A 136283-nucleotide genomic window follows, 5' to 3' on the forward strand; every position below is an offset into this window, starting at 1 on the left:
GAATGGTAAAAAAAAAAAAAAAATGCACTTTTTAACTCATTTTCTAATACTAACTTTTTATATTTTCCAGTTGTCGGTGGGGATAATTGGATGGACATAATAAGCGGACACGGTACTCGCATCTGCATACTGGTGGCCTCTTTTCCTTTACAATCACCTGAAAAGAAGTCACCCACCAGAAAGAATGTCACGTTTCTGGAAGTTCGAGTCAATTATATAACCCAACATATCATTCTCACGGAAAGATGCTTTTCGCACATGTGATATACCAGTAACAAGGCAAATTCTACGGTAGGGTATATGGCACTGTGATAAACCACAGCTTAAAAACAAAAAGCTTATCACATGATAGTAATAGATGAGACCGATCAAACATTTAATTTGTCCTGGTTTACCCGGATGCCACATTTTTTCTGTCCCACCAGAAAATTTTCTAACTAGTGTGAGTACCCACCACCACCCCCCCCCCCCCCCCCCAAAAAAAAAAAAAAACCCCTCGCACGCTTCTCTCTCAAGAGTCGCCATGACTATCGCGAATCAATTATTCAATTCAATTCATCGTGGGCTAATTCAAATTTTTATTTTCCTCTCTCTTTCCGTGGCTGTCCTTCTTCAAGTTCTGGTGCATTCGATACCATTTAGATTTCATGTGTCAAAGCACTGGCTTCACTAACTGTAATAACCAACATCTTCTGGGTCGCTAATGCCACGCAACTGTGGCAGGTCAGATTTGACCAATCAAAAGTTAGTTTGTCTTTGGCTATGGCCGAAAAGCTGCTAAAAGAGGTTCGGAATTATAAACCCATTTCCATCTTTAGGAACCCGCCTTTACCACTTCCCCTCTGCATTTGACCCAGAAAACGGCGTACATCAAGCCACCAATCCTCCCATTCCAAGCGATACAAACCGAATACTAATCCACTTCGAAACATACATACCTGCCTGAATGATCGAGACAAAGGAAGTTCAGAATTTAATCACCATCCAATGCATCAAATTGTTCCTCTTGGTATAGCAATTATAAGATCAGAACAAATTTCACATCTTGGAGGAGGAGGCTGGGAGAGAAATGGGGAGACTCTTACTCCAGATTGGAAGGGAGATGGGAGCGGGGAGAGGGCTGGAGCACCAAAGCCATGGCGGTAAATAATAGTAGGTCATTGGCTGTGTAAAGGTATTTTAGGTTTATAGAGTGAAATTGTTGCTCTGAGTCGCTATTGCCATCCATTGAGTCAATATCATAATACATATATAGTAGTATATTCTATATCAATGATTGCAATTCTAAAAATTACAAGAATATACATAGAAAAATCAGCGTTTTATCTTTCCCTTCGGGCTCCTCTTTCTATTTCTTATCTACAGTACACTTGAACAATGACGAATCTCAGTGCTCCAGTTAACCATCCGCTATTCTACTAAAAGGCAAAAATTTGTTTTGCAGGCTGCTGTTGATGTTCCTAGTGACTTCAACCTTCAGTGGAGCAGGCCTCGATAAAATGCTCCTTGGGTATAAGCCACTCTTTTAATCTGTGTTTCCGCTGATGCCGTATTCCATTTTCTCTCTCCTTTTTTTTTTTTTTTTTTTTTGGAATTCATTCTTTAAGACTTAGCTCAAACCATCTCCAACAACTTGATATTTCCCGTGGAGTTAGCAGCAACTAAGGTGGAGGATGACTGACCACGCCAACACACAGAGGAGATAAACTGTGCACTGTCGTCCACTTCATCACCCGAAAGCGGATCTGTGATGTTAAATTTATATGACAACGCAGGCATGGGAAGAGCTTTGTGGTATACAAAAACCTGTAACCAGAAAACCAAAGACAAAACTACATTTACCAATCACTGAACAGGTGATCATTCACTGCTGTACCATATAACATACCAGTAAATTGGCTTAAAAGATTTTGTGAGGGACTGGAGGAATATGACAGAACAAACATGGGATGTAACAAACGAGGGTGACTCCACCGCAGTAATTCGACCTTTCGTAATCATCACATAGAGCTGTGAAGGGGGAAGTGCTGGCAACAGATGTGAACTCAAACTGACTTTTCAGGAACAAAGTAAATGTGAACCCACCCTTCCAAGACCAGAAAAAGGTAATTATGACTAGACATTCTTGAGGCATTTAGTAGCATACAAAGCAGAGAAACTTTCAGTGCAATGCAGAGTTTAAGGAAGAAAAACCAAGGACAATCATACATAACTACAGCAGAAATCAAAATTAGATCGTGTAAACTGCTGTGCAAAGCATGGGATACCTCATTTGTCTCTGATCCCGTTGCAATGTAACCATCAGATACAGATAGGCCAACAAAGTTCTGCAACAAAGATGTATCCACATTAAGGATGAAAACCATAGATGTTTCTATAAGCAGAATTTGGGTTTTACCTCAACTTAATGATCAAGATGCATATGCAACAAAATGAATCAATGAATATTAAAACTAGAGGGAGAACAGAAGGAGGGGGGGGGTGTGTGTGTTAGGAGGCTAGGAGCAATGCATATGCACATTCTTCCTCTCTTTTCTAACAACCTTATTTTCTTTGCTTATTTTTAATAATTTCATTCCAAATAACATCAATTGCTGATAAAGACCACTCCCAAAACCTCATCCAGACTTTATTTTCTCAATATAGTTGGAAAAAAAGATACTGAATACAAAAGCTATATGTATTTTGCCTCTCACAATGAACTAATCATCTCAACGGGCCTTGGAAAGTATAATGAAAAAGAACTTGTATGCATTATAGTAATTCCACTGCTTAGATGAGCTGAAAATTGAAAGAACTGAAAAGAATGTCCTGTTTGTAACCCTACTGCCTAGTTTGGGAGATGAGATCTGAGCGGAAAAGAAACGAAGGGAAGAAAAAAGTAGGTATTTCCCACGTTTGAGAGTTTTAGTGGAACAGAAAGGAAAAGAATCCAGCTGATTTGGAAGGAAGAAGATCTGCTACAGTTAAAAAAAATTTTCCATCCCAAATCGGCCAGAAAGCGAAGGAAAGCTACGGAAAGGCTACAAAAAAATTTTTAAATTGCCCATTCTATCCTTGAGAAGCTATTGAATGGAATATTTATTGACCAATGCGTCCAAAATCATCTCCTTTCTTTACACAAACTCCCAAACAACATTAAAATCTCCTCTCTTCTTTTCTTATCATTTCTTTTCTCTCATAACTTAACCTTTCTCTTCTTTTCTTTTCTATCCTGAACTCCCAAACTAGCTTTAAATAAAGATCAATTATCAATGATAGCAAAACTAAATTTGTTAACACATTTGCCTGACCTTATCATACTTGATACCATACAATTTTAGTTATATATCAATTTCAATGAGAATACCAAATGAATTGAAATGATATAGCAGACACTAAGTCATGATATTTCTGTAGGGCCACTTTACTAAACAAAATGGAAAAACTCAATACAAAGACAGCATAGTGGTATTCAATCGTCAGAATTAACCTTTAACTGTCCCCAACTTACTCAACATCCTGACTAAAAGACCAAGCTACAATTTCTAAAATGATACACAATATCAAGCAATAAAACAAAAAGCTCTACCTTCACATTCAAGTGCCCGGTGAATGACTGAAGGGGACAATCAAGAACCCGAGCTGTGCACATTGACAAGTCCCAGAGCTTCAATGTGTTATCTGTAGATGCAGACACAAGTGTTGTCGAATCTACGAACTTAACATAGCTCACAGTCTTGTTGTGTCCAATCAACGTGCAGAGAGGCATCTTAGAATTGCGTAGATCATAATAGTATATCTTATGGTCTGCTGATCCAAATGCAAGGCGACGACTGGATTCAAATGGAAACTGAACACAACAGACATTTGCCTTTGTCTTAATGGTACCGATGCTTACTCCCTGCAGTAGCAACCCATGTAAGAAAAACAACTTATTACACATCAAGAACCCAGCCTATACAGCAATAACAATTAGATGACTGTAGTACGTTTAGTTTCAAAGCTGACATCCACCAAGTGCAAAAATAGAATTGCCTGATTGATATTCCAGAGCTTAACAGAACCATCATCACTCCCGCTAGCCAGCAATGTTGGATCAGCTACTGAGTAGTCAACGGACCAGACACGGCTCTCATGCTCGCTCATTTCCATAAAGATTTGACTTCTTGTAACGTCCCATACCTGAAAATATCTCAAGGAGACGAGCCAATTTTTAATTTTTTCTTATTCTTAAAAAAAAAAAAAAAGTGGACAAGAGTTCAAGTCTATTGATTTACCTGAACCACACCTTCAAAGTTACTGGAAGCAATCTGGCTCTTAATATATCCATTCCAACATATACTGCTTAGCTTTGATCTGCTAGCCATTTCAACAACAGGATAATGGATATCACGGTCTTTGTTTAGAATCGAATTATATTCAAAGACTTTGATCTTCTTATTCACACCAGCAGTTGCAAAAAACTCTCCATCACGATCAAAACTCAGGGAGCATACAAGGTTGGAAGAATTTAAAAGATCTCCCTGCTTCAAGTCTGCCTTCACCTTTAACTTGCTAAATGACAAATACTTGCACAGACCCTCAAGAAATGAATTTATCCATCCACTTTGTCTATCCTCATTATATTGTTCTTTTGATGACAACTTACTGAGAGAACTTCTTTCTGTCGCTACAACTGATCCTCTTGCATCACTACTAATTGGAGAACTTCTGGCATATACTTTTCCAGATGGTTTGAGAGCCCGCCGCCTAGTTAAAAAGTAAGCTGACTCCAATTTTCTAAAGTTTTTCATGAGTCGGGAACTCTTAGAAAGAATAGTTGCTTGGTTTTCTGGAACAGGATCATCAAGTTCCTCCGCATTATGGGTATAAAGCCCAGGCCTGCATCGTTTTCTCGACCCTGAGCTACCAGAATCACCCTCATCTACTGTATTGGATGAAGGGGGCCCTGAAGCTGAATCCTTCACCAGGTCTATGCTTGTGCCTCCTTTTATCCTAAGGGCAGTTTGCAATTTTGTGACTTCTTCGATATCAGAAGTCAAAAAGGACACCATTTCATGCAAGTGATCTGCTGCATCCTGTTTCCTTTGCTTTAATAGTAACAAAAATTCCAGCAACAGCTCTTGTTCATCTATTTTTTCTCGAAGTTCTATTGCTGCCTCACGTTCCTCAATGTTGTCTCTTGGTTCATTTAGAAATTCGCTTTGCAACAACTCCCTGCATCATGTGATTGAGTATGGAAACGAGACCAATAACCAATTATTGAAAGCATAAAATGTTGGGGAGAACCCATACAAAGGCACAAAGACAACCAAGGGATGTACTTTGCAATAAAAGCCAGGAGAGGTAGCATCTCAAGTCTTGATGGTAGCCTTAAAATCTTAGTTACTAGTGTAGAAATAGCCTGAGACTAAGTGGTAACAGTAGTGCTCATGCACTTCTGAATTACAAGCTTAAGCATCAGTCAGACCATAAATTTATGCTAGTGGCCTGTCCCTCTCCTTTCTCTAAATCTTTTGGCAATGTCTGAGGACTAATACACATCCAAAGCAGCAAAATGCAACAGAAGGAAAAAACAAACTACTGCAATACATCACAAAAATTTTAGTGAGAGATTAAAGGTACGTTTCAAGTCCAGAAGCCATAATTGGCTTCACACTCTTCCAGGAAACCCAATATGACATGTGCTAGGGTTTCTGAAAAAGCAGATTTTTGTATGACGAGTCCATTAGCACTATAGAACACAACATACTAAGAGTATCCATATATATCCTTTTTAGAAGTTGGCTATTATGGCGGATAACTTCAACCAGCAGAGAACAAAAACATCTTTGGAACAGGTGAAGTTGAAATGGTAAAAGTGCAGTAAATCCCACCCCATTTTTGGCCGACTACTTGGCTCAGGATGCAACAACCATAGGCAAAATGATGCTTCTTTAGGCCACTTCAAAAGCAACTGAGGAGGGAGAACACGATGTCTCAGACTAGACATAGTTGCACTTTTCTCTTCCACCGAGCTAAATGTGCAGAACAACTGTTCATCAGCAAAATATTTATCAGAGAGGAAAGAGGTAAAACACAAGCTTATTTATTATTCGATACAACACTGAACTGAGGAGACCATGATTTACAGTAAGTCGTCATTTCAGGATCTCGGTAACTGATACTAACCTCAAAGAGAAGAACCCCCAGTCGATAAATGTCTGAAGCACTGGAACTGGGGCCACCAGAAACTTCTTCTGGACAATTGTACCAATTGGTTTCCATCAACAATATATGTTTCATTGGGAAGGAATGCTTCCTTTCTTCCGTCTGGTCATCATTTGGTGCAACCTCAGCCTGTCTGGCGCTTGACCTAATGCAACTTGTTTCAGATACTATTCGAGATGCATTTAGGGGATTCATCTCAAGTTGCAAGGTTTCAGTAGCTAGCTGACTTCCTCGTTGGGGCAAGTCTGAAGGCAAAGGCGAAGACGCACCTTTAAACTCAGCCGTCTGGCTGTTTGTTCCTTCCTCAAACGAATCTGAACCCGAATCCGAGCAAGAAGCAGATTCAATGAAAGACACACGGTTAAGTGAGGACATGACAAAGCATGAGGGCCGCACATTATGGAGGATTATTCCCTGAGAATGAGCCAGGTTAACTATATCTACAATTTGAGTAAATATGTGTAAGCATTCAAGAGCATCAACAGTTCTTTCTGGGTTGTCCAACCACTGTCTCAGACTGATATCATTACATTCTATGGCACGAACAACTGGGTCCAGAGCTACTCCCTCCTCGAAGCCCCCTGTATAGGTTTTAAACTGGTTAGTTATATGAGGTAGCACAATTCTCTCCCTCACTTTTCTTCCTGGTCTAAACCCAAACTCAGACGACGTATCTCCTGAGGACCTGATAGTGTTGGCACGAACAAGTCGAAGATTCCCCTCCAAAACCGAAGAAGAATTTAAACCCCTAGAGCTATCTGACCTCTGCCAGCCAGATTCAGATGACCCTTCCATTATTCTCCACCTCTACTAGGGTGAAGCCCAAGAAACACAAACCCGAGCCAAAGAAAAGGAAGAAATCTTTGACCTTCAACACATTCTTTAACTTCCACCACAGCCATTTTCGAATCAAAAACACATCTTAACCACAGAAACCACCAAAACCTTTTATTTGCCCTAAACCTCAGTGATCACTTTACCACACCAAAACCTTCCTGCGAACGTTAAGAGATGTAGAAATGAGCATAAAGCACCAAACTTTGAACTTTCCACATTAAAGAAAGTGAAACTCCATCAACAAACAAAACCCGTAGAAGAAAATCCCATTAACGCTATTCAGAAGAAAAAAAGGCTAGAAAGAAAATTTCATACGGCCCAGAAGTAGTGACCATGCAGTATGATTATGCATTCAAAATCTTGTTTACCAACACAACAACATAAGTACATACATACACAGACGTACACACATAGAGAGAGAGAGAGAGAGAGATGGAGATAAAGCAAGCTACCAGTTTATCACCAAAAGGAAAGTCTGAAAGGTAGAAGCTGCGCGGAGCTTGTTGAGTTTGAGATGAAGCTATAGCAAACGAAAGAACTCGAACCACACACTAGAAACTTTTAACAAAAACAAAACAGGTGTGCTTTTTCCAAAGGAAGCACCACAGCCTCACAAAATACAGAGGTATTTTCCTCTCCAACACTACTGCAAGAGCAAACAAACAAAAACAAAAAGGAAAGAATAAAGAAAAAAGAAGGTGGGAAAAAAAAGGAAACCCACGTATGAAATATTTAACACCACCCTCCCGGGGAAAAAAAAAAAAGAGAGAGAGAGAGAAAATCCTCTCTCACACAAAATTCAGGCCCTGCGGGTTGAGGATGTACTTGACCTATTGACATTGCCATGAAATGTCCGTATTTTCATTAAAATTGTACAGTACTCCCAATATATATATATATATTTGGTTGTCCGTTGGTTTATTCTTTGTTTTGGAAATCCTAGGGGCCACTTGTTATCTGCAATGCCACTGACTCCTGATTCAGTTTCATCACGTATACGTGGCTGATTCGCATCCTCAAACTCCGAGAAATGGGAAAGGGGGGTAATAGTGTAAATTCACAGAACACTCCTTGTGGAATGCGGACCTAGCGTCGTCTGAAATGGATTCTTATTAATTAAAGTAGTAGTAAAAGATAGAGAATTACTCCTACTCAAGATGCGAGCAGAACAGTCCCTGAGGTATCTCCAATTTCCAATGACCGATTCTCATTAAGTCCTCCTGTACTAATAAGTTAAACCATTTGACTGATGAACCCATTTTTTTATTATAAACTAATAGCAGGAGTATACCATAATCATATCTTTTCTCGAACTGAATTAAGTAATTTAACAATCCCATTAAAGCTAATCCCCTCCTGTTCATCACCATTAAAGTTCAAACTGAGAACGAAATTAAGCTGAAACGTCACATCTATTCTAACAATATGTGATTATGCAAACACAGGTATAATACTACTAGTAATTAGAGAGCAAATGATTACATTGAATTGGAAAACGTACTATTAAAAGAAAAAGGAGCAGTGCAACGAACCTTTACGCCTGTAAACCCGTCGTCACGAAGGTTCCTTTTTTGCTTCTTTTACCTAAACAACCGAGTTAATTCTCGGTAACTCAAAAAAAGCGCACAATCGCCTTTTCGTAACTGTTCATAGAAATCGAAACTTTAAGTTTTTTTTTTTTTTAAAGGAAAAAAAAAAGCTAGGTTTTAGGTTGAAGAAAACTAACCGCAGGTGAAATTATGAGCTCAAAGCACGAACGCTACAGCATTGGAGCTCGTAACCGAGGCTGGAAGTTCAGAGTTCAGACCGTGTAATGCTTCGATTTTTTGTCGTTTAATATTGTATTTACTCTAATATCGTGGAGCTTGTGAAGTTTCTCCTTTGTTTGTTTGTAGCGTGGGATATGTGGTTCGGCGGCGGAGAGAGGCGGAGTAGAGGGCGGCGGAAATGAGCAGCTTTTTTAATATGATTAATATTTGAATGGGGGTTGATTATTATTTATTGTTGGTAGTTGAGAAACGTGATTACATGGAGATTAATACTACTAACTAAGACGTGGTCGCAGGAACTGCACGTAGTCTTCTGAGTAATTAATTAGTTTTTTTTTTGGGTTGGGGTTTTCAAAATGCTGCTTTCGAAGTTTACCAGATAAGGAAACGCAAGGAAAAAAACACGAAGCTCTTCTTGGACCTTTCCTTGCTTGTGAAACGCCCGGGGCTAAGAAAATGGTACTAATAAGTATAGATAAATGAGTTTAAAATAAAGTATTGGCAAGTAGGTTTGAACCTTGAATAATGAAAGCCATTCGGTTTTAGGATCCGAGTTTGTTAGCATTAGTACTTGTGTTCGGGTTAGCAAATTATATGGGAAAAAAAAAAACTCATTAGATTACGTTTTTCAATCTCTTTTTTTTTTTTTTTTTAAATATTTTTCAATCATATTTTCTATCTCCCGTATTCATAAAAAGTGCTTCAATATTGATTTAATAAACTGATCTACATAATATTATAGAAAATATCAACTTGCCAGGAAGTTTAACATGGAATAAGATTGTATACTTCATAGAATCTCAAATGTCATCTTGCTTGCCAGTCAAGATGACGATTGCAATTTTTCTTTTTTTTTTCGGAGACGACAACTATTGTATAACCTATTTATCCTAAATTACAGGAGAGGAGGAGGCTAAAGAGATTTTGTGTTAGGGACTGATAGATACACAGACCTTACTAGATGATTGCAACCTTCCAAGGACCAGAAAAATAAAAAATGGGAAACTTTGGTACTTTTATCAAAGATGTGGGGTGCGACTTGTAAACTATTGCCCAAAATAGGAAAGGGCATGCTAAAAACAGCTAAAGTTGGAATTTGGGTCCGATCTTGGCGGGATTCTATGTATAATTCTTGTGTTGCACTAAGTGGGAGCTTTGCCCTCTGATCAGGTGGTTGATTCTGAACTTGGGATTCACGCCTGGAACAGTCTAAGTTTGTGTTTGGATTGCATTTTTCGTCATTTTTCACGAAAAAATTACTGTAGCGATTTGATGTATGTGAGGGAAAAAGGTGATAGGGAAATGTGATCACGAAAAACAACGTAATTTTCTGACCGAAAGTTGCAATCCAAGCAAGGCCTAAATATGCAGTTTTATGGAATACCAGACTGAAATTATGGAAGCCATTGTAGATGAAGTGAACAACACTTGCAAATTTGGCAAGAAAAGGCTTTCCTTTCGTCTCAGGTAGCAGATTCAACTTGGCATCGTAGCAAGGACTACTACAACCCAAATTATCTATTTCAGTTTGTATTACCAGCAGAACTCAATTCAGATTTTGGACCAGCCAAACGAGCAAATTCACCTTTGTGGAAGCTGCATGTTTGCCCCCAATAAGTCTGCTGTATTAATGCATATGCTTCCTGCAATATTCACATCCGAGCATCTTGGAAAATTCTGGGCTACAAGCCAGAAAGTTCAATTTAAAACTGACAATCAAGCTCTATAAAAATGGCCGATACCATTCGCATGCAGACTTTGTTGAGCTACAATAAAATGCTTATGACAGCTTAAGCAGGAGTGAGGGAACTACAACATTTCCTATTTAATTCTTCTACATCTGGCCGGCCAAACAACGGCCCCCAGCCATATTCGTGGAACTACCCCTATACAGCTCCTCCCACTTAGCCAAAATATCTCAATTGTACAACAGATAGTGGCCTCTTCCCTTCCTTTTTGCAGTATAGTTTGCCTAATAACAACTCATCGGCCAGAAACAAATAGTGAATTAATTGATAACTGGTTTCCATCAGCCTGAGATTTTCGTAATTTTGCCTTGTCCAAGCGTGCTCGTCTTACAGCTTCTTGAACTTGCCGATCATGATCTTTCATCATCTGGTCCATTTTGCCTGATGGTACTATTATCGGTCCTGAATAGTGGATTTTATTGCCCTTTGACCCGTACCCAATCTAAATAGAGAAAGCAAGTAAGTCTTGAGCACATGAATACATCAACATCAAGAACTTTATATATGAACAGCGCTAACAAATTAGAGGTTCCGCATTTTATGACGATAAAGGATGCGATAGTGGCAATTAAAAACTATCATGTCAGCAGAGTTCTTACCAGAACAGGATCATTGTTGCTGGTTCTTCCATCCTCATTTTGATAAGATCCTGTGACCACTTGATTCTTTTGATCTTGCTTCATTGAGGAATTCGATGTCTCCTTGAAAGATCCGGGAAATCTTGCAATAAGTTTGGGAACTTCCTGCTGAGAAGGACCAGACTTCTCACTGCGTTCCTCAGAGAGCACACTCCTCCTTGCAGCAACTAAACCAGACATTGCAGACAAGTCAGCTCCATTTGAAATCTTTGGAGCATCTTCCATATTCTTTCCAGCTTTTGCCCAGGCAGCCCGGTGTACCAGTGGGCCAGAATGGGAACCCCTCTTATGGAGATTGCCCTGGGGATCATTGCTTGCTTCATCAACAGCCTGGGATGGTCTAGGTGGGTCAATTGGAAAACCAGAAGCAACTTCTTCCTGATGAGAGTTGAACATCTCACTTCTGCTCTTGGAATTGGACTGACCTTGTCTTTTCTGGGTTCAGAAATTCACCACATAAATTTTGGGCTTGCCCTTACAGAAAATGCAGGAGGTCCTCCTTTAAAAACATTACAACAGTTGTTACCTGCATTGAAAGGACTAATTCAGCATTGGCATCAGGTGCTGGAACAGCACGAGATTCTCTTGTCCCTTTCCGTTCTTGATCATACCTGTGACCCTTGCTTCCTGCTGCCGCATGTCTGTATACAACATAAAACAAAGTTAGCTACTGAGTCACCACTTTCACCATTTAGAAATTTGTTAAAGCATAAACAAGACAGCATGGCACTTTGTGCTAATAAAAACTCAAAATTCAGCATTGATATTAATAACATAAAAATACAATATTAATTGATCTTAATCGTTCAATTTACCTTCTAGCTTCTTCATCCCGAACTTTCGCATCAAACTCTTTACTGGGAGGATACTTTGGCAAGCTCGAAGGATCACAAGGAAGTGGTTTTGTTATGAAGAACTGCAAAACCAAATTAGACAGGTTAAGCAAAAATTTCAACAATTAAATATTTGGAAATTTCTTTGACAAGTCATTATAAGCTAATGAATTGGTGATGGAATTGTTGATGCAAGTCCATGAAATCTATCATAACTATTACTGATGGAATGGGTACACAGTATAATGAAGTAATATCATGGATTCCATTGGACGCATTCAGTGAATTACATATAAAAATGCATAACATGGTTCATAACAGTAAGTTATGATACTAAATTTCATCCAATTGATAGGATTGAGAAACGAGAAATAGAATTTATTGGGATAGTAGATAGCCAAGCCTTCAGTGGGCCTTTTTTTTGGAGAAAATACGTAGATGTGCTGTTTTTTTTTTAACCAAAACTTGCAAAAACATGAGCAGAGATGGAGATCATATGCAAATAATCAACACACTTTCAAACTTTAATATGCAAATAACACCATGTTGCAGGTCTTGCTGTTACTCAATGGTATTATTATTCTACATTGAGCGCTGGCGAGGAATTCTACAAAGCTCCATAACATTTACAGTTAATTCCTATAATCTCCTATTAACCTCCTTTAAGTTGTTAATTAGAAGTTTCTGGTTTTCCCGAGGTCCTTCATTGATCTTCCATGCTCTCTTCTCTTTCAGTCTTTGCTGGAAAGAGAGGGCAACCTTGCATCAATAGTTTGTAAAAAGCTTCATACCTCACTCTGGAGAGCAGAAGATGCGGATCCACGATCAGCAGGATCTATAGATAGTAGAACCTCCATTAAAGCTAATGCTGGTGCAGGAAAGTCTTTAAATGTATCTGCAACACAACGTTTATAAGGTTGCTGGGGCTTAAAAATAGTTGCATGAGGTAACTTCGACTTTCTCCAGTACTCCTCAGAGGGTGAACCGCAAAGCTTGAAGATTTTGTGTAACTGCTCAACCTACAAGGATTGAAGCAAATATCTGCTCAAATATGCCCAGGAGGGGCCAAGGCAAAAACCATAAGATGAAAACACAAGTTAAAAGGTTAAAAATACAAAATTTTATGACTAACTATTGTCAATTTCACTAACAGATTGGTTCAAGAGAGCAACTTGTCATTTAGTTTTCTCATAAAGCTTCTTTTATATGAGAATATAAACATTCCACCTTTCTTTTTTTCTTGTTTTGCAGTGAGGGAGAGAGAACCAATGCTCACAAAAGAGAACTCTATACCCTATTTCCAAAGGGGCTTGTTTCATATCTGGATATTGGTCCTATATATTAGGCATAAGCAGAATAACAAATTAACATACCTCTGTTCGTCCGGGCATGATAGGCTTGCCAGCATAAAGTTCAGCAAGAATACAACCAGTACTCCACAAATCCACAGCAGAGCCATAATAAGTAGCCCCAAGTAGAAGTTCAGGTGGCCGGTACCAGAGAGTCACAACACGGCTTGTCAAGGGCTGGCTCTGATGAGGATCAAAGAAACTTGCCAGACCAAAGTCAGCTATTTTCAGTATGCCATTATTGTCAATTAAAAGATTGGAACCCTTTATATCTCGATGCAGAACACCATGCCTGTGACAGTGATCGAGCCCACGTAGAAGCTGCTGCATGTAACACTTAACCTAAAAATATATAAACCAGACACTATATTATCCCAAGCATCCAAGTGGAGCAAACAGAATAATGTGCAGTTTTACTTGGGAATTATGATGACCCTTATGTCATTCCCTTGTCTAGTGCTCATATAGCACAGATATGTCTCATTCAGATGTAAAAAGATGCCGTTACTATATCGGAAGATCTGAATAAGAGTAACAATTATTTATCAAGATAGGGGAAAAATAAAATAGCAATGCTACAATATAAGAGAAGATTTTGAGTCACAATTTGAAGCTCAATGTCAATACCTGTGGTTCAGTGAATTTTAGCCCTGGGTGTGATGCAAGACCCGCTAGGTCATGCTCCATGTACTCAAAAACAAGGTACAAGCTGCAAGACATCCGGGATGTAACTAGACCTTCCAACTTGATTATATTAGGATGATCAAGCCTGCGAAGAATGTGAATTTCCCTAGCCATGAAACGAACACTCTCAGGCTCCAGATTGTCAAACCTTACCTTCTTCAAAGCCACAATCTTGCCTTGATCAAGATCTCGAGCACGATAAACATTGCTATAAGTTCCCTGGCCAATCTACATAAATAGAAAAACAATCAATATCCAGACTACCAATTAGTATCACTGACTAACACAAAAGAAGAGGGATAGATCCCAATTTTTAAGATATTCATTTTAGTATATAAAGGGACTGCAGCTTACTCAATTTAGCAAAATTCAGTATCAGTAGATATTTTTCCCTCTTCTATTTCTCTTGTTTCCTTTTGATGGGATAAGTGCAGCAACAGTAGAATCAATAAATGCTTGAACTTAAGGTAAAAATAAAGAGGTAATATCATCTTCACAGTGTAAAGATTATGAGATAATCTGCAGCTTATGTCAGCAAGCATATACACCTAGCAGATGGGCCATTATTTCACTTGTCTTGTACTAAAAGATTAACCAAACTTCCAAAACAAATGTTTCCAATAAATTGGCAGTCCTTAAGATTTGTCAGTTAAAACTGAAGAAAGACAACTTTTTAATCAAAGGTACAGTCAAAAGGTAAGAATCTTAAAGCTTGCCAATGGCAAATATAAAAAAGGAATGATCTACTACATTTCAGCCTTCTTTTTTACGTTTATCTTTCTGTCATTAGTCAGTCACTTCTTTCCTTCAGATTCTTAATTTTCTACAATGATCTAAATCATTGCCAAATCTACCAATTTGTTTTGATAGATTATGCTTATGCTGCTCTTTAAGTTCTTACAGCAATTTCACAAAAGACAACTTGATAGAGCACTAACTATAAAGTATGATTTCCATGTCTAAAGTCCAGTAACTATAAATGCCACACACAAGGACCAGGTGAAGTGTTGGAGACAGAACTATGCAAAAAGAAGATAACCTATTTTAATATCGATTGTTCATGCACCTAAGAATGTGTCTTGCCATGGGACACCAAAATAAAATTTAACTCAACAAAATCACAATTCCAGATTCGGTCAAATAAGATATATTAATTCCTAGGGTCAAAATTTGTTAACGAAAAGTAAAAGCTATGTGGCCTAAACTAGACCACAAATATAGTAAAGAACAGAATATAAGAAGAAAGTGAAGTACATATTTGAACAATATCACATGCTCATTGATGCAGAGAAAGCAATGAATGAATGGGGGTCTTATAGCAAGTAGCCGCCGGAAAAATTAAATGATTCGACGCCAGGGGAGAGCAGATAAATTGTCAGGAACATTATGCACATTCAGCCATTTCAAGAAAATACAAACTATTTGGTCAGCAAAAGCAATTCACAACTGCTATGAGTAGAATTAGCACTTTTTTAAATTGTGAACATACCAATTTCTCATAGCACCCATCAAAGTCAAATTTTTTATTGCCTGGTAAGTACAAACCCTGGTTTAGGCTAATCACTTCAAAATTTGGAGAATTTTTTGCAAGCTACACCTGTCTAGGAAGCATGAGCATTTTTAAGAGGGCAACGTAGTATAGACACACATCAGACTACTTTGTTCCTTAGTATAAAGGAACAAGGCATGGAAAATGATAAGCTTGTTACCAAGCAGGTCTATTACTCTGTTAGGGTTAAAGCTGGAGATGGGCCATCTGATTCTGAATTTTAAGCGGCTGGATCAATAACCATCTTATTATCTGTTCATATGACGGTGTAAATTACTCTGTTATCAAACTAATAAGCACTCAATCTGATATAGCCAAATTGGATTTTAACTTCTATCAACACTGACTTATAGCAAGCGAAATAACAAATAAAAGACATGCAAAGATTAAATGCAACTGATTTACTCATTTCTCAAACCATATTACTGGATAATCCCAAAACTTGGTGCAACAAAGAAGCGTACTTTATCCAACTTCTCAAAAGAATCAGCACGCCTAGGCACCCATCCTCTGATAGCTTCACCAGCCACAGCAGCTAACCAGGGTGGCCAACCAGCAGCAACCTGCTCCCCTTCTGTAGCTCTTGGCATTCTGCCCACTCCAGGATGGCCAGAGGCTGTAACAATATACTCAGTCTTCTCCCTTTTCCTCTCAATATTCTCACCATGCAACCTGGCTGAACCATTAATTTGCTTGTCAATCAAAACTACCCTCCCTTCATTATTCTCCAGCCGATCTTTCACTCTATACCCTTCTTCTCTTCTGGAAGAAACTGCCCTCGGGACTCTCAAATCTGAAGATGTCTTACTGGATAGCCTCTCCCTTGGACTCTCCCTACTATCCTCAATGGCAGAGGGCTTACAGCAGGCACACCCCATTTCACTCCCTAAAAATACACAAACCCACAAAAAGAACCTACCTCCCAAATCACATCTTTGCACCAAATACACCAATACCCACCCACATTAACTCCTCTTCTTCCATTGTCTCCTTCAAAATCCAGAATCACCCCAAGAAACCAACTTTATCGGAAATTTCAACTCAAACTAAGTCTGTCACACGCATCACCGATATTTCTCATAAAACCCAAGTCAGAAACTAACCAAAAAACATGCCATTCGGCTTATATAACATAACAACCATAAAAATCAGTCAATTTTGCAAGAAAACTGAAATGGGCTCAGCTCAAAGTACCTTCAAATTGATATCTGGCGAGTGTAGCAGAAATTAAGTGAAATTGCAATACAGAAAAGGAGTATGGAGAGTTTGGTAAGGGGAAAAGTAAGGGTGGATCTAGGGCAATTGTATTGTGCAGTAGTAACTGGAATGTACAGAGTGAAGGGGGGAGAGAAAACAGATTAGTAGAGTAGTACTGTAGTAATTTGTGAGGGAGTTAAAAATATTTGTGGTACAAATGTGTGTCTGTTACTGTTATAATAGTGAGAATTTATATATTTCTGACGGCCGAGGCAGCTTTTTATTAAACCTTTCAGGGAAAGGAGAAAGATGAGAGAGAGAGAGACAGACGGAGAGAGAGCTAGCAGTAGTCGTGATGGGTTCCATTGGCGACATTCTTCTTCCCAGGTCTCACTACAACCACGCGCAGCGTTGTGTGTGATTGGTTGTGTTTTATGGCGTGCACTAATCCATGATTGTACCATAATGCTGGCAGTTATGCTGCTCCTTTTACAATACACTTCCCTTTTTTTTCCCCAATAATTTCATATGGGAAGGGAAGAAACATCAAGAAAGTTACGTGAAGGTAAACTGCAAGTAAAGCTGTTGCTTGAAAGCTTGGTTTAGCTCGACTCGACGAGACTCGAGTTTGACTCGTTAATTGTGGTAAACGAGTCAAGTTCGAACTCGAAATATGTTCGTTTAATTAACAAGTCGAGTAAGTTCGACTCGTCTGTTATTCGAGTAGCTTGATTAGACTCGATAACAAATGGTATATATGTCATTTCATAATTTAAAAATATAAAAATTGAAAATTGTAGATTCATACAAGCTCGACTCGTTTGTAATAAACAAGTTGAGTTCGAACTCGAATTCGAGTCACATGTCCTATTTGGCGAGTCGAGTCCAAATATTTTTCAAAGCTCGTCCGCCTAATCAAGCGAGTTCGAGCTTGACTCGAGTTAAACTTGAGTCGAACCAAGCTCGATAGGTAAATACTCGATTCGATTAACAACACTAATTGCGAGAAAGTGATGTATAGGAAATGAAAGTTACCTTAAAAAGAAAGTGATAATTTATATATTTTTTAAAGCCCTGGCATCTGTCTCCACATCTTTTTCACTCGTAAGCACAAAATTTTAAGAGTTATTGAAAATTAGTGATAATTATATCAATAGTTAGTAATGACTATTTTGAATGAAAAATTCTATATTAAAAACAAACTATCCCGTTTGGATTGTTTTTTTCGTCATTTTTCATGGAAAAATTACTGTAGCGATTTGATGTATGTGAGGGAAAAAGGTAATAGGGAAATGTGATCACGGAAAACGACGTAATTTTTCGACGAAAAACAGCAATCCAAACAAGGTCCTTCATTTTGAAAAATTTTACATGTATATTTATCGTTTTAAAAATGTCTGATTTAAAATCAAAGTCGTTCTTTATGAGTGGAGTCATTCTGAATAATGTGTCAAAAATAGTTTCTTGCAAAATCAAAATCATGAGGGGCATTGCAGGACTCGTATTGGAAAGTGTAGAAAATGTGATAAATTTTTCTAAATTCCAAAACATGCAAAAAAGAAAAGTAAGCAGACATTAGGAAATCCAGCCATAGGAAAGACGTCAGATTTGGTTAACGGAGATGTCAAAGTGAGAATCATCATCATCACCACCAGTTGTACTTGTATCAAAACAGGAAGGAGAATGGAGAGATAGCAGGAAGAAAGATCTCTCATCGTATGGTCACTTGTTTAGAAGAGTGCTCGCTGTTTTGTATACTTAACTGCTGTAAACTCTGTCAGATAGAGACATTTGGCATTTCATAAACCTATGAGCAAATTTGGCGGTTTGAAAGGAGAATCACCGGCGGAGTTAATTCTCATGCATGTTTTCTCTATAATTATTAATATTGAAAAAAGAAAAAAGAACGCAGTGGAAAATCACTAGTGAGGTGAATCTCGGGATAAGTAATTTCTTCGAGTGATTTAACTAAAAATTAATGGAATGGAATGAAGAAGATTTATTATTAATCGTTTCAACTAAAAATGCCTCGTCTATTCCCTGGCCAGGCATGTGGTTGAACACTGCCGGCAAAATTCACGTCCCCGGGGCCGGACCACTCCACCGGTCGAAGACCAATCGATTGGAATTGATTAGCCAATTTATTATTTGTTGGGCTCCACGTTCTGCGCTGCTGCTCCAGAGCTACCCCAGTCTGGTTGACTCGAGCCCTCTCATCTAGATTTACGACTCAAAAAAAAAAATTTTTTTTTTTAACACCATTTATGCTGTTTTATCTTTGTTGCATCAAATAAAATTCTTCACTCTAGTGATTTTTAGCAGTGACAACCAGTCAAAAGATATTCATTTGGAAAGGGTTATTATTTGAAAATATATATTATTCACAAAACGCATTTTTTTCAATCTTTTTTTCTCATATATATATATATATCACATTATTAGTGATTTGATTTTTTATGTGAGAGTTTTTTTAAATTATGAGAATTGTTTTACGAAACCGAGAGAGAGAGAGACAGAGAAAAAGAACTACGTACAAGGTAGGCAAATGCATGCTGTAGGCGCGTGCATTGAACATTAGTTCGGTCACTGTTTCTGCATGAAGAAGAAAGTAGTGCTACTTTGCTAGTAATAATAGCAGAATAGAAAGGTTGATGCTGTATTTTTATTCTTAGCTTTATTGATATGGACTCGTCCCTAAATAGGGTTAATTACATTTACCTCCCTTGAGATTTATCCAAACGACAAATCAATCCTTAGAGTTTGATAAAATTACAAAACGGTCCACCAAACTCAATGATCCATAACAAGTAGAGCCTTCCGGTTAGTCAATTAATGTTCGACCACTCATCACCAGGCAAGCCAGCAGAAAAATGCAACTGAATTCCTAATTTTGCCCGTCAATGTTGTATTGTTCCCCTTTTTCTTCCTCTTTCCATTTTGTTTTTATATTGAAAATCTATCATCACCCCAAAAAGCGTTGGAGACATTGCAAATTTACAATTGCTTCAAACCGATATTGATACCATTTTTCACATATAACTCAAAACTGCCAACAAACACCATTTTTTCTTTAGTTTTCAATCAAATTTGGAACAAGAGCGCCTAAAAGATACTACAACTTGCATGGAACAGTTTGTCATATCCATCAATTTGAAAATATAGTGATTGAACAATTCCGATAGAATAAAGCGAAGGTTCAAGGAAAAATACAAAATAAAAAATAAACATCAACCACAAACATGAACAAAAGAAAGTAAACTGTCAATAGAAATCTCGAAAAAGTAAAATTAACCAAAAACATGTATAGACCTATCAATTTTGACACCCAAGAGTAAATTGCCAATAGAGGTTGATACATTAAGTCATGGGATATCAAGTTTTGAGCAAATCCAGTTTGATGTACTATTCATGCAGCTTTAATTTCATGTGAAGACAATAGAGAAATAGTGAGGAAAGAGGAAGAAAGAGATGGTGGCTTGCTTGGTTATGGTGAACTTGGTGAAGTATATAAGAAGGATAGTACTCGTGAAAAATGAAGAGATTTATGATGGAATATCTATTTTTCTTTTTTTCTTTTTTGAAGATTTTCCCTATCAATTCAAACTATTAACAAAGAGATTTTCTTCTTCCTTTCCTTCACTCTCAAATCTTGAACTGACGCCAAAGGGGAAGCATCTACATTTTTCACTTGTTTGGGATTTCTAATCCTTGGGGAAAAAAACTTTGTGCATTTTTTCACTTATTTGCAATTGAAATTGTGTTATTTGATTTCCAAACATTCACGAGAAAGATTAATAGTAGTTGACACCTTCATTATTTTTTCTTTTGCATAAACTTTACTGAATAATGGATCTAAGAATTTTATTTTTATTTTTTTTAACCTTCGATGCATTTAGATTAAGGGAAATATTGTCATTTTATAATTTCTGTCAATAGGGTATTAACGGAGTTAGTGACAAGGGAGGTAGATGTGATTTGGTGAAACCTTGAGGATTGATTCATAATTTGGATAAACCTTAGGGGAGGTAAATATAGTTAGACCCTCATAAATATCGTTCGGTGAACGAATTAGTAGCCCGGGCAACAATGGAATGCTATTACCTTTTTAAGCGGAGCAGAGCCCTCTCTCTCTCTCTCTCTCTCTCTCTTCCGTTTTGGATTTTTTTGTTTGGTGTTTGATCACATTTTCTGCAAGATCAATCATATAGAAATCGACTATCTGATCTGATGGTAATTAATGTCATAAAACTAATGATATGTGTATATATATATACATACGTTTTTTTGTTTACATGACTGATATTGGAAAGTAATTTCGAACCTCTTTCTTATTCTATATTTCGCAAAAAGGAACATACAAATAATTTCATTGAGGACAGATTATTCTCCAAATAAAAGGCGAACAATTAATGACCATGCAAAATTTTTCCAGATGATAAAATAATGGAAAACAAATAGGACCTTCATCCGCTGTTTGATGGCGATCGGACTCGATAATCTAGTCAGCCTGCTGTTGTATCGGATAAGGAATTAGAATTGCGGTTGAGGCCTGGAAATGCTTTGATCCCGTGATAGAAGCATTAATTTTTGCCATTCGTTTAGCTTCAAATGCAATGCTGGACTTTTATTTCTAATATTCTTATGTGATTTTGAGGTGCCATGACTCGGAGGGTACCTGTAAAAACACACGTGTATCCTCGTACAATATAAGAATGAGTTGTGGTTGAAGGGAGATTTGAATTTCAACCGCATGGATAGGATTTTTTTTTGGAAATATGGAATATTTTTTGTTATTGTTTAAAAACTTTTGGTACAATTGAGGATATCATATGTTTAGATATATTTACCAAAATATTATCATTTTGGTACATTTAAAGTTTTGATTTATGAAGACATTTGGGTATTTCTGAAATATATTTATTTTGTAACTGTTTTTTGCATCGAGTACAACCTATATAAACTTATGTGTTGGTATAATTACTGAAACGGTGTTATAGACACATTTAATTGAAATGTGTTTTTGTCGTGCAATTAACACAAAGAAACATCAACACGTTGCTATAACTAGCCATTGAAGGGTATTCCTTTGTCCGAAACAACTTATATATTTTCTTGAGTGATTTTCATTTGACATCTGTACGCGTCTTTTAGAAATGATAAAATTGTAAAAGCATTGATAAAATAAAGTGGACAAGTGTGTGTTGCGATTAGAATGTACTATTATTAACATTTGATGACTATTTTTTTTTTTCAAAATATACTATTATTTGTTTAATAAAAAATTTTCTTTAATTACAAGTATCAAACACCCCTGCGATGCGCGGGCACTCCCCTCTAGTATTATGTTTAGACTCACAACCTGATTTATCCCAACGAAAGGACATTTATCGAAACTAAAGTCCAATGCGGGAAAAAAGGTGCATTGAGCATTCTCGACGTTGTGTTGGAAAACTATTGAATGCTAGTAGTACTGCAAGCACCTGCTTGAACTATTACTACTGTATTTAGTCAGTTTACGAGAGCACCAGTACGCTAGTAGTGTTTTTTCTAGTTTTCCAATTGTGTCGCCGCAGCCATATTACATTCTACTGGAAAATGTTTGCCAAGAACAAATATATGTATATATATATATATACATCAAAGATAAGATACACATTCTACTGGACCATTTTTGTGTCCTTGACTGACTTTGGGAGGTTACAATAAAGCTTCGAGAATATAACAAGGGTGAAAACATAGATTAGACCACGCTTTCTAAAAATACAGAAGCAGAACAAGGGTAGGGGGAGACGATGGTGGACATGGGTGAAAGGACCTTGGAAGAGAGAGTGGAAAAATCCCAACCAATTGTGTCCATATCCATTAAATTATTTGACAGTTATCCACATAATGAAGCACGCATGAGATTTAAAGCCCTGCCCTCGTTTTCGGGGACACTGGAACGAGGGAGCTTCCAGGACCATCGACTTCCAATTTAGGATTTGGTTCTGCCTTTTATTAGGTTGGCCCTACGCTTGCTTTATGCATGCACGTCCCCTCATCTATACGACTACGTACGTATTAGGTGAGCATCCAACAATGTGTTTATACAGTAGTTGTATGTTCTAATTGCTTCTCCTTTTTTATTTTTTGTGGTTCTAACTGCTTTTCGTATCATAATCCAATCCAATGGTGTGTGTGATATAATTGAAATCTAAATCTATTAAATTATTGAATTGTTAAGTTCTAAATCCGATACATTTTGAGTGTTTGTTACTTTAAATGATAAGTGAATAATTTATTACTTATTTTTAAGAACAAATTTTGCCTAAAAAATTCAGTACTACTCAATTAATTCAGACAGTTAATTTTTTATTTTCAAACGCATTTCAATATATTAAGATCTGAATCCATTAAATTTAAATATTGAATTGAGTTATTAAATAAGCCCTAAATCATCTTGCTCAATTACGTGTGACTTAGAAGTTGTACCTTTTTTTTTTTTTAGCTCATTATGGCAAAATACTCCACGTGTAAATTCTTTAGCTATATTTTTATTAGATGAACAAAAAGAGAAGAGAAAAGGCCCCAAAACTACAATCTTTGGCATGCTCCTGGCAATAAATTATAATAGATAGTGGGGTTTGGGGGGGGGGGGGGGGGGTTTATCTTCATCCTTTACCCTAAAAGAGTGGGGGCGCGAAAGCAGCTTTGTCAAACTAGTGAAGGGGGAGCGCAAATATCATCAAGTACATCTCACGGTTCAAAAATGAAGCCATAAAGCTCCTTTATATACATGACAATCCCACTAATCAAATAGAGATTACATCCTCTATTTCATCATGCATTAACTCTCTATCCCACATTTTGCTTTATCCTCTATTTTTGTTGCACCATAATTAAGCTAAAACACCCTGTTTTGTTTCATCATATGCCATGCTTTATTGTTAGAAGTAGGGAGAATCATATATATATATATATATATATATATATATATATATATATATATATATATATTCAAAAAAAGGATCTGGACCCACTTCAGGTCCCAACCCTTATTTAGATTGGTGGATTTTTTCCTATTTTTGTGACAGTGATCGAACTCTGGTGGATGCTCTAACTAGAGGCTACACCACCGGGTCGGTTACCCTGGAGGGTTTAGGGAGAATCATATATGAGAACAATAAAAATTGATATTATCGAATTAATAAGACTCGACCTAACCAACATTTGATCCAAAATTGATATCAATCTTTTTTATTATCAAAAGTTTTAATTAAATGTCCAAACACACACACACATGTATATATACACATGTAGGTAAATGTGTGTTGATTGATATGTACGTAGGATTATAAAGGATTTATTAAGTTTTTTTTTTTTTTTTGGAACATCAATTCTTAAAACCAAAGTTACACACACGCACAAAACGAAAAAGATTTCCAACGAAGGCAGGGATGGAAATTGAACTTGGAATAGAATCAAAAAAAGAAATTGAACTAGCAATTTTCACCAAGATGGTAGATAACTTTTTAGCCACCTAATTTTGCAGAAAGAAATAGTAACAAATACCTTCGGGTTTTATTGTTTGTATAATACGGTAGTGCTTTCAAAAGTGGTGGCAAACGCCCTTGTGTATTTTAACCTAACATAATAAACAGAGTAATGTTTAAAAAAAAAAAAATACGCTTTTTGTTTCGTCTACCAGTTCGGTGAAAATTTTAAAAGAAAACTGTAGCTTTCAGAAACACGGCCAGGAAAAAAAAACACTCTCAAATTCTCTACTAGTAAGATAAAATACTGCATTTACCGCGATAGATAGCTCCAAATCAGAGCCCTCAAATTTGTTTTCAGCAATCCCAGAATATAGAATCTGGTTTTGAAGGCGAGACCGTTGTAACCTTTGTCTTATCTGATTCAAATTAATTTGGCTTTATTTATCTTATTGATTTGATTTAATCTGAGTTCGTAATTTTGAATTGATCCATTGGGTTCGAATTCAATTTTTTTGGGAACTTTTATTTATGTCGTTAGTCCGAACTTTATGGAGTTTGATTAGGAAAAACTCAATTTGCGTTTTTGCTGTCCTAATTATAGTGCTGCGTTTTATGGGTTATGAATTTTGGGTTTCTTTGTTTTGTTCAATGGCAGGAATTTTAATCGAAGCATAGGAAGCAGCATTTAGCTGTTGTTCATTCTGCTAGCGGGATTTTCTTGTTACTGTGTGATTGTTACGAGTTGGTTGAAATTTTGGGATTCTGTGGTGGTCAGTTTGATACATTGCTGATTAATTAGGAGGTGGTTTGGGTGTTCTTTTGGTCATAATTTAAGTGAATGGGAATTGCGAGGGAAGAAAGAGATGAAGGCTAACATCAAGTGGTCAGAGGTAAAATGAACGAAGTGTCATCGGGTCTTCGAAGTTTGAGTTTTGGATCACTGCAGCTGCATTCACAGAATGGTGGGTTGCAGTCTCAGAATTCATCTACACTTCGCAAGACTTCAAGGACCTTGTCTGGTTCGAGGGAGAAGGAGAGGTATCTGCCTTTCATATTCAAGTACTTAGGTCGAAGGAAGGTTATAATGCTGATTTTGGTCATTATTGCAATATTGGCTCTTACCACAGGGTTTCTCACAGCCAGCAAAGGTTTGTTATGCTTCCACTGCCTTTTCATGTCATTGTTTTTCTGTACTGTGGCATGTAGATTATGTGGTAGATCCTTTGTCATAAAAGAGTAGTTTTTGATTGTTCGGATACAATTGTGGCTTAAATAAGTAGTGTCAAATTATTGGAATTTTCAGTAAGCCTGCCTTGTGAGTTTGAAGATGGCAAATGATTACTCACAAGCATTAGAGATTCAGTTAGCTGCTTTTAGCGATAATTAAATCACTAGGATGTCAACTCATCCTATTAGTGTTTCTCCTTCCAGAATATATAGAAATTTTCCATATATCTTCAAGGATGCCAAGTGATGATTGCTGTTTCCTTAATAGGAACAATGAATTTCAATCTGTGACTAGTAATAGATTACCCTTAGAAGAAGAGGTCTGGCACTTTATTTACAACCTATGCCTTTTCTGTATTTTGTCTGTTTTCATTTGCATCGAGTGACTTACAAACTATTTGCATTTTTCAGAGGCTGCATCAGAGAGCTCTATGTTGGGCTTTGATGGGTGGTTCGAAAACAGGACATATCCTGTGTCCAGAGAAGTTGAAGGGACTTCTGAGAATGGTTCAAATGTTAACATCCATGGTGTGTGCAGTACAAATAATGGCTCTTATCTACCTACGGCTCATAATTCTACTGCAACAATTGCTATGCCAGCTCCTGTTATGCTGAGCCATCCATGTAAAACTTTTGCATTTCCGCCTCCCCCTCCTGGTGATGCTAGACGGATTGGACCACGCCGTAAGTTTGACATGTTTTGGATGCGTCTTTATGCATTAGTTGTTTCTCTACATGGATGAACTACCGGTGTAGTTAAAATCTTCATGGACAAGGCATCTTGTAACTTCAACTTTTTTGCCATATTTTGTCTGGACAATGACAATTAAATGCTTATTGAGAACTTATTGTAGTGTTTTCCTGCCTTTTTTTTACCAGCTTGTCCAGTATGTTATATTCCTGTGGAGCAGGCTATAGCTGCTTTGCCTAGATCTGCATCAGCATCTCCTGTCCTTCATCATTTAACTTATTTTTATGAGGAAAACCCAATGAAAACCGAACCTCATGGAGGCTCTGACTTTGGTGGATATCCTTCTCTGAAGCAAAGAAACGACTATTTTAATGTAAACAAGTCAATGACAGTGCATTGTGGGTAAGTTTTACTCCTACACGTTATGTTTCTCTGCGGTAAGTCATTTTCCAGACGTAACATAATTATCATATGGTTTCTAGCTACTATTTTAGTCTTATGTTTGTTTTAATTACTCTTTTTATGTTCATCTTTATCAGATTTATCAAAGGATGTAGAGCTGGTGACAACACTGGATTTGATATTGATCTGGATGATCTTAAGGAGATGGATGAGTTCCATGAAATTATTGTTGCATCAGCTATATTTGGTACTGCAGAGCATGAACTAAATTTATGGTTTTGGCCTTGTTTTGTTTATACGTTTGCATACTTTGAACCTTAAGGGTTGCTACCCTCCCTAAATATTTTCTCAGCTCTCTATGTTTGTCTTCTCCAAGCTGCTATTGATTTTAGAAGCATTTTTCTTTTCCCTTAAGCTATTGATGTTTACAGGAAATTATGATATCATTCAACAGCCAACGGACATCAGTGAAATTGCAAAGAAAAATATACCCTTCTATATGTTTGTTGATGAAGAAACAGAGGCATACATGAAGAATTCTAGCCTCCTGGACAACAGCAAGAGGGTTGGCCTATGGAGAATTATCGTTGTCCACAATGTGCCTTATACTGACCCCAGGCGTAATGGCAAGGTTAGGAAATACTGATTGGTCCTTTTGCTTACAACTGTTTCCGTTTCTGTGGAATAGAAATGTTCTATCACATTGTGGATTCACACATTGTTTGAGTACATGGTCAAATTCTTCTTAAAACGCCATCTGCAGGGCTGAACATTCTTTCTCCTGTTTCCACTTCCAGAGAGCTTAATTCACCAGGTTATTAAGTGCCAGTGAATCATTTAAGAGAAGTGCATACTAGGAATAGAAAATAGAACAGAGAATTCATGGAGTCTAAGACTCGTTGAGGAAGCCCGTCCTATTTGTTGCATCAGCTTCACTGGGGAGTTTGAAAGTAGTCAATCTTGCTTTGAACAAATAGAACAACATGTGAAGAAAGAAGCAGTTAGATATAGTTTCTAATTCTTTAGGCATTTGTTAATATTTTTCACATGCAACTGTCTAGAGAGATGCTTGTCTTAGTAAAGCACTAAGCACATCATTTAAAATCCTGAGGTCTTCGTTATGGAGATTTGTTACATTGTGTTTCCATTTTCTCTAGCTTCTGTGGAAAGCCACTACGTCGTATATGCTTTCTCTGATGAGAAAATAATAGTTTATGAAACTTGGAAGGGTAAAATATGATAGGGGTACGTGCTTTTGACAGGTGCCAAAGCTTTTGTTGCATAGGCTCTTTCCCAACGTCCGCTATTCTATTTGGATTGATGGAAAACTTCAGCTTGTTGTGGATCCATATCAAATTCTTGAAAGGTATTCTGGATCTTTCTGTCATCTGCCTATTTAGGCTCTAGTTGATGGAGAATCATGTTTTATGCTCATAGGGGAGAGATTAAAAATTTTATATGTTCAACATATCTTAACTCACTGTAAGCATTTGTCATGTGGTATATGGGCAGTTACAACTTTTTGTATGGTTATATTGTCCAATTGGGATTTTACCTTGTGATCTTTCAGTCTTCTACTAGCCATTCATAACTGTTAAGATATCTATGGTGATAGTTGTCTGAAAGGTTTTTTTTGGTAAGGTTTAGTTTTGTTAGCCCTTCCATTAAGCCTGGATTTTATTTTGCACGCTTTTTTGTCATCTTACGCTATAAGCTTCTCATGGAATTGGGCATGTTCAATGAAAAATAAAATGTTTTTCCAACATTTAATCAAGGAGATAAAAATCAACATCAGCTATTGTATATATACCTAGCAGTTGTGCTAACTTCACATTTCTAGGCTTTAAAGATGCCATGCATATGAAAATTAAGCAAAAGAAATGTACCATCTTCGGTTTGGGGGATAGAAAAGTCACAGGCTAGTTCTCCGTTAAGTGACATATGTGCTTTTGGGAGCCTTACATATTTAGAAGCTGCGCTTTTGTAGACATTTGCAAAAGGGTGGATTTAGATAAATAAAACATGGAACATCTTTTTGCTTATGTGTGGTGCTTGAGTAAAATTGGATATCTGAGCTTTTGCCAGTGTATATGCTTCAAACAAAATTTCAAGTGCAACCTCAGGCTTGCTTTACTAAAGTACTTGAAATCATCTACATATTTCAAGTAATTAATCAGGGAACTTCTCATTTTCCTTGGGTTGACGAATTTGTGAAAATGAGATTTTCCAAGTTGTGTTCAATTATTTGGATCAAGCTGATAAACTGGCACTTCCTTTTCCTTGCCTCTGGAATTGATTTTTTTTCCCTGGTATTATTTTGTGGAATAGGACGGAAAAGAAAATGAAAATTCGATTACTTAGATTGTGCTTTTTACATGTATATGAGATCATTTTCATCTGTTATATGTAAAGTATCTCTTTTCCCCCTCCCTCTCCTGAATGGCTGGTAAGAGAACAATTCATCATGGCAAAGAAAACTAGCTTTGGTAGCAGTAGATAATAGATGATAACCACTTAATTCCTCAGGTTTTTGTGGCGCCAAAATGCCACTTTTGCAATCTCAAGACATTACGCACGATTTGATGTCATCGTAGAAGCTGAGGCCAATAAAGCTGCAGGGAAGTATGACAATGTCTCTATTGACAACCAGATTGACTTTTATAGAAAGGAGGGTTTAACACCATACTCGAAGGCTAAGCTTCCAATAACTAGTGGTAAGCCCCTGTAACATCTGTTTGCTTGCTTTTGATCTCCTTTTCCAAATAAAGTTTTAGTTTTGTGTTGCTCATTGCGTATCTGCAGATGTTCCTGAAGGATGCGTAATTATACGGGAACACATTCCTATTACCAATCTCTTCACCTGTCTGTGGTTCAATGAAGTTGATCGTTTTACTTCCAGGGATCAGTTGAGCTTTTCAACTGTGAGGGACAAAATAATGGCTAAAGCTAATTGGACCATCAACATGTTTTTGGATTGTGAGCGCAGAAATTTTGTGATACAGGTATTCTTTCTCCTTCCTTTTCTTATCATTTTAGTTTCTGCAAGGAATTTGCACCTCTGTTGTCTTCCAAGAAAAGTATTGCATTTCTTTTCTTCTTATTTTGTCCAGGGATCCCACTTCCATCTTTATGAAAGAAGTTGATAATTGTTCTATCAGTATTTTGAAGACATTAAAAATGATGCTTTCTGCACTTTTGTTTTAAAATCTTTTTACTGGAATAGTAGTTTGAGAATCCAAAGTTTTATAGGCATATCACAGAGATTTATTGGAGAGAAGGCCACCACCTTTGCCACGAGCTAGAGTTTATTCTCCCCCAAGTTCTGTTCGTTATAACACACCTACTGAAACAGCAAGGAAGAAAAGCCCCGTTAAACGGGTAAGAGGAGGTAAGAAGCCGGGATCTAGACGGCATCGGAAAGTTGTTGCTGGAAATAGGGATAATCCTTTACTTCGATTACTTTCTCCGTAGGTTTTTATGCAAAGAAAAGATACTTCTATTCTTTGTCTCAATTCTTTGAAAGGGATAGGATGATTTTGGTAGATATTGGTAGCATATTCAACAAAGATGAGTTTTTTTTGAAAGTGTCAGATATTCGATCACTTTCAATGTATATTTCTTCACACGAACTCTAGGGTCAGTCGTTTTTCTCTTGATCGTCGAGCTCTCCTGTAATTATCTGCTTCACGCAGTCTGAGGAAATGCCTAATTCGAGGATAAACTACTTTTATTCGTTTATGATCAGCATTGATGAATTCTTTTACCCATCTGGATGGTTGTCTTCTAGCAGGTGATGACAGAATTTTCATACCACCAAACCCAGTGAAACAGAAAATGCACGTCCATATTTGATTTCGTTTGAGTACCCGCCTATTTTGGTCGTTACTTGCGAGCTTGAGCTTTTATTTGGTTAGACTGAGAACAGGGTAGTTTTAAATTTGGACACGGCTTGAATATAAAGTGGAGGAGTTTTTGTATGATAAACAATGCTAAGGTGATCTCTAAGGAACTGGTCTTGCAAGCACTGCAGCTGCAGACCTGTATTTTACATCTAATTCAAGAGTCATCCAAAATGAGCTGGTTCTGAGTTTCTGATTCGAAAGCGTGATTCTTATTTTCAGTACTGCTACTTGATCCACGCTTCTAGAGAGCCTGCCGAAGCATGCAGGTTTATGAAAAGATAAACCAAATAATGCAAATGAAAACTCATGTATACGGACAAAACCTCAGCACTTCGTACCTGTCCTGAAATTATTTGATTTTATCTTTGTGTAAGCAACTAGCCGGCAGCCATATTTAAAGCTGTGGGAGTGCATTATTGAACAGCTAACGCAAAGCCGTGACCTCATGTTGATGGCCCTCACCAATCATTCAATATGGGCACGTATTATAACGCAAAGTCGCAGACATAATTTTTCCTTTTTTTTTCGGAGACGACAGATGTATAATTTAATTTATTCTACATTAAGGGAGAGAGGGCGGACCTAAGGAAGATCAGGAATAATCCGGAGGGAAATGAACTATTACCGAATCAAACGAGTACACAACACAGTTACCTAAATTTTTTAGAAACAAACCACATAAATGTGACATTTTTGGTGAGCGATAAGTTTTGAACCTTTACCTTCCACCCCATCAAGCTAGGTGGTGGTCACTGGCCTTTGGGCTGGTTACATAAATTTTCGTTTGCCTCAGTCAAATTTACGTACGCAACTAAAAGGTTTACGACTGAATTGTTTTTTATTCATTCAGAGTTTGACGAGACTGTTGCAATTTTGGTAATGAAAACAAGAAACTAGAGATAAATAGAAAGATCGGACGGGGAGGCTCTTACATATGCATACGTTTGCTTGATGCATAAAGGGATTTCCGAGACGGTATGAAGAGCGGGTTCACATTTGCCACAAACACTTTCTGCTGTACTTACAGTCTCGTCAGCTAACATCAAGTGTAGAAATGAATATCCTGCTAATTATTGCAATATCAACACATCATCATTATGCAAATCATCTTTCCGATCCACAAATCTCCACTTGGACGCGAGCCAATTAACAACCCACGTATGAGCCTCTTTAAACTCTCTCTTTTCCTGGAAGATAAGTAGGTTAGATAATTGCCGTTACAGATAAAAAAAAAATTGGATACTTGCATTTAATTTTGATGCGTGACCATCTCATTAAAGATAAAAAGCAGAAGTCCATTAACTTGCTTAATTTCACTTCACCCTCTAAATTCATAACGTCAATTGATTTATTGTGGAAAATGAATAAACGACACGATAGGTAAAAATATGATTAGAAAATGTGTTCACGAAAAATGTAAAGATTTATTGGTGAAAAATCCCTTTCCAAACGGGCAAAAATGCAGGGATTCTTGATATTTTCCATAGAATACTGACAAACAAAAAATGTCAATCTCAAAAGGATTTGTCACACATATGGTACCTAAAACTATTTACCAACTAACATGCTCAAGTATTATATTTTGCTGAGTTGTTGAAGAAATCTTCTAGGGGTATCTTGTCATTTTGAGAACTAAGTTAAAAGTGATTAGAAAGTGATAATGACGGATTCTGAATATTTTATTATTCAACAAGAAGAAAGGATTTCCTTGAGTTGAGCGGATGACGACTGATCAGCAACCAGCTGCATGTTTTTATCCTTTTCTTGCCCTTTATCTTTATCTTTATTTCACCCTTTTTGTCACTTTTTATTTATTTATTTATTTTTAAGATCTACCTGAAAATTTAGCTGTAACAACCAGACACCTAAAATAAAAGACATCCACACTTTTTTTGTTCCTTAAAAATGCTCTGCTGTTAACCCTTCTATAAACCCTTTTCCCAACGTTCCCTCAATTCCACTCCTCTTCTAGATGTCATTCCGTCTGGGTTTTGGATCCAACGCTTTTCTTGGATCTTTCTCCATCCAGTCCCTATTCACTGATCTCGATTTCCCATGATAACCAGCCCAGATAGTCACCTGTTTGTTGCTGTGAGAAGGGGACGAAAACCCACCTATGGTCCAAAACTCTAAATCTGAAGGATTGCTTTCGGGTACTTTATTGCTTATTTGCATCCAAAGTCTTGAACTTTAGGTGAAAAATCTTTCTGGGTTTTGATCAGTTGAGAATTGTACCATGCCATCTAGATTCCTGGGCTTCTGTTACATGTGCTTTAAAAGTTAAAATCCGCAGTGAATTCAGTTTTTAGTATTACGTTTAAGGCTAAAAATATAAGTTCTGGTTATGTTTGATTGAAGGAAGTCTGTTCTTTTTTTGTGAATTAATTTGAAAAAGGGCTGTTCTTGCCTTCTGGGAATTGGAGGTTTCTGGAAAAGGGGAAAAGGGGAAATAGATTATCTTTGTTGTTTGGGAATGATTGATGGGTTCGGGTGGGTTCTTCATGATATGTATTCTGCATTCTTTGGTGGCCTTGAGCTGTGGAGGCGTGATGATGTTCCATAGTTACGAGTTCCTTGAATTCAGCCATGGGAGAGACCGTGCTAGTAAGCTCGCAGGATCAACCCCTCATGATCAGCTGTTAATCCGAACTTCGGATTCATTTTCAGGGTTGTTATTGTTCGCAATTGGTTTTCTCTTGCTCATGGTAGCTTTTGTAAAGGACAGGGACTTTCAGAGCTATTTTGCTAAGGGGTGTGTGCTTCTCCATGTTGCAATGGCAATTTGGAGAATATACTTCGAGAGGAAGCTTGAAGTCCTTGGCCGCGATTGGCTTCGCCTGGTCGTTGGTGATATAGTATTGGGGCTTTCTTGGGTTTTTTTCCTTGTATATTCGTGGAGGGAGAAGTATGATTGATTTGAGTGGGAAGCTTACTTTGCCTGATCAGACACTGAAGATCATCATCGGAGAGGCTAGGCTGAATGGAATTTGCTTCCCAGAAGTGCAATCTTCTTGTTTCTGTCTCCTGTCTCGTGGATCTCGTGGATTTCTCGTCTAGTCTAGTGCATCAGCACAAATTTGTCGATTTTGCTTTATTTGTTGGTACAGTTTTCTTTTTTCGCATAAGAAATGGTAAATGTAATTTCCTTCTCTGAGATTGAGATTGTAATCTGTTGTGTCTTTCCAGAAGAACTCTGTTTGGTTTGCAATTCGCACTAGTCTCTTATTGTGGTGTATATATGATGATATGAGTGCTTGGTTTGTGAGTTAGGACTCTCCCTTTGATTACTTTTCTTCAGTCCCCCATTCAGTTTCTGAATCAGTACTCAAAAGTACAGCAGCTGCTCACTGGCAATTTTCAATGGGCACGGCTACTTTAAACGATGAATTTTGCAAGTCGCTTTATTGTAGCCGACTAATTGACCTGCTAGCAATCCCATGCTTGCCGATCGATCCCCGCAAAAACGGCTCAAGGTTGAGTAGCTAATCGCTGATAGTCATAGCCGCCGGGCAGTCGCACCTCTGACCTTTAGCGTTTGTTAATGAAGTGTGTGTTTGTGTGGTGGTTTATTTGTCGAATTTAATTTGATTATATTATACTACAAACAAGTTTTTCAATAACTTTTTTTTTATCGTTTATATTTATCACATAAAAAAAAATCTCACATCCCTTATAGTATATCCATCACATTAAAAAAAAAAAATGCTACAGTAATTTAAAAACGTTCTTGATAGTTAAGTTCTAGAGTGTCGTTGGGAGATATCCAACAAAATAAAAAATTTGTGAACTTTGTTTCTTTTTACCATCTCGATCTTTCATGAAGAGAAGACACATTTGAGTCAAGGTTTTCAAAATCGGGATTCTACCTAGGATCGTTTTTTGGTTTGTAAGATCGGATCGTAGTACTTAATACACTTGCGAGGACTTAATTGAGATATTCTAAACTTTGGAGGGCTAGATTAATATTAGCCACAAGATTAATATTCTAAACTTGACTCGCAGTCCTCTCCTTCCGGTAACGGAGCCCTCTTTTCAACACTTAAACAGACAGAAGTCTTATAGCCTTTACGCTCTCCCAACGCTAAAACAGAAGGAGAGGGAATCAAAATATTGGAAGCAAGACCAGAGGTATGTCCTTTTCTTTACTTACTTACTTACTTTTGGTCTATTTCACGTAATTGATGATAGATCAAGGTTGCTTCTTTTTTGTATGCAGAGGTAAATCTCATTAGCGTGATAACTTTCGTGCACATGCTTTTGTGGGGGTTTTCCGTTCCTCATAATCTACTGAGTAAATTGAAGAGACGGATATTTGCCTGTCTTGTGTAGGATTAACACAATTATTCACGAAAAGGCGAAAACTTGATTGTATTTAATCAAAAATTGTCCTTTTTTTTTTTGCCCTATTTGGCGGTGGGGAGGCGGGGGAGGAACTCTGTAGATTTCGCATCTTCTTTTCTGTCCATTAATCAATTATGATGTATGTGTACGCCTCTTTCGTACTGATTTTGGCGGATATAGAACTCTGGTAATCATAGGAAATGCAAAAATGCTTGCTTTGCATTTTAAATTGTTTTGCGTTTTGGGTTGTGGGAGTTAATTGTGTTAAGGATTGGTGTATGCTAAATTTGTAGAGAAACCTGACAACTCGAAAATTTGTACGGTGAGCTGACTTTCTTTTTTTTTTTTTTTTTGGCGTATCCTTCTCTGCCAAAATGGTTTGATGCTTTTATCTCCCCCACTCTCCTCTCAATACCTAATTGCTGACTTAGCATTGAATCCAAGAGGAGTGAGGACCAATAGCGTGCTAGAGTCCTTTGATTCTTTAGCTGTTTTGTGTTTCATCAAGGAGAAACTAAATAAGTAATCTTTCTGCTAGCGTGATCTTATGCAATTGTGTAAGTGAGAATCCCATGTCTAAAGTGACTTATAACTATTTATATCATTGCTGTGCAGCGATACTATTATTTGGATGGGTTCTTGTTGGAGCTCGTTCACATGAATGTGTCAAATCCTTTCAACTCATTCACTTGACCTGAAAGTTCTCCTCTGACAGTTTTGTTGATAATTGACTTGCATAGCAACCTTTTGTTTGAAGATCACTTATTGTTTTGAAAACAATTAATTTCAAATTAGAATAGAAGAAAGTTGGCATTGGCAGTAGCATAAAATTTCCTTATAAGGTATCGCTTTTTATAAAACTGAACGAGAATCGTGATGATTCAAGTTGCTTAAGGTTTCAAGAAATGTTCATATGTTTAGGCTTCCTTTTCAAGTTGCCAACTTTTGCTTTTATTGATTTCTTTTTTCTTATCTCTGATATGTATTTCATTCTAGTTGTGCTTCTTGTGCATATTGTTGTTCTCAAATATTATTGAAGAGGGTAACTATTATAAATACTAATTTGCATTCAGTGTAGAGTTGATTTGTAATGGTTCAAACTGAGATGACCTTGGTTTTGCTGTTCTAGAAGAGAGTTTTAAGTTCAATTCATGGAAGACTTGATACTCATGTTCTTTTGGAGAAGGAATTAAGGTGAATCTGGATTCTATATCTTTTGGGTTGCCGAACATGGAAAATTGCAAAATCTAAGGATTGACTAGAATTGTCCTTTTGATTTTTGGGAGGTTGACTGGCTCCCCCAGCTCACTCGTGAACTTGTGAGTTGTGACGTTATATATCAAATTTAGGGAACATTAACGATATGGTGTAAGCTAAATCCCGTCACTTTACTCCCATAATTTAGGTATTTAAGTGACAAAAAAATCTACGAGGTTGTAAAACAAATCCACCAAATGATAGGTAAAATGAAACTAGGACCTAGAGATGTTTGCAATATGATCAATTGAGCATAAAGCTTCAGTTGATAAAGAAACTACAACAGATTTGCTTTAGATTTAAATTCTAGGTGGCAAAGAGTCAAAGACATTCACATCTAGAGTACAAATTAAAATTGAAGAATATAGTTCGGTGCCAGACATTCGCGGGCTGAGCTACTCTTTTCTTGGGCCAACCTAAAAGTATATACTACTCATATACCTGGCAAAGCTAACAATAGGGATTCTTTCAAGAAAATATGAAAACATAACTTTGAAGGACACTTGTAGTACATAGGTAAATTCAATTTTTTCGCTTGAAATCTTTGATTATCTCCAGTCATATATGCGTTGTTTTCTTTTTTATTCTTCAATTTTGATGAAGATTCTTTTACCAGGAATATACTGCCTGCCAGAATAGTGTATTAAACTGTATGTTGATTTTGTGCAGTTATATGGATGCATTTAGCTTTCTGTTTGTAATTAGACTGTACATTGAGTCTGCATCATAGCATGTTTCTCTGATAGCTGAGCATATGATTGTCGTCATTGCATGTTTATTCTTTGTGTATTCCAACTTGGAGCTTTGAATCTTATAGTTTTGAACCCTCTTTTTTTTTTTTTTTACCAGGGAGTTCATATAATGGGTGGATTGCCTGCACAGAACTCTTCATCTGTTATCTCCTTGAATGTACACAAAGATCAAAGTCCAGGTTCTGTAGGACCAGGGCCGGATTCAAAGCCGCGGAAGAAGATATGCTGTGCTTGCCCCGAGACAAAGAAACTAAGAGATGAATGTGTTGTGGAGCATGGCGAAGCTGCTTGTGGAAAATGGATCGAGGCTCATCGTAAATGCCTCCGTGCGGAAGGCTTCAATGTTTAAAAAGTATTACCGTGGTCGATTGGATACACGAATTGCATTATGCTGTGGAAATTGATAGAATTTTTGTTTCTATTGTTTTGGGCTGCACCATACACTGGATTTTTGTCTGGTATAGTAATGTTACAGATTAACCGAGAGATAACTGAAATGCAGCATTTGCTCATTCCCACATAAAGGGTTCCTGATGAAAGACAGGGTACATACTTGGTGCTGGTAGAAAGTGTACGGGAGGAATGCTAAAGCATATCTATCAGGGAATAAAAGTTTCAGAATTCTAATTGTGCCCCCTTTTTTTTTGTGGTTATCCTCCTGCAAGTGCATTTGTTATTGTTTTGTACAGGTTGTGCATTTACTGATGCTAGTCCTGGCCTCTGATTTTTTTGAAGGGTTACTCGTCCTCATGTTGTTGTTGTGATTGCCTCTCTTGTGAATGCAAAGTAGCCTCCAAGTTGAAGCTTTCTGAAATTAGATGCTACTAGATTAGCTTTACTAGTTGTTGTCTTATAATAGACAAAATTTTTATAAAAAAAAAAAAAAATAAATTAAATTGGTGACTGTACTGGCTTTAAAGTGTGAAGATCCGCCATTTTATTTTTATTTCTTGCCCTGGGAGTAAGAGGGATTCTGGTCTGGACGGTTGTTTGGGCCCAACTTATGAGAATGTCTCAGGCAACGGATCCCAAAACAAAATGCGGAGAGGTTTATACAAGAGAGTGGGGGGGAGGGTCTACTCGACATTGCAGTGGGCTACTCATAGTTTGTGGATGGGCTGCGGGGCCTGGCTTTAGAAAGTTGCAATAAATACTCCTATTTGTTTCAAAATAAGGAAATTAAAAAAATTGAGTCCTAAATAAAGTTGAAAACCTGAAATGGATGGTAGCTGATGAATGTACTCTAATTCACAGATTTAACCTCCAATTTTTCTTTTGGACGTTTAATTAATTAATTTTTTTGGTTTGGAAGAATATGGTGGAAGGTCTAGGCATTATTAGTAAAGTTGCAAGCCCTATTAATTGGGTTAAGTGGCAATTTGCGTGACTTATACTTGTTTTTGCTTCAATTTGCGAATGTCCTCCTTGACATGATACATACATATATATATATATATATATATATATGCATTCCAGAAAGTGATTTAGCTGAACGAACTTTGCAGACCATATAATAGGATGAATGTGATTTTGTTGTATCGATGATGTATTCCTTAGGAGTGGGCGCGAAACTTATTGCTGCCATTCGTCACGTCTTTGCGTGGCAAAAGATAAAGGCGTGGACGCAAAGGGCTTCTCATCTCATCTCGATCCGCGGTTGATGCCCAGTACAGAAGAAGATTCAACACTAGTCCTATATTATTATCATTCATCATGATGGAGTGACAAATTCTTTTGTATCTTTTTGAATGGAAGTGAGAAATTCAAGAGTACTAAAACATTATTGTTATTATAATCACCTCGTTACAGGATGAGGAAGGAAACACACAACATAAACAGTGATTTGTCAAATCACTGGACCATCAAAACAAAAGACAGACCCCACAACACAACACAAATTATTGACCATCATCACATACTAATTTAGAGAACCTCACTACATAGTTTTGTATGAATCAGGAGGCACTCATATCATATGTATATGTGAGAGCCGTGTCAATTGTCACAGGTGCAGTTGACACAGGCGCAGCTCGGACCGCACTTGCACTTGCCATTTTGCGCACCTCCTTCCATCATCACGAAGGTCTCCACAAAGCTGCAAAAGTAAACATGGAAACATGAAATAAAAAAAAAAAAAAAAAAATGGTCCGGCCATGAATTGTTACCCTTTTAATAAGTGAATAAAAAGGACAAAATACTCGAATTCTTCGTTTCTTCTAGTATAAGTGGGAGGGTTCCTCCGAAGGAAAACATTCAGCCTATCTATCCCCAAATACTCAACTTTATTAACTAGAAAGAAGTAAGCAAGACACATACGTGTTCTCGGTCTCAACAATGTCAGCAGCATAGCTGCTTCCTTTCTTCCTGCAATTCAATAACCATATTTGCTTAGCTTGATAAGTACGCATGCACAAAATAAAGAACACTCGCGCAACTGGGGAAAAAGAAAGTACTCGCATGACATTTTGACTTCATCCTGTATATATGCACACACTCAAATTGGTTTACTATATATAGTTTCGACATAGTAAAGATTACACTTGTTCGTGTAAAGAAATTCTTAAATTCGCAGTTCATGATGTGAGGGATAAATCCATGTCTAGACATATTCATGGAGAATTGAATATTAATCGTACGTATCATGGGATCATGGTGTGAAAAATCATGCGGCTATGAGTATGGTGGCATATAAACTTTAACAAGATCTATAAGAAGGAGAAACACTTACACGCACTGGCTCTTGTCAGCGCAGTCGCAGTTTCCGCACTTGTCCGACATGGTGAGAAAGAAGTTAATACAAGTGATAATAAAAGCAAAGAACTGGATTAGGGTTTGTTGCAGCTGTGGTAAATTGCTGTGTATCCAAGCTCAATGCTTGGGGCAGTATTTATAGATGGTGAGATGCCATGGAGCAATGGAGAGGAAATGGGCACAGTCCCATCAAAGGGCAGGGACACCGCGGCCCAATGAAACGCGAGAGGAGCACACGCCTCTGAGTAAAAGTCGAAAGGAATCTTGATCATGGAGGCTCGGCCTCCTATCCTCCTCTCGTGTCAACTTCACGTCCCTTTTACCAAGAAACACTCGATGGATGGCGGTGTTTTCTGCGCTTCATATTGCTCCTTTTGTTTTTAAAGGTTAATAATATATATTCCAATCCGTTTGTACGCATTCAATCTTTGCCACTCCATTTATCTTTAGCAAAGCGCAAAAGATATATGCGAATTCATTTCTTTGGATGCCTTTTGCTGTACGAACTGTACGTTTCATGTACAGTAATCGAATCGATATTTGATTAAAGATCTTGTGTTATGCATGCCTATGACTATGCAAATTCACCCAATAAGTTGTTGGTCATAGTAGAAGATCAAATTAGAAGACAGTATATGTGGAAAGAGCAAATATTTGATAATCCAATCAACAATTGGTTAGAAACCTTTACTTTAATGCATGTATAATAACTCTTTCAATAAATTGTTGGTTAAGTAGAAGATTGAGTTAGAAGACCGCATATGAAGAAAGAGTAAATCTTTTAAGTAGCATAAAAGTGTGTGAGGGTAACAGAACAGTGGAGAGATCCTCAGACAAAATAAGGCTATTAGTATCTAGCTTTTTTTTAACTTCAGGAGTTGTGAGCTAGTCAAAGAGGGAAAGTAACAAGTGGCTGTTGGAGTATTAGCCAAAACCATCGCAGTCTGAGTTCGATTATTAGCTGTCCACAACCATTTGAAAAGTTTTATAGAGAATATATAGTATTATTGATTTCTCTCCTCCGCTACTTATATTGGCAAGTTTTCTTGGTGTATGTGCAAATATCTCCTGTCTTGCCCTATCAAAATTCAAAGGACGACGTGTGAACTCAAAATTCAAAGACGAAGGCTTTGGCTGTGTTCCAGGCCGTGCCCGTGTCAATCTTGTTTGATAATTTGATTTTAAGACTCGTGAATTACTTTTAGTATATGCCTTTTTTTTGACAATGAGGTGATTCTGTTTGGATTCTGCCAATGATCATCGGGCCTATTTGGGAGTGAGTTTTTTAGCTACAAGTTTTTTAACAACTTTAGCTATAGAAATTCAAAAAAATTCATCAAATTTTTTAACGTACGCATTTCAAAATATCTAATACATAGAAAATTTCTATCTTTTTTCTTCTTTCTCCCCCACCCCATCCACCTTACCTTCATCACCAACCACCACCTCCGCCGCCATTTTCGGCGCCGGCCCCCTATTCCGGCACCGGCATTCCCAAATTTTTTTTTCCTTCCTTTCTCCCTCCCTCTCCTCCCTAGCCAAACTCCCCTGACCTATGTAGCAGCAGCAGTTACTTTCCTCCTGCTCTGATTTTTCTTTCTCCCTCCAATCACGCCAACGCTATGGTTGACGAGAGAACAGGGGAACAGGGAAGGGGGTGGCGGGAAACGGGAAATGGGAAGGGGAACAGGGGAGGGGGAAATAGGAGGGGAGTGGCAGGGCAGAGGGGAAGGGGAAGGGACAGAGAAGGTGGCGGGGGGAGGGGGTGGAAGGGCAGCGGGGGAAAGGGTAGGGGCAGGACAGAGGGGGTGGCGTGCAGAGGGGAGGGGGAAGGGGCAGAGGGGCTAGCGGGGGAAAGAGGTGGCGGGGGAAATGCAGAGGAGAGGAGAAGGGGTGGCGGGAGGGGGAAGGAAGAAGAAGAAGAAAGAGAGGAAAGAAAAAAAAAGAAAAAAAAAGAAAGAGAAGGAGAAAGAAAAAAAGAAAGAAAGAAAAAAAAAAGAAAAGGAAAAAAAATTCACCTTACAAAAACTTTTACAAAATTTTTTATCTTACAAAAATTTTTACAAAAAAAATTTTCATCTTACAAAAATTTCTATAAAATTTTTTCAAAAACTTCTACAGTGCACTACAGTAAAGTTTTAGATAGACTCCCAAAAAAATCCAAGTTCCAAACAAGCGGATTTGACGGTTAAAATTGAAGTCCAAAATCGACCAAACAAGTGTACGCCTGGCAATCACCGAAAATGTGCATTGGCTATATATTATACCAAGAAGTCACTCGCACGGCAGGAGATCCTGCTTGGGATAGATGCTCCTGCATGTTGGACGTCCATAAGCTTCACATTTGAACATTTAAACACGGTCAGTACATTTTTCATCTCTTGAGTCATCTCAAAATACCATAAACAAAACGAAAAAGAAAAAAAAAGAATTTTTCAGATTTAGCAACATAAATTGGACAGTCTAGTTTGGTCCATGAACATCGAAAGAAGCTCAGGGAGGTTTCTTTGAACATCGACGTGTGGAAGATTCTAAAATATTCTTTTCTTCCCTTGGATTATAATTTTTGAGATAAGGGAGATGATCACAGGCTTCTTTCACGGGTTGTGGGGCAATTGCTTCTCATTATAGCCAACCCTTTTTCGAGTCGTTTTGTCAAACGAAGCATGGCCTTATAAATATATCCTCCATCTTTTTATCTAAATAAAGGAAGGCGACTCGATTCATGGCTGTCATCTTCATGAGCTTGCCTTCATGTCACCTCCAGCCTCCACTCCCTCCCTCAGACGAGTCCATATCATTGCCTGGTTTGATTGACAAAAAAAAAAAAAAAAAAAATCTGAATAACCATAAATTTTTAACATGGCTCGGAAAAAGGGCTCTTCAACAGAAAAACGAAGCGTCCAGGAGGTTTTCAAGAGCCAAATGCTTTGATCTAACACAGGAGTTGTATGAATAATTGTGGTTAGCAATTGTAAAGCCACGGCAGTAAATTTGAGCAAATATGCACTGCATGCAAGTATGTGGTCTCGGGTTTAAATTTCATAACAAGGACTAGAAGAATACAGTGTTAAAGATACTAATATGCTACTAGGAACTCGTTTCGTGCTATAAACTAAACTTTTATGATGCCCTGAAGAAAAAAAAAAAAAGCAGGATGGGCCATTTAAGAGAATCAAGAAACGGGCCTGGTGAAGGTGAGCGGTTCAGTTTATTTGGACAACTTTTTTAAAATTGATAGGTACAACTCGTGGAATGGAAGTCAGTGTCTTATCAACACTAGACTTCACTTTTTTTTCCAGTAACTGAAAGAAACGCACAGGCACTCGATTAGAACAAACACGAAAGTAGACTCAATTAGAACACTAGACTTGACAAGTGGAAGACTTTTGATGAGAGATTGTGGGCAGATCGAAAGAGTCATGCAGCATAATTAATTAAACATACGGAACAAAACATACACTTGACTGATTGGGAGAACCACCAATTGCCTTTCTTTTAGGGCTGTTCACGAATCGAATCGTTCGAGATCGGTCAATATCGAACTCGAGAAAAAGTCATGCAGCATAATTAATTAAACATACGGAACAAAACATACACTTGACTGATTGGGAGAACCACCAATTGCCTTTCTTTTAGGGATGTTCACGAATCGAACCGTTCGTGATCGGTCAATATCGAACTCGAGTCGAGTTCGAGCTAATCAAGTCAATCTCAAACTCGAGCTCGAGATCAAAAATATTAAACTCGTTGGCTCACGAGCTCAATTATATATATATATATATTTTTTATTTTAATAGTAAATTTACATATATATTCTTAATATTTTATTATTTGTTAAAAAATTATTATTTCATTTATCTTAAAAATAAAATAATTATTTTTTATTTTTTTATTTTTTAAACTCGAGCTTGACATTTTGAGCTCGAACTCGAGTTTCATGAAATTAACCGAAGGCTCGACTCGATAAGGCCAAAACTTGACTCGACTCGACTCGTTTGCACCCCTACTTTCTTGGACATTAGCTATCTTTGACATTAGCTAACGGACCTCAGAGTAGAAAATTGAGGAACTTTTTTTTTAAAATAATTTCTTTGCAAATCTATGGGATGAAAGCCACATTTCTTGTCATTCTTTGACTCTTAAAATAGTCGACTACATGTTAATTTCCATTTCATGTCCGTTCAAAAAATTAATTTCCGATTACGGGAAAAGTTCAGTAGTTAAACTTCCAGACCTCATTATCTCTCCCAGTAAAGATTTGTCAAGAAAGAAAGCTACGCGATGGCAGATTAGACATTTAAACCATTTTTAGAATCAAAAGCAAAGCCTATATAGCCATATAAAATAACATATAACAAAGCATACTTCTACAATCGGTAATAAGAATTTGTGTTTAATAACCCAGCCACAACCCTGTTGTCTAACAAAAGCCTCGTCAAAATCCCACTCCCCGTAAATGAAATGGTATTAACTCAATATAATCATACAAAAATCAGGTTTCATGTAAACTGGAGCAAACATCATGTCTAATATACTACCAAGTCTTTATCCTGATATTGAACTACATCTTGTAGACAATTCAAGAAATGATTAATCTTGATCTTCTGCCGGCCAGAGTAAATAGCTTCCGCTTCTCCCCCTTGCTCGCCTTGAGCCGCCATCTCAACTACCATGTAAAGCATCTTGATCGGCATCTGTAGAGTCGCAGAACAATGAAAAGTTATATACATGTCCATTAAAGAGTTATATACACACACACACATATGTATATAAGGTGTTTTCTTATTATTTATTGTTTTGGGGTACTGATCTCTTGGCTGGGGAGTGTGAGTGGGTGGTGTTTGGCAGGGGCGGGGGCTTACGTCATTCAATGCCTCAGCAGCTGAATCAACATCATCATCTGAGAAAACCTTAAGCTGTTGCAGCACCTGCCAAGAAGAGCATAATGATCAGCATTGAAAAGTAAAGCAGGCCGAAGCTAAAACATTGATTCATACACCAATTAACACAAAACGAAAATCAAATCAGGAAAGGGTAAACGCAGAAGGCAGAGCAGGAAAAATACAAGCAGCATAGATTCCCAAAGAAAAGCGCTCTACCCTACCAGCAAATGAGGCTCTTCTAGCGTAAACATAGGGTTAAAGTATAATCTTCGCGTCCAGTATGCGAGGAACCACGTAGCAAAGAATAAACATATGCCAGAGGCAAACGAAACAGAAAGCAAATTCCAGGAAACAATAGCGACTGCTATGCCATAAAGATTGAAGGATGATGATTCACCTTTCTGGCATCTTCTGTGCCTAGTGTTGGAATATGGTAGGTGACGGAGAAAGCATCGCGAATACCAATCATCTTCAAGAAATTAACCTCACTGGTTGTCCCAATCACAAGAACATTTTTCCCCTGTATTCAAGAGCATTAAATCGACAAATCATTAACATAAAAGATGCAATAACTATTACACACAGTAGCATTATTTAATGCGATATAACTACAATTCAATGTAAAATAAATCACATAAAACATGTAATTCAACCAACAAGCCTGACAATTATTTGCAAAAGTTGCCCCTTACAACTTAAGAACTTCGACACATCTCAAACAACAAAAGCCATAATAACTTTGATTAAAGAATAGCACAATATAACATACTTTTGGAGGTAACCGCTTGAGAAGTACCAACAACGTCTGAGAAATTAAGTTTGAAAATCGTGGGCCAATTGCAACATATTCTATTAGCCTGCAACAGCCGCAAACAGGATAATCTCAGTGAATTGATAACCAAATAAACCATCAAAGATTGGTTGCCCGAATGATCAAAGGTACCTTTCAATATCATCAAGGATGATAATGCTTAGAGGGGACTTATAAGCATCCTCAAATACCTGGAAACATAAAAATTAGGCCAACTATACACGTTCTTCATACATCAAGCGTTCTATCTGTACATGCATATGAAATATAGATGCAAAAAAATCTTTTTGCTCACCCCATGCACCAAACCTCATTATTCTGAAGAAGAAAAAGTTATTTCAAGAAAGGAAAAGTGGAACTGTAAGAAATTATAAAAATAGTCAGAAGACCCACAACAGAGTTGAGGACATTGCTCTCCAATGCTAAAGACCACAGACATTTCTGGAGCAAAGTCTGACTTTTAACACCCTCGTCATCGTCACTCAGCTTTTCCTCCATAATCCAGTCCATATAATGTCAATGTACCCACTCCCAATAACCCAATAAAACTTCCTCTCCTCTAACTACACGCTTGTAGGAATAGACTTGGTTGTAAGTTTTGACTGTAAAGACGACAGTAGACTGAGAGCAAAGGCCAAATGAGCTCAGTTTCATCATACTGATTCTCATAACTCAGAAAAATTATCAATGTATCCCACACAATTTGCTGTTATAACCCAAGTGGTAGCTGTACCGAAGGTAGAATTCAATGACGACCAGAAAAATGCAAATATTGAGATTCCTATATTCCCTCTCAGGCCCAGGTATGAAAAAGTCAAGGGAAAGCCAGTTTTAGTGGTCAATGCTTGCCTCTGCTGAGATGGCACCACGCAAGTAGATATCCTAGTACAGTTAGCAGGCAGTCAGCAAGTCCCTTTTTCTTTCATTTTCTTTTCACTTTATTGCTTCTCCATTAAAATCAATCAGCAGCATTGGGCACATCATAGGTCTAAAAAAGCTGTCCTCATTGCCACAAATTATGTCATGTCAAGGCTCTCCCTATGTATGTGTGTGCAAAAATGTGTTCGACATTGAATGCAAGATAACCAGCAAGCTATGCATTCCTCAATCATAAAAAGGTAGCAACAAGTCAATCAAGCAAACAAATAATGAATAACAAACAGGAACATAGAATGTTCTCCAAACTAGGAAGTTATATAGTCCAAGAAATTATATCAATGTTCAAAACCTTCACAATCTGGGCACATTTACTGCCTTCACTGAGTCCAATCATTGATTCAGCAGAAATCTACCAATTGGAAAGAAAAAACAGAAGCAAAATGTCAGGGAGCGAAAGAATGTTCAAGAAATACTTGACAGATATACAAGAAAAAAATCAAATTGAGCAGAAGTACAAAAAGTAGCTTACAATCTTGACATAGGGAAAATCACTTTCAATACCAATAGTTGCTGCCATTGCTGTCTTCCCACTGTTTCAACGTATAATATTAGACAAATGGCCTTTAACTCTAACCGGAAAAAAAAAAAAAAAAAGTGCAGAAACAGAATATTAAAAAAAAAAATTTACCTCCCACTTGGTCCTTCCAGAAGACAAGTAATAAGCGGGCTACCTTTGCTAACTTTAACTTGTTCTGCCAAAAGCATGGTTCTTCTATATATGTGGGAATGTCGTTCACCACAATCGACAATTCCATTGATTCTGCAACTCATAACAATTTAATAAATCTTCAATTTCAAATCAGGACCTCATCTTCTTTCAGTTAAGGAACTCTCAAATAGTTATAATTTTTCTAGTGAGCAGAAATGGCAAGATTAAACCTTTCAATTGCAATGCATATTGGTGAATCAAGGATAATAGTCGTAGCAAGAATATGTTAAAGGAAGATGGCAACTTTTATCAATGATGCAGAAAATAATCAACCACAGCTTCATATATGACCACCTAATCTATCATCAAATTGCTTGAAAATCCTACCTGCAGCGCTCAAGATCATCAGTGGAAGCTCCAAATGCAGGAGTGACTTCTTGAAGGGCAACAAGAAAATCATCCATTGTAACTTTTATACTTTCCTCATCAACTGGTTTTGTAAGATCGTCCAGACTTAATTGCCGGTTCAAAGCAAAAGAAACTGCACTTTTTACAACTCCCTCAAGCTCTGCCCCACTGTAGTTTTTTGTCCTAGCAGCTGCAACCAAAGTAATTTCCATAAATTCTATACATGACCTACTTAGATGTCAACCAAATAATTCAGAGTCAATGTAAATTGTCATGCATGGAAAGAATGTGAGTAGTAATCTAGAAAAAGTTTACGTTAAGCAAGTTAAATATACATCTGTGCATGCATCTGCATCAGCTAGGTGCCAAAACTCACAACATACCAAAATGCACGCAAGCATCTAAAAAAGATTACCATAATATGGCAACATTCCAGTCCACCACATGTCAAAGTGAGATATAAAATCCTTTGTTATGCAAATTATTTTGGTGGGGACATAAAGGAATTCTTGCAAAAATAACGAACGAGCACTATTCATAAAGAGAACCATTCAAATCTGTAGATATAGTATTTAGAAGCTCTGCTAACCTTGAAATTGATTCAATTCTCAAAAACTTGTAAAGAATTGGAATTTTACTAAAACTAAGTCAATACCTGTCCTCAAATGCCAGACTTGACAATCCATTTTAGTGCTAATCCATACCGGACTCAAACTTACAGTGAAACAGGGGGTGCAATGACAAGAAACTATATAATTCATCGCTTAACACGTAAATACATAGTCACAATCAATTTTAGGCTCCATGATGTCAATTAAAAATGGGCTGATCCTCAGTCACACAGAGTACCCACCTCAAATCTTGTGACAAGTAATACTTCGAGTGAAAATGCATAGGCGTGCAGGGTATCACATTGAAAAGGTCAATACTTCAGATTGAAAGATAAAAAAGTAGTTAGTGCAGAAACGGCCAATCAACAGAGTTTGTAGACACCCCAACCATTCCCAGACCAAGAAAGAGAAAGGAAAAAAAAGAATCTGAACATTTCAACAGAGATGAGTCATACCAAGCTCTTGCAGATTAACATCTGGAGCAAGAAATGAACTCTCTTTCATCTTGTTTGTATGAATCTGGAGAATCTGTAAACGGCCATTTTCATCTGGAAGACTTATCTCCACTTGCACTTCCAGACGTCCAGGTCTAAAAGCCAAAAGTTTACAATGACATATAGGTTAAAACACAGAAACATCTTTATTCTCAGCTATACAAGTAAACGCAATCAATAAACTTGGCATCTCCATTTTCTATTGGCACCAGCATTTATGTTGTGTGTTTGTGTGTGTGAAAATTCGTATAGCATGACAAAGCCAGTCACCTTAAAAGTGCTTCATCAATCAAATCTTTCCTGTTGGTCATCCCAATGAGCAAAACATTGTTCAGAGACTCCACACCATCTATCTGAAAGCCATGGAAATCCAACCAGTTAACTGTGTGCCTCAATAAATTTTCCAATTAAGTTCAACAGCTTCATAACTTTTATCAATTACCCAACCTTAGTGAGCAGCTGGTTGACAATGCTATCATGTACTCCAGTTCCATCCCGAGTTGAACCTCTCGACTATGTCCAAACCAAAAGCATTTATTAGTTTCATGATAAAATAACTGATGAGATTCCAAAGGCCAACAGGCAAAAAGGGCAAGACATGATAGTACATCCATCAAATGACAAAATGTAAAACAATAATACTCCTGATATGACAAACGTTGTATACAAACACCTTAATAACCTTTTTTCTTAACATTCAACTTGCTTTTCAGCAAGGATTCCATGTCATAGATAATAGGACTAAAAAGAGATCAATTTGTTACATTGATAGGGAAAGCATATAAGAAGATTATTGATCGGAGAGGGACACCTAATATAGCAGTCTATAATCTTACCTTGCAAATTGCATCAATTTCATCAAAGATGATAACATGCAAATCACTTTGGTCACCTACAAAGGCAGAAAGGAGACATTAGTTTCTAGAGAAATGATAAGGACCAAGTAATGCCATCATGGTCCCAGTACCTTTGGTTCTTTGATCCTGTTCAGCATCAGCAAATAAATCTCTGACATTCTTCTCAGTTTCACCAACAAACTTACTCAACACTTCAGGTCCATTGACAATCTACAGTTAACAAAGACATAGAAAAGAACAATTCCAGGATAAATTTAGTTAACGCAAACCAAACACTTCATTTATAGATAAATAAGACTAAGAAACATGCAATGATAGGAAAGGTTTTCCAATAGCATTCTCGGACATTATTGTCTATGGCACCATTGATGACCACCTCGGGAACCATTGCGGAATATTTGCATAGGCGAAGAAAGGAACAAAAAACTGGGAACAAAAATTGGGAGGCTAAATAATGTCATCCAAGTGTTGATTGGCAATAAATCTTAACCCATAGCAAGCAGGAGAAAGGTTTTAAGACTGCATTGACTGAGAGATGAGCAAGCTGACTTAGAAGATAAACTTTCATTGCTGATCCAATTGCAGAATAAATTGCCAGAGTGATTTTATATATGATCACACATGCATTTTAAATGCCCCAAAGTGGAAACATGAGAAGACACAGTGGAACATTATACGTGGTAGTTTCAAATATCAAAATGAAACTAATACAAGGTGAAGAGTGCAGGTGTTTATTTGTTCGAAAGGGAAACAACAATTCATAAGCAATTTGCTGTGTGTCAGCTTGTTGCTGATCGATCAACACTACCATACCACTTTTTCAATAAATTGAGTGAGCACCTAAGCAGTTTTGTCAATTTATCTTTCAAACAATTAGATTACTAAAAGATGGTTGTGGCATATACCTTTGGTTCTTTCCCATTTAACATCTTCCCAATTTGACGAGCCATTAGCGTCTTCCCAGTGCCAGGAGGTCCATAGAGTAGCATTCCTTTAACATGCTTGATGCCTAATCTGGAAAATCAAAGCTTCTTAAAATTTGAAAACCGTATGAATAAAATAATCAACCATTAGAACTGGCACGTTACTCATATCCATATCTATTACAAGCTTCTGAAAATCAATAGTATCAAGTGCATTCAGGAAACAGAACAGTACTTAGTGGTCACATGCGGTGGGAAAACCCTTGAGGCAAAAGCCCTTCGAAATATATCAGCAAACTCTGCACTTAAACCGCCAATACCCAGCGATTGAAGATTAAAGTCTCTCTGTTTAAAGATGCTGCTACTGGCCGATTCGCGCTGGTTGACTATCTGCACAACAAGAAAGATGACAAGATAACAACATTTGCATGACGTAACCAGAGAAGCAAGCAGTATATATTGCCCATACCCCAAAATTTCAAAGCAATAGACTAACCTTTATACCGCTGGAGCCTGAAGCCTCGAAGATGATATATGTATCAGCTGAAATTATCCCCCGCTCAATTCCTTTGGATCTTTCTTGTCCTTCTACAGCAGCTTGGTTAACTGTGAAAGTGTAACGATTTCCATGATATTCAAATATTACTTTTTGCCCGTTTGTCATAATCTGCACATAAAGTAGGAGGCTATCAAAAAATGATTATTCTGCAGAGCTAATCTTATGCTTATTAACTTCAACTGCCCCAACTGAGCTAGTCTACTATATGCCCCAATGCATGTCCCCAATTTTGACTAGACTTATCCAGTAAAGCTCCAATGTCGGGGTCAACAGTTTATGCGGTATGACAACAAACGGTCATTAAACTATCTAAACAATGTACACCAGAGAAATTTTAAATACCTAATCCTTCGGACAGTAATATAATCCAAAGATTCAAAACCCAGACCGAGTTCAAATGATCTTGACCACTATTATGCTTCTTTTTATGACTATGCACTCATTACCTTCAGGTTCCATAAACATTAGCTATTCATTTCGTGCACTTAATTAATATATACAGCCTTCTCTCAGATCATCTTCATGCACTGTAACATGTACGAAATTTGTGCAAAAACCGCATCAATTTCTCTTTTTCCCTAAGAATGACTGATGAGACCAACATTTTAATGCTCTCTACCATTATCATGATGATATCTTTAAACTCTACTTTCAACCAACACAACATTACTGTGCATACTGCGTGCAGTTGAATTACTGCAATCTACTAAATATCCAATTAAGGAAATTTCTCGGTTCTGGCAATGTTCCTTAAAACAAATCAATGACTAACAAATAATGGACAAAGTTTCTTAATGTATCTGACAGTTTGTAAAGCCAACTAGACTTGAACTTGAAATTTGAAATGCTAACTGCTAAATTCTATGAAGCTTACAAACTAAAAATTTAATTCCCTGCAGAGACAAAGAATAACCAGACTTCCTCATACACAATACGATCAGTACCAAATGATAGATGGCAGCATCACTGCTGACACAAACACCCATCTCTCACCACGCCAAAAATATATTCCCAAGAAGAAAGAATAAGAAATTGGAGCTCATACCTGCTTATTAAATCTTTTCTTAATCTGCTGGGACAGAAGTGCAGCATCTACCTACAAAGTTCAGTTTACTCAGGCAAGTTAAAGCAAATAAGAGTAAGGAAGATCAAGTCTTGATGCCTAAATCACTGAAAACAGACATATGAACGGAGGGTAAAAAGTTTACTCGACACCTTTGAATAGGATCATCAGAAATAACTAACATGAAGAAGTCAGAATGAAAAGTGCTGAAAAAGAGAAATTCATACATGCTCTTCTCTAGTACCCTTCTTCACAAATTCCAACTCAACTGTTAGCAAAGCGAGGTCAAAATATTCAGGTGGTATAAATCTGCATTGGAAAAAAAAAAAAAAAAAGGAGACGATAATAAAAACATCAATATAATTGCCGGGAAAGGAATTTTTTTTTTTTTTTAAGAAAAGGTTACTGGTTAAGAATATGTAAGGAGAATTACAAAATCAAACCTGCTCACGGATATCGAATCTGCAGTAGAAACTCTAGCTTGTCGCCGTTGACCAGCATTGAGCGCAATGTGGCCATTAGGAATCGCATCATGGCTTGTAAGTTCTAGTTAAGGTATCATAAGCATTCATTTAATTGGGACAGACTACCGTGCATTACCTAACTAAATTCACCAATACTACTTTCAAGCCTCAATTAAGACAGCGAGATGGATCAGTCTGCTTATAGTGAGCTCGACTTTGTCCACTACATAACAAAGATCAGATAACAACCAACCACAACTCCGCTAGCTTCCCAAGCAAGAAAACTATAACACAGTATCCTTGTGGCCAGTATATATCTTTCAAATTCATAAGTTCAGCTCTCCTATCACAGAAGAAGTTGAAATTGATAATTAATAAATCCAAACATACCATAATCGTCAAATCTCCCAAACATAAGAATTAAGCAAATATCAGCTAATTCAGAAAAGACATTGCATAAAATAATCTAAAACAAAATTAAACCAAATTCGTATGAGTGCATCGAAACATGCAATTCACATTTCCCGAAAAAAGGGAAACGGTAAAGATAGAAAGGATATTCGACGGATAGAACAAACGTGTCCCCGACGAGAGCATAAGCGAGTCTGGATCCAGGTACGACGAAGTTCCGGAGATCGGAGGGAGAGCAATATGCTAAATTGGTTAAGGCGAGATCTGCAGCAGGCGTGTTGGTGACGATCATCGTCGATGACCCGTACTGTGACCTCCCTGCCATTTTTTGGCTACAGTTATAGAATTTGTTAAGAGAGAGATCAATTTATGCAAGATCAGGAGTGGAAATTTTAGAATTTCTGTCTTTGGCTGATTCTTGGGGGAATTTTGTTTGCTTTTGGATTAAGAAAACTGGATGGGCGGTCTAAGAAGTGAGAAGAACTCTCTTTTCTTCAACTTTGATTCAAAACGCAGTTCGACGGTTGACAGAGTGGACAAGACGACGCCGTTAGAGCGAGCTGAATTCAGGAGTGGTTTTATGCGGGTAAGCGTGCTTGATCTCTCAACGCCTTCTCTCACACTATATAACAAAGAGCAAACGGCACAAATCGAAAATGAGGTTTTTTGACTTCAGGTGCGTTTAGTAAAATAAAATCTGAAAGTTGAGATTTGAAATCTGAAATTTGAAATTTGAATCCATTAAATTATTGAATTATTAAGGTCCAGTTTGGTTCACAGACCGGATGAAATGGGATGACTCATCCTTAGATTATTAATTCTGAATCGAGTCATCACCGGATAAATAATCCAGGTTATCTAGTATTTGGTTGGTTCTCGATTGGATAGAATATGTTGAAAAATTATCCTATCCTATGTTTGGTTGGAAATTGGACGAGGAATGATTACTATTTTAATAAAATAATTTAATATTATTTAATAAATGATCTAATAAATAATTTAATATTTATAAATTTTATTAAAATCCAGGGCGAGCTCGTACAACAATCTCCTGACTGTACGCAACCACATACCCTGTGAGCCAGAGGAACTTGTAATTCATCTGCATCCATTATACACACGCACGTATAAGAAGTCACATCTTTTTTCAGATGACCATTGAATATGTTTAAATACCAACATTGAATATGTTTCCAACGATCATAAAAAAGTTCCGCCAAATTTCCTGCTTATACTACTTCTACTTGTTTTAATTATGTTCGAACAGAGATTTGCTGCACATACTGCCATATGATCAACATACTACGATTAGAAGATAAGTTTACTGTCACGATGCTAAACTGGTCTTTTAGACTGTAAGTAATGCACCTCTAGCAAACAACTGTTGGAATAATTGTATTGGTTTTATTTACCTGAAAGGTGACTGAACCAGCACACAACATAGCAGCTGAAGGCGTTACACCAAAAACGTGTACATTTCAAGCCTACCCCGTCCGTCTTTAGTTACCACTCCAAAACACAAGAAGATAGCAGCAGCTCCAGATATAGCAAGGAGAACGTCTCTGCGAATCAATGAAATTCAATTTACATTCTGGATTGTATTGACCAATAAATGAAGTTGCAAATCCTTCTGTTCCAACTTCCGTTGCCGGGCCTAATCATGTGCAGGAAATTTTGTTCCAGAAGGAGCAAAACTACTGTAAAGAACAGATGCATGCATATCTATTGCATTAAGATTTTCATTTGGACAATAGTTTTCGTCCAGTTCAACTTTCTTGCACTGAATAATCAACCGAGATCTGTTTGGTTAAAGAACAGAAGGCAGGAGCTAAGACTGGGATAGGTTCTGGTAATAAGACTGTGGCAAGGGCCATGACAACCGGAAGCTGAGTAATTAACATATTCCATGACGGAGTAAACCTTTAATCCCTGAGGGATAGTTGAGTACCGCACAAGGACTGAGATGACACTACTAAAATTAGTTACTGTCAATAATCAATATACACTGTTGGACGAGATACAACAACAGTTCAAGAAAAGATATATTGCCAGCCAAGAGATGAAGCTAATATATATATTTACCGTCTATCAGCTGGGATGAGAGAGTTAATCAGACTACCATCTGGGGCTCCTTTAAGAAGTCCAGCAGCTGCTTTATCCATTGCAATGAGGGGGCCAATCTGAGGACCAACATTTAAGGCCCCATTGAAGACCGTATTCTTTCCTTCACCAATTGTGCCGAGAAGGTCAACCACTGGAGCCAAAGAAACTCCGATGCAAAATCCAATTACCATCAAGAGAGTGACTCTTTGTCTCTGTGTTAACGAAAAGAGAAACAATGACACGGTTTAATTAGTCTGAGATAATTAACAGCACGCGATTGGAAAGTACTAAAAGGAAGCTTGGTTATGTAAAGGGCTGATTAGAAGCAACAGTAGCGAAATTAAACCTCTTTCCATGGGTTTGTCCGCCAAAACCATGCAGGTGGTTTAAAATTTTATAATTATAAAGTAAATCAAGGGTTTTGATATATAAAAATTCGCATTCATTCAAACTTACCATTCGTACCCTTAAAAATAGATTTTGACCGAGTTTTTGAACCTATATTTGAAATTCAATTAATAATGAGCCAAGTTTTAACTAAATTAAGGTTAAATCGATTAAAACCTAACTCATTTAAGAGTTTTCAATGAGCCGAACTCGGGAAAATATAGAAGATTTTTCTTTGAATCGAGTTTGAACTTATTGAAGTCCTCATTCACAATATCCAATTAATAAGATTATACATTTATATAAATTTCATTTAGAATATAAGCTTAGTAAGGGTAATCTAGTCCAAGGGCAATGTAGTCCTTCTATTATGATGTTTGTATGGCAAATTAGTCAAAAATTTAAATCAATTAATAGGGGTAAGTCAAAATTTTTAAAATAATGAATAGGGGCAAATTAGTAAAAAAATCAATAGAATTAGTAGGGGCTAATTAATCTATTTATTATGATATTATTATGTGAGAGTGTGGTTATATAATAGCTAATTTGAATTTGAATCATTTATAAGGATAAATTAGTCCAAATATTGTTATATTGATAGTAGGGGCAAAATAGTCAAAAAAACTTTAAAATTAAATAGTATTTGCAAATTAGTCCATTCATATTATATTATCATGTGAGAATTGTATTATATAATTATAAGAGTATAAATTTGTATTTTTTGTAAGGATAATTTAGTCTAAAACTTTATCATCATATCTGTTAGTCATCCCATGATGACCAATCCCATCTCTCCCGTGGAATTATTTTATTCCATGAATAGGGGATTAATACGTTTAGGTATAATGTGTCATGCCATGTATAAAATGCAACCAAACATCATGTGTCATCCCATGAACCAAACGGACCCTAAGTGTTAAATCTAATATATTTGGGTATATATCACATTCAGTGATAAGTGAATAACTTATCACTTAATTTTGAAGGCAAGTTTTGTCTAGAAAATTCAGTGACATTTCATTAATTCAGATGTTCTATTTTTTGTTATCAAACACATCTGAACATATTAAGATCTAAATATATTAAATTTAAGTGCTGATTAGGGCTATTAAATGGGACCTTTATTTGGATAGTATGATTTGGGAAAAGTGTTTGCAAAAAGATATTTTGCAAAATATTAGGGTTATCAAAATTTGCTTACAATGCAAACACATCTTCAAAATATTTTCATTTCACATACATTAAATTATAAGAATTATCACAATGTTGTTCCAAATCATATTTCTAAATAATCTCCTATATGAACACTCTTTTAATCTGGATAAACCTTTTGGATTAAGTATTGGATTATTGAAACTTCTATGAATAATGAAAACTACTGAACTTAGTAAACGTGGTACTTCATTCTATTAATTTGTTAGGAAAGTATGGATTAAAATTTATTTTCCATCAATTTTCACTAAATTTTATAATTTGTAGAAATCATCCTAAATTGTTTTACATGTTTTATGGAAGAAGTTTCTTTTTTCGAGTGGAATGAGAATGTTGATGGTAATATAACATGTTAGACACTTATGTTGCATTTAATAAAACTGAAATTTGAAATCTGAATCCATTAATTTGTTGAATTGTTAAGTATTAAATCAAATACATTTAAGTATATATTATATTTATTGATAAATGAATAGTTTATCACTTATTTTTTAGAGCAGGTTTTATCTAAGAAATTTAGTGTCACTTAATTAATTCAAATGTTCAATTTCTAGTTGTCAAATGCGTCGAATATATTAAAATCTGAACCCATTAAATTTAAGTGTTGAATTGGATTATCAAACAAACCTTAAAATGTTTCTTGATTTCACTATTTCCTATTAAAAAAATTTGTGTGTGTCTAGATATTCCCACAATACACATCCTCCTACACCAGTTATCTTTCCCCTTCATGTACAATTTCACGCTAAAAGCAATTCTATACTAATTCGCACTAAAATGCTTGCACCATTTGGGACTCCTTGGCCACAAAAAGCAACTATTGTAATGGTAGATAGAGGCAGGCTTTTTGGTACGTAAAGCAATTCAATGCTAATTTTCATCTCACTTACTAGATTTTTACTAGAAGAATGCAGATAGATGCAGGCGTTTTTTGTTTCTTTTTATTAGCTATTTTTGAAAAATTATACTGTAGAAGAGTTTTTATAGTATATTTTGAAATATTTTTAAAAAATTTAGATTACATTTTAGAATACATTTTAAATATTTTTAAAAAATTTTAATAATAATTAAAAAATTAATTTTTGAAAAACTAAGCAATCCAAACAGAGAGCAGTATGGATAATTAAGAAGATAAAAAAATATATTAAAATTTATAATGATGATGTAAGTAAATATATTTGGACAAATAACTTACTATCCAAACACAAATACAAATTGACCACAATTTCGATCATCAATAGTTAGTTATCATCATTTCAGTCAAAGCTTTCACACGCTATTCAGTCTATAGTTTTTAATATTTCACCTTTCTTCCCCCCACCCTTGCTGCCCAAGTAAAATCAAACCTACTTTGTTGTTTCCTTTTTCTTTTTGGCGGAAAAAAGAATGCTTTATCCGTTTCCTCCTACGTGTCATGCAGGCAAATGTGGGTCCCACACCCCAACAATGCAAAAGGCTGTCACCACGGGGATACAATACAACCAATGCGGACTCGGGGTAGGGACGGGTGCACCTTCTTTTGTTCATCAAATTTTCTCTTCATCAACAGCGCGTAACTTCTTTTGTTCACCGTATAACTTTTTTTTCACAGGTTGTATTTTCATAACAGATAGTGATGGACCCCACACTTGACACGGAAATCGAATTACCACTTGTTATCTGAGCCGCACATTTTTCTGAGGTCCAATCTGGACCATGAACCGTGCCCTGCCCCAAATCCAACCAATGCCCTCCGATCTCATCATTTACTCTCATCATGACGTCATTCTCCAGCAACTCGTGTCAGAAACGTCAATCGGACGGTCCAAACAGCTCTAGTAACGGCACAACTGCAACATATTTGAAGCCGAGTGGTTGCCTCAGTTGACTAATGTGTCGTGGCTTCGTTGCAGCCTAAGATGATTTATTATGTACACTTAAATCTGTTAGTACTTAACTAGGCGCGCGATGCCCCACTCATCATTAACATCAAGGCAACGGGTTAACTATCCCATGGCCCTTTTGGAAGCCAAAATTCTGATTTAACCCCGTAGTAACGAAATTTTAGGCGAATATGCTGCAATTTGGCCAATGCTCCCAACTTTTGTGTGATGTTTCTGTTTCACGGCTAGATCAATATCTATGCTTCACATAATCATCATAGTGTAAACGAGTATAAAAAATCCAAACATCCTAATATTCAAATTTGTTTGATTACTTTCAATAAATTTAAATTTTTATTCAAACTTGATTTGTTTACTCCTCGAGTCAAAATGAAAAGAATTTTTATTGAGCTCAATTTAAGTCGAACTCAAGCGGCTTGATTTTTGCATGTAAAATTTGCTTATTATGCTAATTGAACCGAGTTCATGCAAAACTTGAAAGTTTATCAACCATAAATTGCTGCTCAAAATTAATTTGATTAACTACAGAACCAAATTTGAACGGGTTCCTATTGAACCAAACTACTTGGTTCTATCTCTTAGCTCTAATCATATGGGGGGTCATTGGTGAAGTGAAATTTGTATATCAATATCATTTATCTCATATTGTAAATCCTAGTTAAGATTGCATGATTAGAAAAGAATCAAACAAAAAATCTTTAAGTCGAAAATTACCCTAAAATGATTGAATCAATTTCCCAAAAATTAACCCCCAAAAGGATCTAGCAACTCCAAGCTACGTGTTGCTTTGTGATTCATGGCTACATAATTAAATAACTAAAATGATCGAATAACTTTGTGCTTATGTAGCTACTCAAGCTTAGTTTTTCAAAATTAAACAAGTCTTTTAGACATTTTCGTTCTAAATATACTTCTACACATTTTAACATTATTAAAATGAAATTACTATGAAGATAAGGTTCAAGTTGTATGACCCCATATTCGATTATTTTAGCCTTTCATATTCATTTATTAAATAGAATGCAAGTTTTGTAATATCTTAATAATGGTAAGAAAATGAACTAAAGAAAAGTCAAAATGACTTTGTTTACCATATTATACTAAGTTAAGGTGATAACCAAACACTTGCCTCCTGAGTCAATTCAAATTCAAATTAAAATTAATTTAATAATCCAATTTAGCACTTAAATTTAATAGATTCAAATCTTAATATGTTCAAACACGTTTGATAACCAGAAATTGAATATTTGAATTAATGAAATGATACTAAATTTTTTAGGCAAAACATGCTCTGAAAAATAAGTGATAAGGTATTTACTTTATCACTAAATATGATATATACTTAAATATATTTGATTTAATATTTAACAATTCAATAATTTAATGATTTAGATTTCAAATTTCAATTTTATAAAACGCACTCTAAGACAGGCCAGTACCCAAGTTTCAATGATTACAACAGTCTTTATATTATCCGCCTTCAAAAACACTATTGATTCAAACTCACATTGGTGAATATTGAAAAAAGTAGGAAGGTTTTGTAGGTAATGTGAAAATAGTAAACGGATGCAAAATTGAGAGGTCGGATTTAGAAGGCCAGAGTGAAATAGCTATACTTTTGAGAGGCCAATTGAAATCTCTGGTTACTTTGAAAGGGCCAAGATGAAATTACTCTCAAGTCTCCAGGAAAAGTGTATCATCTATCCACTACCACTATTAGTGTCTCCCTGCATTACTTTATATAAACTCTGGAGTCTGTTCCTTGCATAGAGTCCGGGATGCAAACGGAATTTGTAGTCTTTCTTCCGATTATTTATTGTAACGATCAGTTAAAATAATTTGAGATGAGCAGGTTTTAATCGATTGTCAATTCAAGACTCAGAAGCAATAAAAAGCCCCAATCTTATTATTTTTCTCTGTTTTTTTTGTCTTCTTTATTCACTTTTTCCCTCTCGCCGTATAATGGAATCTCCACCACCGCCGTTGCCGCCCCCCTGTTATATCTCCCAGGGTTCCAAGTAAGTACTATTTTTCTCCCTTCTTGCTTTTACTTTTTTATTTTCTAATTCCTTTTAAGTTTGTACATTTACCGAAGTTTTGATTCTGTTAATTATTTGCTGTGGGCAGGAAAAGGGTTTTTCCGGGGGGTAGTTCGACGTGTATGGAGGCAGATGTGGTGGAAATCCCACCTCCAGGAAATAGCAGCTCGAAACTGAAGTCCCTTAAGCTCAAGGAAAAAGAGGTGGGATTCATTTGTCTGTTCACTTTAGACTTTGGATTGATCGCAAATTCTAGCATGATTGGTATTCCGCCTTTTTCTTTTCTGTGTAAGAGTTTTAATTAATTTGTCGAATGTGATTTGCATGTTTTTGGTTTTCAATTGGTGAAAATGAAAGCGGAAAGAGTAAAGATGCGCATTTTTGTTTCGAATTTAAGCTGCATTTCTGCTGCTTGGTACTCGGGAATAATTGTTTTAGGAATTTAGGAAGATGGAAACTTTTGCAGAACTTTGAATAATCATAATCCCATTTCAATTTTTGAAGCCTCGTATGGTGCCTCAAAGGTATGATCACAGACTCATGGCAATGTTGGAGGGTATAGTGATTGTGAGTTTTGAACTCTAATTTATTCGTGACTCTACTTTTGTCATTATTTTGATTTCCATTAGGAGTTCATGAAAGGTTTGGTTGGTGCAAGATCATCTTCTGCATTCTTTAGGTTATTTTGCTTTTTGGTAGTATCGAATTTATGGGGTGCAACAGCTGAAGTTTAACAATTGATAAACTTCAGGTTTTCCTTTTTCTTTTGCAGTTCAAGAGTTAATCAGTTATTAGACACTGAAGTTCTTAGTTCCACACTAAGGGTTTTTTTTATGTTTGCTACAAAGAAATTATTTTATCTCAACTCATGTTGCAGCGGAAATGGAATTATTTGCTTAGACATTTTTCATTGATCAAACATTTTCTGCATCAAAGTGGTTTGGTAGCTCCTTTTAAGCCTCTTTTCTGATCAGGAAAGAAAATTTATGAAGGGAAGGGTGGTACTCCATCTTTTCATTGCATATTAACTGGATTTCTGTTCGGTGACAGTTGCTCTTCATTTCATCTGGTCTTTGGTAGTAATTTGTAGCACCTTTTCTTGCTTTTTTGGCTTTCTAATGCAAATTTTAATTTTTACGACCATGGTTTCCATTCATTTTATTTAAATGTTGTTGTAAATGTCTTAATGGTGGTGAATGGATTCTTTGTAGGTAATTTTTCCTGAAGTAATAGATGTTGACATGGATGACGACTATGAGGATATTATGCTTTTGGATAGAGAAGTGGACACAAAGAGGAAGGGCAAGGTAACTATAAACTTTTGTTCGAAATTGCAATCTTAATTGGATCTGTGAGTCAGCTGACTCCAATATGGTACTTCTTGTTTGTAGACATGACTCTAATATGGTAATTTTGAGAGTTTGATGGCGGTTTTTCCATGTGGACTTACTTTTTAAATTTGAATTCATTATATGGTTTGTATTCTTGTTAGAACTTGGTTGTATTTTATATATCTGCAGATGTCATAGCGAGGGGGGGTTGTTTTGGCCAATAATGGGCCAAGATTAGTTCATGGTAAATTGGTGAAGGTATTACTAATGTTGTTGTACTTATCAGCCCATACTTTTTCTTCCTTGTAGGATGTTTTCAGCAAGCTTCCCTCAGGATCTAGTTCTGGAATTAATGATGGGTCTGGGAATGGTGTGCAATCTCCAGAGAAAAATTATGTTTCAGGATCACATTATTTAATTAACGGAGAAGATTTTGATGCTGACTTTTTTTATGGAGAAAATGAGTATGTGGATATGTCTCAGGATGATCCCCTATATGATGATCAGTATGCTATCATACAAGCTCATTTGGATAGTTGGGATATACCTCCTGGGGTTGAGGTTAGTGTACCTTGGTTTACAGGCCATGAAGAAAATAAATTAAAGCCGGCTGTTGCAAGTACTTCAAATCATTCTAGCTCGCCAATTGACGTGGATGGTGTGGTTTTCCCCCCAAATTCCAATTCATCCTCCTCAATATGGCCCATGGAATTTGAACAATCAAGTGACAAATCAATTATAGGAGAGAATTTAATTTCAGGAGACAAAGTGAAAGGAAGTGGTCAACCTAAGAAATGGGAGCCATCTTCATCATGGTTGCTTAAAGATCCTGCTCATGTCTCGAAGAGGTCAACTGCAGCCAGGAGTTCATTTAGTTTGCCATCAAAATTCCCAAAGGATTATTTGACCTCCTCATCAAGCATGGATATGCATGATTCTCGTCATCATTTGGCTGAATCTTGGCGTCATCATTTGGCTGAATCTTGGCGTAGTAAAACTAAGAGGAATCGTCAACTAGGTTACAATATGCTGGAGGGTGGTTCACACAACCAGTTCAGTCATCATATTTCTAGCTTTACAAAGCATCCGGTTAGTGGTCCCTTGACTGGTCTAGCTTCACGTAGTCGAACAAAACGAAATGATGTTCAACCTGGAGCAGTGAGCCATAAGCATCTGGGCAGTGGTGCCTCAACTAATCCAGCTTCTCATATTCAAAAATTGCTAAATGATGTTCAACCTGAGGCAGGAAGCCATAAATATGCGTGGAAGAGCATGCCGAACAATACTGTAGGACATTCTTTCGTGAATGCTTCATATCCATCAGGATTTGTTGATCAGTCTGGGCCGCAACCTGTCTTCCCTGATGACATGGCCTTTGGCCCCTGGGACATGGATCCTATTGTTGGCCAAAAGAGTGCAACTGCTTCTGGAAACTCATCTGGGTTGTTATCTGGCAAGGCAAAATATGGGGATCCTGGTGAATTTTTGAAGAACTTTGATCTTTTTAAGAAATTTGATACTGTTCAAGATTTTACAGATCACTATTATTCTAAAAATGGTTTTTCAGTGAGGCAGGTAAGCTTCAGTTTTAGACATACTCGTAACTGCTTTTTTTTTTGCCCCTCTGAATATGGTTCCCTTACTGGACATTTTCTGCCACAGCCGTCAAAGAATTGGGCAAAGAAGATACAGGAGGAATGGAGGATTCTTGAAAATGATCTACCTGGTAATAGGATTGGCTTGTCTTTTTATTGAATCTGTTATCTTTGATTATTTCTTTACTCCTTTGAAAGCTGTACATATGGAGTGGCATAAAAAATATGTTACTCTGGATCTTACTTTGTGTATAAACTGTCTGCATTTTCATGCATTATTCATATATTTTTGTCTCCTTTTATGCATGCTAGACTTTGTAGTGATGCACTTAGTTGTTATGTAATCATCCCACAGATACAATATTTGTCAGAGTCTATGAATCGAGGATGGACATTTTGAGGGCCGTAATAATTGGAGCTGAAGGGACTCCATACCATGATGGCCTATTTTTCTTTGATGTGTTCTTCCCAAGCAATTATCCTAATGTGCCACCAGTATGTAGCCAAAATTCATGTCTGCATATTAAGCTTCTGTTTAAATTTAGATCTTTTACATACAAACCAGGTCTAGTTTCCATTAAAATAAGCAAATTACTTTTTCCAGCATGTTCACTACCATTCTGGCGGCCTTCGTATTAATCCGAATTTGTACAATTGTGGGAAAGTATGCCTCAGCCTTCTTAACACTTGGAGTGGTAGTCATAAGGAAAAGTGGATTCCTGGTGTATCAACCATACTTCAAGTTTTGGTCTCTATTCAAGGGCTGATTCTGAATGCCAAGCCATATTTCAATGAACCTGGATATGCAAGCATGAGCGGTACACCTGGGGGTGAAAGTAACTCACTGCAATACAATGAGAGCACTTTCATCTTGTCTCTGAAAACAATGGCATACAACATCAGGAGGCCACCAAAGGTAAAGTGATTGTGGCACTTTTCGCTTTATCTCATGGCTGGTTTGACTGCTTATTTTGCCTATCTACTTATGGTATTCTTGTTGAGATTAAATTGAATGAGCAAATTTTTTTTGTTCAAGCAAGAGATCTTCTAATTGATCTCGTGCTGGTGCTACTTTTCCTTGTTTGGGTGTTGTTGTCTATTGCTTTTGTGATGCCATCTAACCGGTGCAGTAAGAGGACCCTCTCTAGCAGGTTTGTTGTCTTGCCCTGGTGGTGCTTTTGGGGTATCTTTTCGTTTTGTTTTGTGCTTTGTTATCGTATAATTTTTGGGTTCTTGGAAGAAGTATTTATTCATTTATTTTTTGTTTGTTGGGGTTCAGAGGAGGAAGGGGGGTGGTCTTGGTTGCAAGTATATATGATACTTGCGTTAAAATCGACTGCAATTTGTTTTTGGCTGCCTTCTGATTTGGACTGATTAACGACTATTTTCGGCTTGGCTGCAGTATTTTGAAGATCTTATTGCAGGGCATTTTTACAAGCACGCACGTGATATTCTTGTGGCTTGTAAGGCATATATGGATGGAGCTCAGGTGGGATGTCTTGTCAAGGGGGGTGTTCAAGATGTTGATGAAGGTGACAAGAGCTGCTCCCAGCATTTTAAGAACTCTTTGGCAGGATATATCAAAACGCTTGTGGATGCGTTCGCAGAGATTGGTGTCAAAGATTGTGACGAATTTCTTGCTTTAGCACAAAAGACAAACAGGATGGTGCCTTCTCAGCCAGTGGCTCAAAATTTTTACTACTACTGACTTGATGAGCAGGCAATTTTGAAGTTTAACCATTTGCTCGCCCATAAGATGTGCGGTTTAGGAATTCTATCTTAACAGGCTAGATCGCACTGAAATTATGCAGTATGCTAGAATTATGGCATTTGGGACATAAAAAGTACAATATTATTGACAATAAATGTATATATAGCAGTTAGCTGTCCATATAATATTTTCCCCCCTTTTTTTCTGGAATGAGTAGTAGTGGATTTAAGTTTGACAATGTAGTCTGTTGCTTTGTCGATCCTGGAATTATCTCTTGAGTGTGGCATTTAGGGCTTACCTCAAAGAAGTGATCAGTCATCTAAATTAAAACTTATCACAGGTTGGCAGAAAGTGAAGTGCGCCATGGAGTCGCAAAAGTCGCACTCATTAAGTTGCGGTTTTCATGGCAAGTCCTTTTAGTGGCGCTGGGGGGCGAGTAAATTTTTTGTCTTAGGGGCATTATTCTTAAGATAGCAGATCTGAGCGTTGGTTCCCTATCTGTAATGTCAACTGTGAACGGTAAATACGCCAAGGGCTATTTTTATTCGTTTCTTTAAAGTTTAAGCCTGGGGATGACGACCGCCGATAAAGCATCACTTAATGCCAACGCACTGATTTTGTAAAAAATGGAAAATTTGCAGTACCTCTTCATTGCAACAGATATTTCCAATGGCGTTTCTTCCGGTTTGGAAGGAGACTTGTAAGGTCTTTGTTAAAGTCAACATTTTTGCTTTAATTAGTCAAGAAATTATTAAACCATTTTGGTATCAACCGTGCCACCGAGGAAGGGATGAAAGCTACCGGAAGTTGCTTAGATTCCTATTTTCCACAAAACCACCTCACTAGGAAGCAGTCAACTGGAATATAGTAGAGTACTTGGATGATAATAGTCTAGTTTAAGCCAAGACAAAATGGGCTGCTGTCCCTTGTGGGTTCCATGATTCATTTCCCTTGACAGGAGGGGCAGACGACCTCCTCAATAATCGACAAAGACTTTGACAATTTTGCATATGATAGACCAGACTTTATTAGTCACAAAAATGCAGAAAAAGGAGAGTACAAATAGAAGAGATTGACTGATAAATCCACTGACCACAATTCTGGGACTGCAGTTGTTAACAAACTCGACGTGCAGGAGCCAGTTTTCCCAGCGTAGGAATATGAAACCTTCTCATTCCCCTAGTTTCTGTCAACTAACATGGTTCTGTGCTTTGTTGCTGTTCTTCCTCTTCAGCTTCTTCCGTACAACCATGGCTTCTGCTTCAGAAATTTCTTACAGAGATCATTGTGCTTCCATTGTCCCTGAATCCACTCCAACTGGTCGTTTTAGTGCCCAGTCTCCAATTCTCCATTTAGCCACAAGTTACTTCAAGGGTGGGGAGCAAATTCTTGGAAAGAAGTCAACGGATCAGTTGTTTAATAGTTCAGATGTTTCTCTTTCACTTTATATCACTGAAAATATCTATGTAACCAAGACCAGCGGAGTCTACAAGGTTCAGGCTCGCTTGAGGTTCCGATTGCCCTATCAGTACCGTAATTATTCAGGTTATGGTCAGTGGTACCACCCCAGGGATGTCTACCGCAGAAGATCATTGAGATTCCTGTTAAATGGATTCTTTTCAGAGCAATCTAGGAAGCTTTGCATGGTAGGAAAGGCCTCTTGGCAATCTGCAGAAGGTAAGCCTCGCAATCTTGAAGCTGTTTTTCAATTTAATCATGCAAAGAACAACTCAACCCTCTTAACTAGTTTAGCTAGGGGGACCTTGAAGAGCTTGAGTTCATCCAATAGCCCCAATTATTTCGAGCCCATTGAAATAGTTTCGCTCCCTGTGCTTTCTGATTACAATTATACACTGGCCTCAAAGGGGCTTGGCCGAGGGTGCCAGGGAGGAAATGATATTCCACCCGACCGGTCCCTTAGCTTGCTGCCAAGAAGCATTTGCTCGAGGTTCCTTTGGAGAACTTATGATTTTGAAGTGGAGTATGCAGCAGGGTGTAAAAGCACGAGTGATTGTGGTCCTTTTAAGAAGAATCATGCACACTTGTCCTTGTTCGCGTTTCAGTGTTCAGAGGATGAAGAAAAGCTACGATATATATTGGCTTTTGACAACGAATACCATTGGCATTACCAATCTTTTGACCCCATGACAACATTGATTGGGGAAGGATCCTGGAATAGTGAGAAAAATCAATTGTGCATTGTTGCCTGCAGAATGCTCAACTCAGACAAGTCTTTAGAAGATGTTCGTGTGGGTGACTGCTCAGTGAGGTTGAGCATACAATTTCCGCTTGTCTGGAATATCACAGATACTAGCAGCATAGTTGGACTAGTTTGGACCAACAAGACGGCTACTGATCCAGGGCATTTCAAGGTTACCAGCTCCAACAACAATGGGGAGAGTTTGCCAGGCCTGAAATATGAATATACTCAAGTTGGCAAGGCAAGAGAATTATGTCCCAGAAAAGAAGTTGTTAAGAAAAATGGGGACAACTTCCCCAAAGGCAATTCTTATGATATGAGGTTTGACATGTCTGTTAAACACTCTAAAGAGGAGATTGCTTGGGGTAATGGACTCCCTATCTTTGTCAACAGTGAACGTTATGGAGAAAATTTCGTAATAACTGAGGATTCGGGCATTGGAGAAGTAGAGGAGAGCACCAATATTTATAGTAGCCAGATGAATATCAGCTATAAAATAACCTTCTCTTACATCAATTTGAAAGAACAGATTGCTTCGTTGAACTCATCACTCAATCAATGGGGTCAACTGGTAATCTCTGCCGAAGGTGTCTATGATGCTGACACAGGACATCTCTGCATGGTAGGTTGTCGAGAGATCCATCCCCTTCAGAGTAGTGAAAAGTCATTTGATTGTGAGATGATCATAGATGTTGAGTTTCCTCCCTTAAGTTCAATGGTTGGAAGTTCCATCAATGGAGTCATCCAAAGCAGGCGGGCAAAAACTGATTCTCTTTACTTTGAGCAGTTGAATATATCTTCATCCTCTTATTACACTGTTCAAGTACAGGAATCCATTTGGCGGATGGATTTGGAGATCATTATGGTCTTGATCTCCAACACTCTCGCATGTTTATTCGTGGCATCTCAGCTATTCTATGTGAAGAAGCATCCAGAAGTTCTCCCCTTTATTTCAGTTGTCATGCTCAGTATCATCACCTTGGGTCACATGATCCCTCTGGTGCTCAATCTTGAGGCCCTTTTCATTAAGAATCAGGATCAGCAAAACGTGATTCTTAGAGGCGATGGATGGCTTGAACTGAATGAAGTGAGTGTAAGATTGGTCAGTTTAGTAGTCTTTCTCCTGCTGTTGCGCCTCCTCCAATTGGCATGGACTGCAAGAACGGAGGGTGGAGACGGAAACCATTTATGCGCTGCGGAGAAGAAAACCGCTTTCGTGTCTTTACTTCTGTATGCTGTAGGTGGACTAATTGCCTTCTTGGTGGAGTTAGGGAAGAATGGCAATGGGAATGGGATGCAACGTTCTCTATATCCTGCTTACAACACCACCAATCCTGATCAACCTCCTCTTATGTCTGAACAATCCTATACATTGAGGTACCTGAAATCATACGCTGGTTTGGTCCTTGATGGATTTCTCCTTCCTCAGATCCTCTTCAACATATTCCAGAATTCAAGGGAAAAGGCACTGTCTTATTTGTTCTATATCGGAACAACATTAGTCCGCTTGGTACCCCATGCATATGATCTCTACAGGGTGCACAATTACATGCGTCAAGATTTTTATGGATCATACATTTACGCAAATCATAGTGCAGATTTTTACTCCATTGCTTGGGATGTCATCATCCCCTGTGGTTGTATAGCGTTTGCAGTGATCATTTGGCTGCAGCAGCGATTTGGTGGAAGCTGTGTTCTTCCACAAAAAATTCGTGAACTCGGCCTGTATGAGAAGGTGCCTGTGGTTAGCAGTGAGTAGCTTTTGGGGCAAATGTTGACTGTAGAACTTATGTTTTGCTTGTGTGGAACTGCTGTTGAAAAATCTTCAAGCTAAAATAAGAAGACTGCTTGAAGTTTACTTTTTGTCTTTGTTTTTCTTTTGAGCAATCAGCATTTTCTGCTGGGGCTTCCTTCTCAGTTTTGAACACTTGATGTAATATGGCTGTGAATTAATGTCAAGTCAGGCTTAATGCCGGCTTTATGTTTTACTTTGCATATTATTTTTTTTCTTTCATTTTGAACTTGTTGATTCCATTCTTAAAAGCCAAGAATAATTAATAGTATCCTAATATACCCCCCCCCCCCCCCCCCCCCCCCCCCCCCAAAAAAAAGAGAGAAGAAAGGAAAAAAAAACTGTTGATGTGAACGCGTCGTATGTATTTGAACGGATAGAGAATGATCTTAAGTTTTGTACAAATGAAAAAAGAATTAATCAAAAAATAATTTGAAAGTCGCCTTGTTTGGATAGCAACAAAAAATTGCTACAGTTTACGTGAATATATCTTTTAATCACTTTTTATCTTACATATATTAAATCGCTATACTAATTTTTTTAATAAAAAATCTAAAAAAAAAAAGAAATCCATAAACAATAGGTTGGTTTGGTCAAGGAGTGTCAAGAATTAGAAGGATCTCGATAGTTGGTCTTTTTTGAAAACTACAGAAATATGAGAAGTAATTAAAATGCCAAGGAATGCCAATAATAAATAGATTTAAATGGTCGTCTGTGTACATAAATTGGGCACCAATCAAGAAAACCATTGATAAATTTTGATTTTCATGAAAATTGTGCTAATTGAAATATATAAACTCCAACTGAGTACTCATATTTATTTGTTGTATTTACTCCCAAAATTCCATCTAGTCCAACTTCATCCAGATGATATACTCCGTGACTCTAGAATCCTCCTCCAGCTAAAACCCTAAACCCCCGGATTACTACTACAATATAAACAAACAGAAAGGAGGAGGAAACTCCTCTATCTCAGTTCTCCCTCGCCTCCAAACCAACTTCACCATTTCTCGGATCATAACAATTCTAGAGTGAGACAGATACAGAGAAAATGGCAAGTTCAACCGCTTCAAGGCTGCTCAGCTTCACCAAACACAACTCAGCTCTCCAAAGCCTCATTCGCAGCCACCTCCTCCGCCCTACCGCCGCCACAACCCCCTCAATCACTCATCCACCCTGCCGCACTGCAGAGCGGCAAACTCCAGACCTAAAGCCAACGCAGAGGTCCACAAATATAACAGAGATATCGGAGAAGATGATGAAGAACCCAGTTGCAGATATTAGGGGTTTTTATCCATCTGGGATGGTGGGTTTCCCTGGGGTTGATCAATCTGGGATTATGCAAGCCCGCAAGGATAGTGATGGGTCCTTCGGTTTTGTTTCTGAGACTGAACTTGAAGATAGTGATGGAGATTTTGGGTTTGACTTGAACCATTACGATGATGCGGGCGAGGACGACGACGATCTCTTCCAGGATACCCACGACGAGGATGGCTCTGACTCCGAGTAGCATACTTTTGTTTTCATCACTCATTATCTTTCATATTTTGCTATTCCATTAATCGCAGAAGATTATTAACCAGCTATGGTATTATTATTATTATTATTATTGGCTACAAAAATGTCTGTGGAAGTTGGCAATTGTAGAATGACAATTCGAATTAGGCTTTTTCCTTTTGATCTATGAAATGTTACTCCTCCTCTGTGGATTTCTCTTGAATATATATATATATATGTATGTATGTATATGTGTGTGTGTGTGTTCTACTTTGCGTTTAATTGAACATTTCAAGTAAAATTGGACTAAAATGAATGATTCAGTGTATATTTTGGGACAATAGAAAAATGAGGGACAAATTAACATCTTGTTCTGCTGCCTCAAGAATGACTCGAGAAACTTGGACCATTTCTTTCCAGCTTCAGAATCGTTATATCTGTCGCTACAGAACAATTCTGTGTCTTGCAACCTTTTCTTCTTCTTCTTTGTATTTGAGCTGCTGAGGGTACAGTACACTATTGTTAAGCGCCTGCACGTGGAGGACATTAAAACACTAACTATTGGGTACAACGGTGAAGATCATCAGCAACTATATATAAATGTCCTATTCCTGTACCTGGTGTTGGTTGGGCATTCAAATTAACACTACTGTTTGTAATGAAAAAGCGGTCTAATCAAATCGGTTTGGTTGAATCGGTATGATTTCTGAATTTTTCGCTGTTCATTCTGGCTTTAAAACTTTCAATCCAAATCTATGCAATACTGCTCTTTCGTAGAAATTATTATACATGAATGAATGTGCAGAGAAGTTTCTATCTTTTCCAGATTGCAACAGATTCCCATCTCATCTGATGCTGCCCTACCTTCAACGAATAAACCATACCATGATACAGAGACAGCTCTTAGTTTGTGCTAGGGTCCTATCTTATATATTTTTTTTAACAAAATAATTGCTACAAGTCTCATATTTTTCTTTTTGAATTGAAAGGAAAACTATCGAATTGGGTGAGGGAGAAGGGGAGTTGATTGTGTCAATTGGGATGCTTCTCCACAGGACATATAATCAAAACAGCCCGCCCGTCCAAATTTACATGTTTTTTTTTTGTTGTTTTCATCGACTCCATTAGGGCCATTAAGCTCAAATTTGAGGTTGAGTTTCAAAGTTCATCGAGTTCGAATTTGATAAAATTGAGTCGAGTTTAATTGATTAGATCAAATTTTCAATTCGATTTAGTTCATTTATAGTCTCAAGTCTCGTCAAAACACTATGCGAAATTGTACAAGGGAACACACACACATATATACACACTCATTTTCTTTAATAAGAAAATCCTTGAGGATTTAGTTTTTGGTCATCGGATGGGATGGTACAAATTATTTTGAAAAATTGTTAGCACTTCAAGAATTATCATTCCACGTTTTGGATATTATACTGGATAGAGATCGCTCAATGACGGGGTTGTTGTTATATCTTTTTTTTTCCCTGTTTTTGTATACTTTTAGAGTTAGAAATTACTGTTTTCATATAAGCAAAAAGGCTCATGTTTCAACTCTTTTTTTTTTCTTTTTTCTTTTTTCTTTTGAGAAATGTTATTTGCACTTCCATTTTTATTAATCATACTTTCACTATCATTTTAATCATACAGTTTTCATTTGTTAGACTATATGATAAAATAAACGATGAGAGTACAAATAACAAAAAATAGGATGCAAAGAATATTTTCCTTTTTTCGTTTTGGCTTCTATCAACGTGAGTTACAATAATGATCCAACAGGCAAATGATTGTGCAAACGAGTTATCTAAGAAGAATCACTATTTTTCTATTCAAGAAGATTAATTAATTAGTCATTAGGTGCTTTTGTTTAGTATATTTAGAGTAGAGAACTTTTTTAAAAAAGGTAAATTGTTGTTTTAATGTTTCATTATCACATTGACTTTTGATTTAATGTTTAAAACATTTTGTTCAGGACTTTTGTTTGTCCCCATTATAATTTTTAATTTTAGCATATATTTTCTACTGTCTCAAATTATTTTCAAATAATTACACTTTTATAAGAGATTATAAATTTTATCTACTAAATGAACATCTTTGTTTTCAAGATTCAATGACAGGTTTGAAAAAAGAACTGGTGCAAGTGCACAGGATAAGAAGTATATTTGGTTAGGCTAATCCGCTAATGTATTAACAACTATTACAAAAAAAAAAAAAAAAAAAAAAAAAATCAAACAAGTCTATATTAGTGATTAGACTAACTGTGACCCAAACCCGCACAGCTCACAACCCCCGACCCAAAACTGAGTAACTGGAAATGGACCACATTGGAATTCAACCAACCCGTCTTCTGACCCTACAAAGACCCGACCCAAAGCATCATAAGAGTTGCGCCATTGGCTCGACTCCTGAACTCCTTCCGGCCAGTTGGGACATTGAGCTTGAAGTCTTGAACTACCACCGGCAGTAGCAATGGAAACGGCGGAAACTTTTTTATACGAAACCCTAAGTCCTCTGAGTCTCACTACCAACACCGACGAACCGCCGCCAACTTCGTCGCCGCCATGTTCGTCTTCAAACCCAGATGAAGCCGAACCCTATGTTGTCTTCCGCAACGAAATTTCTCTTTTATCTACTCAGTCCTCGACAACTGAAACCGCTGCTCCTGAATATTTCTCCCTCGACGTTATTGATGTCGTAGAGAATGTTATAGATACTCCAATTCCGACTCCCGAGGCGTCTCCAGCTGCAACACCAGTAAAAGAGCCGGAGCGGGAGAGAAGACTGGAGGGGAATTGGTTTCGAGCTAACTGTCGCTTCAAAAGTCCCATGCTTCAGCTCCATAAAGGTATCTTTTTGTCAGCATTTAGAGTTTGATATTATCTCTTTAACTGCACTTTTCCTCCGCATTTATGGAAATTATAGTGCTATTGCTTACGTAATTGGAAGAAGCCAGTTGCTTTGAAGTTTATCTGGAGCATCAGTGGTGAACTTGAATTGTTCATGCTTCAGCTTTTCGATTACCAGTCGTTGGAAAGATTCTACTAGACACAAAAGAAATAATTTAGATTAAAAAAAATTTAATGGTGTTGGATTTGGACACAGTTTTAGGTTTTTTCATTCCAAGTTTTGGTTTAGGGTATTGAGTATTTCCACCTACACAATGTGGGGATTTTCTGTTTTGTGTATTGATGAGCTGCTATGAAGAGAGAGGAGAGAGGCAGAGCACTCTGTCCGGGGATGTGAGTTGGTGATTTAGTCTTCTGATTTTGATGTTGCAGAAATACTAGATTTTTGTGACTTTCTATCTCCAACTCCAGAAGAGCAGGCATCTCGGAATGAAGCTATAGATGCTGTTTTTGATGTTATTAGATATATCTGGCCCAACTGCAAGGTTCACCTCTATCCCGAGCCATCGTCCCTTTCATGCAAGTATGTAATTCAACTTATAATTTCTGCAACTGCATTTTAATGTGTCTCTGTTGATCTTGCAGCCAGAAGTTTTTGGGTCATTCAAGACGGGGCTCTATCTTCCTACAAGCGACATTGATGTAATTTGACTACTCCCATGTGCTTTTCTGTATCTTTACCTTCAATTTGCCAAGTCCACATTTCCCCAAAGAATAAAATTGATAATGCAAAAAGGAAAGTTAAAGTGAGGAGCTTAGGTTTATTGTTTTGTGTGTTTAACTAGCTTTTGTAGTCCTACATGCTAAGGACTCATTTTGATGTGTCTTGTTTGTGTTGATTCCACCTGCCTACATATTCTTTCATTGTTATAAATCTGACTTTACTAGTCGTATGTTTATGAATATGTGGGCTGTCAATCCTTTTCTACTTGCTTGAGATGTGATTGAAGTTCCTCAAGTTGCTTGATTATATTAGTTTTACATACATAATTTGATCACAAAGCTTTGCTTCTTGTTGACAAACTGACAGGGAAGTGGATACTCATTTTATTCTAGTTTGTGTTTCAGATTCTGGAAAGCGATTCTTAGGTTATTGTTTACATTATTTGAAAACTGATTAGTTGTAGATGAAATATCAAAGTTGAACTTATTTAACACCAGTGGTGCATGACAGGTTGTGATATTGGATTCCAAAATTTCTCGTCCTCAGATTGGTTTGCAAGCTCTTTCTAGAGCCTTATCACAAAGAGGAATTGCAAAGAAGATTCAGGTCAGATAAATGTAACATTTGAATGTATTCTTTGGTGAAAACTTTCTCGTTTGACCAGCTTTGGCATGACTGCTTTTTTATTCTATTAGGTGATTGCAAAGGCTCGTGTGCCAATTATCAAATTTGTGGAGAAAAGAAGTGGTTTCGCATTTGATATAAGGTCTATTCTCCAAAAATGTCCTGGCTAATATTGCTGATCTTACTCCAATTCAGCAGAAAGCAAGAACTCTGATTGTCTAGATTCGCATGCATATTAACTGTTGTTTTGATTGAATAATTAATGAAGGGTTTGCTGTGCCAGTTCCAATTTCATCACTATTCGTCTGATTGAGCATAGTTGAAAGTAGCTCTTCCGCTGAAGCATCGATCTGTTGTTTAACCTTGATGTATTTGTGGTCTTGGATATAAGAAAGAATAAGGAACTTTCTTGTAGGCACTCATAAGTTCTCTATTATTTTCTTAAAATGTGATATTCTTTTTCCCTTTTTTGCAGTTTTGATGTACAAAATGGACCAAAAGCTGCTGACTTTATAAAGGTTTCTGGATATCTTTTGGACCAATATAGTATCTGCATGGATAATCTAGTGCCTTTACTAATCACTGGTCTTTTGTCTTTTAGGATGCTGTAGCTAAATGGCCTCCTCTGCGACCATTATGTTTAATTTTGAAAATATTTCTACAACAGAGAGAGTTGAATGAGGTGGTGTTCTACTTTTTACTCTCCAATTGATTTACCTGCTATTACTTGGTTGTTCTTGTTCTTATATTCGTTGCTTGTGGGGTTTAAGGTAATTGTTTCTTTTTTCTGGTTTTATCCTGTAGGTGTATAGTGGTGGGGTTGGTTCCTACGCGCTGCTGACCATGCTGATAGCTATGCTGCAGGTAATTTAGTCAAGTTTGGAAGAAATGTACATCAATAAGGCGTTCTAGTAAATTCACATTGTGGTTGTCAATATTTTCTGTAAAGCCAGTCTCAATGCTCAGATGTCATGCTAAAGGATTATCTTCTTCTTTTCGTCATTCAAATTTCGGCCATTACAATTTGCCTTACTTTTTCTTATTCAAAGTATAGCCCTACGTAATTAACATCTGCTTGCTGCTTGACATTTTGAAGATCATTAATTGTGAAATGCCTTTTTTGTGAAGGAAAATCAAGGTTTGTGGCGATACAAAGTAATAATGGAATGGGATACTGACATTAGTTAATTATTGGTGGAGTAAAAAGAGGAGAGTAACTGGACTAAAAGTTAATTCATTTTCTTTTCTGATATATTATGTTATGAGAAGTTGGCAATAGCACCTCCATGGTGCTTGTCTGATGCAAACTCCTAACTGCACCGAAAGTTAGTTGATTTTATTAGTATGAGTAGTTGATTGCTGATTACTTTGGTTCCCTTCTTCCCTTGTCTTTTAATGCTTGATTGTTTTTCGTTGTCTCATGGTATTTAATTATGCAGAATTATAATTATCGCCAAGCTTCTCCGGAACACAATCTGGGAGTTCTTCTGGTGTGTTTCCCATAACATATACTACTAATGCTTATGCTTGTCATGTTAGCCGTTTTGTTATAGTGCAGCTGCAGTTTAGCATTTAATTGCATGTGCCAAAAGTTGAATTTATTCATACTACAGTTACACTTTAGTATCTAATGCATGAGCCAAAAGTCAAATATTTGTATTTGTGGCTAGTCTTTGGTTTTAAGTTAATGCTTTTGAAAATAGTACAGGGAAATAAGAACTTTTAAGTAGTTGATATTTTGTTTCCTTTGAACGATAGGTGAACTTTTTCGATATGTATGGCCGCAAACTGAATACAGCTGATGTTGGTGTATCTTGCAATGGAGAAGGCACCTTCTTCTTGAAGAGCAGGAAAGGGTGAGAAACTTATCCTATGTACTTGTTTATTTGTTGCCGTTATTTCGTTTTGGCTTAAGCTTGTAATTTGAACTTTATATCCGTCTCTTTTAATGTTTCAGGTTTTCTATCAAGGGAAAACCTTTTGTTATCTCCATTCAGGATCCGCAGGTTATTTGAAGTTTTTAATGTGTCTTCATTCATGATACTTTTCTATCTTGTTACTTTCAGAGTTGCAGATGGACTGGTCTTAAATTTCTAAACAGCTGGATAACAATTTTTCTATTTCTTGATTTGTTATTGAGCTTGGACTGCTCGAGTCTGAATTTCTTGCTGTCCCAAGAGTATGTCCATCAGGACAGTGCAGAGGGCTTTACAATTAGTTTGGGGCAGATTTGAGCTGCTGAAGGAATTTATTCAGTTCCTGAGTGAATTGAAGACATGCATTATCTTCAATTCAAAACCTCATAGGATGCATGCTCTTTCAATTTCATGCTGTTGAAAGTTTAAGTAGATTCAGCTGGTAAAGGATATATCAGATTTTTTTTGTTGATTCTCTGCATAAAGAATGTGAAGTGGCAACATAGCTTTTGTTTTGATTCTCTGCATAAAGAATGCAAATTAGTCCAAGACTACATGATCTATCTTCTTCTTCTTTCCCTTTTTTTTTTTTTTTGTGTTTGGGGGGGGGGGGGGGGGGGGGGGGGGCGGGGAGGTGGTTGGTTTGTTCAAAAAGAACTATGTTATCTTGTAGGTATGTTTTTTGTGATCGACATTATCTTATGAATCTGATGCCTTTACTGTTGTAGGCCCCAGAGAATGACATAGGAAAAAATTCCTTCAACTATTTCCAGGTATCCCCTTGTTCATTTATGATTCTCTATTTTGAGTTTCTTTTCATGTGCCAGATGTTGGCTGCTAAAACAAGTCAATTTGCCAAAGGAACAGAAACTGAGAGTTCCTTTGGGTTCCATTTCTACTTGGTTTAGCATCACGTAGTTAGGAAAGTCAAAAAGTAATGCTATTTGAGCTACTTTGTACCCTATCCACTGATTTATAGCTGCCTGTACATTATGGCTAGGAAACAAGAAATTGCCTGCAAAACTATCTGCTCTATTTGCTGATTCTCATGTCATCCTGTTGATTTTAGAAGTAATCATCATTGATTTTACATCTATTTTTGTCTGGAGGAAAGAAATGGTCCTCAACTGTATTCAAGCACAGCAAGCCATCGTCCACCATATCATAAAAATGTTTGTCTTACCTCTGATCTTTGTCAAGTTTCCAGAAACTGAAGTTCTTATAATTCCTATGATGTAGACCCATGTGATTTCGTGCATTACGTTTCTGACATCTTCATGCACCTAGGAGTTGGTGTTGGTATTAATCAGTTTTAATCATGATTGATTCTCAGACCGACCCTAACTTATGTTGGCTTTTGCAGGTTAGATCTGCTTTTGCAATGGCTTTCAGTTCTCTGACAAATGCAAGAGCTATTCTGGGCAATTGTCCCAACAGGAGCATTCTTGGTACCATTATAAGGCCAGATGCAGCGCTGCTAGAACGGAAAGGAGGATCTAATGGGGAGGTGACATTTAAGAAGTTGCTTCCAGGTGCGGGAGAGCCACTGGCTGAACAAAATGGTGATCACAGGGAGATATATTGTAACTGGGAGTTGGGTGATGAGGATGACGAACCACTTCCCCGGGGAAATCCAATTTCTGGAGATGACAGTGAACATTCCTCAGGAAAGAAGAGGAAGAAATCACTTCAGAGGAAGGCTGTTAAGAAGGTGAAGCAGAGTGGGGATGATAAAACTGTCAGACATGGAAAAATTAGCTCAGGGAAGAAGTCTATGAAGGATTGGAGACGTCATCAAGATGGTGGTGATAGCAATGGATACAGAAGCCATGATAGGGTTTCATCACTGAGGAGGCCTGCTTGATCAAGCAATTTCCGAGCATCCATCTCTCACAGTCGTAGAGCAGCAGCAATTAGGAATCACAGAGACGATCCATGATGCGAATGCTTCTTCCTGGAGTTTCTAGTAATTGTGCAATTACAATTATGGCGATAATATTGCTTCTCAAAAAATAGATCAGGGAAACTTACCAGTTAGACCTTTAGCCAGGAACCTTGATGCTCTGCCCTGGATCTTTCCTTGGTGGGACTTGCGGGGTGGAATTGGTGCTTCAAGCTCTTATTGCTAAGTGCATGATTGATCATCAGTCTGCCTTGGAATCCTCTGAACCATGGCGGAGTAGCAGCAGTGTCAAAATGCTCATCGCTTAAGGTGTTGAAGCTATCGAGGATTTTCAGCCATAATTTGAGGAAAGAGTAGGGAATTTAATGCTGCTGTAACTCGGTAAGTTCTGTTGGAAAAACCTTAGGTCATACTTGGACTGTATTTGTCCTACATTTATACATCCAGCATCAGTTCAGGTGCTAAATTTTTGTTTTTGTTACATTTTTAGAGCCTACGTGTTAATATAGCAGCTTCAACATGTATACAAGTAAGAACCTTTTTTTTTTTTTTAACATTTGTTTGGATGCCAGGTAATGACATATTACCGTTTAACGTGTCCGGGGTAATCTGCAAGTCATTAGTCACGACACGGTGCATGGTAGCTGTAGCTGGGGGGACAAGAAACATTATTGAATATTCATTGTATCACATTCATGACGACCCTTGTATATCATCTTGGTAAAAAACCCTCCCTAGCTTATATATATATATATATATATATATATATATATATATATATCTGATCTGCATCTGGATCGGGTGGGCCGCCAGGGAGTTATTAATTATTTAAGTCAAGAAAAATAACGTTGGTTAAAACACAATTATGCGTCGTGCTTTCCCGGCCATTTAATAAGCTCTCGCATTCTTGTACTGAAATATATATATATATATATATATATTGGGTACTTGTCGCTATAAATTGCTATTGTCTTGAACTGGTGATGCAAATTTTGGATGAGCAAATCGTGGGCGTTAAGAAGCCGAGGATTCAAAATTCATGCTTTGTTTATTTTGTCATTATGATAGTTGAAAGGGCAAGAATAGAAGACTATCAACTATATATCTCTTAATCTATGAGTACATTAATCTAACTGCCTTCAACTTCCGACTTAATTATTGTTGCAAGCGCATAACATATTGACATCCAACTGCAAAACAGATCAACATGCACTTATTATTATTGTTTGCTTTGCAGAGTGGGCCACTTTTATCCCTGTTGATTGATCATAAACACATTTCGCCCCTTTTGTTTTAATTTTTAGAATAATAATATATTTAATCAGTCAATTATGACTAAATGAAGCGCATGAGGGGCGAGTCAAAGGGCTCTCAGCATAATTTGGGCTAGAGGGAGGTACTGAGTGAACCATCCTGGTGGCCACCGCCTAGTTTTGTGGGGGTGAAAATCTTACCTCCCACCAAAATATCACATTTAAGTGATGTGCTCAAAAAAAATTCAAACGGATGTATTGTGTATCAATTTGATTCAGTGATAGTTTAATCCCTTTCGAATTATTTTTGGACCTCTTTAGATCTACTCTCTCCCCCTTTTAGTGTAACATAGATTAGATTATATAATTATCGTCGTCTTTGCAAACAAAAAAAAAAAAAAAAAAGGAAGAAGGAGGTAGCGAGTGACCAGAGGTGTCTCAGTATAATTATTGTTGTTCAATTAGAAAGCTTAGCGAATGTACGCGAAAAGGAAAAAAGGAGAATTGTGTAAATTCGCAGTAGTCAACGTATGATAAGACAGAAGGGAAGAAAAGGCCAAAAAAAAAAAGAAAGAAAAAAGAGAGAGAAACAAACAAATGTCGAAATAAGCTTAGACATCGGGGTTTGTCGATCACTGTCCCAGACTCCAAGTTACCTTTGCGATAGTTCTTTTCTCTCCCCGAATTATTGTACTGAATCAGTAGGCTCCTTGATTCGAGTGCCATACTGGACACTAGAAAATGAATCCAATGTCAATCTGTACGCCGTCGTCGTCGTCATCGTCATCGTCATCTTCAAGCTCAACTAAAGCCTGGATATTTCACGGCATTGCTGTTGGGGCAGCTGTAGCCGTGGCTATCGGAGCTCACGCTTACCTTTATCTCCGCCGTCCTGGGAAGTTTCGGACGCGGGTCGTTGGAATTATACCCGCCCGTTTTGCTTCCTCTCGCTTCCCGGGCAAGCCACTTGTTCAGATCCTCGGCAAACCCATGATCCAGGTCCTACTCACGACCCTCTTTACTTACCCGCCCCTCAATTTTCTATATTTTTGTGATTAAATTTTCATTTCTGGAGATTGTTGCAAAAGGTTGACGATTCATGATTTATTAGTTCCCAACTTTCCTGGCGTTGTTTTATGTTGATTGTTCATTTGAATATCATCACCACGCTATCCAGATGGTGAAAAAATAAACATCGAAAAAAGATGAATAGAAAGAAAGTGTGATAAACCTTGGGAGGCTATATATTTTTTGCATGAACTGCTACTGAGATTTTCTTATGCTGATTTATCAGAGAACATGGGAAAGGGCTAAAATGGCTTCCTCATTGGACCATGTTGGTAGGGCTTCATCTTGTATAATCTGTTGTGCATTTATATGGTGTATTCTATATTTTAGGCTTAATTTTTCTCGTGATTAATTGGATTTTTTTTGTGGTATAGTGGTGGCAACGGATGATGAGAAAATTGCTGATTGTTGTAGAGGATTTGGTGCTGATGTGATAATAACATCAGAGTCTTGCCGAAATGGTATCAGTCTGTTTCCTTTGTTGTGCTTTTCTCTCTAGTTTTGAACGTGTTGACAGTGTAGCTGTATATACTTGCTGATGTGCAGGCACGGAGCGGTGTAACGAAGCTCTTCAAAAGCTGGAAAAGAAGTACGATATTGTTGTTAACATTCAAGGAGATGAACCTTTGATTGAACCTGAAATTATAGATGGCATTGTCAAAGCCCTGCAGGTGAAGTTGGTCATTTTGATTTCTTTTCTTCTACTGGATTAGAACATTAGAACAACAAATAGGCTATTGAATCTCTTACTTATGGATGCCAACAAATACTTAATGCTGTAGAATGTATCTGCAGTAGAAGGTTATATTTGGCTCATTGGGAAGCATCTGATGTTTAAATCTGACTTTCCAACAAATAGTAAGGCGTTAGAAATAAGCTTTTCTCACTCTATGACTTTGTGCGAGTCCAACAGGCCCAACGCTCAGTGACGTGAATTCTCTTATTAAGAAGTATTCCAATTTTTTTTCTTTTGAACCATGCTGAGAGGAAAGGAACTGGGCATAACTCTCAGTGAAGTGAATTTCCTTATTAAGAAAAATTTTGATTTTTCATCTTTTGAACCATGCTGAGAAGAAAGGAAGCTATTCCCATAGCATTTACTAGCTATACACTGGAAAAAAAATACTAGCTATACCCCCTGCTGAGGCATAACCTTTTAAACTTTATTTTCCTGTCAGTTTGTGACCACCAAGAAGTAACCCTCTAAATTAGCTTAGAGATACATATCTATCAGAGCTTGTTTTTTTAAATTACACTGCTTGAGTTTTGTTTTATATTGTAACCAATGTTAACTTCCATTGAATGGTTGATTAGGGTGCCCCGGATGCTGTTTTTAGTACTGCAGTGACTTCCCTGAAGCCTGAAGATGCATTCGATCCGAATCGTGTGAAATGTGTGGTTGATAACCATGGTTATGCCATCTATTTTTCACGGGGGCTCATTCCATTCAACAAGTTTGTGCTCTAAATTCTACGATTCGGCTGCAATTACGCTGCTAATGCTATAGACACTAAATCTGGAATCATTTCTGTCTTATGGATACAGGTCAGCAAATGTTAATCCTCAGTTTCCATATTTGCTTCATCTTGGGATTCAGGTACCGGCATGATATCATTTTGTTTGCACGTGCCACTGTAAGAGCCTAGATTAACCATGTAATTACAAGTTTTGACTCTGTCTTTTTAATGGCCAGAGCTATGACTCAAAGTTTCTAAAGATTTATCCTGAATTGACACCAACACCACTTCAACTGGAAGAGGATCTCGAACAACTGAAAGTCCTTGAGAATGGCTATAAGATGAAGGTGCAATGGAGATTCTCCTTGTTTCTTGTTCTTTTGAATCTTTTCTGTGCTTTATTTTAAGTTTTCTTTCAAATTCTTCTCCCATTGAAATAAGGAATAAAATGAAAAATGGATAAAGTTCATTGCAGCCTTCGTCCCTCATGCTTCCTTTTACTACTTTTGGTGTCATAAATTTTCCCCGGAGGCACAGGATGAGGCAGTTAAATTCCTTGTGTAGTAAAATGGACTCGATCCCCACTTCTGTATAACCTACTGCAGTTATTGCACATTCATGCAGACAAAAAGAAGCATAGATTTGAGTTCATAATAACAGCAGGTTTCATTAATAGAAAGAAAAGCGAAGTTGTCCCACATGAGTTCCTAATTAAGAATAGATTTGATGGGTACATTCTTTATCCTCATATAGTACCCTTTTTATTGTTCTTTTTCGCTTTGTAGGTGATAAAAGTAGACCACGAGGCCCATGGAGTAGATGCCCCTGAAGACGTGGAGAAGATAGAACATTTCATGCGCGAGAGAAACTTGTCGTAATTGTGGATGATTGGAGAAATCATCAAGGGTTTTAAGTGCACAGTTCACTTATTACTTTTAGTTAGAGACAGAAAATAGTTTAAGAACCATGTGGGCGGTAAAGATACATAGTTTCAAATGGTAAAGTAACTGATGTAAATTTGATTTAGTAGTCTGTTTTGTGTTTGATGCTTTGGTCCTAGTGGGGACTCATGACTGTTCTGGAGCTTCTCTAAAAGGGTTCAGAAGTGTAATTTGTTGACTTATTTGCTATATTTGTTTGAGCGAATAAAGCTGCGTCATATTCCGTCTGATCGAGATTGGGAGTTCTTGGTATGTATCAGAGCAGGAAACTGATTTTTGAATTACAACAGTATATTTTGTCATTCTAGTGTTTTGGAATTTCTAATTTAAGACTATTTACTCTGTACAAATTATTAATTCGATGTTGGGATGATATGCAAGAGAAACATTTTACCAAGGTAGTGTTGAGTGTAAGACTGCTAAGGAGTCGAGTTGAGTTTTGAACTTATCGAGTTGAACTTGTTAATGTGCGAGCTCGAGTTCAAGCTCGAGCTTGAACTGAAAAAATGAAACTCGAACTTGACTCGGCTTAGGAAAAGGTGAGTTCGAACTCAACTCGTTTCTGACTTCCAAGCAGTTTGAGTATCACTCCATATTCTGGTTCGCTAGGAGCTTGAAGTGAGCTCGATGTTAATTGATATAGGGATATTTTTATAATTTCACTTCAATTTGAGCTTTTCAAACGGTTCGTTGAGTAATCGAACCTAACAAATGGTTGCTTGAGCTCGATTCGTACATACTAATGCTCGGCTCTAACTTAGTGTTGATCTAGCTCAAATCGAGCTACTCGTGAGCCTGTCAATTTCAACCGTAGTTGTTTGGAATGGAAACTTGAAACTTCTCTGTCTTGTCCTCCAAAAGCCAGAAGGGAGATAACGTCCCGGAAATGGAGCCACAGCAGGGATATGACTACAGAGTGCAAGAGTTGAAGCGTGAAAATAAGAGCGGCGTCCTCAATCCTCATGTCATCATCCATATTTGAAATCGTAGCCTTTGCATTTACTCTGGATCTAAATTAATACTTATTAGTCCTATCGAATCCTTCGAGTGGGCCTTTGCTTTTACTCTGGGTCTAAATTAATACTTAGTGCCTGTTTGATAACATAAAAAAATGCTAAAATTGAATTCATTTAGACATTCAGATATTGTAGGTGTTTGATAAATAAAAATTCACCTGCTGAACTTATTAAGTGGTGCTGAATTTGTATGTATTTTTTTCAGCACAAGAATCGTAGTTGAATGCTTAATTTGATAAGAGTCAAGAGATTTACTTCAACTATTTTATCTTATCTATCAAATATATCCCTGTTTGTTAATTACCTTCAAAATCCTTATTTAATTAAACAACCTAATATTCCCTATTCAAAATCCTTATCTAATTAAACAAAACAACCTGATATTCTCTATTTAAATTTTTTTTTTAACAATAATATTTTTTTGCAGTAATTTTCATCCACAAACATTTATATTTTGATTTTTTTTGTGCAGATAAATATTATTTATGTGATGCAGTTTATCCACACACACGTGGCTTTATGACACCATATCGAAATATTAGATATTGGTTGTCTGATTTTCAAAATGCTTCTCATCCAAGATCAAAAGAATAACGCTTTAACCAAGTACATGCAAGATTGAGAAATGTAATTGAACGTGCTTTTGGAGTATTAAAAGCTCATTTTCCCATTCTCAAAACAATGAAACCATACCCTTTTCCCACACAAAAAAACATTTATGCATTACTCTTCACAATCATTGTTATTTTCATACCTAACAATTTTAAGTTAATTAAACCATAGGTTCTATTTCCTTTTTGGATTAAAAGATAAAAGGGCAAAATTGTATAATTTAGCTTATTAAGCATTAAGTTATGAATATTTATCAAACATTATAAATAGATTCAGCATTAAAATTCAGACATTCATATATCTCTTTTCAGTGTTTAAAATTCAGCAAATTAATTATTTCAGAATTCAGAATTCAAAATTCAGATTCAGTGTTATCAACCGGAGCCTTAGTCCTATTGAATCCTTCGAGTGAATATCCCCAAATAAAAAAAAAACTTTTTGAGTGAATAAAACTCAAAATAAAGGAGCTGCTAAACTCGTATTTTGGGCCACTACGCCGACTTCTATTTGAAGGTTTAACCACAAGAATGTAATGCATAGCGGTCGAACAAAGCCGCATGATTCTAATTGTAAGAATTTTTCAGGCTTTAATATTGTGATACTATCTAACATTCAATTCAACTTGTTGAAAAGAATACTACTGTATATAGAATGCAACATTTCAGATACATGTAATAAATTAGTACTACACAACCCTTCTTTTTTTTTTTTGAAAAAATTAGTACTACACAACTCAATGATCATGTTGAAAGAAAATTGCCTTCCAGAAAAGGCTGAGGTTAGGGAGAGGGGACACGCGAGGACCACGGCTCTATATTTAACATCTTTTGGGGTACAGAATGAAGTAAGCTATCCTGGGAAACTGGACACTCTTTTAAAATTCATTGCTCCGTCAAATCCCAAAAATGATACCGTACAGTAATAATAATGATTCAAAGCGTGTTGTGTTCAATTCATATAGCCTTTGCGGATACTCATGTTGTATGTTACTGTAGTGAAATTCATAACCAGAAGCAGAAGAAGCCAGCAGGCCACAGGCAGGGATCCAGAGAGAGCAGGGGGTTAGGCAGCTGGATGATGAACAGGTATGTATATCTCTTGTCAATCAACAAGCAGATAAGACATGTCAAATTGTCCAATTGCTCCCCTTGTACCAAATCCCTGGATTTCGTTCCCTTTTATTAGTCAAGTGCCCATCTGAACTAATGCACTACTGTCCAGTCGAAGGCCAAATAATTGCAGAAACAAAAAGACAGAATAAAAAAAAATGGGAAGAAGAAGCAAATTTCATACTCTCATTTGTCATTTCCTTCTTGGATTGGGTGATGATTGGATCACATTTTAGACAAGATCAAAACTTTAGAGCTTCTTCTTGCAGAAAATAAGGACAGGAATTAACTATGTACGACTAAAAATGCAATTGAAGATAAAAAGCATCGCATTTGCATTCGTTACGCTGAAACTCTGACAAAGTCTAAGAAGCCCTAATACTAAATTACTAATCCTAAAAGCAAAGATTGTCAACAGTGCTCAATTTTTGGTTAGTTGGGGGCGGGGGTTGGGGGGGGGGGTGCTGGGTTGTTGGGGCTGGGAGGTGTGAAATATCGTTCAGTTCAATTGATAACCAGCTGAACTTCAGTCTTGAATAGAAGAAAAGACAGCGAATCCAAAGAGAAATACACAAACCCGCCTGGTGAATGTGTGACAAATGACCCGAAACTCTTCCCCACTACACAGTGCCATGCCGGCCCATACAACCCATCAAACTCCTGTGTGATTTTAATAAATCAAATCAACAACCGACAACTATTCATTAAGGAGTTCGAAAATTCATTTATAATTGATGGGTAGTTGTTAGTAATATTCAGTACCTTTTTGAGGGAACGAGCGAGGAGGGCGGGGCTAAGTCGATGAGTCTGAGGAGTGGCGGCACCGGAGGTACCAGCAGCGACGAGTGATCGGGTGTAGCGGAGTGCATGCTCTTGCATGGACACGGGCATGTCTGAGGTTCTTAATCGCACGTTTAGGCTGATTGCTATGGCTGCTAGCTTCAGTTCTTGTTCTGATAGAGAGTTGTTGTTCTTCTCCTTGCTGTTGTTGTTGCTTTGATCAGAAACAACAGGAAGCTGCTGCTGCTGCAACATTTGTAATGGTTTCTGAGGTCTTGACTTAGAGGAAGCTGCTGCTGCTGATGAGAATTGCATGACTTTGGGTTGGGACTGCTGATGGGATTGAGAAGGCTTATTTTTGGACTTGTTTTGAGTTGTTTCTTTCATGATTGTTAGAGGCGTATGAAAAGAATTGTTAGAGGTGGATAAAGACACGAGAGAACTAGAGAAGAAGAGTTGTAGAAGCAGAGTTGAACTTTTGACCGGGGAAATATGTGGAGTAGTTGGGGTTGGAGGATTGGAAATTGGAATATAAAGAAAGATTTGAACTTTGACTGACAATACATGGTGATAGAGACAGCAGCAGGCGAAAAAAAAAAAAACAGATGATAATCCAAATAGAGAAAAATGCAAGACCTGCAAGAATTAATAATTAGACTTGGTTGTGTTTATTGCAAGTTCATTTTTTTTTATTTTCAATTTTCTGCAAGGCTTTCTGTGTCTATTTGGATTTTGAGGATTAGAGTTGGTGCTCCGCCCGGTGAAGAGGAGGAAAAATACAAGTACACTGGACACTGCCTGGGGGATGGTACACAAGAAAAGTGTGGGATCATCAAACCACATAAATGGTGTGGGGCGCAGCAGTTGCTGCAGCTGCGGACCAGTCTAATTTTGTAGTACCAGCCAGTTAGGTTGGTGCTTTCCCTTTCCCATTGCTGAAGATTTCTCATGAATTACCAGCCGGAGTGACGGTTAATCAATCAACCCTCTTATGGTTGTTTTCCATTTTGCACTGAGCTAAGAGTAGATGATGAGTTTAACTTCCCCCTCAGAGTTCTCAATAATGCACTCCAATTACAGTGAATGTTTTTGAAACATTTCACTGTAACTGCATATACGAAAAATTTTTACTATAAAAATTTTTAAAAATTTTTAATATATTATATGAATGAAATATTTTTTAAATTATTATGCATTACTGTAACATTTTATTTGAAAAGAAAAATTTGCTAAATTGATCCCTAATATTTTCACAAAAAATTTTTTTAATCCCTAACATTTAAAATCAGTCAGAATAGTTCCTAACATATAAATTATGAACCAATTTGATTCTAATGCTCGTATTTGCTCATTTCTCTGATTAAAAATAGCACACCTCTATCACGTGGGTATAATTTCAAGGGCAAAATCGAAAAACATTCGTTATCCATGGTTTTACAGGCAAAACCCTTTTTGGATTCCTATTAATTTTCTCCCTTCCCTCGACACCATTTTGCAAACTAGCCGGAAACTATCAACAAATTTCACCTTCTCAGTCAAAGCAGCTTTTGCACTTTCCTTGATTTCCCGACTCCCGTATCAAACCCCCAAGCCCTTCTTCAATTTCACCATACCTCTCAAAATAATTCAACAAAGTCTCAGAACTCATCTCAGTTGGTTGGTATATTCTCCACCAATTTTATTGCTAACAAACCCATCAATTTTATTGCTGGGGTTTTCTAGGGCAAGCAAGAAAGACTCAACATTCTTGAAAGTAACAAAATCATAGACTTTTGATAAAAATCTTGCGGTAGGATGGGATGTCATCAACGATGGAAATAACGGTATGGAGAATGCTATGATGGACAATCGCAACTTCTGAAGGATTCAACAATTTGGGATTTCGTGAAGGATTGCAAAACGCAAAATTTCACCTTCTTCGAACTTCAAGTTTTTTGGTTCTCTTGAGATCATCAGGCTTTGGTTTAGTGGTGATGGTGGAATGCATCTGATAGAGTAGGTATAAGGAAAATGACTCAAGATTGACTCTAGGAGGAATGGGTGGAGTTACGGAAGAGTAGGCATTGAGAACTTTTAAACTTTGAAGAGAATATTCTCTTTCTTTCAGAGTCTAAAGCCATGGATTAACGAATATCTTTCGATTTTGTCCTTAAAATTATATCCACGTGACAGAGGTATGTTATTTTTAGTTAGAAAAATGAGCAAATATGAGCATTATGATCAAAATGACTCATAATTTATATGTTAGAGACTATTCTGACTGATTTTAAATGTTATGGACTAAAAAAAATTTTTACGAAAATATTAGGGATCAATTTGACAAAATTTCCTTTGAAAAAATATCCAATCCAAACGGAGAGATTTTTTGTCCGTTGGCATCGTCCATTTTTAGTGACAAGATATTAGTCCAACGTCAAAGGAATCAGAGCACAGTGATGTGTTCTGCTTCTACATGCTAAGGTCCTTGTTTCAATGATTGCTTTGTCATTAAATTTTCTTTTTTGAAATGCTCTTTGGACATATTTTAAATTTTTTTTTCTCGCATACATCATCATATAATTGTGTTTGGATTACATTTTTTTAAATTTTTTGTAAAAAATTACTATAACGATTTGATATATGTAAAGTAAAAAGATGATTGAGAAATGTGTTCATGAAAAATGTAGCAATTTTTTTTTTGGAAACTGACAGTCCAAACAAGGCCTTTTATCTATAAAAATTACGCCAAACTATTGCCTTGACATATCTTGAGATATTATATATGTAAAATAATTTTTTTAAAAAAAATTGTAACCATGATCTAAAAAAATGTTCAATGGATTTTTCAAGAATGTAAAAAGGGATAATTTCAAAAACCTCGCTTGACACCTAATTCCCCTATACTTTTTAAAATCTCAATTAGCACCCTTGAAATGATAGTATGGCCATATACTAATATCAAAGGTGATGAATTGTCAATAATGCCATCATATTTAAATTTTCTGAACTTGTTTTTCTTTCTCTAAATTTCTTACTTTTCTTTAACAATGTCAATACAAACATACATATATATATACAAACATATATATACATATATATATGTATGTATGTATACATATATACAAACATACATATATATGTATGTATGTATAATTAAATTGCAAATGTCAATAAAATATAGGATTTAATCAATGAAATATTCAATGCATTTGGAGAAGAATAGCTGCAGGTTCTTTTTATTGTTTTCCTTTTTGGTGTTTAATAACTTTATTTATTTATTCTTATTCATGTAGAGCGCATGAGAAATAAAGTAATTGAAACTCCAAATAGTTTTTCAAATTCTGACTTTTTCTATAATAAAATTTTCATATTTTACACTCATAAAAAAAGTCTGTCTATTTTGAGTAAATTTTTTGTATGATATTGAAGTTGAATTTCATCTGTTACTAAGTTTTTTTTTGCTCAAATGTATGATTTTACATGTTAATTACCTTCAACGCTATGAAGGGTTTTATTTGTAGAAATGATTTAAAAAATAGTATTTGCTTTTACTATCTCTTTCTACCGTAGAAGTGACTATTGGTTGTAATTTAAAATCTAATCAATTTTCATCTCCTCACTTTTAAGATGGTTTCAATTTAGTACTTTTTTTTCCTTGGTTTGTAAAATGTTCATTTTTTTATAGCCTAAGGGTATTAAAGGCACTAAAATAATCTCTCTCCTCAAACATGAATTTTTTAATATTACTTTTAGTTAGAAGGGTTTCCAATGTTACCAAAATGTCAATTCAAGGGGTGCTAAGTGAGATTTTGAAAACCTCGAAGGAGCTAGGTGATATTTCATAAAACCTCAGGGGAGGTTTATGAAACTATCCCATGTAAAAACAAAACCAGGAGAAAAAACAATAATAAGTCCAAACAACGAACGAGTGACACGTGGCCCGATATTCCCCACACTCCTCATCCATCTAATCTCATATCCCCAACACTCCAACAGACTCAACTCCGCCACACACATTCACACACACACACCACTCTTTCCTCCTCCACTTCATTTTTCCTTTGTAAATATCCGAATCAAAAATAAAACCAAAAAGAATCGAAAAATCAAAGAATCGGAACCAGAAACTTATCAACAAAACCTCTGTTCTCCCGGGATGGCAGGCGTTCTCGAAACCCTAACCGTACCACGCGCCGCGTCTCTGCCCTCAGCTTCCTTGGCTCCCATCCCCGGCTCTCCATTCTCTACCAGCCGCATCAGGTTTTCCGAGTTTAGAGGACTTAAGATCCAGTCGACTAGGCCGTCGTCCTCCGCCTCGCTCAGTTCAAATGCCAGACTCGCTCGCCGTGGAAGTCGAATTGTTTGCGAAGCTCAGGATACCGCTCTAGTAGGTTAGATTATTTCGAACTCTTTGCTTTTGCTTTTTAGAAACGGTTCTTTGTTTTTTAGCTTCTGTGTATACTCATGATATCTGAAATCGAAGTTTATATTGAATTGGATTGTTTGTAGCTTCTTTGTTTAGGTTGATTTTAAAATATGTGCTGGAATTTGCGTGAATCTGCTTGGCGAATTTTATGCAGGAGTTGAGGTGGTAATTTCTGTTCGACTGTCGAACTTAAATTTGATTGAAGTGCGAAATTCGCTTGTAGCTTAATCCAAAGTCACTGGTAATATTCGCTTTTGAAAATGTGACTGGAGAATTGTGTATCTACTGTCGTGCAACTCAAGAGTTAATCATAGCGAGAATCTTTTCCCTCAGCATCATTCAGAGCAAGCTAGAATTGTAGTCAGGAAAAGCAACTTGCAATTGAGAATTATAGTAGCAGATAATTTGACTCGTTACACGCATATGGTCCGAGTCTTTCTCTAATCTTAGTTAGGACGGTTACTAATAAATTGTATTTGTATTCAGTCTATCTGGTTCCTGTCGTGGGGAGTTATTCCTCCTTTTGGGAACTAATTTTATGGAATTATTAGTTTTAAGGGACTGTGTACATTTCTGACCGTCTTATATGAAGATCTCTAGGACGTTATTGGTTAAGTTAGGGCTTATACGACTATAAGCTAACTTCAATTTGATGTTTTCTTTTCCTGTTCTTTTGTTTGCTTTACGTTTTCATTTGTATGTTGTTTCCACAAACTTAGCTTACATAGTATAGTCCTTTCCCTGAATAGTTGGATTTTAAGGAGTTATTGTGCTCAAAGTGCAAACTTCATCTTAGAACTTCGCTGGAAACATTTTATATAGAAATGCATTCTTAAGGTGGAAGAATAGTTTCTTTAAAAATATCAGGCTCTGAAATCATTATTGAATTTGCAGACCCTGGGCGACAATCTTTGTGAATGACATAAGCAGCCAATTTTGTTTTTCTTGTGAGCTTCTTGTTTTGTATGTCTATTTATGCTGTCTGAGAATGCGTAAATAGTGAAGAGTAGTTGCAGGAACCAAATATGCTCTCATTAGACATGTAGAAAAGATTTATCTGACAATGGTAGGGCTTCCTATTCTAGAGAAGAACTTTTTGGTAGTTTTTCCTTACCGGTGTTTGTAAGCATATCCCCTATGTGTATGTGTTGTCTTCTTCTGTATCCACACTTATGGTGTATGTTGAATCTGTATTCTTCTTCATAATTGATGAATCAAAATGGCAAACTAGTATAGCTTAGAGCGCTGATAAAAGTAAGATTCTCGTCTTTTGAATAGTGATTTCTTGCAATTCCAATTGTGGCTACAGAGAGAAGTATATGGAAACAAAAATGATGGCTGGTGATCTGCTCCTATTCTCTATGTTGGCTCTTGAAAATGGATCTGTTGTTGGTTATTATCTTATCCTGTTTTGCAATATCTTTTTCCAAAGTCCAAGAGTTTATGTGATATTGGCTTAGTGCTCATATAAGTTTTAAAACAAATACATTATAATTTGATGCTTTCTCCTTCTTTATCCAACCACCAAATGAGATGTTACTTTGAGAGGCAGGCGCTGGTGCTCTTTTAAGTTTCCGTCAGCGCGACCATGGATTTAGACTCTGGTTGAAGAATTTCCGATACAGATAACCCTGTTCCAAATTCATGATCTGCTACTCAATTTCTAGGATTTTTGTGGGAAACTGGTAAATAAAAATTTAAAATTGTTCTTTGGTTCTTGAATAAATTGCAGTCCCACCTGTCAAGGATGATACGTGGCAGTCACTGGTACTAGATTGTGATTCACCTGTTCTGGTTGAGTTTTGGGCTCCATGGTGTGGGCCATGCCGCATTATTCACCCCGTAATTGACGAGCTGGCTAAGGAGTATGCTGGTAAACTTAAATGCTACAAGGTTAATACAGATGATTCCCCTGGAATTGCAACTAAATATGGGATCCGAAGCATCCCAACTGTAATGATTTTCAAGAATGGAGAAAAGAAAGACGCTGTCATTGGTGCAGTTCCAAAACAAGTATTGACTACTAGCATAGAAAAATTCTTGTAAAGTGGCGGGTATCCTGTCCATGATGTTTCACGAGCAGATTCAATAATCCTAAGATGGTTCTGTATAGATGGATGCTACTGCATTCCCTATTTGTATTGAGATAATCTTGGTTACTAAAGTTTTTACAGTTTGACGTTGTCTTTTAGAATTAATTCTGTATGCCTTTTTTTTTTTTTTTTTTTTTGAGAAGAGGACATCTCTCACTGTGAAATTGGTTTTCCTCACTTTAAAGCTGCTTCTGCTATTATCTCCAAAATACCTGCTGCACGTGGACAAATGCAGGGGCATTATAGAGGCATGCTTGCTAAACTACAGAAATCTTTGAAGACTGGAGCAAGCCATGCTACTCATGTTCAGTGAAATCCTGGTTCCTGTTTCCTTTTCACTTTTTTGTTGTCGAATCTTACATTGACAAATTGGAGCAAACTTGACGATACTTCGAAGTTCGAATGAATTTAGTACTTCGAAGTGAGGTGACTTTTTAGTAAAGATTTAGGCTGGCCTCTCCCTCTGGGCTTTGTGACCATGGATGTGGGCTGGGTCTAGCTTTGTCATTTGTAAAGGAAAAACTGCAGGAGCAGTTTTCTCCGCTACATTTGCCTATTTCACAAACGTGGGTATTATTAGCAACATGTTGACGCTGAGGTCCGAGAGAGTCCAGTAACTATTTCGGAACAACTTTTCAGTTTTCATCCCTTAGAAAAATTATGATCAATAGTTCAATTATCAGGATAGTCCTTTTTTTTTGGTGGATGGAGAAGAGACCTACTCATTGTACCCAATATTGCTTATGTATGGAAATAGAAATTATGAAGGATTAGCATAGGACAACTTTTATTCAAATACCAATATTACCCTCAATTATTCAACGTCATGTACTCCTATTGATTTTGTTGGGTCCATTGTTGACTAGATACCATTTTCTTCCTCGTTTTCAATAACATAGCATCAAGTTTTTTTTTTTTTAACTTTCCCTTTCATTCCTGGCTTTTGATATCTTTTTTACAATTTCTTTTGATTTTTTTGAAAACCTTTGCAGTATGTGGTTTAAGACCTTTTGCATAAAATTTTCTCCGCTTCAGAGTACTCTTATTATTTCTCTATTGCTATTGGTAAGTTTTTTCCTGCATTTTTTCTTTTCTTTTTGCTTTTATTCCATTATATTTTCTATCAAATAATCTATGATTACAGTTTTTGGAGTGATCATAAATTTTGATTAAATTTGGGATGCAATTATAGTAAATTTCAAGTTCGCAATTTTTTGAGTAATATTTGTTACAGCAATATTGTTGGATTTTTTGTTTTCTTTTCTTTTTTCTATTTTTTAAGTTGATAATTCTTGACTTCGTCACCTATCCTTATTTTCTAATATCTAGATCAAAGTCATTTTAATCTACATTTTTTGAAGGAAAAAGTGTGTCTACATCTTGACTTCAACACGTGAATATTGAAGGAAAAGTGTACCTACACTTTTTTGGATTATTTTCATTTGAACTGTTTGAGTTAAATCATGGTGTACGGTACCTACACTTTTTGGATTATCTTCACTTAGAGTGCTTGAGTTAAATCATGTTGTATTTGCAAAAAATAACTTATAAACACAACTTTTAAAAATAAAAAAAAGAATTACAATATAATAAAAGATTATGGTAAAAAAGTTAAAATTGAATGAGTGAGTTATGAAAATAACAAGTAAATAAATTAAAGAAAGCACAAAAAAAAAAAATTTGCAGACTAGTCAATTGATTAGAAAGAGGAGAAAAGAGTAATTATTAGTAGATAAATGGGTCTAACAAAATCAATGAAAATATATGAAGTTGATAGGAAAATAAATTATTGTTCTGACAGTAGTGTATCACCAACCAACCAACCAAAACTTGCCGAGAAAGCTGGCTCAGGCAAAAATGATTGAAAGATCTAAACAAAGAAGAGAAGGATAAAGTCGGTTGCTATCTTATCTCCATCATCAACGAAGAGGGAAGCAGTAGGCTACCACTACCAGCACTCAACGTCAAAAACAGCTGGGCTGTATGTTCAGACGTCGAAGTCTTATCCATGGGAGCGCTCACTCGCCTTTACTATGCCCGCTATACTACGTCACATCAAGTTGTCATTTTAAATTGCAGGCGTTTACCCTGCTGCTGCAACCATTATAATTATTCTGTGCTTCTTCTTGTGAACCGATAAGATGAGGGAGATCGAGTTTGGGACAAAAATGGTTGTCAGCGATCCTCAATACAATACAATCATGCCTCAACACTCTCTGTTATATGATCGAGTTTCTTATAATGATGTTCCCATCCTACCACGTAATCCAATGGCAGCCATGTAAATGTTTCTCCTCTTCTTGACCGTCAATTCTTGGCTTTGAAACTTTTTCTGTTTCAACGTCACCTGGGAGAAAAAATCGAATCCGAGGGTTCTGTTTGGATTGTAATTTTTAAATTTTTTTTTATTAAAAAATTATTATAAAAATTTAATATTTATAAGATAAAAAAATAATTAAAAAATATATTTACAAAAAATATAATAATTTTTTTTTTAAAAAAAATGACTGTCCAAACAAAATTTATTTTGAACCCATTACATAAATATTTAGACCATAGAAATTCAGGTTATAAAAAGGCCAATCCTGTTCATACAAGCTGCTTAGAAGCTTTTTGTTCAAATAATCTTCTATTCAAACAGAACCTCTGAAGACGAGAAAACTTTCGGTTTTTGTCGGGGCATCCACTCGTACGTTCTCGCCGACACGAAACAAATGAAAGGACAAGAGCCGTCGGTCTCATCCATATTGGGCGGTGAAAGATTCCTTTCTGCGTTGTGTTACTGTGTTAGACGGCAGTCTCATCTTAATTAGTGTGGCCCTACTCTTAAGCCCTAAGGACATCATCCGTCTTCTGGTCTTAAGGTGCGTTTAGCCTCTCAGCTTTGGTTCTTCTCGCATGATCAGTAAAACGATTAGTTTGGAATTTTTTTTTTGGATATTTTAAGAAAAATTATTACAACAATTTAATATATAAATATATAAAATAAAAAAATAATTAAAAAATGTGTTCAGAGAAAACGTAGTAATTTTAACGTAGTAATTTTTCAGAAAAATTACTATCCAAACAAGGCCTTTTTTCCAAGTATTCAGATTCTCATTGTTGAAATGATATTTTGAGGAATGCGCAAAAAAGTATTAAGAAAAGTAATGCATGAATCCCTAAAGGCAAAAATTTTGGCCTAAATTCTTGTTTGTATTGCTCAAAAAAGATTTTGGTTATTTTGAAAATATTTTTTCACGCCATTATATCACATCACAAAAACGTAATATTACATTATTATTTTAGAAAACTACCAAATACAATCCAAACGGGGTCTTAAGATTCCGTGCCAATGTAAACACATCCTGAGATCATGTTGTGCCATGTGATCGTTGATTAGGAAGACAATAATATGCTAATACCTTTCCTCATTCTTATTCTTTATGCTTCAGCACATTTTCAATGACGAGTGGCACGGTAAACTCGATAACCATATACATTTATGCATAGCCCTGTGTTGGTCACTTTATTTAGGAAAAAGCCAGTTTAGATAGCCATTTTTCATCAACAATTTTTACGTAAACATATTTTTCAATTATCCTTTTATGTCATGCATTTCAAATTACTACGATACATTTTCTGAAAACCTATCGCAAATCATTTTGTGATGTGATTAATATCACCAAAGCACACTTGTCATTTCCGATTGTGTTCATCTTAGGAGTTTACATGGAAATTGCCCTAAGGAAAAATGATAAAAAGACGTTAAAAATTGGCTCAATTTTAATTAGTTATTTTTTAAGGTGTTTTTGAAAAATTTTACTACAACAGAGTTTTTAAAATATATTTTGAAATATTTTTAGAATATGTTTTAAAATATCTAAGAGTAATAAAATTTTTAAAGTATATTTTAAATATTAAAAAAATAAATTACATTTTAGAGTGTTTTTTAAAAACTTTTTATAATATTCGAAAAACTAGTGGATTCAAAATTATTAGTAGCGTAGCATAGCACCAGAAGTCAACAGGGTGACATAATGCTGACTTCACGGGTGACAGACGTCGTTAGATCAAAAATGATCCGACGGTGCACAAAGCTTGGTGGAGTCCTACCCATCCCTCCTTTTTCTTTTTCATTTAAGTTAAGTTTTTTTTTTTTTTGTTGCTTCCACCAAAGTGGTCCCCATCCCGACCCCACCTATATATTCAATTTCTAATTTCCCAACCTGCTCATCACCAGAAAAATGAAAAAAAAAAAATTGCATCTTTAAAAGGAGATAAGCCTTTTCCTCAATTCACTTAATCAAGTTAGGAATAAAAGGAGCAAAGCACGCCGCCTGCCCACTTTCAAGGGCCCACCCGTCTTTTCCACCAATTATCAATTTTGTAGCTTCTACTTTTATATATATACACGCGTGTGTGTAGATATCAGTTAATCTTATATATATTATTACAATTAAATATATAAAATATATGTAAAATTTAGATTTAAATTATATATTATATATTTAATGATAAAAATATATATCATTAGTATATAAAAGATTAATTATATACTATATATTAAAAAAATTGTATGATGAGTTCGTCATTTTAATTGGGTATGTTTTTTCTGCACTTGAGTAACATAATAGAAATAATCAAGAAGTAGATAACCAAGTACCGTATTCAATCTCTAATTTCCCAACCTGCTCACCATCAGAAAGAGGGAAAAAACATGTACCATATTCAGGAAGTGGATAGGCCTTGCCTTCTCTTCAATTTACTTAATCAAGTAGACAAGTACGCACAAGTTAGGAAGAAATGCCTGCCCAATCTCAAGGGCCCACCCGTCTTTTTCATCGAATTTGTATTGTAGTTTCTTCTTTACACACACACACACACACATATATATATATACATACATACATACATACATATAAGCTTTTGCGACGAGTCCATCTTTTTTATTTGGTGTACTTTTTTCTGCTCTTAATTAAAATTATAGAAATTGATTTTAATGAATTAATATTTTTTGAACTTTTCGACAACTTTAACATGATTCATATGGATCAACGGCATTGACAATCATATATGGGTGAAAAATAAATTTACTTCTACGTTTCAATTTAGTGTCTTAATTTGTGAAACTTTGTGGCTTTTAGATGAATTTTGTGAATAGAGAAAATAGATTAATTCGAGGCACTGATCTAAATCGAATGAAATGAACAATTCTATGAGGTTAAATTTCGAGTCATTAATGAATTATAAATAACGAGAAGATCAAAATCTTCAAACGCTAAAATCCTGGTTAATTTCAGATAGAAGCAAATTTTTTTTTAATTTTAAAAAGGGAAAAATTTATAAAATAAATGTTTCTGTTAGTCTTTTTAATAAATTACTACTTGCATAGGTTAATTTGACATAGACACACAGTTTTTTTACTTTAAAAACTTATAAAAAATAAATGTTTCCGTTAGTCATTTTAATAAATTACTACTTGCATAAATTAAATGTTTGAGTGTGACACACAAAATTGAATAATATTTTGAGTCATTTTTTTTGTTTGGATAGTGAACTTACCCCAAATAATATTTTGCTTGCATCATAAACACATTTTTCAATCCACTTTTTTATATTTCCAACTACCTTTTTATCTCACATACATCACATCACAAAAAGTACTACAGTAATTATTTATTTGCCAAAATATATTTGCTTACATTATTATTACAATTTCCAACACACCTTTTTATTTTTTCAATTACCTTTTTATCTCACATACATCACATCACAAAAAGTGCTACACTAAAAATATCTCTAATAATTCACAATCCAAACAAATTAATATTTTAAATAATATCCTATCCAAACAAACCCCCAGCTGACAAAATAAAAGCTACTTCCAACAAGTCGAAATTAACCCAAGAACAGTTAGATTATAAATACTCAGAGGTAATCAAAATCCTGATGCGTAGCACGATCCAAAGGTATTAATTGAAAAAATAAAAGCTACTAGACTTTACTAATTTTGATCACAATTCTAGGCTCCTACCATACCTGTGCCCACGGCAACCTAACAAACAGCTACGCGGCTATAACCCTATATCGCCTTTGGGCTTTTATATTAAACAGCCATTTTCAGTTTTTCACAATCTTTTCATTCATTTCATATTTCTTCGCCACTATTTGCTCTCCACCATATCATTTCCACTCTCCCTCTTCGCCTCCTCCTCCTCCTCCTCCTCATCCGCCACCACATTCCATCCTCCTTCCCCATTTCCTGAACTTTTCCTCCCCTTATATCTTCCCCTTAATTTTCCTCATTTGATCGGCCTCCCTTCACTAGCCCATTTCAATTTTACTTCCACATTCATTGATTTCTTATCTTATCTTTAAATACAGACGCAAAATATAAAAGAAAACCGGCCCCCTTTTCTCCTTATAGACATTGCAAAGTCTTCTTCAGCTTATCTTCTTCTGACATCTTGACTGGTAGGCTTTTCTTTCTTTATGTCTGGCTTATTTGTATCCTTTTGTTTTCTGGGAATTATTCTCTTGTTATACAGATCATTGGGAATTATGAGAGAAAAATATGATCCGTTCTTTATCTGAGAAAAATTGAAATGAAAAAGTGTTTGTGGCTTGTTTTGTAAGTTATGGCACGGATTTTTAGTTTATTTGGTAAGAAAAGGAATAACATCTTGGTCAGAATACTTCACTGTTTTTGTGATGGCGAAATTTGATTTCCGCGAAATTGAAGTTTGATTATTTCCGGACTAAAGGGATTTCCTGGTTAGCTCACTCTTTTGTATATTTTGTTTCTTTTCCTTTAATCCTAAATATATCTGTAAAATTAGCTAGATTGTTATATTGATAACAAGAAAAACAAAATTTTGTTCAGCTGGTAATTGATAGTCCTCTGCCTCATGAAGTAAATTGATTAAAAAAAAAAACCGTACTTTTTTTCTGAAATGGTGCCTTGTGTTTTTTTTTTTGTCCCGGATGAAATTAAATTTTCTTGCTTTTTGTTACATAGTGCTGTTAGGAGGGCTTTGAATGTTCCTTTCTTCATGAATTCTGGATTTGGTGGTAGCTTATGATCTATTGACTGCCGTGCTGGAAGATCACGGTAAAGGTTTATCTGTGTTTGTTGGTAGTCCTTTTTCTTTTTCTTTGGCGGTGTGTATATATATATTGATAAAAAGTTCTCAACTTTGGTAAAATTTTTGGTGTTTCAACAGAGGTTACATCACAAATCACTAGAAATACGGATCTTAGAATCCTTACCTATGGTTATTTTTGCTGCATAAGCCTATTGGAAGGACAAGACTTCTTGTAGGACAAAGTCGTTATCTTCCATCCGGACCTGGCAAAATCTCAAGCTGTATATAGGGAAGGAGAGAGAGTGGGAGTGCATTTAACTTTTGTTCTCGGACTAAATTCGATTCCATTTTCTACTCCATTTGCCCTAGGCACACTATAGTTGCTTTTTCTTGTTGAGGGTCAATTGGTAATGATGTATGCTCAGTTGTCTTTAAAAGAAGGGAGACACTGGGACCAACGCAATTCCTATGTGGTTGCATGTGTTGAATATGTTATTAACTTGGGCCATTCTGGCATAGATACATGTCTTCAAGCCATTGCCTTTCCTTTTACACCAATATATAATACATTTGCTTTTATCTCATAGTGTTTAACATCTTTGAAAATTTTATCTTTGTTTGAATGCACTTCTACGCATCTTTACTTTTTGTTGATACTTTTGTTCAGACTTTTTGTGTTATCTGCGTTTGACTAGGTTAAGATGCCCTAGATTTCCTCCAATATGTCCCCCAATTTCTTGTTGACCTCAACCTGTTATGGCTTTTCTTGGCTGCGCATATCCGTGCCCCTATTTGGATGATCTACTAATCGAATGTCTCTGTCTTGTCAAGTAACTAATTTATTGTTGTCTATCAAGCTATATATAAGAGGTTTATAAGACCTGTCCTGATTTTCAACAGATCCATGGACTCTGAGCAGTTCTTCAGTGATTCGAGCATTAGTTTCGAATTTGAAGAAGATGAATCAGTTAAGCAGAAATCAAATTCAGTTCCAGCTCCGACTGTTGCCTCCGAGAATCTAAATGGAGGTTTTGATTGCAACATTTGTCTGGACTCAGCACATGACCCTGTGGTCACCCTTTGTGGTCATCTTTATTGTTGGCCTTGTATTTACAAATGGCTCCATGTTCAGAGCTCCTCCCTCGACTCTGAAGAACGGCCAAAATGTCCAGTCTGTAAGACTGACATTTCAAACTCCCTATTGGTTCCTCTCTATGGACGTGGAACATCGTCACCAGAATCTGAAGCGAGGAAGTGCCAACTGGATTTGGCCATACCACAGAGGCCCTCTGCTATTGGAATCAATGCTCTACCCAGTAATGCATCATCAATAGGGTCTCATTCACACCAACAACTTCATGCCAATCTGTTCCAATCCCAGCCGGATTCTTTTCAACAACCGCAGTACTTTCAGCCACAGTTGCAGCCTTTCCATCACCAGCCATATTTCCCCCATGCTTTTGGTGGTTATGCATCCATGGGACCATCTGGATTTGGAAATACAGCAATGACCAGTTATTACAGTCCAACTATCGTGATGTTTGGGGAAATGGTTTTTCCAGGGATGTTTGCCAGCTCAGGCACAAGTTTGTTTTCCTCTAGCCATCCTGCTACTGTAAATGGTAGCCCTAGGAGGATGAGAAGGCAGGAGCTGCAGGTGGAAAAGTCTATGCGGAATTTACTCTCCTTCCTTGTCTGCTGCTTTGTGCTATGCCTTCTACTTTTCTGATGTAAGTTTTGTTTGTGTAATTGTACAAATTGTGAGACTGTCCTTATAAAAACAGTCACAGAGATTAGATACATGTAGCAATTTAGAGGTTTTAGCTGGATATGAAAACCTGGCGGACGACATTTGTCTCCTGTACATGATATATCTTCTAGTATTGTTACTTAGAAACTTATATCAAGCTGAGATTGAACTGCTGTTGAAGAAAAAAGGGTGTCATCCCGGTTTACTCACCCTTCTTGTAGTGATGTGAGAAGTTTCTCTTAGTGGCTCTCGTATCTTGTTTTAGCTGTTATCCTGTGGCTGAGTTGGATACCTTATCATTTGAACTTTGAAGTGGAAAAGATGAAGGGGGGTTCGCATCTTCCACATCAACATTATTGTGACTGATGAACAAGGCAGGAATGTTTATGAAGATTTGAGTGGGCCTGTTTAACTTCATATACGCAACTAGTTGAAGGATACTGTTAGAAACTGAGTTTGCAATTCATTGCGAGCCCAAATAATGCTAAAGTTGAACCTGATGCTAGTTGTTTTATAGCAGAGTGACAGGTTCTTGCAGATTGAAACATTTGAAAACCACTATGCCCTGTCAGTCTTTGAATTTGAATGAATAAGAGATTAATTAGTGAAGTCAGATGTTTTGTAGTTTCAATTTTTTTTTTTTGGAATAATTCGTGGGAAAGCAAAGAAGGTCAGCGGATTGGTTTGATTGAATAAGAGATTAATTAGCAAAATCAGATATTTCGTAATTTTCTTGGAATAATACGAGGGAAAGAAAAGAAGGTCAATGAATTGGATGAATACTTAAGGGGGTGTTTGTTCTGTATTCTGGAATTGGAATCAGAATCCCTTTCATGGTATGAGTATTTTTTTTCCTTTTAATTTCTCCTTGCATGTTATGTTTGGAATCGAAATGGGTTCCATTGAACCAAGGAGTGAACTATTTTGATACCCAAAGTAATAAGGAGAGAGTAAAATTTAACACTTTCATTATCATTAAATGATTCCCATAATACTCTAGTAAACAATAAGCACAGGTCCCATTTTAAACCCTCGTACTCATTTACCAAACATCCCCTAAATGTTACTTCAGGATCGCCTCCCCTGGATTAGGTAATGTATTATAGTATTAGGCTGCCCAACAACTTGGCCTGTCCTGGTGGAACTATTTTAGATTTGGTTTGGACTTCAGAGGTAGTATTTGAGACTGTGAGTGGCTTGAGTATAATTAGTCCAAACTAACTGTTGTTAGCATCTTCAAATGAACTTTCTCACCTTTGTCGATGACACAAGTGAAAGGTTTTGAATTCAAACATTCTATTTATACATCCTTTTTTACCTTACCAACCAATTCAACCTTTCTCCTCGGACATTGATAGGTTAATGTTTTGTGCATGTGATAAAGTGAACAAAGAATCTCAGGACTTTGATTTCTTCTTCGTAAATCAACTGCAGTGCATGTTAAGGATTCCGAATCACATTTAAAAATGAAAGCTAGGTAGTGGCTGAGTTCGTGAGGTATCATCTGTCATGGAATCCCAGTTCACTACTAATCCAAAAACGGATTAAACTTAGGAGCACATGGCAAACAAAGCAAATTTTCTGTATTAAATTGGCTGTCGGCTGATGATATCTAGAAATATTTGGACCCAAATTTTTGCACATTATTTTGCTTCCTGCTAAATTCCTAATGTTCCTAGTTTTATTTCTTTGCTTTTCTGGTTTTCCTCCTTTTGCGACGGAGATCTTGAATCAACTTATTTCTTCATCACGGTTTTGGCTGACAAAAGGAAGATGAAAGCCCATTACTTTTATCTTCAAACCATCCCCTAGGGAACATCCTCAACGAAGTACAGCCATTACTTATCGTACGACCACTGCCTACCTACGAGATTTGAGAAGCCCCCGAATTCCCGCTAACATCTTTAGTTAGTTTGGAGAAAATCATTTAGTATTAGGAGGCCAAGTAGCGTCTCTTCACAACCCTCTCAAGCCCGAATTCTTATTCCTGATTTTCTGAACTAAAAGCAGGTTCGATTGAGAACAAATTCTTATTTGCTTTTAGTTCAGAAAACCAGGAATATGACATTCTCAAACTGTTTTCTTTTTCGCCGCCTTAGTTTTTTTTTTCCTTCAAGTGAAGAAAAGTCAGAATTAGAGACTAAAAGATACCCATCCTTCGAATTCTGATTTTGGCTATTCAAAGATCAAAATCAGTTAAGAACAGACACCAAGATTGAAACAAAATAATGCATTAACTATTATGAAAAAATGGAGGACAGAGCAATGCACTAATTAAACTCGCTCATTTTGTAAGATTATTTGAACCTAAACCGTGAATTAATTGGTATGGACGCCAATCTAGAATGAAAACACCGACAAGTACACCATGAAACAGAATATGAGGACGTATGACTTTTTCATCACAGAAGCACATGCTTGTGCTTTCTTGCTCTTGATCCTGAGAATATTGAAGCACAAGTACGTACAATTCCGTACCTCAAGGGAAGTGGGATAAAACGCGCACTTCAAAAACTGTCACCATTAATGGTAGCGCGGGCACAAGTTGATTGAATAATAATCACCGACAACCGCGTCCTACCTTGGACCATATATTCAGCCTTCAGGTTGTTATATAAGCCGAGAGGCTCCGAGAAACTCAAGTAGCTATAGGATTAAGTGTCAACAAACTGCATTGCTTTGCTTGTGAAGCAGTTCTAGTTGAGAAGAACTCGTACTAAATGGAAGCCAAAAAATGTTGTGTTTTGCTCTGCCAATTTCTTTTGTTCATTAATGTCGTGCTCTTCGAGGGAATCAATGTTGAAGCCCGTGGTTGGCTTCATGCTCGTGCAACATTTTATGGAATTAATCAAGATCCCGGCACCCTTGGTAAGAAAGTTTTTGCATGGGACCAATTTATATTGCAAATGAACCATGCCATAAGGTCCATAACCTCGAAAGCACTCTTTCGTGCATACTCTCGCAAACACACGCTTGTTTCTCTTAGGTTGTTCTGCATGATTTCCTCCCTGTAACATCCTTGGAGTAAAAATCTTCCTTTTGTTTTCCAGGATAATAAATATTGAGCATATAATTAATGTTGTATACAACTCTATCATGCAAGATTAAGATTGATGCTCGTTTCTCATTTTGTTCTGAACAATGAATTAACGGACCCTTATGATGAGATCGCTCAGGAACAGAGCAGTGACTTGGTTTATGCATGTCATTCATTTTGTAGTGTTTGTTTTAACTGATTTTTCACATGCAGGTTCCATCCTCTCTTCTTTTTAATGTGTTATGCATCGTCAAGTCTGTTTCGCATAATCTTTTCTCCATCTCTTGGAGACAAACAACAGAAAAATAAGAAAACGCACACTAAGTAATGGCCAGAGATATCCAATTTCTGATGATTAAAGTTGGGTTGGATAATGTTTTTGTTAGGTGGAGCTTGCGGGTATGAGAACACATATCAGGCAGGTTTTGGTGTGTACACAACAGCTTTAAGTGGTGCACTCTTCAGAGGTGGCGAGGCATGTGGTGCTTGTTACCAAGTTATGTGCAACTCCAGGCTCGATCGGAGGTGGTGCCTTCCTCGTGCTTCCGTCACCGTCACCACCACCAACTTCTGCCCTCCAAACCACCACGGCGGCTGGTGTGATCCTCCCCGCCACCACTTTGACATGTCCATGCCTGCCTTCCTGCGGATAGCGCGACAAGGCAACGAAGGCATTGTTCCAGTTCTTTATAGAAGGTAATTACATCGCACCCTTTTTAATTACCAAATAAACTTTGATTGCCACCACAAAATGCGTGAGATCACTCCGTGCAAATCCCATTTGTCATGCAAATATTTTTGAGCATAGTGGTTTTGCACTTTTTTGCTTCTTGAATCTTAAAAAGAGTACCAATCCAACAATCCTTTTATGATTTAAAATGGTGAAACGTGTTATCAACTAAATATTTCCCTATCATTATCATTTGTTTGGATGAATCAAACTCTAACTTTGTCCACGATGCCACTTGTTTGAGGCATTCTCTTACAAAAACATTTTGTATCTATGATGCATGTTGTCGGAATTAGCATACGTACGTACATGTACCCTTGCATGTTACTAAACAATTTTTTTTTTATTTAAAATAAAATTTGGAATATTCAGGGTGTCTTGCAGGAGGAGTGGTGGAGTTCGTTTCACATTGAAGGGGCAATCAAATTTCAACATGGTGATGATTTCAAACGTGGGCGGAGGCGGTGACATCAAGAGTGTATGGATCAGGGGATCAGGAACAAGAACATGGGCGGCCATGCACAGGAATTGGGGTGCAAACTGGCAAATCAGCGTAGACGTTCGAGGCCAGACGCTTTCTTTCAGAGTCACGTTAGTCAATGGAAGAACGTTGGAGTTCTTCAACGTTGTCCCGTCATCATGGCAATTTGGACAGACTTACGCCGCTCGGAATCAGTTCATTTGACACACACACACACACACATGCTCGTCGGAGTTCTCGGAATTACTTAAAAAGAAGAAGCTAATAACGATTAATGTTTTACTGTCCAAGTGGACCTGTCGTTTTTTAGCACAGTATGTGTCCGGTTGGATTAAAACAATCTATATATATATATATATATATATATATATTTTTTTTATGCTGGGTAAGGAGAATATTGCCTAAAGGAAGTAGCCTAAAACGGCTCAAAATAAAGATTTTTTTTTTTTTTTTAATGTATACGAGTACTATTGCTCTGGAAAGAGCTTACAAAGAAATTCTGAGTGATTATTTTCCATCTACAAATGGCAGCTTCAAAGTAGTGCTTTCGTGAAACGTATGAAGTTTGGGCCTTACCAGAGGACTCATGGTTGAAGTAGCATGCTGCACCCACAAGAACTAGCCCATAAACTTTGATATCGAAAGTTCGGGCTCAGATTTGGACGACTTGTAGCGTCACTTCATGGACTCTTCCGAGTTTCGGAAAATCCGATTAAACTTAACCATAAAAAAAAAAAAAAAAAAGAAACATATCGATGTTAGTAGTATATCAATGATGAAGAATTGGACCACCGTTTCAAAATTGGACCAAACATATCGATGTTTGGTTTCATTGAGAACTCCATTGATAAGAAATTGTAGGGGTGGAAAAACAAGTTATTGAGCCAGGCAGGGAAGGAGATAATGCTCAAAGCAGTGGCTATGGCCATGCTTACCTACACAATGTCGTGCTTTAGATTACACACTAAGCTGTGTAGAGATATTAGTGCTAAAATGACAGACATTGGTGGGGGATTCATAAGGGAAGAAAAAGATGTATTGGATTGGTTGGAGGAAAATAACTGAGAAGAGAAGCAGTGGAGGAATGGGATTCAAGGACTTGCAAATGTTTAATAAAGCTCTACTGGCCAAACAAGTCTGAAAGTTGTTAACACAAGCAAACTTGTTAGTCAGTAAAGTTTTAAAAGTAAAATACTATCCCAAACAATCAATTTTCAATTGCAAAATGCCTCAGAATTCTTCATGGATTTGGCAAAGCCTATCAGCTATCAGAAAAGAAGTTCAAAATGGCATCAGGAGGAAAATAGGAAATGGTAAAGGTACTAGGATCCGGGATGACAACTAGATTCCAGATAGGCCATACGGGAAACCAACTTCTGAAAAGCCTCAGGGGTGTCAACTAAAGTATGTCTCTGATCTAATAATCAACAACCGATGGAACACAGTCCTGATCTTTAAAATTTTCAACTCACAAGATGCTGAGAGAATTCTGAGAATACCTATAAGTCTAATAGGGAAAGAAAACAGCTACTACTGGATACATTCTCATAATGGACAATACACAGCTCAATCTGGCTACAAGACTTGGATGAAGGAAAAGGAGATGGAGTGCACAAGAAGGAGGAAGGGAGCTGGACCAAGCTATGAAGAAACTATCACTCAAATCTGGAAAACACTATGGAAGCAGAAGGTAAATCAAAAAATGAAAGTGTTCATTTGGAAGTGCCTGCATGGTGGACTACCTGTAAGAGGAGAAATTCATAAAAGAATAAGACAATGCAATCCTATGTGTGCAGGATGTGACGAAAAGGAAGAGTCAATTGGACACCTTCTGATCCAGTGCACCAAAGCTAAGGAAATATGGAAGATGGCACCAGTGCAGTGAGATGGAATACAACAGCTGTCGGATTGTTTCATCAAATGGTGGCCTGCAATGATAGAAGCTCAAGAGAGCAGAGGAGGGGAGGTTCAGGTGAACCACACCATCAACATTCTATGACAGATATGGAAAGTCAGGAATGATAGAGAGTTTAACCACAAGGATAGGGAACCTCGCAAGATAATTCACAAAGCCATGAAAGAATGGATGGAGTTCGATGAGGCCAACCAAAGAAAGGTATCAAGAAAGAACACTCAGGAAACAGAAATACATCAGAGAACTGTGGAAGAGCAAGATCAAAATGAGAGCCAATCAAGTTTGATGATCAATGTCCACACTCATCAAGATAAAAGACAAGCAATAATGGGAATTGGAATCACAGAAACTGATTCCATGGGACAAATTCAAGCAAATTGGGCATTGAAGGAAAGAATGTCAGCTGATCCACTACATGACCAAGCTGCTACAGTGAGATTAGCACTAATGAATGCAGCCAACCAAGGATAGAGGAGTATCAAGATGGAACTAGATAATAGGGAGTTGGTGGAGTGCATAAAAGATGCAAGGTACAGCAATCAACTGATGGCTACTCTAATAGAAGACATCCAGTTCATAAGTAATTTGTTTCACAAGTGTTCTTTCTCTTTTGTTAATTCAGGAAAAGTAGGTAGTATTAAATTGAGTTTACATGCTCTAAACATCTTTTTAGATGAAGAATGGGTAAATCCCAATCTTAGGTGCTAGCCACCAATAATTTTTTATAGGATGGTTATCTTTTGATTGGACCTTTATCCAAATAATGTAAAATTTACGGTGAGATATAAAACTAACGTTTCGACAAAAAAAAAAAAAAAAAAAGTCATCCGTTGCTCTCTTCTCGCCGCATTTCATGAAAACCCCTAAGCGGCCTAAACTCCTAAACCCCTAGCCCCATTCCAAAGTGCAAAAAGCAACCATTGCGGGCTCCCAAATTACGCCATGCCCATAAACTTAGACCACTGTTCAATTTCCCTGTCCCATAGACAATTTCCCATTAATCCCACCATGTTTAAAAACGTAATTAAGCACTCAGATTTGTTAAAATCCAGTAATTTCCCTTCCTTCTTCAGAATAAGATTCCATTTTACCGCCATAAAAAATTCATCCAAGAGTAATAATTTATTTTCCAGAATTAGTCCTCTCAGACAATCCTCCGCTGTAGTCCCTGTCCTCGATCAATGGGTTGAAGAGGGCAGAAAGATCCAAAAGATTGAGCTTCAGAGGATTATTCATGATCTCCGAAGCCGCAGGCGTTATTCTCAGGCCCTTCAGGTATAACCATGGAATTTTTTTTTACCGCTTTTCGTAGCTTACTTTTTTTTTTTGACTTGGATCATAGAAAATTTTTTAGGTTAATTTTAGGACAAAAAAGAAATGTGGGATTTTTAATTTGGGCCATTCTGTTTCTGTTCTCAAGAGGGTTCTGCTATTGGTGCTCTATAAGCAGCAGTTGGAATTCTAGCTGCTGAAAGTTTATGAAGTAAATCGCAGTTAAATTATCTTTTTTTTTTTGAACTGTAAGGTGCAAAGAAATGGTACGAAATTAAGTACCTTTCATGAAATTAGGATTAACTATTTTGCGACTGAAAAATGTGCTTGATGGTTCCCTTAATAAATACAACATAGATAAGTTATAAGATAGGGCAGAAGAATCATGTCATACAAGCAACTAAGCTGTATAGAATTCAATTTGTAGTTTAATGACCTAGTTCGATTTTGCACGATGTTTTGGGTGAAAATAAAACTATTTGGGGGCTTAAAGATAACTCTTTTTTTTTTTTTTTTTTCTCTCAACGCTTGAAAGGAGTAATGGCATCAAATAACTGTGTGTATGATATCTGTAATGACGGGGTCTTTCCATTTTAAATTAGTTTTTTTGCCAATTGTTGGCATTTTAAATCAGTTAATGTTAGTTTTTGTATAAACAATGAGAAAAGTTGGTCATTCACTTCTCCTGCAAGTGAATAAAGGTGACAGATGAGGAACAGCTGAACATAGAGTGGTACTGGGAACTGAGCCGGCAAGATTTTCTCTAATGATGACAGTAGGACTATCTTTCTTTTTGTTTTCCCCTTAATTCTTTTATCTTAATTTTTCACTATCTTATTTCAAATTATAGTCGTGTATGTTGCCTGAATTACATATCTTTGTCTTTTCAAGATGTTTTATCTAGGTGTAGTAATTTTTCCGTGTTTGTAAAGGTTTTTGGTGGTTGATGCTTGTTTTGGCAGGTTTCTGAATGGATGAGTCATGAAAGTCGCTGGACATTTTCTCCTAGTGATTGTGCCGTGCATGTGGATCTGGTTGGCGTGGTCCAGGGATGGGATGCTGCCGAGCGTTACTTTGACAGCTTGAAAGACCAAGAAAAGAATGACAAAACATATGGCGCTCTTTTAAACTGTTATGTTCGTGAAGGACTCCTAGAGAAGTCTCTTTTACATGTGCAAAAGATGGAGGAGATCGGTTATGCTTCGTCAACTCTTGTTTACAACAATCTCATGTGCCTTTACAAACTAACCGGGCAGCTAGATAAAGTCCCTGAACTGTTGGCAGAGATGAAGAAGAATGGTGTGTCTCCTAATAACTTTAGCTATAGAATCTGCATAAACTGTTATGGGGAGAAGTCTGATCTTACTAGCTTGGAGGAGCTTTTGGAAGAGATGGAGAACCAACCTGACATTTCCATGGACTGGACCACCTATTCCATTGTGGCCAACTACTACATTAGAGATAACCAGAAGGAGAAAGCAATTGTCTTTTTAAAGAAATTGGAAGATACATTACTCAAAAATGCTGTGGGGTACAATCACTTGATTTCACTCCATGGGCAACTAGGGAATTTGGATGAGGTAACGAGACTCTGGGGTGTTCAAAAAATTGTCTGTAGAAAGCAAATCAACCGAGACTACATCACGATGCTCGGCGCTTTAGTGAAGCTTGGTGAACTTGAAAAGGCCAAAGAGCTGCTGCAGGAGTGGGAGTCTTCTTGCCACACGTATGATTTCAGAGTGCCGAACATTTTACTAATTGGGTACTGTCAGAAAGATCTAACGGAGAAGGCTGAGGACATGCTTCGCCAGATTGTGAAGAAAGGGAAAGTGCCAACTCCAAACAGTTGGGGGATTATTGCTGGAGGATATATGAATAAAGGTAACATGGAGAAGGCCTTTGAGTGCATGAAGGAAGCTCTGGCGGTACAAGAGCAAAACCCGAAATGGGATCCAAAACCTAGATTAGTTTTCAACATATTGAATTGGCTTGGCAATAGAGGAGAGCTTGAAGAGGTACAGGCTTTAGTGAGGTCGTTAAGGACAGTTGTTCCAGCAAATAGAAACCTGTATCATGCGTTAATTAAAGCAAATATTAGAGACAGGAAAGATGTTGATTGGGTTTTAGAGAGCATGAAAGCGGATGGTGTCGAGGAAGATGCAAAAGTTGAAAAGATACTTGCCATGAGATGAAGGAAGCTGGGAACTTCACATGATTCTAAGAAATTTTCGCAGTTTTGGAACATGCATTTTGCTTTACTTTCGCGGCTCTTGGAGAAGCTCATAACTTTTTTGAGATGCAGCACCTTATAAGTCAGCTGCTGAAGGATACAAGTCTGGTGTGGCTTTTCATAGGCAGGCTTACCAGGTTTGAAATAGACATGTACGGCTAAGGGATGCAGTGGATTTCGGGCCTCAATAATTGTGGAATGCAATGTAGACAATAAACAGCAAATGTGTAGAATTAGTGCAACAAATGTATACACTTGAACAATAAATGTAAATCAGCAAAAACTGTTAGTACTTGTTTTTGAATTAATTACCAGCTTTTGAATTGAAATAAAGTTGCCATGAAATACTTGTACAGGCTTCCCATCCCGCCGCAATTCAGCAAGGGAATTGGGTATAATGACCTAGGATTTGGTTGCTGTAATATACTGTACTAAATTGATCCTGACTTTAACCTTAAAATTCAGCAATACTAAAAGGGGCAAGCAAGAAATATTTATTGAGATGCGCGTGGCAGTAATATATCATTTGGAAAAATTGCCAACAGAACCCCAAAAAAAAAAAAAAGGACCTATAATAAGGAAAAAGAGAAAGAGAAAAGAAAAATGAATAAGCAGAGAGCTATATAAGGGAGTACGCTCCGCCAAATTCCAGAAGGCACCCGATAATCTCCCGTTCTTTCGCGGTTGTAGACCCGAGCTGAGAAGATGGGGAAAGACCGAAGCAAAGCTCCGGAAGACGAAAACGGAGCACCGGTTAACAAAGGCCGCGACTGTACGTCCGAATCCGGACCGGGGTCTAGGTCCGAGTCCGATGAAGGGTCCAAAAAGTCCGAAAGAAGCAGACATAGCAAGAGAGACCGAAGCAACAGGAAGAGAAGCCGAAGCTCAAGTAGAAAAGCGGGAGATGATGAAGACGATAGTTACACGTCACCATCTGAGTCGGAGTCCGACTCGGATTCGTATTCTGATACGGAGTCGGGAAGCTCCGAGGACTATTCGGAGTCGGAGGACGAGCGGAGGCGAAGGAAAAGGAGAGAGAGGAAGAAGAGGGAGGAGAAGGAGCGGAGGCGGAGGAAGGAGAAGGAGAAGAAGAGGAGAAGAAAAGAGAAAGAAGAGAAAAGAAGAAGAAAGAAGAAAGAGGAGGAGAAGAAGAAGAAGAAGAGCGATAAAGGCAAAACAGGAGCCGTCACAAATTTATGGGGCAAATATGGGATTATCAGAGAAACTGATATGTGGTAGGCTCATTCAACTTCCATTTCTCTATTTTGTGTTATTATTGCTGAAGAATTAGGGTTAGCATTTATCGCGTAAATGTTGGAGCTTAATGCTTGCGGTAAAATTCGTTCTTTTATTGGGTTTTCAGTAGCTTGACTTACAATGGCAGAGAGCTTTTTATTTTGCTATTTAATTGTGGATTCATATATGTTCTTGAGCTTGACTAGCATTTTATTAGAATGATGGCGCACAGCTTGGTATAATAGTTTAGAGAATGGCATTTTGGGTAGGGAACGACTGTGGCATATTAGGCTGTTTGGATTCTGAAGATACCATGTATGCATCACTCCTGTAGTCTGAACAGTCTCCGATATGCTAGGTGGTTGATCAATCTTGATTCTTGATTGAGACATCACCTGGTGACTTGCTTTTGTTGCTAGATAATGATGACTCCTCTTAGGGGAATATGCTTTTAGTCATTCTCAGAGAACAATTGTGTTCATTTTCCTTCCACTTTGTGCCTGTTAACACAGGTGTTGCTTGCTAATTTATCAGTTATTTGGATGCCTTTTTCTTGCAGGAATAAGCGACCTGAGTTCACTGCATGGTTAGCAGAAGTGAAGAAGGTTTTCCTGTTATCTTGATTTTATTTTGAATAAAATATGTGCCTTATGTACATGGTTGAGTTGTGATTTAGGACATTCAACTATAGTTAAACAATTTTCAATTGTCAGTTCTGAGTGATTATGCTGATATGCCTTTGGTTTTATAGGTGAATCTGGAAAGTCTTCCAAATTGGGAGGAGAAGCAAATGTTTAAAGAGTGAGTGCCCAATATGTTCTCGAACAGTTAATGTATACAAGTTTGTTCACTATATGCATCATAGGGTATAGCTGTATTCTTATGTAAATTGTTTATCTTTTCATCTATTTTCCTACCAAGCAAGTTACCAATGTAATCTTCGTGAAGATTCTAACAAATTGTGTCTGCAGATTCATGGAAGATCACAATACTGCTACATTCCCTTCTAAAAAGTAAGGGTCTACAGCATTCTCAATTATCTTTTTTCCTTTCTAGTGATATAGAGTTACATTGTGCTTTGGGTCAGGGATTAGATTGCTTTAGATGTGCTTGTTCTAGGGTGCATTGATGGATTTTGATACTTCTTAGTACAGGACATTCTCTAGTTAGATAACCATGAAACTTTGGTTGCAGGCAAAGTAGAGTTTCCTTTGACAGCTTTTCCCTTACAAGCCAAAGTTGGATACCAATGAACTTGAATTTCTAATTCATATATAGATTGATAAATAATTATTGAGGGCAATGCTTGAGCAATTTAGTTTTGAGACTATTCATCTGTGTCTTAGAAGGTGACAGCTTAGATAAAAATGTACAGGTAGCCCAGTGCATAGAATTGTTGAGAACTGGAGTTTACTTGTGCAATTTCCCTGTTTGAGTTCCTCAACTAGACACATTTATTTTTGCTCATTTAACTTTTTTATGTTAGTTTGTCACTTATTTTCGATTTATACAAAGAGGGAAGAAGTTTAGTCTTCACGTTCCCTACCCATATCTTGATTCGCAATGCACTGTTGTACATTTCTAATATGTTTGTGTGCAAATGAAAACTTTGTTCTGCAGTTGCAGGCCTGATTTCACTTATAAATGGGCTGCTGCTTTCATTTCCTTCTGAACATTTTTCCTTTTTATTTCTGTACTACCTTAAAAGTTTAATGTTTGATAATTTAGCAGCCATTAAGTATGTGATCTCTCTGTTGATAACTTTTTCTTTTAACATTACTTATTGATGCAGGTATTACAATCTCGATGCTTATCACAGACGCCAGATGGAAAAGGAAATAAAGAGAGGTTCCAAGAAAGTCCGGGTGACAGAACGTACTGTATTTAATGATGAAGAACAGCGCAGGTATAGTTTCGATTGATGAGTTTGTTCCGACTGTTAATTGCTATTCCTGTAGTCATCAATTTGGTTGTCAAATTTCTGCTATTTGATGATTAGATTCATTAGGTGCAATCAATTAAATAATGAGATTCACTAAGCGTGATCAGCAGAGTTTGTTTCCAATTGGACCACCTCTTCAGGTCTAACGTAAAGTATTTTACAAGCGTATCATAAATTACAGGTTAGAAATGCTGCAAGAACGTGAAAGACAGAAGGAAGGACAGGTTGAAGCGTTGAAGCGCTCGATGCAAAGTGGAATGGTATGTTCGTTTGATAAATCAAGAATATCGTCCTGCTATTATATTTCAATTGTGTGCGGTATGTTGATATTCTTCTGGGCACTTTGTTAATATTCTTTCATGCTGATGCCTAGGCACAAGCGATGAAAGAGCAGGCTCAACTCAAGGAAGAGATGGCATACCAATACAAGATTGGCAACTTTGAGGTGAAGAAAATTATGCTTATATGCGACTGTCAATTGACTAGAAAGTTGACTCTTTTTCCGCTTTGGCATTAATAACTCCGCTTATCTACTCTTGTAATTTAGGCTGCAGCTGCGATCCAAAGAAGGCTTGACCCAGATGTTGCAATGTAATTAGGCCTTTGAAAGTTTGTCAATTGACTTAAATTTGCCAGTTGCGAAGTTTACGTGACGGAATTTGGGATGCTGAGAGCTTTCAGAAAGTCCCCGTTATCTCTTTGGCAGAGCGGGAGATGCAGAAATGCTAATGATCTGAACTTTTCCCAAGTGCAACCTGATACGCGGATCCATCCTCTAGAATTATAAAAGTGAGAGAGAGCCACAGCAAATTTATTTTATCTGTGATCAGAAGAAGGGTGATGTACTATTACTCTGTTCTGCCTACTTCGTGGGCACGCACTTGCTGCTGTGACAGCAGATTGTGGCAATAATTTGATGTTCAGAATAGTTAGGACTGATGACGACGACACACCTCCCTCTGTGTCCAGATTGGTTGAGAAGCAATTTTATTGCGTTAGTTATCGCGCTAGTCACGTAACATTATTATTATTGTTATTATAAGCTTACAATTTTAGTAGGACCGAAGAATTGAAGAACGGACGAAGGCAAAATAAGTCCACCCAAAGTCGAAAGTCGCATCTCCCCATGTTTTATCGCCATTTGCCCGCAAACCTCCGTAGGCCCGTTTCATTGATTGAGCTGTAAATTGCAAATAGAAGATGTGATAACACGCATCGGGTCGATGCGCACCTTTTAGATAAAGGGGACTTCTTTTGCTTTTAACTACTGTAGTACGTGTTAACTGAGATTTTGGGGGAGAAGCACAGTCGTGAGGTACAATTCCTTGTCGTCAAAAATCGCAGAGGAGAAAGATCCATCACATCCGATTCCATCTCACAATCACCACCACGGTCCGGTCCAACCAGGCATGTATCTGGGTGGGGCGGGCACCTCCCAATCACAGCCAGCGTACCTGCGATTGCGAAAGCCTTTCGCCAGGATCTTTAGTGCTCCATTCCATTGTACTGACGAGATATCCAGACCTTAAAGAATCAATTCATTTAATGTTAGATGTCAAAGAAGAGTAAAATTCTACTCCACAAAGCAATAGAAATACAAGGCGAATATAGCAGAGCCCATAGAATGAATGTGACAGAAAAGTGGTGCGGCCTCCTCCTTCTCCATTTCCAAAACCCCCTTTCTTCCTTCGCCCACAATTTAGGAGCCAGGCAGCGCTTAGTGAAATGGTAATCTGGAAAGAGAGATATTAGTCAACTCCCTTAAACCCTCCTGTTTACAAACTGCTCAATTACCAATTTATGGTTAAAAACATCTTGCGGCTGCCTTTTTGGCAAATCAAGTCGGGCTTCGCGAGTCCCTCTGCTGCCGAAAATTCAGAGCCGAAACGCCAAAAGCTGTCAAATGAATCAACAACAGAGCCCGCAATTGATATGATCAGCGATTTACCAGAACTGGTACTGTTTCACATCCTCTCTTTCCTTCCCACAAATGACGCTGTTGCAACCAGCATTTTATCAACAAAATGGCGGTTTCTGTGGGCTAAGATGACCATTTTCAATTTTGATGACGGGTTATTTCCAGCGGGTGGTTCTGGCCCTTCTGGGCGTCGGAATCGTCGACTAGATGCTGGAAAAAGAGAAACTTTTGTAAATTTTGTTGACAGGGTTTTCCTAGTTACTGCGGCTACATTCATGAAGAAACTCAGTCTCAAGTGCGGTAAACGTTGTGGTCAAAACCATATTAACAATTGGATCAGGACTGCAATTGGCCGCGGCGTTGAAGATCTTGATTTGACCACTTATGGCCATGGTCTAGATTATCGGCTGCCTGGCAGTAGTCTTTTCATTTGCAAGACTCTAGTGGCTCTCAACCTCTCTGGTGATGTCGTGATCAATGAAACTAGCTCCGGTAGTTTTCCAAACCTCAAAATTCTTTACCTCACTTCCGTTAAGTATCAAAGTGATGATTCTGTCCGTAAGTTCATATCTAGCTGTTTGGTGCTTGAACAGTTGACTGTTGTAAGAGACAGAGAGGATAATGTGGTCACTTTTACTATATCTGCACCCACACTGAAGCATCTTACCATAGACTTTCGATCCTGTTCTGATGATTCTGACCGCGCACTCAAGATAAATGCCCCTGCTCTTCAGTGTCTCAATTTGTTTGATGATCTATCTATAAACTTCATGGTAGAAGACTTAACCTCCTTAGTTGAAGCAAAGGTCGATGTTTTCAATAAGAAAATGCTGATGTACAATGAGGGTTACAGGGATTCTGTGATTGGATTTCTCATGTCACTGCACAATGCAAAAATTCTTTGCCTGCGGTATCATTCAGTTGAGGTCAGTTGCTCCTATGCTGATCCAATATGGAGTAGCAAATGAATCGGTTGACCCTTGATAGTAGAAGTCCATGCATTGACTATCCCCCTCTGTTGTTTTTAGTTGATGGCCAAGTTACTTTATGAAAAAAAAGTGATTTTTACTTTTTCGTCTCCAGGTTCTTAGTTATTACTGGATATCTACAAGGTTTCAGAATTTAATACGATTGGTTTTGCAAAGTCGTTACTGCGACTGGATTGCACTAGAAGATTTGCTTCAACAAGCGGAAAATTTGGTATGTGCCTTGGTAATACTACTTTGCAGAAGATTTGTTTCGAACTAATTCTCACCCTTTAGTGGAAAGTGGGGAAGGGTGTGTATAAATTGTACTTAAATATCTGTCTTTGTGAAAACCAGGAGACTTTTCATGTGAACGCTCGTTTCATCCACTGGAGGGAACCTGAACAGGTGCCTAAATGTGTGTCATCAACCCTCACAAGAATTTTTCTTGGCAGCTTTGGATGTGTGAAATATGAAAGGACAATGGTGAAATATTTCTTAAACAATGCCAAAGTCTTGAAATCAATGGAGCTACTTACTTATAATGTGGATGAGTTGAAGAAAGAAAATACACTTCAGAAGATACTGAGGTTCCAGAGAGCATCTCAGGCATGTCAAATTAAATTGTCTTGAGAATTGGATGACATGGATGGAGAAAGTCGTTTTGGGAATGTTCATCGAGTAAGATGTCCATGACAACTTGGCTATTTTCTGTGAGATGCTTCAAATTTCACTCTTTTATGATGTACTGAAGTTAAAATCTAACTTTTTAATTGCTTGGCAGTCAATAATTTTGTCTGCCGGATGGCAGGTGATGTTGCTAAGTTCTGAGTATTGTTTTCTTGAGCAGTGCCAGAGTCTTGGGATCTCAATGGAGATGCGTAGTCGTGATGCTAGTGATTTAGAGAAATACTACAGGACAGTTCAAAAGATACTGAGGTTTCCGGGAACATCTCAGGCATGTGAATTTCAATTTTCTTGAGATTTTGCCAATTGGGATAGAATGCAAGGAGAGATTTATTATGCCATGGATGAGCAAAATCTCTATGACAACCTAGTTGTTTCTGTGGGGTACTTCAAATTCTACTCTTCAAGTGTTCACTTATCTGGAAATACTATGGATGGACTATTTTGTTATTCTTCATTTCTATTGCTCGATGGCAAGTGATTTTGCTAAGACTTTTTTTTTTTTTTTTTTTTTAACGGATTTTGCTAAGTCCTGTTGTTTGCATGCTGTTGTTTATTACTAATACAACCTTATAATATCCAAAATGTAAATGATATGCCCATAAAGATGGTTATGGATAATGGTCAACACTGGAAATGTGGAACTAGATGCGTGTCCCTGGCCAGGCATAGTTCTTGGTTTAAACCTTGAATTTGTTAGACTACCTAGTTCCGTACTTGGTTCCAATTGCAGCACAGCCCTCGAGTTCACCTTTGAGTTTGCTAGTGAGAGGTCGAATTGTAAGGTGATGCTTTACTATTTTTGTGGCAACAACACCCGGAATTTTGTAATTAGAGTTTTTCTTCTTAATGTATAAATGAAGTTAAGGCTGAAGAGTTTTTCTACATTTTTGTCCTGAAATTTCCAGAGACTAAATTGGTTGCAGGGAAGCTCGGATGGTAGTAATTTTTTTTCGTTTTTGGTAGAAGAGGGAAATTTATATGCTGTTACTTTAGTCTTACATCTGTTATAAAGGAAAGCAACTTTGACCACATTCTGTGCGGGGGACAATGCAAGATAGGAGATTCTATGGGCATTGAAGGATTTGCCTCGAATGAACGAAAATATTGAGATCCCAATTTACAAGGGGATCTGATAAAGAAGGAAGATTGATTAATCGACATAGAGCGAGTTCACGATCACTTGATTGATTTCTATCTAGCTAAACTAGGTTTTGGAACCCTTTTAGACTTAACGGTGCGTTTGATAAAATTAAAGTATGAAAACCAAAATTTCTAACCAACAATGCAAGATAGGTATGGACATTGAAGGATTTGCCTCAAATGAACAAAAATATTGAGATCCCAATTTACAAGGGGATGTGATGAAGAAGAGAGCTTGATAATCGATATAGAGAGAATTCATGGTCACTTGATTGATTTCTAACTAGTTAAACTAGGTTTTGGGACTTTTTTAGATTTAGGGTGCATTTGATAAAATTAAAGTATGAAAACTGAAATTTGAAATATGAAATCTGAAGCCGTTAAGTTACTGAATTGTTAAGTATTAAATCCGATATATTTGAGTGTATATTATATTAAATAATAAGTGATTAACTTACTATTTATTTTTTTGGAATAAGTTTTACCTAGAAAATTCAGTACCACTTAATTAATTCAGATGTTATATTTTTTGTTATTAAACGTGTATGAACATGTTATGATATGAATCCATTAAATTTAAGTATTAAATTAAATTATCAAACGGCCTTAGTTTGGATGGAAGGGTTTGAAAACAAAAGAAGAGAAAGGAATGGAAAAGTTAAGAATTCCCCCGTTTGGGAGTGTTAAAGTGGAAGGAAAAGTAAAGAAACGGAAAACGTGGAGGGACGAACTGTTAAAGAAGAGATTCTGCCGAAACATGGAGAGAAATGGAAGGAAACATGAGGCTAAGCTTCTAAACTTTTTGAGAATGCCAAACCTATCCAAAAAATTTGAACGAACAAAATACTAATATCCAATGAGCAAGTTTTATCTATGTATAAATTTTTTTACACCATCAGATTTAGATCGTGCTATATAACATAACATGAAATTAAATTTGATATTTAAAACATTTGCATTTGGTATATATCCATAACTGCTAACATAAAAAGATCACTATACTGTCGGCGTCAGTGCATAAAAAGTTAATTCATATTCAATATATCTAAAATCATTCCATTTTTTTTTTTAAACTCCCAAACAATTTGACACAAGCCAAGATTAGGCACATCAGCACAAAGGTATAAAAGAATTTTAATCTTTTTGACAAAACAGCATATTTTGTTGGTAGGAAAAAAAGAATATGACGGCCAAGTTGCTCATCGTATCAAACCCATGGTAAACTTCCCCTTGTTGGAGACCTTCTGACGTCTTGGGCCTGATTCTTCCGTAAGAACCGAATCCGAATTGCCTGATTTAGATGTTTCCAAGTTGTGCTGCAACTGCAATAATACCAAATGTTCGAAACTATTATTGGAAGGAACTCAATAGGAGTTATAGTCCTACTGCACTTGGTGTCTCCTTTAAAAGATGACAATCCAGCTTTTGCAATTTTTATCTTCAACATCTGTAAGTCTTGAAATTAAAGTTCCAAGAATAATACACAGTGATAACTGATAAATTCCAGTTCCTACTTGTTTTCCAGCATCTCTGTCCATATACAAGAGTGTTGGAAGTTTGAAGCCTCCTCCTATTGGACCAAATTTTTTTCCCTCATTTTTAACCTTCCATGTAACCGAAAACCCAATTTCTGAGACTCAAGAGCCCAATGAGCTAATCTCGCTGCAGAAAATTTTAATACGTTCGTGAGATCTGCAACTTCCCTGACTTGTAGAACCAGCTGACCGAAAATGCTGTACCAACACCTTCTCTGCAAATTGCAACAAGAAGATGGAACATGCACAATGGTCATCAATAGGAAATACGACTGCGCAGGATAGTTGAAACTGATACAAACCAATAGAAACCCCCACTTTTTATATGGACAGATATAAGGTGCAGCTCATGAAGATCTCAAGAAAATGCGATTTCACACATCTCAGATCCTCTGGAGAGTTTAGATATCTTCTGCAGTATACAAAATTTTGCTTCAAAGTCAGTTTCTTTTGTTCCCACATGACATGAGCAGTATGATGCAATTCTAATGCTTCTAGGACTCTACCACTCTTTAGAAGGTACTCTAGCATAGCAAGCTCATCATCTGTCCCCAAGAAACTGTCAATTGAAATTGCTATGAGGGATGACAGCAAACATCTTGGAACAACCTTCGGGTCAACACTTCCATGAAGTGTTAACAAGCTCAATATAGGACTCAGAATCCTATTGGCATACTCCAACAACCAGAAAACACACAACAGTGAAAGAGAGAACTAATTCAATACCAGTAGAAAGCATAAGAATATTTTACATCAAACTTGTAATCTTGCTTTCAAAATTCCAAGAATAAATTGTTATCTTAAAAGATCACTTGTGTACATGTTTATCTGTAATGTAAATATTGTCAATCTGTTCATTCCTATTTTCCATTATGTGTACGGATGATCAACCAATTGCATGCAGTCTAGGTTGTGAAGGAGGCACCAAACTGACCTTTACAAATTTCAGAACCTCTAAGTGATTTGAACTCACTAGGAAATATGGCAGCAGATGATGCCATAAAGAACAGCAAGTGCCGAGACTTAACTGACTTTGTTGCTGAAAGTTGTTCTTCCAGACTAGACGCCAGTAATGACAATTCTTGGATGAGATAAAGGTGAACTACTGTTGTAATATGTATTTAAATTTAGACTGCTTTAATCAAGTACAGGAAATGGCCAACTTACCGATGATGTATGACCTGATAAAGAGAGAAATTTCACATTGCAGAACGCTTCAAAACTCTTAACCACTACCTTAGGATAACGGAATACATTGTTCCAACGTCTCAAACCAACAGAGACACCAAGATCAATTTTTGCTTCAACCAAGGATCCAATGTCTGTTACCAAGAGACACTCAGACACATGATCCTTTACATCCTGGCACTCAAAGTGGAGGGGCACCAATATCAAGCAGTCTCTCAGGAGCAATCGCGTAATTATGATCAAGCTAATATATTTTCAGACGTTTTAGTTTAGGTGCCGTTATACCAAACGTTGTCACCTTATCCGTCTCATCCCTCATGACTAACAAATTTTCAAGCACCAAACAGCTAGAAATTAGTTTCCTAACAGATACGTCATTTAGACTTCTAACACGATCAAGATGTGGAGTTTTTAGACTAGGAAAACAAACCAAGGAGCACATAGGAACATTTATCATGATACTGCTGGACAACTTATAGAGTGTTTTGCAATTAAAAACACACCGTGGTATATCAATTCTTGGACCGAGGGTAGAGCCCAGATAAATTTGTTAAACATTGCGGGCATTTGCCATCAGAACCCATGATTCAACATTAGATGATCTAGTGTTTGACCCACATTGTAGACTGAACTTATGAATGCATCTTGAATTATTCTGCAGCAAAACCCTGTAAACAAATTCATCTGTTTTTGGGTACCTTCACTTTCGCTCATGCAACTCAAAGGACATTAGTCCAAAGCAATTCCCATCTTCTTGATGAATACCGGTTGCTCAATTCCCATCTTCATGATGAATACCAGTTGCTCACAATGATGATAATCCTAGTTGTAAGGATTTGCTCAAAATTATTATGATTACATGCATTTTTGGTTTTCCTACAAAGTTGTAATAATGCAAGTGTAGAATAGTTATACGGTCATCGTAATGATTTAATTTATGCGATTGCTAACCAGCATGGTCAAGGAATAGCAAATTAGAATGCCTTTCTTTTCCCCTCACGTTAGAAGCTTCTTTGTAAGTTTTATTAGTTTAAATGTCACAAGGGAAATTGGGAGAAAAAGATATAAAAGTGATTTTTTTATATTGAAGAAGTGATACTAAAATTTGTATCAAGAATAAAGGCATTTCTATTTTAGAAATAAAGTTCAAAAGATCTTTTACTTCTATGTTCTTGGTTTAAAATCACCTTGGCGTACCCGTTTATAGATCTAGTACCAAGTTGGAACCTAGAAAAGGAGCTTATTGCCACAATAATCTTTTTTTAAAAAAAAAATATTTTCAAACTAATATAGTTCCAAAATTTATTTCCTAGTTAATTTATTCGTTGCTATGTGGATTTCAAATTTGGAAATCTAATCATGCTTAAGCTTTTTCTCTTATCTTCTTTCTTTTTTTGGGAGATACAATCTCTATTAAAAATGTTAATAACTACTCTTGCTAATTCACATTAGATGAATCCGCAATTATTTTTACTAGTTCAAATCTTAGTAATTGTCTACAATCTGTAAAGTAAATAAAAACTCTTCTCTATTTATTATAGATTGTCTACTTCGTGAAAATTCTTAATATATTTGAAAATTTCTTAAATAGTCATAATAACTAAAAAAATTCTTGCCATATAGATAAACTGAAATCTTTGGAGATCTGTTTTACTAATTCATGATGTTTCACTCTTAGAATGCACAATGAAAACTCTTCCAAATGTCAACTATTAACTTATGTTGGTGTTAAATCTGGTACTAATCATGACTTAGATTCTCTATAATAGGTCAAACAATGACAAGAAAAATTTTCTTGTCATTTTTCTTTTCCTTTAAAATGGAATTTTGTAGTTCACATTAAATTATGGTCATTATCTTGAAATACTTACTACTGTGTCACCCAAACTTCTTGAAGTGTATAAAGTCAATAGTTCATCATCTTTTTGACAAAAAAAAATAGTTGATCATTTATGTTATTGCATATAACAACAAATAAAGAAAGAAACTTGTGATATAACAATCAAGAATATTGTTAAGAAGGAACAGTGGCAGCCAAAAAACAAAAGCAAATTGTTAGAAGATAGGATATATGTGTAACATGATTTTGCTATTTGGTTTCATAAGAGTACACAATAGTGGATATGGTATTATTGTTTTCATGAAAGGGTAAATTTTTCTACAAAATTATTGCAATTCAAGCGATAATTGATAATTTTAAAGCATTAATTAATATGGATTTATTTTCCTTTCTTGGTTTGGCTATAGCGTTCCTATAAAGCATCAAATAGAAAAAAACATATAACATATAATTATAAGTGATTCTTTTCTTTTGATGGGGAGCCCACATGGCAATAAATGGATTAACAAGAGAATAAAAAGTGGAAGAGTATTATTTTGGAATTATTTTCTAAGAAGTAGATTACTTTGGCCAAAAACTCCTTAGAAAAGCCCAAAACATAGTAACTACCTATTACATGTAACTATTTTACTAATGCTCAACTTTTACACATTCTAAAAAGTTAGAAGCATTTTAAAATATGGAAGATTTTTGTAAGTAAAAATCCAAGCCAACAAATTACTTGGATTTGTTTTTGTTAACAAGAAGAATGATCGATCGTTAACGGTAGTTACGCTACATAATAAAAAACGTGAATTAGACATTTTTTATTATGACATTACTCAAAAGAAAAATAAGATAATCATTTTTGAAGATTGACATAAGGCACTAATCCAGCCACATAAATTTTCCTTGCTCCTCAGTTTCTCACTGGACGTGTAAATTTTGTTGAAAGCACCATAACTTCAACCAAAAACTCCCATGATCCTTAAATAACTACCTTTTGTGTAGCTAAAACTCACCTGCCTGCATGCTAATGAGCGATTCATCAATCAATCGTTCACAAACAGTAGTACTACATTAAATAATAAACCCAATCTTAAAGTTTACATTAAAATTCTTTTACAAACAAGAGAAATATAGATGAAGAACACAGGAGTTCAAAAGGAAGATAAAACACCAAAGAAGGGAGTTAGGTGGGGAATATTAATGAAGATACACACGTCAAATTAAAAATGTTCTTGAGAATTGGATGAAATGGAGGGAAAAAGTGATTTTGGCAATGTTCATCGACTAAAATACCCACGACAACTTGGCTATTTTCTGTGAGATGCTTCAAATTTCACTCTTTTATGATGTCCTAAAGTTAAAATATAATTCTTAAACTGCTTGGCTATCATTTAATTTCGTCGATCTGCTAAATGGCAGGTGATGTTGCTAAGCTCACATTGTTGTTTTCTTGAGCAATGGCAGAATCCCGGAATCAATGGAGGTAGGTAGTCGTAATGCTGATGATTTGGAGAAAAACTACAGGACGATCATGTCAGCTTGAATTTTCTTGAGATTTTGGCAGTGTGAGGAGAGTCATTTTGCCATGAATAGTTGAGTGACTGTGTGTGACAACCTAGTTGTTTCTTTAGGGTGCTTTAGATTTCACTCTTCCAAGTGATAAGTACATTAACTAGAAATACTACTATGGTTGGAGTCTTTTGTTATTCTCCGTTTCTGTTACTAACTAGTGTTTTCACCCGTGCTATGCACGGGTTTATATTTCAAATCAAAATAATATTGTATATATATATTATGGTATAGAATAATAAATATATATATACTAAAAATTTTAAAAAAGTGATGCTTAATATTTTGAAAAAAAATCTAATCTCTAATGTTTTACATGATAAAAGAATTGTTAGCACATTTAAAGAGATGGTTAGGTTGGGTGGTAAGGTGAGAAGAGTTTTTTTTTTTAAAAGTCAATTTATCAATATCCAATAAAACATATTATATTATACCCATATATCAATACTTATAATATAAAAAAATAAATTATAACCAATTTATTTTCTTCCAATTTTAGAAAAAAAATCTTTCTCCTATTTTGTGCCCCTATAATTATTGACTGCATTTAGATTAGCATTTTTCATAAACTTTAACGTATATTTAAAAAAAAATCTCCATAATATGTGTTTTTAGAATTTTCAAAATTATTAAAAATCACCATCATTTCCCTCTTCTCTTACCCGCCACCTAGTCATCAGATGCATCCTACGACTTTCATATCTTCTATCATGGTACCACTCTCTCTATTTTTTTTTTCATTTCTGTCATATCTCTGCAATTCCCTTTCTTCTTTTCTCTCTTCTTTGCTCATCCTTGTAACCCATATTTCTTCTTCAACATTTCTTGCCACTTTTCAACTTCTTAACATTTTCTTCCCTCCATCCTCCCCCTATACCTAACCTCTAAATTCATATCCCTGCAACCCAATATATTTAACTTTACCTATCATAATGAAAATCTAAAATTGAAAATTGATTACAATTGTTGCAATTATTAGTATCTAAAAATGGAAATGAAAATTTGATAATATCTATAATATCCTCAAGTACTACAATCAATATATATATTTAACATAGCAAATACATATTTACATATGAAGACAGCAATAAGAATACATAAATAATTAATGGTACCAAAAGTTATCCTTAGTGTTTTGGTTTTGCACTCTTATTCAAATCTAATGTCAAATTTGGGCCAGATATATACAAATTAAGTAGTATTTTAGGGTTGAATGTTCTATATCTTTCTTTTAAACTATAATGTTATTTTTTAAAAAAATTTTGGTAGAAGTGATGTTGTTATTATCATTATTTTTTTTTTATCAAAAATGAATATTTTAAAAAAATCACGTTAAAAGGCTAGTAGTACTTTATTTTTTATTTAATGATTTCATAATTTGGATTTCATGAATGGTACCATTCTTGATTTTTTAAATCCACAACATTATTTCATGAATATTTTATTTATTTAATTTTGCCCTTTTACTTAGGATTACTAAGTTAAAAGATAAAATATTGTCATTTACTTTTTTACTTTGACTAAGTTTGGCAATACTTTCTTTTTGTTTACCCTCCCACTAATAAATTTCAAACCAAATTCCTATATAAGTGGAGTCACTACTTTTTTAAATTAGAAAGGCATGAAAGCCACTTCCTACTTAAGAAAATATTATTTGCACTTCATTTTTTATTATTTGCAATTCCACTACTTGTTTTATCATTTAGTCTAATTAATGAAAATTATATAACCAAAATGATTATTGAAGTGTGAATAACAAAAATGGAGTGTAAATAATCTTACTTATTTAAATTAATAAGAAAGCATGAAAAGATGTTATATTTGTTATCTCTTCTTATGGTCTTATAGAAGTTTTAATTGTTGTAGAATCATAAATAACGTAAGGCAATCGGAAACGTGATGGGTTGAAGTTCAAATAGGATAATATGCATATTAACCAACAATTTGAAATGAAAAGATTTTAAAAAGTAACCAATAATTTCAAATGTGAAGAGTAGATATGAAAGTTGAGAGGAATATATTTTATAAATTAAATTAAATGTGAAATGCTAGAAAAATGGAATTGATAGTGGGAAGATTCGTGGAGGCTTGTTGCTAAAAATCCCTTCTCAAATTTATATAGATAAAGATTGGCCGGTGATTTTGCAGTCTTGTATTTTTTATTTTTTATTTTTTGTTACTACTTCAATCTAATCACATTCGAACTGTATTCGATAAGGTGGAATTAGATGTGTGTCCCTGTCCTGGCTTAGTTCCACATTTGGTTTTTAACTTTTGATTTGTTAGGATTGTTAGAATCCTTAGTTCCACATTTGGTTCCGATTGTAGTGCAAAGCAGTGAATTCATCTTGAAATTTGTTAACGAGAAACTCTGAAAACAAGAATAATAAGGAAAAAAAAAAACATGGATTTTGAAAGCCTTATATATGAAAGGTTTTTATGAGTAAAAGACTTGCAAAATCCGGGTAAAAAATTACAACTTGGGTGTATTTAGTTAGCAAGAAGGATAATCCATGCTACAAAAAAAGTAATAAGAAAACTAATTAAGCACATAATTATGATATTAATCAAGAGAAGAATATGATAGTCAATTTGGAAGATTAACAAATAAGCTAGTCTCCAGCCACAAAAAGTTAATTTCCTTTGTTATCCTTACTTTTTGCTGGATGCATAAGTTATGTACAAAATGTAAATATTTCATTAGAATTTTTACCTGTTAAGTAGCTCAAGTCACCACCTGCTTTTGTATAGAATAGACTGATAATCGACTCGCAACGGATCCTCTGTACCACACCCTGTCTCATACCCTATCCCACCCCTTCTAAATTTGGCAAGTGTCCTTTTATAAACCAAATCTCTAAACCAACCCAACTCAAACCATGTTTAATTAATTAATCGATTAATCGGGCTGAGAAACTTAATCTCTATAATCTCTAATTTTGTTTTTTGGGTTTTTATTTTAATCGATTTTGGTTATAGAGATTAAGTTTCTCAGCTCGATTAATCGGTTAATTAATTAAATATGGTTTGAGTTGGGTTGGTTTAGAGATTTGGTTTATAAAGGACACTTAGCAAATTTAGAAGGGGTGGGATAGAGTATGAGACAGAGTGTGGTACAGAAGATCCGTTGCGTAATCGACTCGTCAATATATTCATTCTTGCAAACAATAATACTAGCTACATTAACTAACAATACCCAATGTTGAAGCTTGCATTCAAATCCTCACACAAATAATAAGAGAAATATATATATATATATATATATATAAATGAGAGAAGAAGAATACAGTAGTTCAAAAGAAGATGAAACCCCGAAAAAAGGAGTCAGGTGGGTAGTATTGCTGTCAATTACAAAGCTCATGAATGATAACATCATCATCTATCAGACTTGTATGAATACGTACATATGGAGATGCTCGGGGAGCCATGATCAACTTCAACATGATCTGATTCTTAGCACATCTGGAAAGTTTAGGAAGATGGACACTCATCAGCTGAAGATCATGCCCATTTTGCAGTAGAAGTCTCATCAAATGAAACCCTATTGCGGCCCCAAAACCATAGGTGAGATCAATTTTTTTAAGGCGACACATGACGCACGGAGGCAATGTCCCTATTAGTTCATAATCGTCGTTCTTCCAAGCAATATTTGACTGATAAAAAAGAAAAAAAATCGTGTAACATGAATAGGAAGACAAGTAGATTAATTGGTAGTAAGAGCAATGCGTATTGTATTAATTAGATACTGAGGAAAATTTTCCTAGTTAACGAAATAATATAAGGAAAGTAGATCGAGGAGGGATCTGGAGTCTGATTACTTCTATGTCCAGAAACAGCAGATTTGGTGTCTTCCTTAGCAAACTCATCAGAGCTCTGGTACTACCCGAATAACGTGAATCCAATTTTAGATAGATAACCTGATCAAGCATGGGGATGTAACGCATTGTTCCAGATCGGTCCAGCGCCTTGATAAAATTAAATGAGGCGCAAGCATTGTTATGTATAGATGTTCCAAAATAGCCACATTGTTCAAGAGAAGAGAAGTATTATAAATTGAACACATATTAATTGAATAAGCATTATGGACAGGAGATGTAATTAGTATCATTTGTATCTCTATAAAATCGAAATTATGCGACGAGTATATTTATTTATTCGCTGTTAACTTGTTATTAATGTTACTGCAGGTCTAAATGAGTTAAGTAAAATTCCCAGGTTTTGCCTTCAAATTTTTGAAACTTAAAAATGCATTAATGCTCAGATACTGTCTTATTTAAAGAAATCTAAAGCCGGATTGATCCAAGCGAAGATGAGAAAATTACCTCAACCATATCAATGGAAAGCTCAAGACGGGTAATATTAGACACTAGTAACAAAAGCTTCACAGCTCCAATTCCAGCTACCCAGAGATCTTCGAGTACATTAAAATGGTCGAGCACCGCTTTAGAAACTGATGAAGGGGTTGGCAGAACGAAGTTTTCAAGAAAATCTTTACTAGCCCATTTCACATGTGAAAGGTTGGGGGCTCCTCCTAAAATCTGGATTTCACAACTTTCATCTCCTTTCCCATACCTGCACCGACATACCTCAAAGATTGACAGAGAAGGAGCTTCGATCTTAATGACATTTATCCCCATCCAGGTGCAGCGGCGGATGCAAAATGTATGCAGGGCTGGGAAGCTGAAGAATAGTTCGGTCGAGTGAGGATAATCCATGTTCTCGAACTTCATTCTGGTGAGACGTAAGATTTTCAGGTTTCTGAATGAAGTAATTGGATAAATTTCAACGGTCCAAGGAATTGAAATCGTCACTTCCTCTAATGACTCCGAGCCTAGAAAACAGCTTGGAAATGAGAAGTTTCCACTTGGATAATCTAGGGAAAAATTCTTGACGCCTTGCCTCAGTGCAGTCAAAATCCATCTAGTAACTTGGCATGCATTGTAGCTCTTGGAACATACTAGATGAAAGCCACGAATTCTCAAATTCCCGCAGTGGTGAAGTACCTTTTCGACAAATGAAACAAATCTTTCCCTATTTATTACCCTGTGAGAATAGAGGGATGTATCGTTGAAGTCCAAATTAAAAATGCACGTCCACTTCATCTTCCAAGTCTTAGACAGAGCACTCGTTGCCACTGCATCCTTAGTCGTAAGGCGAGATAAAATGTGAGTAAGAACACTTCTGGGGAGGTCACTGATCCTATCTTGAAAATCTTCACGATCAGACTGGTTCAAAACCTGATCAGCTGCATCCATTGCTTAGATTTGACCTGAAAAATATGAAAACATTAATTAATTATCATTTATACACCATTTCTTTTAACTAATGCATACTTGCATAGAAAAAACTTGGTTCATGTGGAAGAGGTTTAAAGACATCGGGTTGTGAGTGAATAATTCTAGCAAGGAATATGCAATAAAATATATTGGACTTGCGTTAATTTCAATAATGTACATTTTCAAAATTCTTTGAAGAAATTTACTAGCATGTATGGCAGAAAGTCCTAACTGAATTCAGAAAAGAGTAATTAGAGATTATTCAAGTGAAATCTGGCAAGAAAAAACGCAGTGAAATATATTGCAGTGTCATTAATTTTGACAATATTTATTCTCCCATGAAAGAATTCAACTGGATGGCATGCATAGCTGACAATTCTAATCATCAAATTCAGAAAGATGTAAATCAGAGATCATTTAAATGAAATTTGGCAAGAAAAATGCAATTATTAAACGTGCATTAATTTCAATAATGAACATTTTTCCAAATTCTTTCAAGAAATCCACAGCCATATATGGCAAACAATCTTATTTGCATTCAGGAAGTAATAATTTATAGATCATTCAAGTGAGGTTGAATTCATAGCTCATGAGCAATTATAGAATTAGCATAAAAAAGAACACTAAATAATCTATGCAAATGAAGGATTGACAGCAAAACTGACATAATTCTCTCAAAATACAGTAAGAATATATAAGGAAGCAAGATTAGTACCTTCAAAGGTCGATCTTCAAACACTGGACCTAAGAGAGAATGCACCGAGTAAAGAAAGAAGCCGCAAGAAAGAAATAACTGGTTTTGCTACTATCCTCACTTTACTCTTAAATCTATCGGCTAAAGAGGTTTGCAAGTGACAGTTCATGAAAGAAACCGCAAGAAACAAATGATTGGTTTTGCTACTATCCTCATCTATACTTAAATCTGTCGGCTAAAAGGCTTTGCAAGTGACAGTTCATGACTTCGGTGAGTCCTCAACTTCAAGACTATTTTGGAAGTTTCTGTGAGCTGTTGAACACTTGTCAGAAACCTTTTCTAACTTTGTAAGAAGCTTATATAGGATCATGCACTCACTGAAGTTCACTCCACATCTCATTGCGTACCTCATCAGATTTCTATATCAGATGAATAAATATGATCGGCCACAAGTCTAGGTTCGTTCTTCTTGATGGTTGCCTTGGAGAGATTGTTGACTACAGCCTATACTTTATGGGGCTCAATACCTATAGAATTGAAGGATATTGGTCGAGCCAAATAGGCGAGGTCATGTACGCAGGTTCTTATTATTATACTGGATAAGATAGTGGGAAGCTTACGTTGCACTATGTCAAATATGATTTGACGATATCTGCTGCAATGTACATATGTACACAACCCTGAGGCTTTAGGTGTATAGAGCTTATTTTCTTCCTCTTAGCATGAGATGGTGAAAAGCATGAGAATTTTCATATGATACATATGGCTGCAATGTACCTACATCACAACCTGAGGTTTAGCTATATTGAGCTCATTTTCTTCCTCTTAGTATAAGATGATGAAAAGCGTGAGAGTTTTCATATGATTCATATGGCCTTGCTATGATGTCTGGCTTTTTCCTGATATCAAATTAATGGATTCAGAATCTTTCCTTTCCGTTTCTCTTTTTTGTTTTTTTCTTGACCCCTTTATTCTTATGTCTTGATACCGTCCAAATAATGTTTTCAAGTCTCATTTTTTACGTGGGAACTGCTTACTATTTTTCCTGAAATTATGTATCAAATAAAAATTTTTGAGCAGAAACAAGTCTATCATCTTATCAGTAGAGGATGACATGAACATAATTGACACAAATTTAGTTGATAAGGCTAAAGGGAAACAAAGTTTTACTTATACATATTCTGCCCCTAATGGCAATTTGCATTACAATTGAAATGGTATACGATCTTCTGATTATTGGGAATGGGAGGGCGCGGTACATAGTAATTGCAAAATTCATGAATACATGCCATTTTTTTTGGGTTCATTTAGGTTTGATAAATGCATGTTTATCAAGAGAACATAAAAGCTGATAGCTATGAGACATCAAACAGTTGAGTAGGTATCCATGACCATATTCATAAAATAATTCGCTAGAAAAGAAAGAACATCAATCAAATAACCGAGTAGGTATCCACGACCATATTCCGAAAAAAAATTTGCTAGAAAAGAAAGAACATCAGCACTGGTATTCTATAGCTTGATTGTAGTTGTCAGATACTTTCGATGGATGTGAGAACTATACCGGGCGAACTTGGTATTTCATTGCTTTTAGACACAAATTTGGGTGGGGAAAGTAAGCACTGATGTTAGAACAAATGTGTAATTAAAGCTAGCACAATCATCCTTCTCTGATGGACTTTTTAAAGCTTCAACCTTATCCTCCACTTATGTAAATTAAACACCAATTGGAAGAAGTGAAAGAAGAAAGAGAATAGTCATTCATTCATCGAGTGTGAAACATTTCCATGTCTCCTAATCCATTCTGCTACTTCTTCAACATATCCTTTATTTTTTGGCTAAACTCGAAGAAGCAATTTAGTCCTTAAAACTTAAAAGAATAAAGTAATCCATTTCAGTTGAAAGCAGCAGCACATAACTGCAGTAGCATGCGAGAGTCCAAACTATTTGAAGAAGATTGTGCTCTTCTCTTCATTTGCTAATCCTTTTAGCGGTTAAAAATGACGAACATGGAACAGATGACCAAGTAGGGAGACATGAGACGGCGATACAGGACTAATTGCTATCAATTTGAAGTGTGCCATATTCCTCTCATGTAGGTTAATGGGTTTTGATAGTATTGCATATTTGATGCATGTGACATACGCTTTCTTGTAGTACATAACAAAGTCGTTTTTGAAGAGACATCAAGCATAATACTGTCAAGAAATTGCTTGCTTTAAGAATATTATGTGACTGCATTGATCCACTTCAATGCTCCGTTAAACCATTATACACAATGAGATCATAGCTGGACTTCAACGAGCTACATCTCAAACCGATGACCTGAGGCAATTGCAAACCTGCTCGAATGAAAAGATTTCAAGCATATCAAAGCGGAAAGAAACTTGTATAAAATTATCTTCGTCTCACCAAAGAATGAATATATCTGCTCATGGTAGTGGATTGTGACAAATCACATGGGTTAAATAAAAACCGTTGTTATTTTTTTGACTTAAGCAATTATAGATTTAACTATCTTGTACTCTACAAATATTGAATTCAAATGTTTTTTCTGTTAAACTATGAAGAAAACTTCACCTATAGAAACACGGGCATAACATCTAACAAGAGATTTGACCAACCATATATGCAAACTTTAGAGAAAAAATTTTCGATAGAGCTGGAGCAAAAATTTGCTAGCTTTAGGAGAGAAATACTTTTGAAGGAAAAAGATCGATTGAACCTGAGAGAGAGAGAGAGAGACCAACAAGGGAAGGAACAAAAAAGCAGATGTGGCTTTAATGCTAATACAAAAAGTTTCAAAGATCAAATCAATTGGAAGTATAGAACAAGATTCGTGCTAAAGGACTTGTATATTAGATACAGATGATGATTTTAGCATCAACAGTTGTAGTCCAATCCCAGTAAAAATAGCCAAAGACGTGTTAATATAACTGGCATCTCAAAAGTTTAGTTGAACTTGCCCATATATTTTCAGAATCCAGTCCACATATCCATTCAAACCATCAACAGGATCCTTATTGAGATTTGTCAAAATAAATTCACCTTGTTTGACAATACAAGGCAGCTGATAACATGAGCCATTGTCCTCCCTAAGTTTCTCAAGGATTGACATCAGGTTTCTTGCGGTTTGATTGACTCGTTCAGAGAAGCTAACCTGATATCATATTACAGGAGATGTTTACAGGCGAAGTGAACCAGACAAATCAAATTGCAGCAACGAATAACCATAAAAAAAATCTGCCCAATGGAAAACTTGGTTTTGCACCACATGTTACCCTATCTATGCAGAGATATCTATGAAGGGACTAAGCTATTGCAATAGTACTCTCCAGGAGCATATAATATATTTCTTTTGACTGAAAATATGAGAAAATTAGAAATTACAACCTTAACTTGCATGCTTCGATTAAATTCTAAGACTACCACGCATGGATGCAATGCATTCCTAAAACATACAGAAAAGCAAACCTTTGAAAAACCAGTTGTAAATCCTTTCTCAAGCAAATTAACAGCAAGTTCAGGCAATACAATCATTCCAAAAAGTACAACAAATTTGAAACCATCATCATAAATGTAGATTCCTCTGGTATCTAAGTTCCATGCAGAAAGAGGCAATCTGTGGCAAGATCCAGGGAACTCCTATATCGTAGGTGATGCCTGTAGATATCATATATAAATGCACCATGAGTATTGCCTAATAAACCCCATAATTAATTAAATTAAATGGAAAAAAAAACTTGTAAGGAAAGCAGTACACTTAAAAGATACTCATCAATCTGATAAATGTTAGGGTAGAGGAGTTTTAACAATCTCTTAATAGATAAAGCCATCATCACATTCTGCACAACATTCCTCAATCTTATCGTCATTATATCCCCCATGCGGAAATGTTGACTTACAAAGTTATAACCCATACAAAGGCAAATATTTCAGCACTCTGGGATAAAACATCCTGCCTCCCAAGCGATGTTGCACATAAATAAAATTTTGAGATTCTCAAAGAGTCTTCACAATCTGTAGCAGGATAAAACTTTGAGCTTCTTCCAATTTGTTGGACAGAGTTTACTGAATAGCTGCAAAAGTTTCAGCTCATAATAATACATAAATCAATTATAGTGACTAGTGTATTGTTATAGTTATGCTTTACTGAAATAGTGATGAAGGTGAAGGGTGTGCGAAGTGTTTACCTAACCTACAAAACAATGAAATGGCGGCACCAGTATCAGTACATTTATATGTATCTCCCAAATCTGCAACCACAGGCACAGCTGCTGTGTGAACTCTGATATGCCTTTCTCTAGAAGATGAAGTGTATCTTTCAATAATCAAGGATCTTCAATTATTTGTGGTCTTAATTCACTTTATTCTTATTGATCATTTATCCTACTCCTATAGCATTTAATACTAGGGGAATCTATATAGCTCAAGTTTGGGTGAGGTAATCCTCTTCTCAGTCATGTCCACATGGAAGCTGTTCTCACTGGGACTTAAAACAGATAAGAATGGATACAGCCACTTACAAGATATAAACCATAATGCTTATGCCCGTATTTTCCAAATGCGTAAAAAGAATTTGTCTGATATGAAGACCATTTGCATTTGGAAACCACACAGATGAAACAAGAACATTTGAACAGGTGTCACGAACAAC

At 36.6% G+C, this 136283-nt stretch overlaps 19 protein-coding genes, 1 long non-coding RNA gene and 1 pseudogene across 33 annotated transcripts; 13 read left to right on the top strand and 8 right to left on the bottom strand.

Annotated features, from left to right (window-relative positions):
* Nucleotides 1-1227: 1227 nt before the first annotated feature.
* LOC113688838 (protein SPA1-RELATED 4) lies at nt 1228-9011 on the bottom strand. 7 transcript variants are annotated; one of them, XM_072051304.1, is made up of 9 exons: nt 8756-9011; nt 8562-8672; nt 6154-7187; nt 5859-6016; nt 4260-5199; nt 4018-4164; nt 3572-3883; nt 2268-2327; nt 1228-1806 (listed from the first exon to the last, which is right to left on the bottom strand). In XM_072051304.1, exons 3-9 carry the CDS (start codon nt 6985-6987, stop codon nt 1615-1617), a joined length of 2643 nt encoding a protein of 880 aa, XP_071907405.1. In that variant the 5' UTR covers nt 6988-7187; nt 8562-8672; nt 8756-9011; the 3' UTR covers nt 1228-1614. The 7 variants fall into 7 exon arrangements, with proteins under 7 accessions (XP_071907405.1, XP_027062449.1, XP_027062445.1 ...); XM_072051305.1 differs by lacking the exons at nt 8562-8672; nt 8756-9011 and adding exons at nt 1945-2086; nt 7482-7898 and having other exon boundaries at nt 1640-1806; XM_072051306.1 differs by lacking the exons at nt 8562-8672; nt 8756-9011 and adding exons at nt 1889-2086; nt 7482-7898 and having other exon boundaries at nt 1640-1745.
* Nucleotides 9012-10495: 1484 nt separating this feature from the next.
* LOC113689845 (probable serine/threonine-protein kinase At1g54610) lies at nt 10496-17193 on the bottom strand. The gene is made up of 8 exons (XM_027207638.2): nt 16064-17193; nt 13994-14278; nt 13391-13708; nt 12809-13036; nt 12000-12100; nt 11711-11825; nt 11146-11619; nt 10496-10988 (listed from the first exon to the last, which is right to left on the bottom strand). The coding sequence occupies exons 1-8, from the start codon at nt 16475-16477 to the stop codon at nt 10782-10784; spliced, it is 2142 nt and encodes a 713-aa protein (XP_027063439.1). The 5' UTR covers nt 16478-17193; the 3' UTR covers nt 10496-10781.
* A 7214-nt stretch (nt 17194-24407) lies between these two features.
* Nucleotides 24408-30358, top strand: LOC113690994 (probable hexosyltransferase MUCI70). Of its 2 annotated transcripts, none has more exons than XM_072051308.1 (10): nt 24408-24668; nt 24927-25419; nt 25910-26182; nt 26378-26591; nt 26729-26838; nt 27023-27222; nt 27854-27957; nt 29118-29305; nt 29394-29593; nt 29841-30358. In XM_072051308.1, exons 2-10 carry the CDS (start codon nt 25167-25169, stop codon nt 30060-30062), a joined length of 1764 nt encoding a protein of 587 aa, XP_071907409.1. In that variant the 5' UTR covers nt 24408-24668; nt 24927-25166; the 3' UTR covers nt 30063-30358. The 2 variants fall into 2 exon arrangements, with proteins under 2 accessions (XP_071907409.1, XP_027064961.1); XM_027209160.2 differs by having other exon boundaries at nt 24408-24660.
* Nucleotides 30359-32838: 2480 nt separating this feature from the next.
* On the top strand, nt 32839-33499 carry LOC113690401 (uncharacterized). Its single transcript, XM_027208283.2, has one exon. The coding sequence runs from the start codon at nt 32974-32976 to the stop codon at nt 33406-33408; it is 435 nt and encodes a 144-aa protein (XP_027064084.2). The 5' UTR covers nt 32839-32973; the 3' UTR covers nt 33409-33499.
* A 988-nt stretch (nt 33500-34487) lies between these two features.
* LOC113689816 (cytochrome c oxidase copper chaperone 1) lies at nt 34488-37479 on the top strand. The gene is made up of 2 exons (XM_072051309.1): nt 34488-34621; nt 36941-37479. The coding sequence occupies exon 2, from the start codon at nt 36953-36955 to the stop codon at nt 37190-37192; it is 240 nt and encodes a 79-aa protein (XP_071907410.1). The 5' UTR covers nt 34488-34621; nt 36941-36952; the 3' UTR covers nt 37193-37479.
* A 1683-nt stretch (nt 37480-39162) lies between these two features.
* Nucleotides 39163-39612, bottom strand: LOC140007841 (uncharacterized). The gene is made up of 2 exons (XR_011815299.1): nt 39572-39612; nt 39163-39207 (listed from the first exon to the last, which is right to left on the bottom strand). It is a non-coding gene; the product is annotated as an uncharacterized lncRNA (long non-coding RNA).
* A 4317-nt stretch (nt 39613-43929) lies between these two features.
* LOC113690453 (vesicle-fusing ATPase) lies at nt 43930-53135 on the bottom strand. The gene is made up of 21 exons (XM_072051310.1): nt 52818-53135; nt 52238-52332; nt 52022-52103; nt 51777-51827; nt 50669-50839; nt 50408-50562; nt 50155-50263; nt 49360-49459; nt 49229-49284; nt 48840-48905; nt 48663-48745; nt 48354-48487; nt 47267-47477; nt 46859-46990; nt 46700-46760; nt 46520-46579; nt 45424-45482; nt 45250-45337; nt 44878-45000; nt 44460-44525; nt 43930-44291 (listed from the first exon to the last, which is right to left on the bottom strand). Exons 1-21 carry the CDS (start codon nt 52992-52994, stop codon nt 44124-44126), a joined length of 2247 nt encoding a protein of 748 aa, XP_071907411.1. The 5' UTR covers nt 52995-53135; the 3' UTR covers nt 43930-44123.
* Nucleotides 53136-59984: 6849 nt separating this feature from the next.
* Nucleotides 59985-65168, top strand: LOC113690393 (uncharacterized). The gene is made up of 8 exons (XM_027208274.2): nt 59985-60272; nt 60382-60496; nt 61505-61600; nt 61934-63199; nt 63287-63350; nt 63575-63714; nt 63824-64135; nt 64622-65168. Exons 1-8 carry the CDS (start codon nt 60217-60219, stop codon nt 64925-64927), a joined length of 2355 nt encoding a protein of 784 aa, XP_027064075.1. The 5' UTR covers nt 59985-60216; the 3' UTR covers nt 64928-65168.
* A 795-nt stretch (nt 65169-65963) lies between these two features.
* LOC113690845 (uncharacterized) lies at nt 65964-69118 on the top strand. Its single transcript, XM_027208926.2, has one exon. It carries the CDS (start codon nt 66091-66093, stop codon nt 68887-68889), a length of 2799 nt encoding a protein of 932 aa, XP_027064727.1. The 5' UTR covers nt 65964-66090; the 3' UTR covers nt 68890-69118.
* A 3650-nt stretch (nt 69119-72768) lies between these two features.
* On the top strand, nt 72769-79037 carry LOC113690726 (uncharacterized). Of its 2 annotated transcripts, XM_027208737.2 has the most exons (13): nt 72771-73261; nt 73695-73807; nt 73908-73964; nt 74497-74592; nt 74682-74752; nt 75086-75128; nt 75212-75292; nt 75415-75474; nt 76050-76100; nt 76369-76466; nt 76568-76616; nt 77255-77299; nt 77890-78552. In XM_027208737.2, exons 1-13 carry the CDS (start codon nt 72886-72888, stop codon nt 78388-78390), a joined length of 1641 nt encoding a protein of 546 aa, XP_027064538.1. In that variant the 5' UTR covers nt 72771-72885; the 3' UTR covers nt 78391-78552. The 2 variants fall into 2 exon arrangements, with proteins under 2 accessions (XP_071907412.1, XP_027064538.1); XM_072051311.1 differs by lacking the exon at nt 76050-76100 and having other exon boundaries at nt 72769-73261; nt 77890-79037.
* Nucleotides 79038-80252: 1215 nt separating this feature from the next.
* LOC113690874 (3-deoxy-manno-octulosonate cytidylyltransferase, mitochondrial) lies at nt 80253-83382 on the top strand. The gene is made up of 8 exons (XM_027208980.2): nt 80253-80681; nt 80977-81022; nt 81125-81211; nt 81297-81421; nt 82065-82204; nt 82296-82347; nt 82444-82554; nt 82993-83382. The coding sequence occupies exons 1-8, from the start codon at nt 80424-80426 to the stop codon at nt 83083-83085; spliced, it is 912 nt and encodes a 303-aa protein (XP_027064781.1). The 5' UTR covers nt 80253-80423; the 3' UTR covers nt 83086-83382.
* Nucleotides 83383-86177: 2795 nt separating this feature from the next.
* On the bottom strand, nt 86178-87160 carry LOC113690260 (uncharacterized). Its single transcript, XM_027208100.2, has 2 exons — nt 86648-87160; nt 86178-86545 (listed from the first exon to the last, which is right to left on the bottom strand). Exons 1-2 carry the CDS (start codon nt 87050-87052, stop codon nt 86390-86392), a joined length of 561 nt encoding a protein of 186 aa, XP_027063901.2. The 5' UTR covers nt 87053-87160; the 3' UTR covers nt 86178-86389.
* A 3480-nt stretch (nt 87161-90640) lies between these two features.
* Nucleotides 90641-93268, top strand: LOC113690755 (uncharacterized). Its single transcript, XM_027208779.2, has 2 exons — nt 90641-91035; nt 92803-93268. Exons 1-2 carry the CDS (start codon nt 90801-90803, stop codon nt 93114-93116), a joined length of 549 nt encoding a protein of 182 aa, XP_027064580.1. The 5' UTR covers nt 90641-90800; the 3' UTR covers nt 93117-93268.
* Nucleotides 93269-99104: 5836 nt separating this feature from the next.
* On the top strand, nt 99105-102189 carry LOC113690716 (E3 ubiquitin-protein ligase RMA3-like). Of its 2 annotated transcripts, XM_027208717.2 has the most exons (3): nt 99191-99619; nt 100164-100256; nt 101131-102189. In XM_027208717.2, exon 3 carries the CDS (start codon nt 101135-101137, stop codon nt 101957-101959), a length of 825 nt encoding a protein of 274 aa, XP_027064518.1. In that variant the 5' UTR covers nt 99191-99619; nt 100164-100256; nt 101131-101134; the 3' UTR covers nt 101960-102189. The 2 variants fall into 2 exon arrangements, with proteins under 2 accessions (XP_027064517.1, XP_027064518.1); XM_027208716.2 differs by lacking the exon at nt 100164-100256 and having other exon boundaries at nt 99105-99619.
* Nucleotides 102190-105390: 3201 nt separating this feature from the next.
* LOC113689908 (expansin-A12) lies at nt 105391-106593 on the top strand. Its single transcript, XM_027207711.2, has 2 exons — nt 105391-105713; nt 106120-106593. The coding sequence occupies exons 1-2, from the start codon at nt 105391-105393 to the stop codon at nt 106430-106432; spliced, it is 636 nt and encodes a 211-aa protein (XP_027063512.2). The 3' UTR covers nt 106433-106593.
* Nucleotides 106594-108918: 2325 nt separating this feature from the next.
* Nucleotides 108919-111939, top strand: LOC113690386 (pentatricopeptide repeat-containing protein At4g21705, mitochondrial). Its single transcript, XM_027208249.2, has 2 exons — nt 108919-109418; nt 110378-111939. Exons 1-2 carry the CDS (start codon nt 109086-109088, stop codon nt 111605-111607), a joined length of 1563 nt encoding a protein of 520 aa, XP_027064050.2. The 5' UTR covers nt 108919-109085; the 3' UTR covers nt 111608-111939.
* Nucleotides 111940-112231: 292 nt separating this feature from the next.
* LOC113690389 (uncharacterized) lies at nt 112232-115833 on the top strand. Its single transcript, XM_027208254.2, has 8 exons — nt 112232-112880; nt 113441-113486; nt 113633-113682; nt 113853-113894; nt 114674-114787; nt 115005-115083; nt 115197-115268; nt 115371-115833. Exons 1-8 carry the CDS (start codon nt 112351-112353, stop codon nt 115416-115418), a joined length of 981 nt encoding a protein of 326 aa, XP_027064055.1. The 5' UTR covers nt 112232-112350; the 3' UTR covers nt 115419-115833.
* A 148-nt stretch (nt 115834-115981) lies between these two features.
* LOC113690387 (F-box/LRR-repeat protein At3g59190-like) lies at nt 115982-118843 on the top strand. Of its 5 annotated transcripts, none has more exons than XR_003448429.2 (4): nt 115982-117667; nt 117825-117941; nt 118064-118419; nt 118557-118843. XR_003448429.2 is itself a non-coding variant. In XM_027208251.2 (4 exons), exons 1-3 carry the CDS (start codon nt 116624-116626, stop codon nt 118337-118339), a joined length of 1437 nt encoding a protein of 478 aa, XP_027064052.2. In that variant the 5' UTR covers nt 115982-116623; the 3' UTR covers nt 118340-118387; nt 118491-118843. The 5 variants fall into 5 exon arrangements, 4 of the variants coding, with proteins under 4 accessions (XP_027064052.2, XP_027064054.2, XP_027064053.2 ...); XM_027208251.2 differs by having other exon boundaries at nt 118064-118387; nt 118491-118843; XM_027208253.2 differs by having other exon boundaries at nt 118064-118387; nt 118518-118843.
* Nucleotides 118844-129000: 10157 nt separating this feature from the next.
* On the bottom strand, nt 129001-130911 carry LOC113689603 (F-box/LRR-repeat protein At3g26922). The gene is made up of 2 exons (XM_027207359.1): nt 129979-130911; nt 129001-129309 (listed from the first exon to the last, which is right to left on the bottom strand). The coding sequence occupies exons 1-2, from the start codon at nt 130909-130911 to the stop codon at nt 129001-129003; spliced, it is 1242 nt and encodes a 413-aa protein (XP_027063160.1).
* Nucleotides 130912-133876: 2965 nt separating this feature from the next.
* LOC140007387 (protein transport protein SEC24 A-like) lies at nt 133877-135340 on the bottom strand. Its single transcript, XM_072050144.1, has 4 exons — nt 135336-135340; nt 135101-135248; nt 134633-134786; nt 133877-133968 (listed from the first exon to the last, which is right to left on the bottom strand). The coding sequence occupies exons 1-4, from the start codon at nt 135338-135340 to the stop codon at nt 133877-133879; spliced, it is 399 nt and encodes a 132-aa protein (XP_071906245.1).
* The window catches only part of LOC113690176 (protein transport protein SEC24 A-like), a 3588-nt pseudogene continuing 1904 nt past the window's right edge, over nt 134600-136283 (bottom strand).

This window comes from Coffea arabica, chromosome 5c (genome assembly GCF_036785885.1).
Source record: "Coffea arabica cultivar ET-39 chromosome 5c, Coffea Arabica ET-39 HiFi, whole genome shotgun sequence".
NCBI classification, from domain to species: domain Eukaryota; kingdom Viridiplantae; phylum Streptophyta; class Magnoliopsida; order Gentianales; family Rubiaceae; genus Coffea; species Coffea arabica.

What these genes read in the sequence shown, in the direction of transcription:
- LOC113688838 (XM_072051304.1), bottom strand. Translation starts at nt 6,987, where the DNA reads ATGGAAGGGTCATCTGAATCTGGCTGGCAGAGGTCAGATAGCTCTAGG. An exon ending in AGTAGTCGGCCAAAAATGGG is followed by an intron (nt 5,200 to 5,858) that starts GTGGGATTTACT and finishes CACATGATGCAG; the next exon opens with GGAGTTGTTGCAAAGCGAAT. An exon ending in ACTTTGAAGGTGTGGTTCAG is followed by an intron (nt 4,165 to 4,259) that starts GTAAATCAATAG and finishes AGATATTTTCAG; the next exon opens with GTATGGGACGTTACAAGAAG.
- LOC113689845 (XM_027207638.2), bottom strand. Translation starts at nt 16,477, where the DNA reads ATGGGGTGTGCCTGCTGTAAGCCCTCTGCCATTGAGGATAGTAGGGAG. An exon ending in CGGGATGAAGAAGCTAGAAG is followed by an intron (nt 11,826 to 11,999) that starts GTAAATTGAACG and finishes TGTTGTATACAG; the next exon opens with ACATGCGGCAGCAGGAAGCA. An exon ending in AATTAGTCCTTTCAATGCAG is followed by an intron (nt 11,620 to 11,710) that starts GTAACAACTGTT and finishes TTCTGAACCCAG; the next exon opens with AAAAGACAAGGTCAGTCCAA.
- LOC113690994 (XM_072051308.1), top strand. Translation starts at nt 25,167, where the DNA reads ATGAACGAAGTGTCATCGGGTCTTCGAAGTTTGAGTTTTGGATCACTG. An exon ending in ACCCCAGGCGTAATGGCAAG is followed by an intron (nt 27,223 to 27,853) that starts GTTAGGAAATAC and finishes TGCTTTTGACAG; the next exon opens with GTGCCAAAGCTTTTGTTGCA. An exon ending in TAAGCTTCCAATAACTAGTG is followed by an intron (nt 29,306 to 29,393) that starts GTAAGCCCCTGT and finishes GCGTATCTGCAG; the next exon opens with ATGTTCCTGAAGGATGCGTA.
- LOC113690401 (XM_027208283.2), top strand. Translation starts at nt 32,974, where the DNA reads ATGGGTTCGGGTGGGTTCTTCATGATATGTATTCTGCATTCTTTGGTG.
- LOC113689816 (XM_072051309.1), top strand. Translation starts at nt 36,953, where the DNA reads ATGGGTGGATTGCCTGCACAGAACTCTTCATCTGTTATCTCCTTGAAT.
- LOC113690453 (XM_072051310.1), bottom strand. Translation starts at nt 52,994, where the DNA reads ATGGCAGGGAGGTCACAGTACGGGTCATCGACGATGATCGTCACCAAC. An exon ending in CCACCGCATGTGACCACTAA is followed by an intron (nt 50,264 to 50,407) that starts GTACTGTTCTGT and finishes TTGATTTTCCAG; the next exon opens with ATTAGGCATCAAGCATGTTA. An exon ending in ATTGATGAAGCACTTTTAAG is followed by an intron (nt 48,488 to 48,662) that starts GTGACTGGCTTT and finishes TTTGGCTTTTAG; the next exon opens with ACCTGGACGTCTGGAAGTGC.
- LOC113690393 (XM_027208274.2), top strand. Translation starts at nt 60,217, where the DNA reads ATGGAATCTCCACCACCGCCGTTGCCGCCCCCCTGTTATATCTCCCAG. An exon ending in TATATCTCCCAGGGTTCCAA is followed by an intron (nt 60,273 to 60,381) that starts GTAAGTACTATT and finishes TGCTGTGGGCAG; the next exon opens with GAAAAGGGTTTTTCCGGGGG. An exon ending in TTAAGCTCAAGGAAAAAGAG is followed by an intron (nt 60,497 to 61,504) that starts GTGGGATTCATT and finishes GATTCTTTGTAG; the next exon opens with GTAATTTTTCCTGAAGTAAT.
- LOC113690845 (XM_027208926.2), top strand. Translation starts at nt 66,091, where the DNA reads ATGAAACCTTCTCATTCCCCTAGTTTCTGTCAACTAACATGGTTCTGT.
- LOC113690726 (XM_027208737.2), top strand. Translation starts at nt 72,886, where the DNA reads ATGGAAACGGCGGAAACTTTTTTATACGAAACCCTAAGTCCTCTGAGT. An exon ending in AACAGAGAGAGTTGAATGAG is followed by an intron (nt 75,293 to 75,414) that starts GTGGTGTTCTAC and finishes TTTATCCTGTAG; the next exon opens with GTGTATAGTGGTGGGGTTGG. An exon ending in TTCTTGAAGAGCAGGAAAGG is followed by an intron (nt 76,467 to 76,567) that starts GTGAGAAACTTA and finishes TTAATGTTTCAG; the next exon opens with GTTTTCTATCAAGGGAAAAC.
- LOC113690874 (XM_027208980.2), top strand. Translation starts at nt 80,424, where the DNA reads ATGAATCCAATGTCAATCTGTACGCCGTCGTCGTCGTCATCGTCATCG. An exon ending in TTCCTCATTGGACCATGTTG is followed by an intron (nt 81,023 to 81,124) that starts GTAGGGCTTCAT and finishes TTTGTGGTATAG; the next exon opens with TGGTGGCAACGGATGATGAG. An exon ending in GGGCTCATTCCATTCAACAA is followed by an intron (nt 82,205 to 82,295) that starts GTTTGTGCTCTA and finishes TTATGGATACAG; the next exon opens with GTCAGCAAATGTTAATCCTC.
- LOC113690260 (XM_027208100.2), bottom strand. Translation starts at nt 87,052, where the DNA reads ATGAAAGAAACAACTCAAAACAAGTCCAAAAATAAGCCTTCTCAATCC. An exon ending in TCGCTCGTTCCCTCAAAAAG is followed by an intron (nt 86,546 to 86,647) that starts GTACTGAATATT and finishes AAAATCACACAG; the next exon opens with GAGTTTGATGGGTTGTATGG.
- LOC113690755 (XM_027208779.2), top strand. Translation starts at nt 90,801, where the DNA reads ATGGCAGGCGTTCTCGAAACCCTAACCGTACCACGCGCCGCGTCTCTG. An exon ending in TCAGGATACCGCTCTAGTAG is followed by an intron (nt 91,036 to 92,802) that starts GTTAGATTATTT and finishes AATAAATTGCAG; the next exon opens with TCCCACCTGTCAAGGATGAT.
- LOC113690716 (XM_027208716.2), top strand. Translation starts at nt 101,135, where the DNA reads ATGGACTCTGAGCAGTTCTTCAGTGATTCGAGCATTAGTTTCGAATTT.
- LOC113689908 (XM_027207711.2), top strand. Translation starts at nt 105,391, where the DNA reads ATGTTTTTGTTAGGTGGAGCTTGCGGGTATGAGAACACATATCAGGCA. An exon ending in GTTCCAGTTCTTTATAGAAG is followed by an intron (nt 105,714 to 106,119) that starts GTAATTACATCG and finishes TGGAATATTCAG; the next exon opens with GGTGTCTTGCAGGAGGAGTG.
- LOC113690386 (XM_027208249.2), top strand. Translation starts at nt 109,086, where the DNA reads ATGCCCATAAACTTAGACCACTGTTCAATTTCCCTGTCCCATAGACAA. An exon ending in GTTATTCTCAGGCCCTTCAG is followed by an intron (nt 109,419 to 110,377) that starts GTATAACCATGG and finishes TTGTTTTGGCAG; the next exon opens with GTTTCTGAATGGATGAGTCA.
- LOC113690389 (XM_027208254.2), top strand. Translation starts at nt 112,351, where the DNA reads ATGGGGAAAGACCGAAGCAAAGCTCCGGAAGACGAAAACGGAGCACCG. An exon ending in GCTACATTCCCTTCTAAAAA is followed by an intron (nt 113,895 to 114,673) that starts GTAAGGGTCTAC and finishes TTATTGATGCAG; the next exon opens with GTATTACAATCTCGATGCTT. An exon ending in ACAAGATTGGCAACTTTGAG is followed by an intron (nt 115,269 to 115,370) that starts GTGAAGAAAATT and finishes CTTGTAATTTAG; the next exon opens with GCTGCAGCTGCGATCCAAAG.
- LOC113690387 (XM_027208250.2), top strand. Translation starts at nt 116,624, where the DNA reads ATGGTTAAAAACATCTTGCGGCTGCCTTTTTGGCAAATCAAGTCGGGC. An exon ending in TGCGGTATCATTCAGTTGAG is followed by an intron (nt 117,668 to 117,824) that starts GTCAGTTGCTCC and finishes TTTCGTCTCCAG; the next exon opens with GTTCTTAGTTATTACTGGAT. An exon ending in TTCAACAAGCGGAAAATTTG is followed by an intron (nt 117,942 to 118,063) that starts GTATGTGCCTTG and finishes TGTGAAAACCAG; the next exon opens with GAGACTTTTCATGTGAACGC.
- LOC113689603 (XM_027207359.1), bottom strand. Translation starts at nt 130,911, where the DNA reads ATGGATGCAGCTGATCAGGTTTTGAACCAGTCTGATCGTGAAGATTTT. An exon ending in TTTCCATTGATATGGTTGAG is followed by an intron (nt 129,310 to 129,978) that starts GTAATTTTCTCA and finishes CTTTTTTATCAG; the next exon opens with TCAAATATTGCTTGGAAGAA.
- LOC140007387 (XM_072050144.1), bottom strand. An exon ending in TTACAACTGGTTTTTCAAAG is followed by an intron (nt 134,787 to 135,100) that starts GTTTGCTTTTCT and finishes ATATGATATCAG; the next exon opens with GTTAGCTTCTCTGAACGAGT. An exon ending in CAATAAGGATCCTGTTGATG is followed by an intron (nt 133,969 to 134,632) that starts GTTTGAATGGAT and finishes TCATTCGAGCAG; the next exon opens with GTTTGCAATTGCCTCAGGTC.